This window comes from Hakea prostrata, chromosome 7, assembly GCF_041222555.1.
Source record: "Hakea prostrata isolate BN-2017 chromosome 7, UWA_Hpros_2, whole genome shotgun sequence".
NCBI lineage: Eukaryota > Viridiplantae > Streptophyta > Magnoliopsida > Proteales > Proteaceae > Hakea > Hakea prostrata.
This window is the reverse complement of record NC_142606.1, coordinates 17,752,855-17,876,928: the sequence shown is the minus strand read 5'-3', so window position 1 is coordinate 17,876,928 and position 124,074 is coordinate 17,752,855. Positions and strand designations below refer to the sequence as shown.

Genomic DNA, 124,074 nt, shown 5'->3' with positions numbered 1-124,074 from the left:
GCTGCAGTGTCACCAGCATCCAGAAAGGATATTCTTCCTTGGCAACCATATCATATCGGAGAGATTAGTGTGATAACGACGCGAAAGTGAGATGTAAGTAGTATCTCTCTCAAGTCTCAATAGTTTCTTTTGAGGATAAATAAATAAAAATATCTCTCTATCATTTATTTAACAGGCACCGACGCACATTCTGATTTCCTTAATTTCTCTTCCGTCTTTGACAAGTTCAAACAATTTTTCTGGTTAGTCTTTGTCTTCTCTTCTGTGGGTTCCATTCCTGCTGGACAAAGACAATTCCTATACGTTTCCAAACTAGGGCTGCAATTGACCAGTCTCAAGTCAAATTAATAAATGAAACGACTCTCTTTCCCAGTGACTGAAATTCTTTAGGAGGTTGTTGTTGGGGTTTGACACCTATGTAGCAATCCATATTTCGAGAGTATATACTGTTTCTGCAGATTTGTTAGCTAGGGGTGCTCGTTATTTAGGTATGTCTAAAGTTTGGTGGTTGCGACCACCATGCGGTCTTGATCCTTTGTATTCTGTTCCTGCTGGGAGAATTTTCCCAGACTTGTTTCTTTGAAAGAATTTCTTTTTTTGTGTTTGGCCAAAAAAACAAGAAATTCTTTTCTATTCCGACTCGGAAAGTGAAATGATTTTTCCAACAGAAGATAAATTTGAAGACCAACCAGTATCACCAGCTGCCAACCTTCTTCTAATTGATAAGCTCTGGTAACACGTTCAAAGCTTTAGTTATTTTATTTACGTGCATAGGTCTAAAGGGTGGAGCCAAGATTTAGTATCGAGAACATGCGAAGAAGACTAAAGGAGAAACTCCAAAAAGTGGAAACCACAGGGAGAAAATTTCAAAAAAATAGGTCTCACATTTCACACATGAAAGAAGGCTACTTGGAAAATTTCAAAAAAGTTGAGAAAGGAGGAGAATTTTTCAAAAAATGGGAAGGGGGTGGTATAGGGATGTAAATGAATGGTCGAAAATTCGAATTCTATTCATATCTTCTTAAGAGCATCCGAATTCGAATGATCCGATTAATAATCGGATTCAAATTCAGATTTATCAATTTAAGTCGGATATCATCTGATTCAATTAACCATTTAACATATATTAGTTGTATCTAATATCCGCATCCGATTAAAGTATAATTTCAAAGACTACATCATTATCGCTTCATTAATAGTAATTAATTACATCAAATTACAAATAGTTACTCCAATTGAATGTCAAATATTCGAACTACATTTAGATAATTTTTATACATCCCATTACTTAGAATTTGGATTGGATAATATTTGAAAATCCAATTAACTAAATAAATTCAAAATTCGATTGTCAATATACATATCCAACGGATATTATATTCAAATTCGGATAATGCATTTAATAATCAGATTTGGATTCAGACATTACCATATTCGTGTCGAACTCAATCCATTTACATCCCTAGGTAGATGGGTTGCATGGCCTCCTTGTCCCTAAGGTAGCTCCGCCCCTACATGGCTCGGAAAGAACATGGGTGTTAAGTATATTAGGTCCAACGCATGTTTCGTAAGCTATTTTGAGTTTATACCATTCTAGGTGTTGTGATGAAAGACCAATTTTTATCATGTAAAATATTTCAGGGTTTAATTTGAAGTTTAAATACATTTGGACTGCCGTTTTTATATTGGTTTTCATTGAGTGTGCATGAGTCTTTTTCAGAATTTCGAGTGCTTCAAAATAATTGGTTATGGGTTTTAAACTGTTTGGAGGTCCTATCTTTCTTTTCTAGGCATTTTTGGTAGAGAGGCATTTTGATCTTTTTCCTTTGAAGAAAAATTCTGACCTACTGTTCCCATCTCAAAGGTTGTGAGTAGTAGAAAACAGGTTAGGATTGTATCAATTCTTTTTCTTCATGTTGAAAACCATGATGGAGCCTTATTCTTGTGCATGTGCTTTTGCACTGTTTTGCTAACATTTAGTCCAACCAGTAACTTGGTTTAATTAATGATTATAGTTATATAGACTTATAGTAATCTATAATTAAAGAGTCACTGTGAGAGGAACCTTAATGGTAAGGGCAGAGAGAGGACAGGAAGTGAGGTAAAACTTCTAGTATCTGAACATACATGAATAGATTTTTGATTGCAAATTTTGGTTAATTAGCTTGTAATCTGCTAGCTAGTTTTTAACCAAGAAAATCAATTACTTTGAATCTCTTTGTATACTGGAATATCTATGGAAGCCTCACATTAGATAGAGAAGAAAGAGTTTATTAACTTCACAATTCCAGCCATAGAATCTAGATCATAACTTATCAGGGCCTCTGGCCTGCTTTATTATAATGATCTATCCCAATATCCCATCCCATTATTGTGCCAAAATAACTAGTTTAAATTGAAAACAAATGTTTCCTTACACAGTAGCTAATTATATATGTATCTCAACAAGTGAGATTGTCACCATATGCAACACCAAAGTCATCACAGTATTCCTTATAGTACTTAACACGAGATTGCACAGCTTCAGTATTTGCACCATCACACTCAAGCTGACCATTGATTTTTCGGATTGTTGCTCCAAACCCTTCACCAGAAGTCATGATCGAGTGACAATCGTTCATCCAGAACCACAATGCTGCCTTGAAAGAAGTCACAACATTGTTGGCCACAGTTTCAGGTGAGTTGAGCCCATCAAATCCTATACTATCACCAGCAGCTCCATAGTTGTAGTTCCATGATAGCTGCAATGGTCCACGGCCATAGTAACCCTTTCCAGAGACGCATGGGTATTGTGTGTTATTCTCATCACAATAATCCTTGGACGCTCCATCTATCTCCTCAATGTAACACAAGTCTGCATGCAAGCCAAATATAGAATCAATAAAATAGAGCCAGGAAAAAATTGTATAGAAATGCATTCTTAAATGTGTGTGGTGGAGGGTGTCAAACCCAGAAAAAAGAATATATATGTATATTAGTGTCAAGGCATATATATATACTCACGTCCAGTTTCATGTGTGACATGTCCAAAAAATGCTGCAATCTCACGCTTAGAGTCATCTGCTGTTCCAACAGTACCAAAGGTTGAATAGGAATTACAGGCTTCAAGGAATGCTGAACGGGTATAGAAGCTTTTCCCAGCACAGGATGAACCAGCTTGATTGATTATCCCATCAAAGAACTCTTGTGTGACAACATCAGCAACCACAACACCACTACTAGTTTCAGTTGTGCAAGGGCCCTCTTGACATCCCTTGCCACAATATTCATCTCCAGTGCCACAATATCCATACTGGCTACAACAGAGATCTGATGAACAACCACAATTCTGACCCACGGCGGTTTCCAACATCATCAGCCCAGCTAAAATTCCGGCCAGAGTGACCATCATAACCATTTTGGGGTTCGCCATTGAAGAAGGATGACAAGAAATGAATGGAATTAGAATGAGAAGATGGGGGTGGGAGAGGGTGGATTTATAGGTTCTAATGGAAATTGGAGAGGCAAAAAAATTTATTAGAGGTTATAATAGTAATATGCACTTAGATTGACTTTGAATTGTCAAAAAAACTTTCAAAACAAGTTTGATCAAAGGACATAATATTAGGTACCAGCCCATCTCATTTTACCTGATTTTCTTCGTCCATTATCATCCTGGTCGTGAAAGAAGAAGAATTATTAATTGGGAAGGTGGTGGCTGAACAGTGGTATAAATTGCTCGGTTGAATGGTCCTAAAAATCTTTTCCTTAAATTTGGTAAAATTAAATTTGGATCGTCCATCATAAATGGTTCAAATTTAATTCAACAGATTTAATGGTAAGATTTATTTATCCATTCAGCTATATTTATACCTTATTAATTTAGTTATTTTTTTAATAATAATCATATGGAACAGTCAAGCACGGTAATATCCAAATTGAAATTTGAAATATTTATCCAATGATTGGTTTTCAAATAAATCTCTTCCCCGCTCTTTATGGTTCAACAGGATTTTTGGTATTAAAATTTCAAAATCAGATCGAATAATTCTCGGTGTAATCGTCAACATTTTGGACGTGTCAATCCGCCTAACTTGACCAGTTAAACATGTTTTTATTTGAAAATGCATGGATCGAATATCCGTATAACATACTTCAAACTATTTCCAGATGATCGAGAAGATTTCAGTCTGACCCGCAACTCATATTCAAAGCTTTAATTGCATGTGATGAACAGGAAACACTCAATAAAAGTCACTTGTTCCGACGAAGATTTCTTGCCCACTAAGTGAGGAATTCATGGAATTTGTGAATTACCACACTCGAACAAAGACTTTTGTCTTTCTAAAGAATAATATACAAGAACGATTTGTGTGGAAATTTGTAGAAATTTGAAGTACGGCCATCTACATTCATGTACTTATCTGATAGGGACCTTGGGGATTGGTGAGACATGTGGCAAAGACAGATCAAGCACCCCAAGTCTCGCTATCCACATCACAAGCAAGCATCAAATCGTGACTCAAAAGAAAAACAGAGAGTCTACCAACGGATTTTTATGAGGACCATTAATTTCTATCAGTGTTCATCAAATTTACATTTAAATATTCAAATTAAATTAAAATTAAAAATTTTTCTATTCTCTAAATCTTACCTTAACCTTTGGATGTGATTAATAGACATACGTTCTTTATCTAGAGAGAAATGGATGGTACCCCCCAGAGATTAAGATTGTTTCGTGATAGTTCAATTCAATGCCTCAACTACACTGCAAATCATAGTTATCCTAAATAGACGAAGTGCACTAATCTTCAAAGAATAAGGGAAGCAAATGGTTGGGTACTTGGTCAATTTTTTTTGGAAATGGGGTTCATCCGGGCCAGCTTGCGCGCACCACGACTATATCCTCAAGGCGCTTTTTATATAATTAATATAGGCGCCTGGCCCCGAGGGAATTCAAACTCTGACCTCCTACGTGGAATCGTTGGGTACTTGGTTAGTTTGTATAAGAAGAAAAATCAAAGTGCAGGATATCCAGTCATTGATCTGAAAAAAGTGGGATATGAGGGAGGCGAAGAAACGCGGAATTTTGCTTTATAGAATTAGAGCAATAGATTGTGGGAATGAACAATAATTTTTTCTTTCTTGGTAAGGTGAATAAGGGTACTAGGTTGGCAAGTGAGGTTTTCGGGAATGGAGTGTAAACTCAGATGCATATGGTAAGATATCAAAGAAAAAGCCTAAATGGTGATGAGCCTAGTTTAGAGTAAAAGGGACCGGATTACAAATAAGTCAACAATTTTGAATCCTACTGAAAGAAAAGCGGGTGAGGGGGAATACGGAAATCCATTTGAAAGAAAAACACACAATGATGCATTTGAGAAAAATGGGGATCAATCTTCCCTTTCTATACAGGGAATGGAGTTTTGTAAAACAGAGTATAATAAATCCATCTCCCGGTTCCCAATGCCTATCTATCATCTCTCTTCTGAACATACCCTAGAAACAAAGGATTTGATGGATTGACCTTCCAATCCTAATGTCTGTGTATATCTCTATCCAGAGGAAATATTCTACCATGCAAAATGATTCCTAAAAATTAACAAACCTCACTAGCATCTCTTCAGAAAATCTTTCCTGCCTTTTTTTTACAATGAATTCGCGTGTCCGTTCAAATGAGCAGCTGGAACTTCATTTCTAAGGTTGGATCACAAACAGAGGCTGCACAGAAAAGGATAAGAGAACACAACGTCATTTAACAAAGTGTGCCGAGCACAAAGTCATACAGTCGAACAAGTATGCAGGCAGAGAAACCCACCGTGTCCACACTAACAGGCTTGCCATCTTCTGCAAGTATCTCAACTATTGTTCCCGATTGATCAGCCTACAGCAAGGATATTTTGGAGTTGTTCAGTTAGTCATATCAAAGGAAGCTGCTTAGGGTAGTCAAGAATTTCAGACAAGGAATCAACGATCATTGTGTTGGATTTGAAAATAGAACTCTGGCACCACCAGACAATGAAAAGTTGGAATTAGAGATGTTTTATAGTGCTCAATGTGCAGAAACTCAAGAGACTCTGCTACTGCACATAACTATGAATTTGCCAATTATAGAAAAGTCTCGTGCACAAGTTGGGCAAAGGCATATACTTTGTAACCTAGGCATAGGTTATCAGCATCATAGTAGAGAGCAACAATGATACTGGTGTTTTTAGTTTCACATGGGGATTGATCAAATTGCTCGGTAAATTTGCTCATAGTAACTTAAATCCCAACCACAGGTATCTTTCTGTGACAAACAACTTGACATATAACCTGGAAAAGCCTATGTAATTCGTCCTCTTTAAGCTTCAGAAATCCAGTCTTGGATAAACTTCTATAAGATATGAAGAAAGAAAACGGCTAAACTTCAGAAAAAGGTAGGGAATCCTCAACAGGTAAACTAGGTATTCCTTTCAAGCTATCCATCAGCTTAGTTCCTTCATTACTTGACAAACACAATCCAATAAGTTTGACCCACTCCGGAGATGAAATTTTACATATTGCATTTAAAAGTCCGCAGGCTTTGTGTATTAGGGGGCATGCAAACACATGTTTTCCATGTCATGATATCAGAAGATTCAGAACACAATGCCCTGATACTCTTACATTATGTGCTGCTCTAACGAAAAGTTTTTGTCGATTATAAAAATGAACTTATGAAAAATGAATAAAATAAGAAAATGATCAGGGAACAAAGCAAGAGACATCAAACTATCAAAGAATTAGTAACCAATTGAGATTAGAACTTACCCCCTGCATCAAGCGAGAGCTATATCCATAGCACAGGAAACTCAAAAAAAATTCTCTATTCATAATGAAATGAAATCAATAAAGAAGAATAAGGAAAGAAAAGACAACCAACTTCTCTTTATTGGTGTAATACTATAATCATCCGTCACCTCATCTCCAAAGTTCAATTTTTATTTTACATCATTATAACCATGAAACCGTAAACCACCATTACTACTATAGTCAATCCTTCTCATGGCTCACAGCCATCTTAACTTTGCTAGATCAAGATCAAAGAAGACCAGCAACTGTCGAATGAACTGCATAAATGCTAATGACTTACGAATTACATTATTGTTAAAACGTGAACCAATGAATTGACTGGTTGTTTTCCTGTACATAATAAGTGGCCAACATATTGACCAGACTGTGGACTTGTCAATCAAATGGGCTACATATCAACTATTGGCCAAAAAAAAAAAGACTACATATCAACTAGAGGAGTCCCAGGTCATCCTACCAGTTTGGAAATTTAGCATATCCTTATAACTTGCTACATTTTATAGTAAATAGATCTTCATGAGGGTCAACTTTCTGAATGTCTTTTTTTTCCCCTCCTCATTGAGGTGATAAATAATTCCCTATAGTACATCATATATATATATATATATATATATATATATATATATATATATATATATATATATATATATATATATATTATTTTTTTTCTTTTTCAGATGAATATAATACAGGTTAAATTTGTTCTTTGTTAGATTGCCTTTCTTTGTCAATGTATGTTTTATGAAACACATATATTGCATTTCCTATTGACATCCCTCAAGGCGTCAAAATAATTGTCACCTTACCTTTTTTGCCTTTAGTATGGTAATTTTGTTTTCTAGAGAGGTACAATGTCATTTCACACATGTACTTGAAAAACGTTCCCAGCAATGACACCTTGATAATGACATAATGCTATGTACCTTTCAACTAACTTGAGTAATGTTTTTATGCCCCTATCTGAAAGAACTTTCAGAAATAAGACTAGAGCATCTAAAAGGTGGCTTCAACTTTCAAGTTCTAAATAAGCTTATAGAGGTGTCATTCAACTTCCTATGGCCCTATATATGCACACATATATTTGCTCAATGAGTGTCATTGGTTTGTTCCTTAAAGTGCCTATCTTGATCCGTCAATATCAACTTGGCAAGTCAAAATGACTAGTAACCTCTTAAGCACCTTAAATTATATTGACAACTTGATTTCTAAACTGGTTGTTCTGCATCATCAACTGTCTATATATTCTGGCATATTTGTAGGAAATAGGGTGAGAGCATCATCTATGAGACTAGTGATCATGGTTGTCAACACCAAACTGGCTTCAGTACCCCATCACACAACAGTGAAGAGAATACATTGAGGATGCAAAGGCAACACAATAGAATCACATAGTGGACCCAGGTCATGGCTCCAAGAATAAAAGAGTCCCAGACAGTAACTTCTAGGCCTATAGAAGATTTCATGAGCCCTAGTTCCAGAAGAGAAGAATAGACTATTTCTAGTTGAGGGGTTGACCTAACCCATGTTCGAGACACAATTTTAATGTTCATTAAGGTAAGTCAAGTATTTCACTAAGAATATAAAGTTGGCTATACATAGCCTATATACATGTAGAGTATTAATATCTTAGGTAGGAAAGAATTATGAGGCCCCTACAAAGAAATCTATCAGTCGTCCATGGTGGACCCTATTAAACCAAAAGTTTTTTGCAGCCCGATTATTCCAAAAGAGAAAATTATATCACTAGCATGGTTGTCAAAGCGTCCACCTAGGCGGCAAAGCGGTTTTTCAACCGCTTTGTTTTGAACAGCTTAATTGACACCTAATCTGCAAAGGAACTCCAAGGCCCAAAGTGACATAGAACCTATTTTTGCTCCAAGGGCGCTGCCCCCACACCCCTGCCGGGGGGGCCTCCCCGGATCCCCATGCCCGTCAACAACAGAATGTGAAGCATAAGCCATACTCAACATCAAGAATCAATGAATCAGTAAATGCCTAAGCGGACGCTTTGACAACCATGGTTTGATGAGATGAACTTATCTTTGTGTTAATTTTTTGAATATTTTTTCAAAATTATGATATTCTTGAATGCTTTTTTTTTGGGATGAATGTGACTATTGAATATTTGTTTAGCTTATTATAGAAAGTAGTTGTATTGAAAAAAATTTACCCAACTGCTTTGGTCGCCTTATTGCCGCCTATCCGCTGCTTTGTCAGCTAATCACCTAGGCGGAGCCCTAATCACCTTGCCGCCTTGACAACCATGATCACTAGTCAATGGAATGCCCCAACCCACATTTTGCACCCACCTCAGCCAAATACAACTTTTTGTATGTAGCATATAAAAAATAAATGTTAGAGGAGTCTATACAAAGGTAGCCTAGGTAAGATGCATACAATAAGAAGTTGAGAACCTAATAACCTATATGATCTACATCTACTTCTGAGTTCTGTCAGCAGGACACAAGCTCAAAGCAAAAAGGCCCAAAGAGAAAAGTTGCCTCTATTGAGTCCCTCTTCTGCAGCTTGCTCTGGAATGGCAAATAAACCACAAGATTCCTTCACCCTATCAACTGGAAAGTTGTCTGAAGCCCAAATTGGAAGGAGGCCTTGGCATTTGGAGAATCAGAGACTAACATTTCTGTCCTCCTCAAACTCATCTGGAAAATCATTACCAAGGAAAATTCCATTTGGGTGAATTAAGTCTAGTCCAACCTCCTTAGAGCAAAAACTTTTGTTGAACCCCTATCCATCCCAATCCTTCCTGGACTCAGTCTTAGGCCCCTCACCACCTCAGCCATCTCCCTCCATATTGTCAATGGCTCCTCCTTTTCCTTTTGGCTCGACCCTTGGCACCCGCCATCATCCTTTCACAAGTGGTTCGTTCACGTGGTCTCCACTCCTCCAACACTAAAGATACCCCTCTTTCCCTCTTCATTTCTGCGGGCTCTTGGAACCCCCCCTAACCACTATCCCTGCTCTAGAACAGATTTAGTCCCACCTTCCCCCCTTCCCTCCCATCCGTTCGAAACAAACACATTTGGCCCTCCAAAAATGGGTTGTTCACCACTTCTGCCTATAAACATATCCGTTGTCCCTCCACGCTTATCCCTTGGGCCAACCTAGTTAGGTTCAAAGGCAACATCCTTAGGCAAGCCTTGACCACTTGGATAGCCCTTTTCAATTGCCTCCTTACCAAATCTCTTCTCCTCCACCGCCATATCCCAGCCTCCCTCCAGTGTATCCTCTACTCTTTGGATACTAAAAACCCTCCGCACCTCTTCTTTGCCTACCCTTTTTCTAATCAATCTGGAGATTTGCTCCTGCTTCCATCTAGCACCGAAGAAAGCGTCCTTGGCCCTTAGACCTCAAATCTCACTGGGTCTCTTCTTCATTTCAGGGTTCCTCTATTGCAGACACAGTTGAGAAACTGGTTTTCAGCTCTTACATCCCACATATTTCGCTCAAGAGGAATCTTTGTAGATGGACTTCTAAATCTTAGGACCAAATTTGGAAAGTCATCCATAAAGACGTCTGCTCCAAGCTTTTTGTTCTTCCTCATAGGCCTCTTGTAGATACCCCAAGGAATAGGCATATCGTTGTTAACTGGGGTCTTATTTTGTTGCTGCTAACTCAGAGCTGATATAGTCTTCTCCCCTCCTTCTCTCTTTGTGAACCCCCCCCCCCCTTTCTTCTTCATTGGGTAATATATTATTTATTCATCCAGAGAACTTACCTGTGAAGACAGAAATTGAACTTACTAGAGGGAGAATTTGGTGTCCAACGGAAATGATGGTGCTAAATTTCATCACTTTTTTTGTAACCGTATTTCGTGTAGTTACCATTTAACAGGTTAAGATTATTGTTTATTACCATTAATACCTGAACAGTGTATGAAAACAAACTCCTCCTATAAACCCTAGCTTGCTTCATTGTCACAACCTACTACGATACTCCTTCATTCAACCTTACAATCAGTACTTCCAAAGATGATGTCGAAGGACCGCAGTAGGGAGTTCTCTTCCCACTCATATGTGGGGTCAACATGAGACTTCAGTAAGTCAAATCCACCTAATCAGACTTGTGAAGGGAAATCAGATTTTTAGGCCAAACATCCTTTTTTCTTTATTTTTCTCTCCAGGTAAGCTGAATACATATTGTTTCTTTGTTAGGTCCAAAAGCTTTTTTGATATTGATCTTATTATTTTTGTCTAAAACAATCATCTCATACTTAATTCAAGTCAGTTAAATACAACTTCGTTTTTTTTCCCTCCCTTTTGGGTGGATGAGTTCAGACTAGTTTTTTGTGTCAAGAAGTGTAGCGATTTTCCTAAACACAATCTTGTAGCATGATTTTTTTTATGTCATATGCCAGGTTATTTAGTTACACTTTCAACGAACTCAGGATCTGACAGATCCAAATTGATGAATGCCATTGGAGAAATACTGGCAGGGCATCGATCCGAGATATTCATCTTTAGAGTTAATGTCCTCATCCTCCTCTAAACTCTCTATAGTTCTTCCCCCACTTTTCCCTTGTTTGATCAAAGATCCAAGATTCCCAATGGGAACCAGGTTCTAGGGTTCAGATGTTGAAATTTGGCCCTAGAATCCAGCTCACTCTAGGATCCTCTTCCCTCAGAATCTAGAATCAGCAGTTTTCTAGGGCTGTATTGCCTTCAATATAGGTCTTTTGCTACAAAGGATAGGTGGTAGGGTTAGGTTAGTGCTAGAATAGGTTTCACCCAGGCTAGGGGGCCTTAGGGTTTTAGGTTTGAGAGGTTGAAACCCTGCTGTAGTTAATAGTTTCAGATCTGAAATTGCAATTAGGGTAGGGGTTGAAAGGAATCTAGGGTTAATTGGAGGCTTTCTACGGTTCAGCTAAGCTAGGGATTATGCTGCAGTTATTTTATATTTTCAGGTTTGGTTCTCTAGCTTTAGGGTCTAAACTGAGGTTTCCTACTCTTGGGGAAGTCAACTTTTAGGGTTAGGATTTGGAAGGGGAACTATGAGTAGGAGTAGGAGATGGTATTCCTAAGTGGATCTAGGTTTTAGTTCAGGGATTAGGTTGGATTAGTTTAGCTCTAAAGGTAGAAGATGAATTACAGAAAATGTTGATCAAGAAGATGACATGCAGGAAAATTTTAGGCTTAGGAATTATAGTTTATTCAAGAAATAACAGTAGGACTAAGGCCTATGGGTTAGGGCGATACTACTAGTAAGTAAAAGGAGGCTAAAGGGTGGGAATTAAGGAGTTAAGAATTGAGAGGTTAAGCTGCTGCAGCTAGGGATGGGGGAGGGTTGCATGGGCTTTAGGACATAGGCAAAGGGCAGGTTTAACTTACTTGGATGGGAGGACTGGCTGCTGTGATGCTTGAATATTCTTGCTGCAGCAGGCTTGAAGTGATGAAGAAGATGAAGATTTGCATAAATTATTCACACACACAGCCATGTGATTCCTCATAGGAACCCACAACTCCACTTTTTCCTTCAAATTCTGATTTTATTCAATAACTCAAGACTGATTGTTACATTCTATCATGGCTTATCTAGTTATTTATAGCCTACATGAAGGAAAACATATAAGGACTCAACTTCCTAAAAGAAAGCATGCTAGGACTCTTAACTTGTAATTTAAAATCAAACTTGAACTCCTACTTGACTCAAAACTCCCAACTCAAACAAAGATTGTATCATATCTCACTCTAGAACGATCCAATTTGGATTCTAAGAGTACATATGGAATCCTAATAAGAAACAGGTTGAAACTAGGGGATTCCTTCACAACTTAGGAATCATACCTCGACAAGGACTCTTCAATGACTTGCAAAATATGGACTAAAATCAAATAACAAAAGTAGATCTAGGGTCTCAATAACATGTTGGACCCACTGACACCCTAAACTTGGACTCCACAAAAATTATCCAAATGACCAAAGTGGTATGACTAGGGGCCATAGGGTTTGGGGGAAGTAACCCTAGGTCCTCTGCTGCTCTTGGGAACAGTTTACATCAAGAAGTTTCTTAAAGAAACTAAACTCAATCTTCCCTTTGTTTTTCATGGTTGTAGATCCTCTCTTGCATTTAATAGCCTAACACCCTAAGCTTGGACTCCAAGAAAATTATCCAAATGACCAAAATGGTATGACTAGGGGCCGGCCCTCTGCTGCTCTTGGGAACAGTTTACATCAAGAAGTTTCTCAAACCAACTAAACTGAGTTTTCCCTTTGTTTTTCATGGTTATAGATCCTCTCTTGCATTTAATAGCCTGAAAAAATAAAACTTCAGAAATTATTTACTCATTTAAGCTGTTTTTGAATATAAACATCAACAAATTATATTAAGTGATGAAACACTTGGGTGACCTTTTATGATTCTTCAAAATGAGAACCAAAGTTGTTAAGCATTGAACATAGTTGCTAAGGTGGCATGGTGACCATGCCATTGAAGAGGGTGAAAACATGCTGGCAGAAGCAAGAAGGCAGAGAGGTGCCTGATTCAGTGTCCAAGCTCTAGATAACTATGATGTTGAAACACTTAGGCAAGAACCTTTTTTAATTCTTCAAGACGAACTAAATAGCACTTAGAAATCCTAGACACAGCATCACTTTTTCCAGTCTTGACCGTCAGCCATCATCACTAATCTTTCCAGTCTTGACTGTCAGCCACCAACATTAATCTTGCTTATTCTTCAAATCTTTCAAGCCATTATTTATTTGAAGTTAGTGCCTACTATTGAATACTACTTCCATACATGATATAAATATAGCAACTGAATAGGTGGTACAATGAGGAACTGGGTTCGCACATATACCAAAAAGGAAGATTATAATTTATATAGCGAAGCAATGATTCCGTAACACTTGATGTTTAAAAAATTCTAACATCTGGATCCAAATCCAGATTCCAGTATCCATAGCTTCATTACTATCTTTTGATCTTTTCTCCCCTAACAACCATCAAGGAATTGTATTCACCCAACCAACTTGTATCAACTAAAGGCAAGTGTAATAAATGACATCTGCAACACTCAATTGAATTGTAATCTGACCACTGACCAGAAATGTTTAACATTTAATGGAATAGTCCAGGTCAGGCCTTCAGAATGGACATTAGAAATCACATAAATCCCCAGCTACACCTGATGGATCAGACATCTGGTGCTGATATATAAATGCTGTAAAAAAAAAAGTGCATGCTTCTATCATTTACGTGCTATAAAAAGGAAATCATGGTCAGGTAGGAGGCAGCTTTTATCACCTAAGGCAGGAATTAGTGTCTCAGTAAGCAAATGTTGTTGGGCAAAATAATCAAACTAAAATATAGAGAAGACCAAGCACTTTGCTAAAAATAGTTATTTACAAGTTTAATGGCAGCAAGGAGATTAGCCTTACTTCAATTTCGTTCATCAACTTCATTGCTTCAACTATGCATAAGACTTGTCCTTTCTGAACTTTGTCCCCAACCTAAGAGGGCGGGGGGGGGGGGGGGGGGAATGCCAAGTCATTGTTTAGGATAAAGCCATAGTGATATTATTATATTATACATAACTAGAGAGGAATTACCTTCACAAAAGGAGGTTCAGTGGGTGCTGGACTACGGTAGAATGTTCCTGCCATGGGGCATTTAAAAGGAGGAAGCGAAGACTTGGGTGACTTAGCAGGAGGTGGAGAGGGAGCAGGAGCTGCGGTTGAAGGAGCAACAGGTGCAGAAGGTGTAGGTGCAGCTGCAGGTGGTAGAGAGGAAGGATGCGTAACATACATAGGAGGAGGAGGGGGTGGCTGAGGCAATGCCTCCTTTTTACGAATTATTAGCTCACAGTCGAGTTGCTTCATCTGCAGCTCCTGAATATCCCTAGAGTCGACTAGCCTACCAGACAGATTAAAGTGACACAAAACCAATCCGCTTAAGGAATTGCTTGATTAAAAGCAGTAGCTGTAACAAAATGAATTAGTTTCTTACTTCACTAGGCTTGAAACTTGTTTTATAAACTCCGACAGTGATTCTTCTGAGGCTAATGCAGCATGAGACGGCTCATTTTCTGGCTTAGCATCCTTTTCCTTGAAAGAAACATGTTACCAAAAGGAAGTTTCATGAAGAATAAGGAACAGAAACCAGAACCTCAACTGAGAAAAGAAGCAGAACCTTACCTCATTTGATTGGGCCTTGACCAACGTTGAATGATTCCAAGTATATAGTTGCCCCTGCAGTTGGAAACAATCACTAATTCAATTTCTTAAAGAGTTGTAACACCAAATATTCTGTAAGAAGATCGAATTCCTAGTGTATATATCCACTTAAGAGGCTCGATCCGAGTTCTGGTCCCAGTCCAGAACAGGACGAACAATGTTATGAACCAAAGAAGAGAAAATCAGCAGTTACAGAATTACTTGTCATCAGAAATGACAATGTATCATGGATAAATCAAGAAACTAACAGATCAACCATTCAAAATCTTCAAAACTAGAATTGTAAACTTACCGAGTTATTAAATTTTGTGTACTACTGAATCAAGTAAGGCTTTATCAATTTAACTTGAATCTAATGACCACAACTAACTATCCACATGCTTTCAGCCCGGATCCCACTGAAACTACTCAACTCAAAACTGAAACGAGCAAAAATTGAAAAAGATCACCAAAATTGTTCGCTGAAACCAAGAAAGCAGTACCTACCTTAGTGGAGAACCTAAGTTTCAGCTTCGAAGAAAGATGAAACGAAACCATCGATTGGGGAAAATGGCGTTGTTCAAGAAGTAACAATGACGACGTGGTCGAGGTTTTTGATGCAGCAGGAGTTATTGCAGAGGCAGCTGGAACCAACGATGCCATTTCAGATTGAACGAAATTGAGAAACAGAGAGGAAATGAGGGTTTGGAGAATGTTTTGGAGGTTTCGATTTTACGAATGGTACGTCACGTCGATGGAACTGAGGGGAAGAAGAAGAGAGAGAGAGAGAGAGAGAGAGAGAGCGAGTGAGTTGAGTGAGTGAGTGACTTGCTTTTGAAAACGAAAGAAATGAATGAAATACTTGCACTTCATGGGTGACACTTGGCAGTGTTGCGTTGGCGGATCAGGGGTAGGTCACCGGAATTGTACCATTTTGTTACCGGTTTTGGCAATGTGAGCTTAGCTGGCTTTATCTCTTTTAATGGTGGAATTTAGTGCATTCTTGGCATTTTCCTATGTCCCAAACTCCCAATAGGAACCTTGTTTCTATTTTTCTATTCTTTTCATAAAGCCTAACATTCCATGGAATAAAATAGGGTGAGAGAAAAAGAAGGGAATAAAAGGAAACTTTTCAATTAAATACTAAAATCTGAATTTCTTGTTTTCTTTTTTTTTTTTTTAAGAAAAAAAGGAGTTTGTTTGTTTAGAATAATGGAGATACAGCTCTCCATAATTTAAAAGAAATGTGTTCTTATATGAAAAAACAATTTTTCTCATTCTCTTTTTGTAAAAGTTACGTAGTTTCATATGAGACTTTGTGAGAAAGGAAAGGAATGAGAAAAGAAATACCTTAGGGTAATTTTCATTTGGATTCCTTGAGATTTGATCGAAGTAAATTTTAACATCAGTAAAATATGACATTTTGTATTTGTATCCGTGTGGTATTCAAAAAGGCCAATCAAGGACATAGAATCACTTTTATGGTAAAATATTCTTAATACTTTTTTAATACAAAATTTTACATTGGAGTCTTTATATCTAATGTAAATTCTAGTTGGGACCCAATTGCCGCTCAAATCGCAAATATTGAAAGGAATGAACGAAAATAATTTTGTGAAAAAATTATAAATGTGGATCCCACTTTAATTATATTTTTTATTTTGTATAAAATCCACTAAATATGGGGGAAAAAAATCCTCTGCTGTACACAACTCTCTGCTGTGCACAGCAGTGCACTTAAATACCAAACAATAGGCTGAAATTTAAAGCATGAATTCACATTTAAAAAGTCCAAAATAGACTTGTATTTTTTTTTTGTTTTTCAGCCTATTATTTGGCATCTAAGTGCACTGCTATGCACAGCAGAGAGAACTGTGTATAGCAGAGGATGTTTTCCCTTAAATATTTGGGGTTTTTAAAAGAGATGCAATGGATAAACTGACATGCCATGTCAACAGACAGACTTTATTAATTTAAAGAAGTTTTTCTGGTCACTTTTTCACCCAATTGAACCAAACAAAGTATGCTTTGATATTTCGTAGAAAAATTTACTTTCTCCCACTCTACTTCAAGTTCAGTTCATCAGAGTGGGGACCCTTTTTTTTGACAGTAACCTCTGAGTACTGATTAGGCAGACTAAAAGTAGAATTCCCTCCTAAATATCTGATGAAGTATGAGGAGAGTACAATCCTCTGTCTATTGAGATAGAGACTCTAAATTCGTACCAACACCAAAGGATCCCACCCGTCTATCTTTTTTCTAAATGCAGGCATTTGGTTTGTAATGGAAATGGAAACCTGCCTAACAATTCTATTTCAACTGTTTCATTATTAGTAGAGACAAAAGGCTCCTTAAACCAAGGATCTAATCTTACTGGTTTTTTTTTTTTTTTTGGGTAAATAATAATAATAATAATAATAATAATAATAATAATAATAATAATATTACTGGTTCAGTGGGATCTATTACAGAATTCTCTTTTTTTTTTTTGGTAAATATTACAGAATTCTCACAGCTAATGAATTGAGTAGCTTGAGTGCTTGACCCAACTGAGATAACTTGCAATCCTAATAGAAAGTAATGAAAGTGAGATATTAGCCTCTACATGAAAATGAAGGGTCTTATGCTCTTTACTTTCAACATCACATTGATGATGGTGTCTCCTTTTTATTGCAAAATTACAAAAGCCAAACTCCAACCTTCCTCTTTTAATCAGATATATACATCAGTGTCCCTCCACTAATAGTATTACATTAAAGAACTTACATCTTTTTTTTCCTTTCTTTCCTTCCACCAGAAAATTAAATTTTGTCTTAAACAATACTTATTTTTGTCAACCTAAAGAGTTTCCATTTCCTGTTAAGTCCAATGCTGTTCTATAGAATTATAAAATAATAATAATAAAAAAATTAAGATGACTTGTATGCCCCAAAGGTTATCAGAAATTGGAAGAGTCCATTCTGATAGAATTGTTTATGAATCTAAATTTAGACTTTGGTGAGTAACATAACAATTGTTTGAACCTCATTGCAATAAAAAAAAAAATTTGGGGGGGGGGGGGGGGGGGGTTCAGACCATTGCATTAGAATAAACAATTAGGATTTCAATCCTGGTTTTTTGACTATTGCTGATCATTTTCTTCCTTCAGCAATAATATGAATTGTCAAAATCTAGCACATTTCTATGGTTCTAGGTGTTTGTATCATGTTGGGCGATATGGAATGGTTTTGCACTTTTCTAATGCCATTTATTCACAAATTCATAGTTTAAACTTGTTTTATGAACTTTGAGAGTGATTCTTCTGAGGCTAATGTTGCATGAGTCGGCTTCTTTGCTAGCTAGGCATCTTTTTCCTGTACTTTTGTTTTGGGAGTTGTTGTGGCATTTGAGGATAAGACCTCATAGGCAAATACCACTGCTACAATTTAAGTACATTAGAGTTGCAGTTAGCTGCCAACGCAGAGCTGTGCTAGTGGTGAAACCAACACCTCTTAGTGAAGAGGTCGTGGGTTCGAAAAAAGAAAAAAAAAGAAGAAGAGAAGTACAGCTATCTAAAAATATTAACTCTCTACAAATCATTACCTCTTAATGCAAGACTGAAAAAGTCAGTCACCAACCTACCCCATTTAATGAAATAGATACATCAGTGTCCCAGCACTAAATAATAGCACATGACAAAGCATAAATGAATGGAATGGGAATACTGTTAAAAACCCTAAACCAATGAAAAAAATACATAAAAAGTTTAAAAGTCGGATTTTGAGTTTTAAATCTTGAACTTCTTGGTTCCCCTTGGCTTACAACAAACAATTTTCTCCATGGTTAACTTAATTTTCTCGATGGTTAAGTTTTGTAGTATCTTTTTTTTTTTTTGGTAGAAAAGTTTTGTAGTATCGCACCACCAGTTTCTTGTCATATTTAACATTTTTTCACTCAAAAAGGCGTATCTCATAAACACTTCTTTGTGTCAACTTCAAAAGCTTCCCCTTATTGATAATTTGGGCCCAATGATGCTCTCAGGAATTAGAAAAGAGAGCCCTTTTAAGATGACTTGTATGGCCATACGTCATAAAAAAAATTGGATGAATCCACCATGATATAGCATTGTTTGTGTTGGATCCGCATTGTAATAAAACAAACACTTCAGCCAATGCATAGCTGTTCTAGTGGTTAAATCCAACACTCTTAGTGAAGAAGACTTGTGTTCGACTCTCGTTGAGGCATATTAATATCCCCATCCCCTAGTTTAATAAAGCCTCTTTGTGCAAAAAAAAACAAACACTTCGCATTTTGAAACCATTTTTTATTGTTACAATCAATTTTTTTCTTCAGGAATAATAGAAATTGTCGAAATCCAGCAGATTTATCCATGATTTTGGTATTAACATGTCTTAGCATTCTCTTTTTGTATCGCGATAAAGAAGTAGAACATAAATGAGTCTGGTTTCAAAAGATAAGCGAAGGTCTTCTTTTCCCTTTTTTCATGTTACAGGCTGGAACCATGAGTCATTATGTTTAGGATCTCAAGTTCATCTAAGGTCTCAGCTGAGGATTAGTTGGAATTTCAGGTTAGCCAAAACATACACTGAACCAGTATCATCCGTGGCCCTGTGAAGCCAATCCCAAGGAATAGTAAAGCTTCATAGGGTCTTTCTGTCCACGTGCAGGTAGTCCGCATCTTCATAGACATGTCTATTTCACCAAGCCTATCTCCAAGATAGTGCCTAGATAGTTATACATTTCGTGCAAGGTTGGTACTTACCTGACAAGAAATTTCACTACCTTAGGACCATTATACTCACGACCGCCATTCACCAGTCACCAACTTCCTTGACTTTCCGGCACTGGATAGGCGTCCTTATTGCTTTACTGAATTTCTTCACCTTGTTCCTCCCATTTTAAATTCTTCTACATTCAAAGGTTCAGCAAGTTTAGAAAATCATTTCTCCAAGAAAAGTGAAACATTTTTGAATTCTCTTTTCTCATATTCACTTGTGGCTGCAGAATAAATATTGTTCATCATATTTATTTGATTAGATATGATTAAAATTCCTTCTTCCTTAAATAAATCTTTTACTATTAATGTCAAACCTTAGCATTTCCTTATTTCTTCCTATTAATTATTCATTGAACCTGCATTTTCCGGGCTCTATCGAATTCATCTCTAAAAATTAATTTAGAAGTTCAATTATTAAGATCCTTTCTCATTCACTGATATGTTATGCTCTAATCACTTATGTATTCTGTACACGCATAATTGCTTTCTTCACATCCTCTTCAGATCCTTTCTTTTATAATCTGTCTGTCTAATTGTTTTAAGCAGCTTTTCCCTTCATACTTCAACGAATTTAATCCGATATTCTAAATAAAAGAAAATTTCTGGTGAGTCAAACCTCTTACATGAATGCCACTGTTTTCTAATCCAACTATATTTCTGGTATTGGAGGAAATACAGATGTGAGTTAAGATAGATATTGTCCTAGTAGGTATCCTCTAGGATAAGGTAATTCATTTTTCCATTCCTTATGAAGAATCAAACTAAGGCAACAGAGAACCTTTCAGGCAAAAATTCTTGTATCTTCTACATTTCAGTCTTCTCAATATACTACCAAAAGCATGTTTACATCTAATATTTTAGTTTCTCCATCACTCATTTTAGTCACAAGGTTCAACCAAATGCAGCATGGTGCTAATAAGTACTGGGGAAAGTCAGGGAGCAATGTGGGCATCCCTGTTTCTAATAATAATTTTTTCTTGGGGTGGGGGGAGGGGGGGTGTTATATCCCCCCAACGTTTGCTTGTTGAGGTTGTAATTTAAGATATCTCTTGCAGGTCTAAGCATTCAGTATCACACATTTATCTAGCACCCATGATGAAGTTAATAGCCTAGGGAAAATGTGAAAGGTTAGATTGTTAGTCTCTTCTTTCTAATTGTAATGAAAGATGAGAACAGTACGTCAAAGAGGGCAGCCAGAAGAATACTTACGTCCCACTTCATCCTTCCAAGAACCAAAGAGTTGATCAATTATTCCTGGTCATCCTCAAGGGGAAGCTTCGTAAAGCTCAATGGAATGTTGACCTTATAGGCATATACTAAGATTGATAACCATCAACCTTAAATCATAGTAATCATAGTTACCCAGCATGATATGACAGCTGATTTCTAGCCATAGAGTAACAAGGAGTAATAAGAAAGCTGAAAAATAGTTCCCTCAACTGAAAGCTATACAAGTTAACAAGCTTAAGAAGGCCAAGTCCATGACCGCGAAAGAGGGCAACTTTGTCACCTAGAATTATTACGAAGTGAACTGCCAGCTGAGAGGTGAAAAAAAGTTTTGAGGAATGCCCAGATGACTCCCCTAAAAATTTCAGAAAGGGCAGAGGTCGCATAGAACTGGGCAGCAATGATACTCAATATTAACCATATGATCCCCTGTTTTCATTGTCCTATTTGGCAAATGATTTTTGTCTGTAGAATCTCATTATGAAAAACATTAAGTTTTTAATCCCCCTAATCATCAATAGATTAAATAGTTAAATTGTGCCTTGCTTGTAATTCAGAAGTCTTGCTTTTCTCTCCCCCACCCTGCTCTCTTGTCTATCAATGCATCGAACCTATCCATGAATCAAGTCAAAAGAGTTCATTTTTGGGTTCCCTCAAGCAACATTCAGATCGGATTGTTTCTGTCAACAAAACGAATGCAGACCCCACATCCTGAATGTTTCTCACATCCGGAAGTTATTGCAAAGAGAATCAACTAAGATGCCTCCCTCCAAATGGGTTTGCATTGTCCTGTTCTAGACAGCTTTTCTTCTTTCTTCTCCTATCCCACTTAAACCTGTAAGAAAGCTCTCTCTCTTTCTTCCTCTCCCCCCCCCCCCCCCCAAAAAAAAAAAAAATTCAGATCGGATTGTTTCGACCAACAAAATGAATGCAGACTCCACATCCTACCAACAAAATGAATGCAGACCCCACATCTTGAATGCTTCTCACATCCGGAAGTTATTGCTAAGAGAATCAACTAAGATGCCTCCCTCAGAATGGGTTTGCATTGTCCTCCTATTCTAGACAGCTTATCTTCTTTCTCCTCCTATCCCACTTCAACCTGTAAGAAAGCTCTCTCTTTCTTACTCCCCCCCCCCCCCCCCCCCCAAAAAAAAAAAAAAAAAAAGAAAAAAGAAACACACCCACCCATGACCTTCTGTTTCTCTCTCTCTCTCTCTAGCTGTGCTACTTACTCAGTTCTGGTTTCCAGGTAACACCAGGACTTGTGAGTTGCGAGTAACAAGTGGAAAATGCGTCTCCAAAAATTCAAAAACACCTTGCACGATTTTTTTGGCTGTATTATGATAATTTATAAATGAATAAAAGGAATGTTACAGAGCACTCAAGAAGAATGAGGTCACAACCCCATCCACTGAACATGGCTGAATTATGATAATTTATAAATGAATAAAAAGAATGTTACAGAGCTCTCAACAAGAATGAGGTCTCATCCCCTGAACATGGCTGAAATAATTTATAAATGAATAAAAACAATGTTACGGAGCTCAATTTATAATGAATAAAAAAGAATTTTACAGAGCTCTCAACAAGAATGAGGTCACAGCCTCATCCCCTGAATACTGAAACAAAATGAGAAAATAAAACCGTAGAAATTAATCAACCAAGGAAGCAAATGTGAAAACCAGCTTAATTAGTTGACTCTTAGCACCACTTCCAAATGAACCCTGCCATTTATGGTCATAGGACTTCCATGAAATAAGCACATCAAATGGGAAGCAAAAACCATACATGCATAATACTGTGAGAAGGTCTCCAAGGGTTCTCTTTACTGGGAAAAGAGTATTCAGTTTTCCTTAATCTATTATGTTCCTGAACCCTTCTCAGACAGCAGATTCCATACCCAGACAGACGCACTAACTCAGCTCTTATGAATATCATACTCTTTTTAATCTGAGCAGGATCTCGAGCCATTAGCATTGCTTGGCCTGGATCACTCTCCGAGCTCCATATGGTTGATGAAACCAAAGATTAACCGTCCAAGTTTAGTTTCAGCCCTCTTCTAGTGGAGAGGGACAATAAATCCTTTCTTCAAGTCCTAGGTACATCAGACCTAACTATATTTAGCCATTATGCAAACAGATCTACTGCTGGCTCCTCCATAAAATCCTCTTGACAAAGCTCTTTTTACAAGTATACATTTCTCCACCACATACAGAATAAGGGGCCAACCCCCATATAAACCTCTGCCTTCAACATAAAATGGGGACACTGTAACTATATAAACCCCACTGCATCTTCAGAGTGATCCAATCTAAATGAATCACCGTACGGAAGTGGAAACAAATATTTTGGCGAGGGAAACCCTAGTCATGCATTTATGTTGTATTTTCCTTTCGCTCAAAACCTAGTTTTTATGGAAAGTTGTCCATAAATTTCCACATTTTAACCTATATACACCTTGAAGTAGATATACTTGACATCTACAACTCAACTAACCAAGGTCAGCTGTAAAAATCTTTTTCCTGCAATCAGCCCTATCCTAGATCCTAATGTTACTAGTCCTAAGCTATGCATGTCTTCCTTCACTACTTCTCATAGAGTCATTTTAGGCATATGCGGGCACCTTCAGCTCCTCCAAACTGAATTGAATCACCCTTAGTACCAGAGCATTCAAAGTCCTCCTTTTGACATGTCCATGCTGTCCAAATGACTTTCTCATAACTTTGTCATATATCAAAACAAACCCTAAGATGTATTTGAGCCAAATGGGATCGGCTATATGGATCCTTACGCTCTAGTTAGTTTTATTTGAGATCATACTTGGTAGATCCCTAAACTTTGCATGTCTATCCTCACCATTCCTCTCAAAGTCATTTTAGGACTGCCCCTAGTTCTTTTAGCTCCATTAATTTGAATCATATCACTACTCCATACTTGAACGTCTAAGGCCTTTGTTTAACATGGCTATGCCACCTCAAATGACTTTCTTGTAGCTTGCTATGCATTGAAGTTACTAATATATCAGCTCTATTTCAATCATTACTAACTTTATTATCTCTCTCTCTCTCTTTTTTTTTTTTTTTTGTTGGGGGGGGGGGGGGGAGAATGTTCATCTCAATATAGTCATATCAGCTAAATTGAGTTTGAGTTTATCTGTATGATGCTTCTTAACTGCCCAGAATTCTGCACCATACATCATAACCAGTCATAAATAAAAGATGTGATATAGAGGATGATGTTTCCCAAAGAATTAAAATAGGGTGGATGAAGTGGAGAGGTGCATCCAGAGCCTTGCGTGATCAACGTATTCCATTAAAGCTTAAAGGAAAATTCTACAGGACCGTCAGTCGACCAGCTATGATGTACGGTGCAGAGTGTTGGGATGTTAAAAGAATCATATAGATAAACTCAATGCAGTAGAAATGAGGATGCTAAGATAGATGAGTGGCAAAACTAGGAAGGATAAGATAAGGAATGAACATATTATAGTCGATCTAGGAGTTGCTCCCATAAGTGATAAGCTTTGAGAAAGTCATTTGAGGTGGCACGACCACGTTCAACGGAGACCTATAGATGCCCCTGTACGGAGAAGTAATATGATCCAGATTGAAGGTACTAAAAGAGATAGGAGCAGACCTAAGATAACCTTAAGAGAAGTGGTGAGAAAGGATATGCATAGCTCAGGCCTTGTATCTAGCATGACCTCAAACAGAACTGATTGGAGGGCAAGAATCCATGTACAGACCCCATTTAGTTGGGACAGGGCTTATTGTGTTGTTGTACATCACTGCTAGTAATACAAGTGTTGTATAAAATTTCATTTCAAGTATTAAAGAAATACGTCAATCACACAACACTACAAACACACCTCTCCGCCATATCCATCCTATTAAATTCTATGTGAAGCACTTGTTTATCACATTTATGTATTTACATGAGCCTATATACCTAGAATAATTACTTCATGGAATCTCTTTATCGTCAATTTTGAACATCATATTGACATTTTGTTGGTCCAAGTATTAGTATATTACACAAATATGATATAAACCTGTTCTTGTTCTACTTATATAACTTTTACTTTTGTAAATTTTAAGCTTGATCTCCGCAACTCCAACTTGGACAATGTCCTTGGTCATATTGCATATGACAAGTGGAAAAGAATAGGGGCTTAGAGCTGACCATTGATGTAACCCAATTTTAATGGAAATTCACTACTCTAAACCCATATACACACATAGTTAGATGAAACATCCACTTCTTTACTACTTGCCAAATTAACTCTTTCAAGGATTTTATCATAAGATTTGTCCATGTCAATAAAGACCATATGGAGATACCCTTATTTAATCTGTAAATTTTATAAGCTTCAATGATGGTCCTATGTAAAGTAGCTTTTGTAGTAGATAATCCTGGCATCAAACCAAACGCATTCTCCATAACAGTAGTCTGTTGTCTTAGGCGAGTTTCAATAGCTTCCTCCCATAATTCCATAATATGATTCAATTGTTTTATGCCACCATACTTGATGAAGCACTGAATAATATCACCCTTGTTTTTATATGTTGGAACCACAATCCTTCTCTTCCATTAGTCTGAAAAAAGATGCTCGCTCCCATTGAAGGCCATTACTAAACAGTGCCTTAATTAAAATCCACATCTCGAACAGTGGCTGCTACCACTTGATCCTTGGTTCTCGTTTTATTCCTAAAAAGCCTATAATTTCTTTTTATCCAGAGAAGTTGAACAGTTACATACTATACTACTATTATAAAAGCACGAACTCATGGAAGACAATTGCATTTTTTCTTCCAAGAATACCCTCAAACATTCATCAAAAATATATAATTATTTATATCCATAATCGTTATTCTAAACTCTCACTTAATCTTTATTAATTCTTACCATTATTTCGCTCCTTTCCATTTCTCCCAAAAAAAACTAAATAATAATAATAATAATAATAATAATAATAATAATTACTTGATAGCTTCTCTCCTTCCCACTTCTCCCAAAAAAAATTTAATTATTTAATATCTTCTCACGAATATTTCTCTCCTTCCATTTTCTCATATAAATATTAATATTACTTAATAGATACTTTCCTTCCCATTTCTTTAAAAAAGAAGAAGCAATTACTTGATTTTAAACTGATGTCTCTCTTCTTTTCCCAGAAGAAAAAAAAAAACACAATCCAATTAATTATTAATAAATAAATTCTCTAAATTTTTTTCTCATACGAAAAAGCGAGACGAGATGAAGATCGAGAGTAGAGACTTGGGATATCTCACTCGAGATCTCGCCATATCTCACCATGTCTCGCTATATCTCTCCTTGGATCTCGCCATATCTCGTTGAAACTCTTAATTTTCACTTTTTTTTTGTGGATTTCGGCAGGATTCACTTGCAAGTTGCAACTACTCTTAGCACACCTACAACATCGAAGGAAGATCAATCATTCTCTACTTGTCTTATAAACTTATGATTTAATGACATATTTTGAACTTTTAATGGTTGTATAATTTTATTCTTGAAAATTGAGATTGTGACACTCATATGGATCGAATTTTGATGACATTTAGGTTATTTGATGCATTTGATACACTTACTTTTCATTTATATGCCTTAAAGGTTCTAAACATGTTGTATAATCTTGCACTCCCTAATCCTACAATATTTTGGTTTCACACTATGAGTAGACTTAGAAATCATACTTAGGGTTGTTTTCTGACAAATCTAAGGCCACCAATGTGTTCAAAAGGCCTTAAATAGGCTAAATATCAAGTTTCAACCCAATTGGGACCCTAAAACCCACTGAGATGGGCCACCGAGTTGACGGAAAAAAAATCACATATCTCGACTGAGATGGTCAAGATCTTAGTTTTTCAAGGTGGCGAGATCTCGCTCGAGAGCCAGATCTTCTACCATGATCATAAGTATCAAAGGACATAATAAGCACAAGTGTCCAAGACAACATCTAAGGCGGTCACCCTTATTGGATTTACCAAATGTGTTGTTTCATTGGACCCAATAAGGCATTTGTTTGGACACCTAAAATCATGGTTTAAAATTTCGTGAAATCTCGCCAAAATGTTGGTTTTGACTCCATCAAAACGAAATATAAGGTCGAAACATTTGTATAAAAGTTTCGATTGAAATCTTAAGAAATTTTTGAGATTTCGGTCCTAACTTGGAATTTCGTGAAATTAGAGGGCTTTTTCCGTAAAAAGAAAATTTATATAAATAAGATTTCAGTCAACATCTTGTATGAGATTGCAAGACTACGAACCAAAACCTCCAGACTGCAGAATTTTGACTTTTTCTTGCTACATTCTCCTTTTTTTTTTTTTTCCCTCTTTGATTCATTCTTTGCTCAAAGCTTGGGGTTTTAAACTAATTACCTAGTTGTTGCTAGCAAATGTTGGGTGGTGAATTGAGCTTTATTCCATCAACATTTGGGTGTTTTCTCTATTGTGAGGTTACATGCTAATGATGCCACAAACATGGAGTTGGTGTTCGATTGTGTCCAATACTCCTCAGCTTCTATGTCATGGGATGCATATGTGGCATAGACTGAGGCTAGGGTCCGAGGGACGTACAGTGGGATTGAGCCACTTTGACATAGCAACTTTTATTAGCCTAAGGTCTCACCGATTCATGATTGTTCTTGTATTTATCAAGTAACTTATGATTTATGAGCTATGATTGATGAGTTCTTGTCTTGCAAATGTGATGTCTTGTAGTTTGTTATTGTAGTTGAGTGCTGAGTTTTCAAACCATGGTTATGAGTCTTATGACTTCTCATATTCTCGTTGTTACTGTATTTGTTATTGTATTTTAATGAAGATTTCAATATTTTCTTTTATAGCTATGTTTTGAATTGTGAAAATACATGATCTAGTTTCGACCGCATACAGACGGACATGTGCAAATAAAAAATACTACTTTGTGTTAGGTTTTAGTCAAAAATAACATTGCCACTGTGTTCATTAGTCTCAAATTAGGCTGTCCCCCAAAGAAAAAAAGCGCTAAATACCCCCTAAAACCTGCTGAAACATGCATCTGAAACCTGGTACACCATTGTACCAGTGTACCATGTTTCACCAAAATCAGTACACATAGTCAAAATGAAAATTTTGACCTTGCCTAAGACTATAGTTTGATGCTTTGCCTGTTGATTGTTAACCACAACCACCCCCCTCAGGGGGTGGTGCAAAAAAGGTGCATTCAAGATCAGAACACCACAATACGTTTCCCAATTACTCAAATACATTAGTCATCTACCAAGGTCTACATAATACGTCCAGAAATATTTAAAATGTTGATACCAACGGCAGCAATGCATGGTTTACCATGTAAACTAATACAGATTTAGCATGTATAATATACTGTTTCCTAGAACTGAAATTCTAGTTCAGATGATAACATTTGCAATAGGAACCTTCAAGTTCCATCTTATTCTCTCAATGTAGAGTAAACTTGGGTTGACACTCGACACTATGAGAATAAACTCTAACCACTTTCTTGTATTGAGAAGATGCTGTTCATAAAGATTTTAACTGGAGACTAGCTAATTTCAACAATATTCCGAATTCCATAAGCTGCAGGCTGGCTTCTTATAGACTCGTACATACCTAATTTGTTCTCTTTTTTTTTTCTTTCTTCCACCTCATCACACATACAATATATTAAACCCAGTATGCTGAAGTCTTTGAATAATTGAGTTTCACCATCATTTGAAAGAAAACTGAAACCTTTAGTTGGGATTATTTGTTCAGACAAGCTGAAATGCAAATTGAAAAAATTTCAGGAAAATGAATGGTAATGTGAAACGAAATCAGCATCTAGGTATAATCTGCTCAACCAACTGACTTCAGATAAAAGGATCCTAGTAAGTAGAGGAAACGACAACTATGCAAAGATAGACAATCTACTTCTGATTTTAATATAAATTGCTTCATGTGGACTGACTCATGATCATCTACTTCTGCTTCAGTGAAATTTCTTAGTTTGATCCATATTCCTTTTCGAATTCTCTTCTCCACTCACCATGGATTTCAAACCATAAGTATGCACCCATTTGCCCCTCAAATATCTAGGTCATTTAAAGGAATTTGGAACACCATTTTCAATTAAGCATTTCAAGTTGAGGTATTTGAGTCATACCCAACTTATGTTGAGGTATTCAAGTTATACCCAACTTATGTTCTAATATAGGCCATCAGATTAGTTGCGATGTAATGGTATAATGGGCCTTTGAGGGAGAGTTTAATTACCAATAGAACCCAATGTGGTCCTATAAATACTAGTTGGAAGCAACGGTTTGGATATTCCAATCTAGATACTCAAGGTGTAATGCTTTAAGCAACCTTGTGCTAAAATCGTTAACCTAACATTTCATGCAAAGGAACCTCCTCTACATGCTTAAAATGGATAAGTCCTCTCAATGAGGAAAATAAATAAAAGAAAGGGTAGCCATATATCCCCACCACAATTTCAGTTTAAAAAAATGCATCATATCCAAATGTAAAAAATATTGTGCGAAAAAAAAAAAAACCCACAAATTCCTTCCCTTCACTTACCAGCCAACCCAGTCTTTTCTGGCGTTCAAAAGTAAAAAGAAACCGAAACACATCGAGACACCATCTGTATCAAAATGCATGCATGCAGGTTTCGGATTCTTTTGGGGTGAGTAATCCATAAAACTCTCCTGGTTATACGGGCACCTTTTGTAACCCCTCGCTCCCGTTCTTGCATCTGCTCAAAGTCTAGAAGAGGTTAAAGGAGCTCGTAATAACTCCCACAGAGTAATAAAGAAGATTCATGAACCCTGGAAATATGGGAAACAGCTCATTCTGGGTAGGGGGTGGGTGTGAGACGTACCTTAAAAAACCCTTCTTCACCAAAAATCTAAGAGAAGAACAAGAAGAGTTCAATCAAAATCGCTGCAAACTAAGTTATACATCGTTCTTTCATCCATGGCGACCTCGCAGAAATTCATTCACGAAGAAGAAGAAACCGGTTTCGGAACTCCGTCGAAGTACGTACCAGTCCATCAGTTATACTCTTCTACTCGACCTTCTGACGGCACTGGTAACTCCTCAAGCATCAAGTCCAAGAAAATGAAGCAGGAGCTCATCGACGAACCTTACGGTGATCGTCCTGGTGATTCGCGCAAACAAAAGGCCCCTGCTAATGTCGATACCAGGAGTTCTAAGAGGTCTCGGATTCGCAAGGAGAAACTGCCCGCATCAGAAACTGAGAGCCCTGACATAGTCGATCTGACTGAAGACGTTAACGACACCGGAAGTGGCGATCTGAGACGCGCCGATGTTTTAGATGCTGTGTTCGGTTCGGTTACGAGAAAAAGAGCCGTTAGGATGACTCGGAAAGCGGACAAATACGAGCCGATCATTTTCGGGGTAGATTCGACTATTCACCGTGCTCTTAGTGGGCCCGCGTCCGGTGATCCGAGCGATCCAGTAGGGACAACGAAACCTAGGCCGTCATTGGGCGGACGAAAATCTGATGGGAAGAGGGTTTCTTCTGGTTCGATTTCCGATAAGAAGAGATGGGTTGAGTAAGTTTCTTCTCTCTATATTTTTAAAATTTTAAGAAAAGATTTTATAGATTTGAAATTAAAATAAATGTTCTGAGATGAATTTCTTCGTTAAATGAAATTGAAGTCTTCTTCTCCACGGATGACTTTTAGCCGCTAAAATTACCTAATTGTGGAAATAATATTTACATGGTCTTCTGCAGGTTGGGTTTTGAAGATGTTGAACCAACAAAATTCGTTGGCTTAAAATGCAAGGCAAGTGGAATCTTGGCGTTGGGTGCTCCGCTTGTTTATTTTCAGGATTTTTTTTTAATTTATTTAAATGTTGAATCTGATGTTCATTTTGGTCCAGTTTTCATGCACCTAACCCTATGAATGGATCTGATTTGGCTAGGATACATCGGTATCCAAATCCGAAACTTTATTGGATATCTAATAAACTATCCGATTAATCGGTGATTATCTTCTTCTTCTTCTTTTTTTTTTTTTTTTTTTTTTTTCGATTTCCGATTTTCAATTTATGATACTAGTTTCTAAGTCTGATTATTAACTTTTGGTTTTTAAATTCAATTATCATCCATTTTCAGAAAGAAAAAAAAAAATTTGAATACTTTACTCTATCCAGATAAATTTTTATCCAGTCATTATCCGATCCGATAAGCAATTATCTGAGACGGATATGGATATTAAATTTTTATCCAGTCATTATCCGATCCGGATATGAATATTTTTTGGTAAGAAAATTTTCAAATACGGACACCCTTAAAAAAGTGCGAAATCGAAGGCGGATTTTGGCTATCTATTTACAGGATAATATGCACCTTGACTACATCCTAAGGGTAACATTTATATATAGTTCAATGTAAGGCGGGCCCCAAGCCCAAAGATATTCCAATCAGTTCGATGCTTTTGTTCTTAATTTGCATTTTAATAATATTTGAACCAACTTCTAACTTATGAGCTGTTTGAATGCAGGTCTACTGGCCATCAGATGCTCAATGGTATACTGGTTGGGTTGTTGGGTATAGTTCAGAGACCAACCTGCATCAAGTACAGTTCTCACCATCATCATATACATTTATCTTTCTTATCAATTGTGTGGCATATCTGACACTAATGTGCAAAAAGTTTCAATTGGGTTGTCTGAATTTCCTAGGTTGTTTATATTTTGAAAAATGTATTTTTGTATACATATATGCAAGCCAGTTTATGATGCGTGCTGAACAAAATTGCAGGTTCAATATGAAGATGGTGAGGCCGAGCGCTTGATGCTCTCTAAAGAGAAGGTTAGATTTTATCTCTCTCGTTATGAAATGCAGCTGTTGGAATTAAGACGGAGTCTCAAGAATGTGGATATTGAAGACCTGGATTATGAAGAGCTCTTTTTGCTTGCTGCTGGTTCCGATAAACGTGAAGAGCCTGCACCTGGAGATATCATATGGGCAAAGCTTGCAGGTTTGTCAACTGTTTTGGTCCTTAATTCCTGAATAAATTGTCTTTTAAAAGGTAAAACCAAATATAAGATTTTCCCTATGCTGTGTGGTTCCTATGACAGAGTTGCTCCTTTACATTTTTGTTTTAGGATGGGTTGAAGTTGTTTGTCCTAACTGCAATTGAGAATTCCTCTTTGCTGTTGTTCTTTCCATGACACTGTTATTGCTGCCTTTGAAGTGTCCTCTAAGTGTTGTATCGCCTTATTTTATTTTCTATTTTACAAATGAGTTCATTAGATTGTAAGGTACGGAAGTACCTTATAGGATCTTTCCTTGTTCTTATAATAACTTTTTACTTAATTTAGATAAGATGGTAATTTTTTCTGCAATTATTGATACAATGTAGTATGCAGATTAATGCATTTTGTGAATGGATAGTGATAGGGCAGCCATTAGAACGTCAAGTCATATGGTATAAGCAGTGACATGGGTTCTTTGCTTTAAGGGTGATAATTGGTTTCCTCTTACTTAACAGCTTAAGCTTACAGCTCAAGCTTTCAGGACAACTCGTTATATGGTATCAAAAGGACAAATTATTCTTCACAAGTTCATTGCCAAAATTCAAAATTTGCTTGTCTGTCATCCCCTTCATTTTTAAGAAAATCCAATCTGCCTTCATCTTTGGTAGGAGCATTGCTGACAACAGCCTCCTTTGTGAAGAGATTGTTTTGGGGTTTGAATCGCACTTCACACTCTCCTGCTGCCCCATTGAAAATTGTTCTCCACAAAGCTTTTGACTCTCTCATATGGGATTTTATCCTTGATGTCCCCTTCCTAATGGGGTTCCCCCCTCTCTTTATCCATTGGGATAAAGTCTACATCACGACTCCTTGTCTATTATCACCAATGGCTCTTCAGCGGGCTTCTTCCCTCTCATGTTAGAATCTGCCAACTCTGCCCTCCTTCACCTTTCCTCCTCTTCCTTGCCTTTCAAGTTCTCTCCAGAATTATCCAATCCAAACCTATTCAGCATCTCATCTCTCGTATACCCAAGTGTAAAGTTCTCAACCATACATCAATCTCTTTTAGGGTCAACATCTCCCACTCCTATTACCTCTCCCTAACCCTAGTTGACTTTCCTAAAGAGTCCTAACCATGTAGGATTCCCAAAATCAATCCCAAACCACTGAGAATTAAATCTGAAATTATAAAACCTCAACCACAGCCCTTTCCCCAACCTGACCTCTAAAAACCTATAGACCTAACCGTAGACCTAAATTCCAGATCTGAAATCATACATTACAGTAAGCTCTAAACCCTAGGACCTAGAACCCTAAGTCCCCAAGCCTGGCCGAAACTCCCAAGACCTAAGCCTCACCTTTGCGAACCTCAATTCCTCCAAGAATTCTTCAACTACAAGATTCTAAACCCTATAAGACTGCAGGTTCACAGATAAAGGATCCTGGAAGTGACCCAACTTTAGAGTTTAATTTCAAAATCTCAAACCCTAGAATTTGGGTTACATCACTTAGAGGAGTCTCATTTGTTCTTGGCAGGTGTCCCAGACACAGTTAAAGGCTCCCTCCTGCACGTTAGAGGCTTTTCTCTTGGTTCCCTCACTGTAATCTATTTCTGGCTGCTCTCATTCCTAGTAGGCTTGCTAAACACCACTGTTCCGATGCTTGACCTAATCCTCAAAAAGCTACAAGTCTGGATGTGCTGCTAGGAAGCAAGCTCAGGGGCTTCACTTGGGTTTCTAACTCCCAAGGAAAAAATCTAAGCTCAGATAGGTGCTGAACCTGCACCACCAAGTGTGAGGGTAAAGAAGTACGTGGAAGTATATATATTTTCTGGTGAACGTAAAAAATATATTCAACAAGCCCCAAAACTTTGTCAATCCCCTCCCCTTTCCCAGAAATAAGACTAGAAAAAGGAAAGAATAATAATAGAAGAAAGAGATACAGAAGTTGAGGAGGAGGTTAACTCCTCAACAGAAACAATGGCCAGTCCTACTATCCTGGAAAACCAAAGAGAGGATAAAAGGATTACAAGCAAATGGTAGTACCAGTGTCCCAATTCGAGGGGGGAAAACAAACCTAGCCCTTGAACACTACTGACCTGGTCGACTGCTAAGGGCAAGGATTGGATGGAACAAAGATGGGCTTCTTCTTAGGGAAGGTATTCAAAGTAACTAAAAGGAATCACCCAATTCATAGAACCTTCTTCGAAGACTTGAGGCTGCTTGAAGTAGTGGCATGGTATGTAATGGTGTTATAATAATGAATCAAAAAATTTCAGGCAGGACCTCATCAAAGTCTTCCTCACTCTCGGCAGACCCAAAGGGAAGGTCTGAAGGACCAACATTTATCTGCTTTCGAGCATTGTCACCCCCACCTCCCATATCGTAATCAATAGCTTTCGCCAACTCACTGTACCTTGACGTATTGATATAACTTAATTGTTACCATATACCTGACAATTTTCCAAGTGACAAAATAAGATTGGAAGAGTGGAATGAATATCCTCAGAAAGCACCAATCTCCAACGCCACCTGAATAAATATTTTGAGAAATTTTAAAAGAAACAACAACCCTAGGATACAATAACAACAGCATCATTGTTATGTATCACACAACAAAGGGAAAAAACTGCTTCCTGCTACTATTTGTTACTTTAACATGTCCATCATTTCTGGATTCACAAGAAGCAAATCAATACTTTCCATATTTTTGCAGGTCATCCTATGTGGCCGGCAATTATTATGAATGACGAAGCACATGTTAGTGCTCGTGAAGGTTTAAAGCCGACTTCTGTGGAGCGATCTGTTACAGTTCAGTTTTTTGGAACTCATGATTTTTCCAGGTTTGTCAGTACTTTGATGTCTGAAGAGATTGTATAACTTGACTCTGTGCTTGCAATTATACATGTATCCAGTGTAAAATTGTAACCTTTATCCTGATATTAATGAAGTCCTTCACAAGAAAACAGTTTGCTTTTACTGAACCTTTTAGTGGTTGCCAGGATTAGTAGGAAGCAGGCTGTACCATTTCTTAGAGGCCTTCTTTCTTCTGTCCATCTGAAGTGCAAACAGACTTGCTTCCATCGAAGCTTAGAAGAAGCAAAAGTGTAAGGCTATCTACAAGAATCTTTTTTGTTTTTGCTTATGGCATTGTATTTAACTGTCGGCTGTTGCATTTTTGGAGAAGCCCTTTATCTTCATTTTTAACCATACAACATAGCCGAAATATATCAATCCAATAGAGTGAAGAGAGTTCTTTGTCTGGAGTATCCTCATTAGATTGTTTTAGGATGATCAGATATCACTTTTGCATTGACAGGAGCATGGTCCTATCGAATCCTATGCTCTGTTGGTAGTTGATAATATTTGTGAATCTTCAAGTATTTACTCCTGAATCATGGTCTAACTTTCAAATGACATCTGTTAGTTGTCTTTTCCCCTTCTGGTTAGGTGAAAGTTATGTTTTCTAGGCCTTGGAGGGAATTGGTATCTGCTTAATCTAGACTCTATGACCCCAAATTAGAACTAAAATCAACTTCTTTTGATGATTTGTAAACCCATTTCTCATTGAAAAATTACTGGCTTTGCTCGGATATCAAATTGCATTCCTGTTGAAGTTAGTTTTGCATCAATCTCTATGGTTTGAGTATCCTTATCAAATATTCCATCTGTTATCATCTATGGTTTGAGTATCCGAGGGCAGTGACTTCTTGTTAACATTCAAAATGTCAAGGACATAGTTTAACCTTTACCCCAATTATTGTATTATACCTTTACTCCTGTTTGTCCCTTGTTTTTGGTTTAAATTTTAACAGAGACAGCTGTTTCTGTGATTGTTGAATTCTGCTAAACTGTAAGTACAACAATTGCAGGATTCAAAAGCCAAAACTTGTTGTCAACGTTCCAAGTATTTGAATGGTTTATTATTTCTTTCTTCCTCTCTCTCTCTCTCTCTCTCTCTCTCTCTCTATATATATATATATATATATATATTGTAAACTTGTGATGAAATTCTGGACCACAAACAACTTCTCTCGAAAAAAGGTTAGGCTGTGTATAATTTGACCCCCCACAGGCCCTGCTAAACAGGAAGCCTAGTGCACAGGGTTCTACCATTTTTTTTCTAATTATAAAGAAAAAACTATCTGTCCAAAAAGAGAAAACAAATGTTTGAAGAACAACCCACAAGCAGGATTTATGTAGTGATCCAAGTAGTTGGCATGAGTATACGTCTATACGATGAGTTGAGTTGGGATCGGTTCATGAGATTGTTTGATTACCAATCAGTAAATTGAAGTAATTAATATGTTCCACCCAGTCATGCTTGAGATCTCGTACCAAGAAAGAAAAAAAAAACCATGCTTGAGATGTAGTAAATTCCATGCTTAACCCTATTACCATATTATGATTCTTCTTGTACATTTTTTATTTTGCCTTTATAATGAACAATGCAAATGTCATCTGTATAGGAAAATGGGTTGGTTTGATTTGTTTGTCCAAACACCTCCCCCCCCCCCCCCAAAAAAAAAAAAAAAAAAAAAAAAAAAAAAAGAAAAAGGAGATAAGAAATAATTCATATATGCTCTATATGCAGAAATAGTGTCAGCCTTTAGCTAAAGTTAAGCATATAAATTCTAGGTACATAAAACACTTGTATTTACTTTCTGTGAGTAGACCACCTCTTATAGCAGCCCTGTTTGGTGGTGCTTTATTCTTGGAAGTTTTTTTCCTTTGAAAACTGGTTTTTAGAAATTATTTTGCTTTCTTGCATTGTTTCCATCTGTTCAAATTTGGATTTCCCTAGCTTCTTGTCTAATTTCCTTTAACGTATCATTGACAACTGAAAAATAAGAGCACAAGGTTTCATGATTCAATGTACAATTGAACACTGTGCCTTCTTATTTATGGTTAAGGTGCAGCATCTTAAAAGTTAAAACTAATTTGTTAAACCAGGTATCTAAGTGAACAAAAGCTTCCACAAGGAATGTTGAGGCCTCAAAGTAACATCAACTCTGATGATTGTCAAAATCCCAATCCTGAGGCGGGAAATAGCAATTCCAATGTTGACGTAACGGATGAAAGATTGTATGGTGCACCGGAACGCACACAAAGTTGTCCAACGGAATTCTCCGAATTCCGTGTAATAAATATAGGTGATTCTCAATATTCAGATGTCCACTATCTATGACTAAGGTTTTAATTTGTGCAGTTGACCATTACACTGCAAAACTTCTGTCCAAGTGCTTAGCTGGCTATCATAGTGTCATGCCGTTGATGAATAAGTAGTTAACTACATTATGCTTCTTGAAAGTAATTAAGAGACTGAAGATAGGTCATTCTTCATTTGTCTCCACAAATCTTGCAGGTAAGATTGTCAGAGACTCTCATCATTTTCAAAATGGGGAGGAAATCTGGCCTGAAGGCTATATAGCTGAGAGGAAGTTTACTTCCATTTCAGGTGAAGCATTTTTTAAGACATTGGTTTAAGTTTACCTTTTACTGGCTAGCATTTCCAGTGTGTTATTGATTCTTGCATTGATCTTCTTCATTTATTTTCTAATCATTTGAGAATGTTTGAATTGGACCACATTGTCTTTTTTCCTAAAATCAGATCCCACTGTAAGTACCTGCTATAAGATGGAGGTGCTGAGAGATCCTGAATCAAGATTTCAACCTCTGTTTAGAGTTACAGCAGATACTGGAGAAAAGGTTTGTTGTTTCATATTATTTCCATCTTCTTTCTCCTGGACATTTGTACTTGATGCTGAGGCTACTCGCAATTGTGTTTTTTTATGCAAGTGTGGTTTTGTTGCTTAATGTACCAGTTGTTCTGATTTCTCAAGGCCAGTTTTTTGTTTTCCTAACTTTCTTTTGGATTTTGGCACCGGTGCTGAGGTTACTTGTTATTGGGTTTATCTTATTTTATTTTTTTGATTTCTAGGGAATGGGTTTTTGGTGCTGAACATATCAATTCTTCTAAAGCTTTTTTTTCTTAACTGTATGTAACAGTATTCAACCCTAACAAGGTAGCAAGAAAGGGAGAAAGGAAAGAAGGAAACTGGGAGATAGAGAGGCTTTGGTATGAATAGAACTTATAGAAGTAAATATTCCTCGAACAAATAGAAAATAAGATGTTGAAGTACAGTTAAGGACCTGAGTTCAACACTCTAAAGTTCCAATTATCATACTATCCACATTTCTGATGTAGAACCCAACTCATAAAATCCTATTTGGGTGGGCCCACTCAGGTTTATGAAGGTCAAAAATTAATAAATAATGACTGGCCTGTAAATAGCTCCAAGTTTTGGATCCCTTTTGGCATGGTAATCGAATAAAGTACTTAATGGTAATTTAATATAGAAAGGAAGGCATTTTCAAGAATCTGAATAATAAGAGGAATGAAATAAAATGGGTTCAGAGATAAATAATACTAGTTTAATGTAATAAGAAAGGAGGTTCTTCTTCATACTTACACTACAACAGGACTGATTCTATGGTAACTCAAATCAGCTTGGATGAAAGAGGTCTCTCATGTGATTGGCATGAACAAAGTTGATAAAAGCAGACAAACTCTCAACCTCTAGGCACTACCAGCTGGTACTACTAGTTCTGTCCAGTTTTCAGGAAAATATCTCTTTGTAGAGAGATTGTTTGGGATGAGGTTCAGGGATGTAATTAACCCTGGGTTGAAGAATTAATGATTTGAGAAGAAGAGAAGAACACTTGAGAGTGATTGACAGCAGCTTTGTCGGCTACCCAGCTACTGTTACCACGAGGAACGGGATGAGGTTGGGGGGGGGGTAGAAGCAAGCTCATACTTACATCAAATCCCACACAAGCTCCAACAGAACTTGATTTTAATTCATTCTCTCAATCTAAACATTCTACTTCAGTGACAACATACATAAAAAACTAAAACTATTAGAACTTTAAACCTACTCCAAATAGGAATCTACTATTCCCCTATAGCTATCTCCAACCAAAAAAAAAAATCACAATGTTATGCCCTCATTCAAGCCTAAATATTCTATTGGACCAAAACCTGAATTGGACCAGGTTCTTCTCTCTTCTAAGCACAACTCCATAAGAGTTACCTTTGGTGGCAAATGGGAATTGGCCATTCCAATAACTGGATGTGAAGTATGCGTTCCTCCATGGTGTTTTAGAAGATTAAGTATACATGCAAACTTCTCCAGCCTTCAAGTTCCATTCGGCTAAAGGGGAAGTGAAACCACACTGGGTAGTTGCTCCCATCCATACTGATGGAGCTAGCAATAAGTTCGGTAGACTCACTAGAGGATTGTGGCTCAACCCTCAATGGGTGCAGAGATGTTTCTTGGTGAATAAGAAATCATTACTAAAGGGAAAGAGAAGAGAAAGAAAGAGAAAGGAAGTGGAGAGCCATCTAAAGCAGAGACAACTGCACTAAGAACCTAGAACACTCTAGGTAACAACTGTCCCTGGTCCTTAGGGTATTTAAAATATTGGGGTGGGGCAAAGGCTGAAGTCTAGAGGAAACATCAAAACAAATGGGTTTCCAAATCAAGTCGACAGTCCTGGAGTTGGACGTCCATCTCCTACAACTACATTCCCACCTAATGTGAGAAATAGCTGCCCTAAACACCAGGTTGCCCTGGTAGACACAGATGGAGTTACTGGAGAAGGATCTCAAAATCCACTACCATTCTCGAGCAGAAGGATGACTAGACGAAGGAGGCAGTGGTGGTAAAGAAGGATGAAACTTTGTCCCAAAGGGGACACAAAGAGGGAAAAGAAGAAATGTGTAAAATCTTCAGCACTATTACACCACAAACAACTAGCTTTGGTTTGGATATGGCAAGGGATGAGGAAGAGCTACATGGGAAGCCAGCAGTTTGAAGCTCCTCAATTTGTGAAAGTATCGTGGGGGATATAACCTTTGAGCCAAACCAACAGGTTCCAAGGGACAAGGGGGCTAGATATATGAGCAAAATTTCAGTCAAAGGAAATGACTTCTTTTTGGCATTCGTACATGTAAAAAAATTCATCCTTTATACATAACCAATTGGATGCACTTGTCTCATCATGCTATGTTCTTTTTACACATGATATTTGCATTAGACTTATTTATATTGTTTTGTGCTTCAATACTAAGCATTTTGTATATTTCTGGGCCATTTCCATGCTATCTTAGTCATATTTTTTTTCTTTCCAAAATGATTTGTCTATTAAAATCATCCTTCTGATATAATGCCTGATATCAATACTTTAAAGCTTGGCCTGGATAATTATCTGAATTTTTTATGACATGTTTTATGGGTTGTTCTTGTGTATTCCTTGCGTTTGTTTCTTGTGATTGAGGCTTTATACTGGCATTAATGCACAAGTTAGGAGCAGAAACACTGCATTCTATCCAGTTATCTTTCTCTGATGATGGCAACACATTGCATTTGTTTAATTTGGGTGTCATGATTTCCTGATCTGATATGATTTTATTTTAATTATTTGATTTTGGGCAGTTCATTGGAGAGACTCCATCTGCTTGCTGGGAAAAAATTTACAGAAGGATAAAAGTGGTACATGATAATTTATCTAAGGGTGTTGGTAGCAACGGTGGATTCCAGATGGCTGATAAATCTGGTTCTGATATGTTTGGTTTCTTGAACCCTAAGGTTTTTTATCTTATACAGGTACATTTTTTTTCTTCTCCTGTGCAAGTATTTGGATGAGATGTATATTTTCCATCATGGGTTGTGTGGTTTTTTGAACCATGAGTAGATGTTTGTATTATAGAGAAAATTACTTTAAGGGCATTCTCACCCCCTAAGTCCCTAACATAGAGGGGCTGGGGAGGAAAATCCTACCAAGGAAGGCATACCCTCCTAACCAGTGTCCCAGATAGGAAAACAAGCCCAGTTCCTATCTGAAATAAACATGTGCCTCTGCATCTTTCTTGTTTACTCCTCAAGCTCTCCAGGGAACTCTTGAGGTTTTCACTGCAGCTGATTTTTTCCTTAGCTGGATTTTTGCAATGTACTGCCAGTGCTGGTTGGTTTTGTTCTCTCCAAACATGCTGATTTTTCATTGTCAGCAATATGAATAGCCCCACATTTGAGCATAACATCCTCCTCAATGGCTGCCACCACTTAGTCCTCTGTTCTAGCCTTATTTCAGAAAAACCGGTGATTTCTCTCAATTCAAACATGTCGAATTGTTGCACAAAATGCTAATTTGCCACCACCCCAATTTTCTCCTTTAGGATGACCACTTATCTTACCAAAGTGCTACTGTATGTATTCCTAGCATTGCCCTTCTCATATTTATAAGATTTATAAAGATGCAGCTCCATACCAAGGTACTAAAATTACAGTTGATGAAGAGGTTATACCTGTTTTTTATTCCTGCCTAGCATATACAATAGTTTTACTGAACTAAGAATTTGGGCCATGTTTGGCAGCCAGGAAAGAAAATAATTTTTTGAAACTTATTGAAAAAACACTTAGACATAGATAGACATCCAAGTTACCAGTGGTGTGATCATTGTGTTCATCCTATTGTCGTCTTCTTCATGGCTTTCCAAACATAGCCTGAATGATCTGATGGCATCATTTGTTTGGGCTGGCAGCACATCATGAAGTTTGCTAATAAAACGTAATTGAATGAGCATCTCACCTTTGATTCTTGACAAATATTTCCTGTTTTGTCCTTATCTGTTTTACTGGATGAATATTACCGAGTTAACATTCTCGAGTTAATGATTGTTTAGTTTACTATCTCACATTCTCACCCAGACTAAGTATCTAATGACAAACTGCTGTCATGCTTATTCTATATGTTTCTTGAAGCTTTTGTCCTTCTAGTGAAGTGAGTCTATGCAATTTTCACATGGTTTAACAGGCTCAAAAGCACTGCTTGCTGAAAGTTTGTCAATAATTTTTCTTACTTTGCATTCTACCTTTTGATAATTGGTTTTTTCGACCTTCTAATCTGTCACAAATCTTTTTATGCTTTAGCAGAAGTCATCATCTTCTATGGTGTACCCAGAGTACTCTGAATGCTACAGACCAGTTCATATTGACTGGAAAGATCTTGACAAATGCAGTATTTGCTACACAGATGAGGTGACATTTTCCACAGTCAAGCTTTCGCTTCTAACATTCTAGAATTTCAGTTGTTTCCTTTGAAACCTGTCTTTATTTTTGGTTGATTGGCTATTTTTTTTTAATTCTCTATTTTATTTTAGGGTGCCTCAAGTTTGTTAATTTCATCTCTATGGAGTTAACCATTCAAGAATTCTTATTTTTCCCCAGGAATTTGAAGACAACTTGTTTCTGCAGTGTGATAAATGCCGAATGATGGTAAAAAAAATTTCATGTGGTATATAGTTTGGAATATCTTTCATATAGAATGGTAGTAGAGTGAAAGAGAACATTGTATTTGTCTCATTTTTTCCCTGATTCCTAAGCTGCCCTTTCGGAAAAGGGATTTTCTGTGTAATTTTTCAGCCGATTATTATTTTGAACTTTACATTTAATTTAGTGGTCATTCAGGTCCATGCTGGATGCTATGGTGAACCGGGACCTGTTGATGGGGTTCTGTGGTTGTGCAATCTATGTCGACCAGGGATCGCGGAACATACTCCAATATGCTCCCTTTGTCCTGTTATTGGTATGTTCACATTCAAAAGGTTTTTCAATTGTGATGTGATAAATTATCCATCGCTGTGTCTGAGAACTGAATTTCTTTCAGGAGGAGCCTTGAAGCCTACAACTGATGGACGCTGGGCTCATTTAGTTTGCGCAATATGGATACCTGGTTCGTTGGATGACATTGTAAACCTGGTTTTTAGTATGAATTACAATAATATACTCTTACTCGTTTTCCTGATTCACCTAGCATTTTTCAGAGACTTGCATATTAGATGTTGACAGAATGGAGCCAATTGATGGCCTTGGTCGGATCCATAAGGTAATTATCTACTTATCTCTGCTATGGGTTAACGCTTATTCTCCTGGCCCAATTTTGGAAGGTTTTAGTTTCCAATTTGAGCATGTTAGCCATTGATTTTGCTGACTGATTGTTGGATTAGTTGTACACTTAGTTTTGCCACACGGAAAATGACTTCACTGAAATCTATTAAATACTATTCCTGTATCTTCTTGTATACAGGGATGCACTTCTGACCTCTCTTTTAATGTCCCTGTATTTTATTACATTCTTCCATTTTTTGCCTGGCCATGGATGTCCATTCACCCTATCTCCCTCCCTAGACTTTCAAAGCTTTTTTATTTTTATTTGGTGACCTCCAATTTTGCTAAAACTTGAGGGTAGGAAAAATACATTGAGTTCTACCCTGTCACCAAAATCAGGCCCATCTAATCTGCCATGTGGCTTGTGGAAAGATCTCCAAAAAGGGCTGAGTGGAAGGTTTTGTCCTTGTATTGTGATCTGCCTATTATTGGACATGCTGCACCTTTTATGCTATTCTGTTTTAATTTGGCTGCATTTCAAAGTCATTACAATATCAAATTGCTTTGGGCGGTTTCTGATGTTCATGTTTCTGGAATTTGCAGGATCGTTGGAAGCTTTTGTGTAGCTTTTGTGGTGTTTCTTATGGGGCTTGTATCCAGGTATGGTTGTGACACCTCTAGCAGCTACTACATACCATGTTGCCTATTTCTGCATTGATGGCTTTGATGGGGTTATACCACAGTTGTTGAGGCAGCTCCATGGTGCTACTGGGGTGCCTAAGTGACAAGGTGCCAAAGGCATGAAGTATTCACAATATACAAATGAAATTATTACGAATAGAATTTTATGCAACATAGGAGCCGTACAATGCAACATGATAGGCAAACAATTTATATGGAAACCAATATATAATGAACTTATATAGGATTTAATATAAGCATATTCATCCAGAACAAAGCAGCAAATGTAAATCAACATAAACTATTGAAAGTATTTAAAAAGCTGATATAATATAAGGTGTCCTGTCACAACTCATAAGGTGATGCCCAGAACCACCTCACCCCCACCCTCAAAAAATATATATATATAGGTGGGCTTCTGTATTAGAGAGGGAAAGAATACAGAAAAAGGCATCTACTAGAACCCTCAATTTCTTTTGGATTGCAGCCAAGGAGGGCACTCCCTCCTAAACATCATCCCACACTAATAAAAACCCAATTATAATCTGAAATAAATGTGTGAGTCTGCATCCAACTTATAAGATCAACTTGCTCTTGTTGCACTTGACCATTATCCACCTGAACCTTGTCATATATCTACTTGTAGGTCCTGTTCTCTCTTCACATGCCCGAATTCCTTTTCCTGTAGTAAAGCAGCCTCTTCAAGGTTTCTCCCTTTACTTTGCACTTTTCAAGGGCTGTAAATTCTCCAATTGATGTATCAATTGCTAGCTTAGATTGGATGGATATTTCAGGAAGCCTTTCTTCATGCATAGTTGCAGCGCTGCATCTCCATTCCACTACTTACAATTCCTATTCTTTTCCTGCATAAGCAAACATAGGCACTCTATATGCATCTCTGACCAAGCCACTATAAATTTTTACCGGCTTGCTAGTGCTCCATCACAACGTAATGCCCTCAAGTTTGGAGCTGGTTTGATCCAGGAAAAAGCTTTTGGAACACTTCAACTCCTTTCTGTAGGAAGATCCACTTCCCAGCTATATATGATGACTATGCATTTCTCTTGCCTGAGACAGAATGGCTCCACACCTGGAAGTGACATTTTCAATGATGGCTGCTATAACTGCTCTTTAGTGCTTGTCTTCTTTCTTATAACCTCTTTCATTCCAATGGTGTTGGGTTGTGTTGCAGAGTGCCACCTTTCCAGTAACTCTTATCTTATCCTTTGAACCCAGCTGGTATGTTACCCAAAAAGCTATGGACACCCAGGTCTTTGTCCTTCCTTCTCTCTAGTGAGTTTTCTCCAAATACACCTCAAACTAAAGAGCTGAAATTGCAGGGGAAGAAATGATGATCTTTGCTCTCAATGCCTGCCTAAGACAAACAATAGTGGGGTTGCACCTGAATATTGCTTCTGGTTAAACCGTCTCTCATAGGAAGTGCATCCGTATGGCGTCTCCAACCAAAAAAAAAACTGCCTAAGGATATCATCTGCAAAGCACAATGCTTCCCACCAGTCCAACCGGTGAAATTTTTATCTTGTGATTTCTGTCTGATTTAGTGTTAAAGAGGCACTCTCGCGTTCCCTGAAAACTCTGAACCTAATCCTATACTTAAGTCCCAGGTCTGAGACCCAATTACAGCATAGTATTAACCCCTAAAACCCATATTCTTTCAACCCTCAGCCTGGCCGAAACTTCCAAGACCTATCCCTAGCCTTTGCTAACCACAATTCTTCCAAGGGATCTTCAATTACAACTTACAAGCTTCTAGAGCCCTAGAAGACTGCTGGTTCATAGAGAGGATAATTGAGTAAGCCCAATTCTGGGGCATAATCCTAGAACTCTAAACCCCAGAATTTGGTTTACATCACTACGGACTGGATCTGCAGATGACAGTGCCATTGATGGTGAAAATTTGGTTTCTTGTCAACTTGTGGGCCAACTTCAAGAGCACGACCCTGGTCAAGCTCATCAGAGAATTTGAATATAGAGAACCCATTATCCAACAGGAGGAAATCTAGATTTCATGAGTTTTCCATTGTTTAGCAAGGCAGAAGCTGACAATATGGAAAGGAGATCTTCATCAGCAAAGAAAATGACCTACTAAACAGTTTCCCAGATTTTTGCATCTTCAATGAGATAGGACTCAGGAGAGCACATAGCAAGGTCTGAACTGAACAGAATGCTCCATGGAGAAACAGGAGGGCGGGGGGGGGGAGAGAGAGAGAGAGAGAGAGAGAGAGAGGGAGGGGAGGTGGAGACAAGGAAACCCTAGTGGATGTCAACACCTCCTCTCATTACCCCAAAAAAAAAAAAAAAGACAAAGAAAGCACACAGATGGGAAGATAGAGGATGAATTAACAGAGTCTTCAGGCTAGCTAGGAAGGCAGGCACCCAGGGAAGGGAAGAAGGAAAAGGCTTATAGTTTATAAATGTTATTCAGTTCCAAAGGCAAAGTGCTATCTTCTTGGGGATGTTGATCTTCCGTTAGATCAGCATGGACATGTAAATGATATAAATTAATCATAAAATTTCTAATGCCCTAGTAATTATGCTGTCCTTGGGGGTTTGATTCGTTTGACAGCAGTGGAAGCGGAAAGTCATTTAGGACATGAATAACCATATTGCTGAAGCTTTCCACTATAATCTCATAGAAAATGGAACCAGCTGTTTCAAAATTGGAATTTGCAATGGGAACTAAAGAAATGTTAAAAAGAAAACTTGTTTTCTTATACAGTGGCATTTGGACAACACTAGATTTTGAAGATATTAGCTTTCCTTTGGAAATGAGTCTTCTTTTCTGAATCACTGTATTATAGATACGTAAATGTCATCTCCACCTCAAATGTGCGTCTAAAGTTTTCTAGTTGATCAATATCTTGAGGATTCTAGAAAGAGGTAATCTGATATATGAAATATGATTGACCACTGAAAAGGAGGATTCTGATCTGCTATATAATGGTTTCTACCTCAGATTGACTGGATGTTCACTTGCTTACATTGTACTAGTTTTCCTGAAGTTGTTCAGTAGAACACTGTGGCTTCTTTTGTTCTTCTATAGCTGATTTATACATCACTATTCTATTTAATTGACATACTATTTATTATTTTCCATGCTGTTTTGAATTGTTTGAAACCGGATTTTCTCTCTCTCTTTCTAGTGTTCAAATAGAACCTGTTGTGTAGCATACCATCCGCTGTGTGCACGTGCTGCTGGCCTTTGTGGAAAGGTACTTTGTTCTTTCATCATGCTTTTCTTTTGCATGCTCATATGTTGGATTCTTCATGTTTTCTTGTAAATGTTTGTCTTATGAATTATGCAATATTTTGCCTCTATATGTATCTAGCTTGAGGACGAAAACCAGCTTCACGTTGAGTCCCTGAATAAGTGTGAAGATAAACAACGTCTTCATCTACTTTCCTTCTGCAAGAGGCATAGACAGCCATCTAATGAACGTCATTCACCTGCTCATGTGAAAACTGGGCAAATTACCAGGCATTGTTCGAACTACAATCCTCCAATAAATCCTTCTGGCTGTGCTCGTACAGGTATGGTAGTTATTGCTTTTCTTGTATTTACTTGATGTAATCTACCAATTAATCATTCTAATCAATAGTTCAATACTATTCTGTATGGTGTTTCTGTTAGTGAATCTTCCTGTATGAAAGTTGTTTTTAGATATGGATTACTTTTGCATGTTTCAACAAATCATTTAATGTTTCCATTAGGAATTTAAGTATCCTTTTCTTAGTCCTGATTCACAGAGTCAACGCAGTTGTGTTTTTCATTTGCAATGTATTACAGTAAAATATGAAGGGTTTGAATTAGTATGCAACAATTTTCATTTGATTTCTCTTGTTCTTACTTCTTTATTATGTTTCAGAACCTTACGATTTCCATACGAGGAGGGGAAGGAAAGAACCCGAAGCCCTTGCTGCTGCATCCTTGAAACGTTTATATGTAGAGAACAGACCATACTTGGTTACTGGTTACTGTCAAAATGGATCATTTGGAAATTTACCTTCTTCCAATCAACTCACAGCTCCAGTATTCTCATCTAGCCTGCAAAACCCAAGGACCTTTCAGATCGAGAACCCGAAGAATGTTCTTTCTTCTGTAGCTGAAAAGTACCATTACATGAGAAAAACGTTGAAAAAGCGACTAACTTTTGGTGAGCATCGATGCCCTTGTACAATGTATATAGAAGTTGAACCTTGTTGTATATCATTACAGATATGGGTGTCTTGTTCTGAAACTCTCTTATCGTAGATCTGTTTTGGTCCATTTTCTCAATGAAATTACTAATACCCTATTCCATCATTCTGCATATTTACCATTTTCATATCTGTAAAGCATTCTTGGTTGTTGACTGGAGTAAACATTGGTGGCCTTTTATCTTTTCAGTGAGTAAATTATTCATGTATAAAAAGAGAAAGGAGACACAAGGATCCCCACAAAAGTGATGAAAATAGACAGGGTAGAAAAAATTATGTGCAAACTAAGTCCAGTCGAAAACGAGAGACAAGACCTGCAAAAGAGGACAGACCCCAGGAACAACAATCTGCCTGTTCGCTGGTGAATTTACACAGCTAGATAAAATTCACCAAGCTTGTTTTTTATATCAAATGAGATGCAGTCCCAGCTTTGCCGAATGGATCTCATGTTGGAGGACCATTTTTCCAAGATTGGTTACTATCCAAATGGGAAGAAGAGGCGTATGCCTCATTCTTGGTCAAATCTTCAAAATAATCCCCAATGTCTGGGCCATCTTTGGAACATATTCATGTATGTTATGTGTGAGAGCTATAAAAATAATAAATAATTTTGAAGAACATAAAAGTGAATTTATGTTGACATACTCATGAATTTTAATTCATTTTTTGAACAGTAATTGAAAAATTATTTGTTTGGGAGGGAGGTGGAGGGAGGAATGGTGTGCTTACATGGGAAAAAATGGTTGGAAGAGGGAATCAAAGAGGGAAAGAGAAAAAAAAAAGGAAATAAGTACTCAGCATTCGCTGATTTCATTAACAAAGAGATGGAACATTTCAATTTGGAACATCATCGAAGAATAATGACGAGCAGAGTCGCCACTTTTTTTCGGCCTTTGAAGAAGGTGCAAAAATGCATTATGCATGTCATATTAAAAGTTAAATATAGTCTCATACATGGAATTGTAAAAGTACCACAAATTTGTGGCACGATCCCACATTTTTCCTCCTTTTATTGTGGAGTGTGGCTTTAAGCTTAGTTACCTTTGAATTGAACAAATTGCATATAAAGCAGATTGACATGTTATATAGGATCCTTCCTGATAATAAGCATGGTTTTCAAAAAAATCCTTCTTAGGGGAGGGAGAAGGACAGATTTAGTCAGCATGTCATTTATGCACATAGAAATAAGTTACTCCTGATTCATTCTTTGTTTAATTCTGTTGTGAAAAAAAAATTTGATACTTTTTTAGGGGATGGGATAAGTTGCTCCTATTTCTTTGTTAGACAGCGGTTTTGTAAAACGTAATTAGAAATTTGATATCCTACTTTTAAAATCCTTAATTAACGGAGGGGAATGACTGCTTTGGTTTCCATTTGTGACATGCGTGAATCGCGTGACATGTAGTGGTAAGTTATTCCTGTTTCATTCTTGGTTATCGCTGTTGTGAACAAAATATCCCACTCTAACCCTTCACCTTTTACGAGGCATCGAGTAGGCATTCTAGGCATCTGGGTGACTTGGTTGCCTTGTCTCCAGGTTCCCGGCAAAGTCTTCTGTCAGCTAGACGACCACTGAGTTACCATTTAATAAGTTGGATGAATCTGATGCATGCCTATTCATTAATTTCTTGCTTGAATTGTATAGTTCTAGCCTTCTAGGTAAAACTGTATGTTGGTACTGCCATTGCCATTTCATTCTACCATTGAAATAAAGACACAGATGTATATTGCAAACACTAGTTCAGTTCATCAGGTGTATTCTTTTTCGACACGTATCAAATCTGGAAATGTAAGATACTGAGATTATCATTATGTTTGCTTGCTGAAGGGAAATCTCGAATCCATGGATTTGGCTTATTTGCAAAACAACCACATAGAGCAGGAGACTTGGTAAACTGGTTTGATTGTCCATATTTTTCTGTGTTTGGTATGATGTTGCATGTCAGGTATACACTATATCTTTAATTTGCTTGTAGGTGATTGAATATACGGGTGAAATTGTCAGGCCTCCAATTGCTGACCGAAGGGAACATTTTATATACAACTCATTTCTGGTAACTTAATTATAACTATACCTCTTCCCTCATTAGAAAGCATAAAGATATTCTTTTTAGGAAATATAATGGCCATGTTTTGATATCTCTTGTTTTTTTAAAAGTTAAAATATATTTATCAAATGTTGAGGTGCCAGCCTTATAAGAATATTATTTGAGTGGATCCTAACTACCAGTGTCACAAAGGGATAAATGTTGCTTTTCACAGGCATACAAAATAGTGTATCTTCTATATTGAAATCTGCTTGTTTTTGAACCTGTTCATTGTAAGAAAGTCTAAACTAGTAAGTTTTATAGAATTTTCTGATTTTATTATTATATCATTACATTCAGTATCATGCTACCATGCTACTAAGTTAAGTCTTGCTAACAGTGATCTGCTTCTCTGCTACTTCGTCTGTAATACTGAATCGTCTTTCCTTTTTCAACTTCCTTTGTTTAATAAGGAAGAATACTATTGCCAAAGTTAGTAGTACTGAGTTGTCCAGGTATGTCCTGAATTTTTCTCTATGTTGAGTTCACCTGAAATTGACCTTCTCTTTCTATTATACTGTTTTCCTCAAAATCTAGTCTGAATTTAAATCTAAGTTCATTCAACTGCAAGTCTTAGTATGTATTTTTATGTGTAGCTAATTATAAAGAACTCTCTTTCTCCATCATACCCAGGAGATACCAAAAACACATAAAGGGAAAGGTAATCCTTACCTTTGGCATTGCCATAAGCAGGGAAGACCCAAAACATGCATTGTAAGAAAAACTAGATCTAGAGAAACAATATCTGTTTATACCTAGAATATCCTTATTTATTTCTTCCTTGATGAGTGTTGGAAAAATTGTCAACCATTGATGTTACTCCAGTATTTTCCACTTCTTTTGATAAGAAGTCCACTGTAGTATATATGATTCTATTAGAGAACGAGTTAGTTTCCACGATATATTAGTCAGAATTTAGGAACAATCAATCTAGCAATATAGCAATGATAGCTAGGAGGAGAAGAAGAAGAAGAGTCGAGAGAGAATATTGTGAGGAACAAACTATTTCCCTCACCTATTTACTTCTAAGTTCTAACAACATTCTTGGAACTACATATGCCTGTTAAAGAAAAAAATAACCAAAGATAAGACTACAATTTAATTCCGTGTTTCTCCATCACTTCAGTTGGTCCTCGATTTATCGCCGAAAGAATAAAGGTGGCCCCAGCTATCCGAAAAATTAAAGATGTTAATTCAACAAGTTTATTAGAGTCTATTTAGAAATTGCTACCAAGGAAAAAGCATTTAAGTTGACTGGCTTTACTCAGATGGACTGAAAGTGAATCCATTCTGATAGCTTCCACTCCCCTAGATGCTTCCTGGATTTGGTATGTCCTATCTTTGAGGTCCATGACTTTGCAAGGCATGATCTCCAACATCAAAGATGGCAGGACCAAGGTGTGCCATATCCGTGATATTTCGCCGGTTTGGTAGGTAGCAATACGAAAATGGCATTGACATGAAGTTCACAAAATATCAGCGAGAAATCGCCGATTTTTTTAATTCTCGCCAATTTTTTGGCCATTTTTTATTTTATTATTATTTTTCTTTCTTGCTAAACAAATTCTTAGGCGATTTTTTATCATTTATATACGAAATTCGGGCGAAAGGTAAGGTTGATTGACCAAAACACATAAGGTAATTACATAAAATTGTTTGAATAATTGGAAACCAAGTTTTAATTGATTTGCATAATTAGAAAACCAAACCATAAGATATGGTTGATTGAAATTATAAATATGTAATTAGAAATCAAGTCTAAAGGTAGGTTGATTGAAATGCATAAGGTAACTAGGTAAGGTTGATGAAATGCATAATTGAAAATCAAATCATAAGGTAAGATTGATTGAAACTATAATTGGAAGCTAAAGATGTAATTTAATTTATAAGGTAAAGTTGATTAAAATTAGAAATTTATAATTGGAAACCAAATTGATTGAAATGCATAAGGTAACTAGGTAAGGTTGATTGACCAAAACCCCTGCAAATGTATATTTTATTTCCCAAAATAAATGGCACCTTAATAAGAAACCATATTTTATTTGACATAAGGGGGCAAAATTTGACCGAGATCTTGGTCAAATTTTGCTGAGATTTTTCCGAAATCTTGGGATTTTAGTGGTTTTGGTAACCACCGAATCCCCATGTTTCGGCCAAAAATCACACATTGGGGAGGACTACTCCTTTATGTCTCGACCACTTGCATCCAAGTGGCATTCTCTCCAACTCTATCATCCCAGAGCTTTCCACTGTGATGGTTTTCACAGACATGCCATTTTCTCAGATATTATAGACTTTAATGGTGGCTGTAAGCCTGCAATCCTCATCCCTCTTGGCACCCAGTAGTGGTAAAGCTTTTAGAATGCCCTGCCTAGTAATCCTCTCAAATTGCCTCCCTACTCAAGGCCTTACTCTGCCATCGACACATTCAGGTTCCACCCCCCCTCCCTGGGCTGCACTCTTTGCTAGAATGCTATAGAGGACCATTTCTAACTATCCTCTATGAACCAATCCTTTCTCTGCCTTATCAAAGAAGCTAGGTGCCTCTTCTCTCTCTTAGAATTTTGGCCCATCTCTCTTTGAAATCTTCTTTATAAATTTATTATGAAATTCTGTACAATTGCATCCGGCTTGTCATCCCCCCTTTTGTCAGAAATAACACAATCTGCCTTTATCTCTGGTAGGAGCATTACTGACAAGTGACAACATTTTCCTTTGTGCTGAAATTGTTCAGGGGTTAGATCACACTTTGCACACCCTGTTGCCCCATTAAAAATCAATCTCCACAAAGCTTATGATTCCCTTAACTTTGGACTAGCTCATTCTGACAGTGACTATTCAGTGTATTTTGCCATTCTAGTGCCGGAAATTTATTTCTTGTCATTTACATTGATGATATTGTTATTACTAGAGATGACTCCGTTGGTATTGACAAGTTAAAGTTATATTTGCAACAACAATTTCAGACTGAAGACTAAATACCCATTTGATAACCCACCTAGTGTTTCTGCTTCAAAAAGCACCAAAAAAAGTTTCGACTGTTTCTGGAAGCAAAAACACTTCAATAGGTGCTTAATAAAACTTGTTTCTGAAAGTTTTTTCAAAGTTAGCTGGCATTTGATGAAATCTGTTTGAAAGAAACAGTTATGTAAATTATAATTAATCAATCATTCCTTCTCCTTTATCAAGTTCTGTATAGAACCCACTGCAATGCCCTTCAGTGCATCATATTGGCACTATAGCATATTACCCATCTTCCAATCGACTCTTAATTATCTCTAGGTCAACCAATCCTGGGCAGGGATTCTCTTAATTAATTGTCTGGCCTCCGGCAAGGAGTTTGAACTTCTCTAGGTAGACGCAGAGGCAATAACTCTGAACTGAGATGTATGGGCACCCATCTATGAGTTGCACAAATGTGCAAAACTTTTCAAAACAGAATGAAAACCAAGAGTTGAGCATTAAAATCAAACAAAATGCAGTGAACTAGAAAAATAAGCTATTAAGCTCTTGAAGAAATGATATGAGAGGCCACGGGTTCCTTCACTCTCTTTAATGTAACTTCATCTTTTCGTTGTTTTAACCTTAAAAAATGCGGGCATTGCTGTGGAATGTTGGCAATCACTATAGAACAACAACAGATTTCTCTCTAGGGTATTTAACTCTTCTAAGTTCTTGCAAATTCAATTGCCAGAAATACAAGCTCATCTACGAACTAAAAATCCATAACAAAGCCTACCCTTTGACAAAAGTTACAAAACCCTAAACTGCACTCAAGAGCCATCCTTTTCCGTAAAAAATTTCAACAGATATGAATTTAAACAAAAGAAAGTTCACAACTTCCATATCAGATTAGGGCAGAAACATGAACCCAAAAACTTTCATTTGAAACAAAACCTGAGAATGCAAAAGAGAGAATTGGTCAAGAATTGAAATGGCTCCACAGAGTACACAAGAGGACGAGCTTCGAATTCCAGTGATTTTCCTTCTGGAATCAAAGTGGCAAACAAATTCAGCATATTTAGGGTCTTTTTTCTATCAAACCAGTATTCACTGCTCTCGACTTTACAGAGAAAGAGATGAGGAAGAGAACTAGGGTTTCAGCAGTAGCAAGAAGAGACCTTGTATTTTAGAAGCCAAATCCCATGTATACACCCGTCCAAATCTGCTTCACTTAAGAACCGTGCGGTCCCAACTTTTGCTTCAAGAAACAAATGGAACAACAAATAGCTGTTTTGATCAGAAGTGTTTCTTGAAGCAGAAATTACCATAAATTTCAATTTATGTTTTGAAAATTGCCTGAAGCAAAACAGATTTATCAAACAATATCAGTTGTCAAGGCGATGCTAGGGGATAGAGGGCAAAAAAAACTAAGGCGATAAGGTGTCACCTAGGCAACAAGGCGGCCACAAAGGCGCGCCTAGGCAGATGCTTTGACAACCTTACAATATTCAACCAATTTTTTTGTTTCTTAAAGCACAATACACCAGAAAATGTTTTTTGGGTGGGTTATCAAATGGGTTTTGTGGAAGTTTTTTTTATTATTATTTTTTTTTAAGGTGTAGAAGTTGCTCAATCGAAGAAAGGGATTTTCTTGTCACAAAGTAAGTATGCGATTGATTTTGTTGTATGGAAGTGGGTTGCTTGAAAGTTTTAGATTCTCCCATGGATCCAATTATAAAGCTCATGCCAGAAGATGAAATTGTTCTTGATGATCTAGAAGTATCTAAGGCTTGGTAGTAAATTGAACTATTTTATTGTGAGTCAACCTAATTTGCTTTTCCAATTAGTGTTGTGAGTCCATTTCTATCTATTGATGTTGATTAGGCAATTATTGAAAGAGCTTCGCTTTGGTGATGTTTAATCTATGCCAGTGTGATATGATAATCAGGCAGCTATCCAATAGCAACGAATGAATGTACAATTGTACAAAACATATGGAAGTTGACTACGTTCGTGTGAAGCTACAACAAGGGTCAATTTCTCTAGAACATGTTCATATTGGAGAGCAGTTGGCTGATCTTTTAGCAAAATGTTAAGTCTGCAGGAGTTTATATATTTGTAACAAGCTGGGCATGTTTAACCTCTATGCTCCAGCTTTAGGGGAATGTTAGAAATTAGGCTTCAAGGCTCAAGATCTTGATCTCATGGGTAATCTCACCTTTGAGAAAAAGCGAGTTCTCACTCAAGTCACCGAGATCTCGCTCGAGATCTGGAATTTTTTCCTAGGCCAGCTCAAGTGAACTCTACGCCATGAGGGCCATATTGGGGGGTTTTAAGGGTCAAGTTGGGCTCAAATTTGGTATTTGGCTATTTTAGGTCTTCTAAACACACTAGTGGCCTTAGATTTGTAAAAAAACAATCCTAAGTATGAGTTCTAATTTGGCCCCAAGTTTGAAACCAAAATGTTGCATGAATGAATATGCAAGGTTATAAAACATGAATTCTATAACCATTAGGACATCCAAATGAAAAGAAAGTGATAAAACACATAAAAAAACTTCAATGCTAGCAGAGTTCCATCCATATGAGTACAATAGAACATTACATTCTCAAGAGGAGAATATAATTTTACAACCATCATAAGTACAATATAAATCATTAGTTCATAACCGAAGTGTTGGGTATGGTTCATGGTTCACATTCTGTTGCCGACGACCTTCCCCCCGACACAAACAGGGGTCCCACTCTAGAGGCCTTATATCTTTTTGAGCCTCAGGGTTTCCTTCGCAATTTCGTCTTGGATCCATGAATAGCTTTTGTGGCTTTGGGAAGCTGCCAGTGAGAGGAGATGACAATCCGTCAAAAATTGATTAGGAAACTGTCGGCAAGTTGGGAGGCAAGAGGGGTCTCGCTTGAAACTTGGGTTTTAAAAGAATGGGTGGACTGAAATCTCGGGTCAAGATTTTGCATTTCATGAGACTCGCCTTAGATCTCATCTCGAGACCTCACAAAAGCGAGATCTAGGCAAGATCTCACAAGAACTTGAACCATGGTAGGTAAGGGAAAAAAGGGAAACGGGCATCTCAATTTAGTGCTAGGCTAACTCAAGACTGATTTCCTAGTTTGTTCACTTCTCTTTATTTATTTTTTGGATTCCTACTAGACTTTAGTATCAATAGACTTCTATAAATATCAGGTTGGTTGATTGGAGAGCTTCACAATCTAACGTGCAGCCTCCTTGGCTAACTAGAAATTTCTACTTCTCTTCTTCTATCATTTGTCTGTTTACTTTTAATTCACATACGTAAATGCAATTATTGGGAGTAAGAAACTTACTTGCCAGCACATTAAAATATCCTAAAAGGTGAAACCTTTCAAATCCAGACTGTTTGACTGGAAGCCTGTAAGTGTAAATGACAAAGCTGTAAAGAGTTACTTAGTTTGCTTCTTTTCTTCCACAGGGTGCTGGAACATGCATGTTCAGAATGGATGATAAGCGCATCATTGATGCCACCAGGGCAGGGAGCATTGCTCTTTTGATTAACCACTCGTGTGAAGTATGTATCACTTCTAAAACTCTTGAGCTTTTTTGGCTGGTTTATCACTGACGCTGTAATGAATTACATGCACTAACTCCTTTACATGTCGTTGGATAATCAAAATTTTCCATCCTTCAATTTGTGCAAGTTGAAATGCTTCCTATGCTTTAGAAGTATGTTATTAATGTGTTTGTTTCATGGTTTATCAATGGCTGTGGTCAGATAAAATAGGAAGAAGGAAATTGGCACGCAAGAGGAAATGATTGTCTTGGATAGCACTCACGCATATTTCGGTGGAGTGGAATCTTTGGAGATGGACCTCCAAATCTAGGACTGTGGACTACATTTGGAAAGTCATTATGCAACTTTAGCTTTAGGCAGTCATTATGCAACTTTAGCTTTAGGCTTTAGATGCTTCCTCATCCTTCTATTCTGGATTCTCCAAAGAACAAACATATTGTTTTTTACCTATAGTCTTAGTTCTATTTTGTTACCAACTTCTAGCCGTCTTTAAAGGTTTTCTCCTCCCCCCCCCCCCCACCACAAAGGGAAAAAAAACCCTTGCTGCCACTTTCCCCCCTTCTCTTCTTTGTATATTCCTCCATCCCCCTTCATCTTTCTTAGGGTTTTAGTAATGACAATAGTATTCATAAATTCTCTTCTCTAACATTATAGTATCCAAATAAGAAGTATTGGAAATTGTTCCCCGATATTAGAATGAACAATATGAAAGAAATAATGGATCTACTACCATAATAAGAATAAGACGAACGACAATGTTTAACTAAAAAAACATAGGTCACATTGAGAAACATGAGAAGGAGAAGAAAAAGAAAGTAAACAAATGTCTTTGCATATCCCTTTGAGAACAAATAATGTAAAAACCATAACATGGAGACATATATCATGTGATATGTGGCACCGAAGTCAATATTCTAAGAACGTCCTAAGAAGGAGAAGTGCCAAGTCTAGAAGAAAGGCTTATGAATATGACTATAGGAGTGGTAAAGTGTAGCCTAATTAAGGATCATTTGGCAAAGTGAAGCAATATCCTCTCTAGAAAAGGAATTGCAATCATTCTGCAGTGCAATATGTAGACTTAGTAGTGGCAGTCTCACAGAATGGGCTCTAATGCCCCTTACATGGTTCAAGATCTCACTCGAGAGCGAGATCTCGCCCCTTCCAAAAACCAAATGCGTGCATCGGCCAAGTCCAAACTTAAAAGGAAATCCCAAGACCCAAAGTGATATAACATATAAGGCCTCCGTGTGTGTCAGGGGTCAAAATGTGAAGCATGAGCCATACCCAAAACATGGTGTCGAAATTTTTCTTCGTCAACTGGATTATTTTTTTATTTTTGGTGTAGATGGGCATGGAAATAATATATTTACATTTGTTAAAATTCATGATGCAAACTTCCAGTTTTGCCTACATATAGCGAGGCATGTGCTAATCAAAACACCACTTTGGTTATGATTAAGGCAAAACTAACAGTCTCATTCATTGTGTTTATTGACCTTAAATTAGAATGGACACGGAAAATCAGGCCAAAATAACTCCAAAAAGCCCACCGAGGTCCGAAACATTCAATCAAAATTAAAAAAAAATAAAAAAATCCTGTTATCTTGGCCATCTTGCCAAATTTCAAACTATGGTGACAACTAACAACTATGACTGGATGAGTATACTTGCATGCAATTTTTTGGTGCTTGAATTGTCTTTTTAGCATAGAAAAAGAAACACACACCTGCCTCTTTTTTTCTTTTTTCTTTTTCTATTTTTTTCTTCTGTCATGCTATTTATATAATATTTTGTTTTACATTGGCGCAGCCAAACTGTTATTCAAGAGTAATAACTCTTCATGGTGACGATCATATAATTATTATGGCAAAAAGAGATATTAACAAATGGGAAGAACTGACTTATGACTACAGGTTCTTTCAAATCTTGATGCTCCATGCATTTTCTTGTTGCCTTTCAATTGTCCATGGGTTCTTAAATTCCTCTTTTGTATGTGTATACAGATACATTTCAATTGATGAACAACCATGCTATTGTGGCTTCCCCAGATGTCGTGGTGTGGTTAATGAAACGAGAGCGAAGGAGCAAATGGAAACGCTGTGTGTGCATCGTAGTGAATTAATTGACTTCAGTGGAGAGTAAGAAGTAAGAAAAATTGAATATCTAAGTTTTCACTGTTCTCATGATTGTACTGGCTCATGCAGCTAAACTCTTTCTTCTACTTAATTATTGATTCATAAAGAAGGAAAATGATATAACATACAAAATAAAAGGTATAAAACTATATGGTTCTTTTCAAACAAAATCTTAGGAAACATAAACTTCCTTTATAATCATTTATTGTCCTGATATGCTTATAGATTCAAGATGTTGGTTAGTAGATAAACTCAGTTTCATGATTGAGATGAATCAGCTGCTTTCTGAGATGGCCAACTGCAGAAAGAAAAAGAAAATGGCATATGGATATTTTCTTTTCTCTTATTTTGTCTTCAAGTGTCCAAAAATTTTAAAATGAAATCAATTTATTTTTTTCATGTGCTAAGTTACCTTGTGGTTTCATTGTGCAACGAATGATCTTCTTGCCTCATAGCAACATGTTTGGTAATTAAATGTCATTACTTATTGCTTATTTATGTTGTATTATGCTTAAAAACTTCATTTTGCATGTATTTGTAAATTATAACTATCTTAAGCTTGCCCAATGACTTTGTCATCTCTCTAGTATATCTGTAAGAGGCCTCTTAGATCACCTTTCTGATGCACTGCCTGACACCAATATTTGAATATTTCATACCTGCTTACAATATTTCAGTTCCTGAAAAGTTCTATATCAGGTCACCAGAACTCTGACCAAATTGTCTACATGTCTTCTAGTTCTATGTCATTGATTTGGTATATGGACAAAATAAAGTTTTGTTTATATCGATATCCATGCTGATAAGTGCATCATTGTGAATCCTTGACATTTGAGTATTTTCTTGTGGAGATTTGGAAATGGCAGTGTATGTTGTCCCTTATTTGACCGACTGAGGCCATGCTGTTCTGTTTAAGTTTTGGCGGTTTATTTATTTTTTATCCACTCTTTCTCCATTTATGCCAACGCTATTGTGCAGTAAAATGGCCTCAACTATAACTCTTCTTTATCTTGTTTAATGAGGACGACCCTGATGTTTATTCTCATACATGTGCATTGTACTTTGTTTTGCAAGTAATGCAGATGAAAGATAATGAAGATATGTGGATGAAATGACAATAGAGCGAAGGGAACTTTGAGTCATGCAGCTTCACTGGCTGAAATGCTATCTTCAAAAGACAGTCTTCTTACTAAGGAGAAAACGCATCTACTTAAAGTCTTAAACTACCCAAGGGCAAATCTTATTGGAGTATAAGTGACCTATTTAAAAAATTTTGGTGTTAAAACTCATCCTGACCATTTTAAGCTGTCTTATTTTAACGAACTTTTTGGACCCTTTAGATTGAATAGTATCATGGCATCTAGGGACCCAGGACAGGGGACCTAGGTGCATGCAAGACAACCAAAATGGTTGCCTAGGCAACCAAGGGAACAATAGTTGTGAAGGTGCACAGATGCCAAAATGGTCACATAGGTAATGCATTGACAACTATGCTCCATAGCCATCTTTGGTATCATGAGCATTACAAAGATTAGTTGAATCTGGTACCCATATGAAGTGCCCTACATATGCTAAGATTTATCTATGGGTAATGATGGTAATCAGGCATATCCCCTAGCCCATTAATCGTAGTTGTTTGAGCTGTGCTTATTGCCTCAAAGGCATGATTGTGACCCTTGCAAGTGACCATCAGTGACCGGGATGTGAGGTTGGACATGCTCATACCTAAGATTCTGTCTAAGGAGAATATTTTTGTTTCGATAATGGGATTCTGGTTTAATTTTCCATTTTCTTGAATTAATACACTTCACAGAGTTTTTCTGGTGAGGTAAAAAGCAGAAGGGGAGGTTACTATGCGACAATTTATATGGTCCTAACTAAATTGAATGCCCTGATTGCAAGGATGAAACCTTCTGTATCTATTAGCCATTTATAGAAGATACATGGTGGATTTTTATGGAAAGCACTCATATAGTGGAACTTTGAGACGTGTAGATCTATAAAATACTATATAAGTTTATAATTCTTGTGTGACTATGTATAAGTTAGCTTGTTGTCTTAACTAAGAAAGAAAATGAAGAAGGAAGGAGGGATTGAGGGAGAGATTAAGAGAGATATTGGGTAAATTAGCTTGTTGGCAAAACCCACTGCACTCTATTCTATATTTCCATTGACTTTACGAACATATATAAGTCCCTTAAATACACTGCACCTGTCACAAATGGCTACAAAGCATACCATAAGTATTTTCACAACCATAGATCTGACATTCCTCCTCAATCTGAGGGGTAGCTATCAAGTATGCCTAGTTTGCCTAAGAGAAAATGATACTTTTGAACATATATTCCTTTAGTTAGCAAGTTAGCTAGCTGATGCCCTGTCCTCAGAAGGGTCTACAAATACATTCAGAGTCAATTAGAGGGCATTACCAGTGCACGAGTCTCCTCCCACTATGGGGTTCAAGGAATGCCATAACACATGCAGCCAGAACCCTCAATTTGGGAATAGGTTATTACCTAATCAACTTCAATGTGCTTTATGTGATCATGTTGCAATGTCTGTGAGCAATACTGGTGCCAACCTTTTTATGAACTTATCATCATATAACCCATTAATCTCATGGAACTATGATTTCAAATCTTAACTTTTTGTCCAACTTCTATAACCATATAAACTCAGGAACACCATGAGCTATGTGTCTAAATTTTGCTTCTGTACATGTTCTTGTAAAAAAGAATGCTTCTTACTTTCTACAAGTAACCAAGTTTCACTGAAAGAGTTACAGTATCCTAGTGTACACTTCCTATCAGTAATAGACCCATCTCAATCAACACTACGGAACCTTCAATATCCAAGTCATTATCTTTGGTGTCTAACAATCCCTCTCCTATATTGGATTCCAAGTACCTGAGTATATGGTCTGCTGCCTCCATATGATCTGTCTTAGGAGCAACAAGTTGACTATCCCAACCTCATATGCAATGCCTGGATGAGTCAACAAGTGACAAGTTTTTCCCAGTAACCAATGATATCTTCTTGCATCAAATTAGAAGATGGATTGTTTAGAATGTCCAGGCCCTTAATTCCTTGGCCAAACAGGCAGAAATATGGCCCTTATTAAATTCACAAAATTTTCCTTCTGTATTCTTTCCAATACCTATGTCCACTTGTAAAATGCCCCTTGCATTGCTTTGTCAATTTCTCCGTCTTCTTTTAAACCATGGCCATTCTCTTAAAGGTCGCATGTGGACTTTATAGGCCATTCCAAATTCAGATCTCCATCTCTCTCTCTCCTCTCCACAATTTTGCCAGTTTTAGCTTACCTTCCTTAGTTCACCATCTCTCCTTTCTCTCTTGATCGTGTATACTTTTAACAGAGGTATTGACCTGCCCCCTCTTTGGTCCAGTCTCTCCCTACTCAAAACCAGTATTGACTTCCTTGCCTGGGCTGTTAAATAGGATTCAAATATTGATAGATTTGGGCACAAAAAAGGTGGTGGTCACCCTTAGACCTCATCTCTACTGCCTTTAATGGTTGCATTGAAGACTTGGGCATATCAGGGCATCAGCAACCATAGATGGCCGTCGTCTCTCTTTAATTGGTATAACAAAAAAGCTATCATGGATAGGATTGCCTGTAAATTTCTCTTCAATGAGGCTTGGCTTCTCTTCTCCCCAATTCCCATGCCAACTTTCTCCTTACCAAGTATTTTTTTTTTCTTACCATAGCCCTTGCCTCCTCCTTATTCAATCCTTTTCTTTGGGTTTAAACCCCGTAAAATTCTTTAACATTTACGCCTCCCTCTCTAACTTCCTCCCGTCTATCCAAGTGTTATGGATCAAACTGCTGCAGAGTGTTTTTCTTCTTCTCCTTGCTTTTACTAAAAAGCTTTATAAGAACAAAGAAACTCTCTAACCTTGGACTTCGACCACCTTTAGAAATATCCCTTATTCAGTTCTAAAGTTGCCTTTTATAGCTCTAGACTTTCCCTTGTCTATGCCTACTTGCAATCTGACCTTTTCAACCCCATTTTAGCTGAAGGAGAAGAAGAAAAGAAAAACCCTCACCCAGAGCTTTCCTCTCTTCCTTCCCAACAAGAGTTTCCTACGCCAAAAGTCTTGTATCTAGTGGCTTGAGTTTAGTAACTCTAACATAGCCTATTTTTACCATTCTTTAAGAGTTCACACCAATCTAGCTCTATCCCCATGGTCCTTGCTTGAGATGGCTCCCTTCTCACTATAGTCTACAAATTCATAAAGGAAGCCATCTCCTCTCCAACTACCCTCTTCTGCCCCACCTTCACCCCTCACCATAGCATCACTAATAAATTACTCCCTCCTTCCCTTGTTAACTTTTTCCAATATATGACATCTCGAAATCCACAACGGGTTCAACATGAAATTCTTCTCATCTAGCTGGTTATAATTAAGTTGACCTCATCACAACCATTCATACTTCTTCTTAAACCCCAGCCAGCTCAATAAGATTAACCAAACCCGCCTTTGCCTCATTCCCAAGAATGAGGAATCCTCCCCCTTATTTGACTTCAGAATTCACATATATCTATCTTGTGATCTCCTTTATAAATTCATTGTCAAAATCCTGGAAAATTGCGTTTAAGTCGCGGTCCATTTTCTTTTCATCTTGAACCACTCAGCCTTTATTTCTAGCAGAAACATTATTGATAGCATTCTCCTTTTCTCATAAATTATCTTATTTTTCAATTGAAAATCAAATTCCCCATCGCCTTAAAGATTGGCACCCACAAAGCTTTTGACTCCTTACTATTGGATTTCACTTGTGATGCCATGATTCACATGTCCTTCCATCCCTTTTTGTCCATTGCATCCACCAATGCATCTCCTTCCCTTCTTCTTTTTCATTTTTAATGGATCCCTAGCTAGGTGTTTCCCTCCCAAAGTTGGACTCTACCAAGGCTGCCCTCTTGCTCCTTTCTTTTTTTGACCCCTTGTATTTTATGACCTCGTGAGAAACATTCAAGGCAGAACTGAGTCACTGACCAACACCTCATCTCCCCTTTCCCCATTAAAAAAAAAAAAGTTCTAATCCTACCCACCTTGGATGATCTTATTATCTTCTCCATGGCCTCCTCCTCTATCTCCTCTAGTATGTCTTGCCTACAACTCTTTGTGAGTCTCTCTAGCCTTTGAATTGATATCTCGAAATCCAATATTTTCCTAATTGGTGTCTCAAACTCCGACAAGGACACCCTCCTATGCCTACAAGGGTATACTATGGGATCCTATATTTGATTTTAATACAGTTGAGAGTTCAACATTGGAAGAGAAAACTCCTTTCCTTTAACTAAGAGTATTGAATGAACTGATAAAATTAATCATTTAATCCTCCTACATTTACTAGTGTAAGATTTATAGGCTCCCAAAATCCACCATCCCTACCATAGAATGCTTCCCTTATTCCTTCCTTTTGGAAAGGCAAAGAATGCTCTTGATTTCCTCATCCTATTAGTTATGCTGCCACCTATCTTTCTAAACTATAAAGAGGCTGTGGGATATGTAGGATCTCTGACTATTTGGAAAGTTTCCTCAAAACATGACTCCACCTTGGTCGGATGGGTTTACTCTTATCTCTTAAAACATGACTCCATTTGGACAGCCCCCCAATCCCAAGAGTCTCCTTTGTTCCGTCGCCCTCTTACCTCCTTTATCCTTGATTACTGCTGGATCATCTATCTTGCTTTTGCTAGATCCCAGGCACCCCCTTGGCCCTTGGAGTTCTCTAAAGCCTCCTAAGTGCTTGTTTATTCTACTCCTCTTGTATCCTTAAACCTGCCCTCTCTCTAGAATCATCTCCCTAGCTTTTAGGTTCCCTTTCCCCCTTTCTCCTTATCTCACCCAGCTTCCAATGTCACTTCCTTCCCTCACCCCAACCAATCCCACTTAAACATGTTACTTAGGTCCCATCCCCTTCACATAATTTTACTACTTTTTTAGCTTGATGTCTCACCAGATACACCTCTCCATGCCCCTTGGTCCAATATTTTGGTCAAAAGGCCAGCCCCATACCATTAACAAATAGAGAACCCTTTTTCTTTGTCTCCTTACCCCAATTGTTTCTCCTCTGCCTCCTAAGCCAATTCTTTCTCCTCTGCCAAGACATCGATATCTTTCTCTCTTAGAATGATACTAAGGACATTATCCACTTATTTTTCTCTTGTCCCCCAGCCCTTCCTATCTAGAAAAAAAAATTCAGCCTCCATTTAGCCCCCTTGTAAGAGAACCCATCCCTCTTTAGGGAGTAATTTTACTGAATGTGGCCTTTCGGGATGGAATCACCTGAGAGAATGGAGCTAAACCTCAAAAGATGAACATTGAAATGTTGCACTATTTAGCATGGTTCAAATGTGATCTCTCACAATGTCATCCCTGGTCATTCATGAAATTTGGTGAAGATGGGATGACCATTAGCTTCTACTTGTGATCTTTTGTGTGCCATTACTTCCCATGTTACTCACATTTTTTTTCTTTTCGTGATTAAAAAGAATTCTTTCCATACCCTAAGATAAGGGGAGAAGGGGATGTGCATTATACAAGAGAAAGAGATAGAAGGAGAAAAGGGGGGAAGGCGAGCCATTAATGCTCGCAAGGAGGGGGCAAAATGGAGGAACCAAGACCCCAGGTAACAGTAATAGCCTATTTCTTGGGGTATCCTAAATAGCAGGGTGGGGTAAATACTCCCAACCTAACATTAAAACATATGCCCTCCAAATCAAGTCCATATTCCTAGAGTTAAAGGTCCATCTTTTGAGATTCAGCTCCATCAAAATATATAACAGCAATGATCTGAATGAACTTAACAATGATACAGCAGATGGATCAACCAGCAAAAGCTGTGAAAATCCACGACCATTCTGGTCCAGAACATTGGATATGTCTAAAATGGAGCCAGATGGAAGCAAGGGATTTCATCCAAATAGAAAGGGCAAATTGGTAGGAGAAAGAAACAGGTGAGCAGCGTCTTCAGCACTACTTCAGTAAAGGATCCAAAAGGGGGAGATAGATATATGATGGTAGTGAAGGAGAAAGAATAGGGTGAGAAGGCAGAGGTTTAAAGTTCACAAAACTGTGAAAGAATTGCTGGGGAATGTGGCCTTCAAACTAAATCAACATGCACTAGGAAATAGTAGGCCAAGGGTACAGGCAAGATTCCAGGCAGAGTAGGTACTTAAAGTAACACTGAGGGAGGTAGAGAGGGTGATGGTGACATTCAGACAGAAAGGCCAAGGTAAATATTTAGCCTATTTCAGGCTCCAGTTCAATCATTACCTTCCCTAGTATGTCACTCATTCATTTTGTGCCACCATGTAATGTGATTGCCCCTTCCATTAGTCATAAATATTAATTACTTATCTGTTTGGCAACTCCATTTTGCATGAAAAATGACAATTCTGCTGGGCACCATTGAATCAACCTGTCCATAAAATAAAGCCACGTTGCTGATATTCATGTTTTAAGGGCCTAAGCAGCTAAGCTTCTCATTGTAGTTCTGATGATGGTAATGAATGATGATAATGTTCTATAAATGTTAGCAATCCTAGAAACTTAATGCTTCTAAAAAGCGGTAATGCCTTGTGTAATCAGAAATTCGATCCCTGTTTCTATGTGCTTATGATAAAAACTTTTGGATCATAAGAAGTTTTTCCAGAGCTTCTTTAATTTTCTTGCATACTTCCATTGCTTATTAGTTATTACATTCTTTCCAGTTTCTCTTCCAGACTGCTTCTAGTTCAGTGGCCAAATCTACTTTAACAATTGTATCACAACCCTCCATGGTATGTCAGGCACACTGAGTCCTGCTCACTTGTTGGTTTTCACAACCTGCAAGGTTTCGCTGATTGGATTTTTCTCTTGCATTAAACCAGGTCCTCTACTTGCATGACTGAATTGTAATTTCTTCATCCTGGTGTGCTTGGGAAGCTCTATCAGAAGAAAAAAAATTGAGGTTACGTTACTTGTTCTCTTCTTTCATGTTCCAATTTTACTGCTAATATTATTGTCTATTAGTTGTTTCACTGGAGTATCAAATTGTAAAATCATTTTTTTCACCTCATTGTCTAGTTCAGGACTTGGAAACTGGTCATATGATTGGCATTGCTAGGCCAGATGGTAGGCTCTACTTGCTTAGCACTCTTCCCTGGTTTTGTCTGCTCTTGCCAACATTCAGAAAGTTGTTCTTTCGGTATTTCAGTCTGACTGAGAACCAAGATACAGAAATTTTGGAGTCTCACCAAAATTTTGGTTGGTGGGCTAGGCCAAATTCAAGTCTATGATTCCATGGAAACCCTATTTTAAACCATATAAACACATCTAAATGGTCATTTTACCAGGGGAAAAAATTATCCAATATCATGTTTTGGATTCCACCTATTGCAAGTATATGGTCAAATCCAAATATAAAATTACACATCTACACATTCTCAAAGTATGAATGTACTTACATAGCAAGCAATTCAAACTAGTAATGCAGTAAATAATTAAACCATGTTATTGAAAGAAGAATATTGGAAATTGTTTTTTCCCTTTTTTGAGCTTCAATAAAGTGATTCCTTAGGTTTGTCAAACATTCAAGTAGCAATAAATTGAAGAAATGAGCTTAAATTTTCAAAAATCTACGTTTTGTAGCCTCCGCTGTCAAAATTATATACCAAGATAAATCTTCGGACCGTTGAAACTTTGTATTCATAAACCTGGAAGTCGCATATATGCCCAAAATACACGAAAAACTTTGACCAAAATTTTGTATTCTTTAAATGAGTGTAGCATTTATTCTAGCCCAACAGAAAATTTTGAAATTTTTTCAGACCATGGCTATCACCTTTCCCTTAGATTATCAACTGCTACTTTTTCTACTTTTACTTCAGTGGTATTGACATTTGGGCCATCAAACTTTAGAATCTTTATCTAAAGTTTTCCCTATTAGGATAAGTGCAATCTTAATGATCTTTTATTTGAATTATGCTTACATTTTGTGCAATCTTAATGATCTTTTATTTGAATTATGCTTACATTTTGGCAAAGGAAACTCATAATGTTTACTCTTTTGATAATAGAAGCTTGGTTCCTATTATTATTATTAATTCTGATGTATGGCCTTGCCCTATGTGTGTCTACATCTGGATTTCAAAGGTTTGTCACATTTATTGACTATTTTTGTCACAGTACTTGGGTTTATTTGCTACATCAGAAGAGTAAGGTGACAGACTGTTTCTATTTATTCCTAACATGATTCAAAATCATCTCAATGCTCATATTAAATATCTTATCTCAGTTATTATAGGATTAATGACCAAACTAGTTATGTGAACCTCTTGCCCAGGATGGGGTGGTTAAATGTAAGAGTCATTGTCTCCTCGAGATTACTCACTCACTTATGTTTCTTATGAACGTTCCAGCTTGTCTTTGAGCAATGCTGTCTTGTTGGCTGCTTATCTGATTGTCGTGAAACACAATGTTGGTAGAATGGCTTAATTGATCAGTGATCTCAAGCCCTCTATCTATAATAAAGTGGAAAGAACATTATTACATAAATACCCTTACTTGGGTAACAAGGAATATAAATTTACATGAACAAAAATTCTAATAGAGTTGAAGTCCTAGTATAACTCAACCAACACTCCCCCTTAAGTTGAGGCATAGATATTAGTCATGCCCCACTTGCCTACAATAGGAAGGAAATCTCCTTATTTCAAACCCTTAGTGAAAACATCTGCCACTTGGTCTCCAAACCTCACAAAAGGCATGCAGATAAGCCCTTGTTCCAGCTTTCCTTTGACAAAAATCTGTCAATTTCAATATGTTTAGTTCGATAATGTTGCTCCAAATTATTAGCAATACTAGTAGCAGCCTTGTTGTCACAATATAGCATCATAGGGTTTGGAACTTGGACTCCAATATCTTGTAGCAAGCCTTTCAACCATAGTAGCTCACAAACTCTATGAACCATAGCTCTATATTCAGCTTCGGTACTGAAAAAGCTACCACATTCTATTTCTTACTTCTCCAAGTAACTAGGTTACCTCCAACAAATGTACAGTAGCCTGAAATTGACTTCCTGTCTGGAGATTCAACCCAGTCTGCATCAGTATATGCTTCTACTCTTAGATTATCAGTGGGTGACAAAGTATCCTTTTCTAGGAGTTCCCTTCAAATACTGTAGTATTATGGTAACAGCCTTCATATGAGCTAAATATGGATCATGCATGAATTGGCTCACTATCCCCACGGCATAAAAGATGTTTGGCCTAGTGTGGGACAAATAAATAAGCTTCCCTACTAGCCTTTGGTATCTTCCTTTGTCCACTGGTTCTCCCTCTTTTTCTTTAAGTTTAGCTCCAGCTTCAATTGGGGTACCAACTACTTTACACCCCAACATTCCCACTTCTAATAATAAATCTAAGACATACTTTCTTTGGGATAGGAATATACCCTTCTTAGGGATTGAGGTGCCCTTCTTTGATTGAGCCACCTCAATCCCTAAGAAGTACTGTAACTTCCCTAGATCTTTAATCTCAAACTCTTTGCCAAGAAAGTCTTTCAACCTTTGAATTTCTTCACCATCATTCCCTATGATGACAATATCGTCCACATAAACAATGAGAAGTGTGATGTTAGTACCTAACTTCTTGACAAATAGTGTACGATCAGCATTGCTTTGCTTGTACCCATTAAAAGTCATTGTCTTCAGGAGGCATCCAAACCAGCATCTAAAAGACGGTTTTAACCCATAAATTGACCTCTTCAACCGACAAACTTTCCCTGTAGTATTGTCGTCGGAGAAACTATGTGGGATTTCCATATAGACTTCTTCCTCTAATTCCCCATGTAAAAAGGCATTCTTTACGTCTAGTTAGTACAAGTTCCAGTTTTTGTTAACAGGCTAACAGCTACAGACAACAGAACTTTGACAGTGTTCAATTTCGCAACAAGGGCAAAAGTCTCCTGATAATCTATCCCATAGGTCTAGGTAAACCCTTTGCAACTAGTCTAGCCTTCAACTTGTTGATTAATCCATCCATACTTTGTTTAACCACAAACACCCATCTGCAACCCACTGGTTTTTTTGCTGGAGGAAGTGTAACTAGCTCCCAAGTATCATTGTTCTTCATTGTCTACATTTCCTCTACCATAGCTGCCTTCCATCTTTCATTAACATAGGCTTCCTGCCAACTTTTAGGACAGATATAAATGATAGAGAGGATATAAAAGCACAGTGAAGAGCCGACAATGATTCATAAGAGACATATTTAGCTATGGGATGCTGAGTACAAGATCTGACTCATTTTCTAACAGCAATAGGAAGATTAGAAGAAGATACCTTAAGGGGAACATTAGAATCTGATTCTAGAGCAAGAGACTGAAGTGGTAATGTGTCACCTTTCTCCACTTGCTTTAGCTGGTTGTAATTCTTCCTCTGAGAAGTCTACACCTCCTTATTCTGGTCAATCTTGTTTTGAAAGACCTCAATGGTGTGCCTCATAGGAGTGGTCTCCCCCTGACCAGGTTCTTCACATGGTTCGGAAAACGAAGGAGGGAATTAGAGTCCTCAGGTATACTGGTTGAAGTCTCCCCCTGGTCAGGAAACACTTCTTGAACTCTTAAGTTGTGTTGTGGTGGTGTGATAGAAAGGTCTATAGTTGGAAATAGCACATCTCCTCTAAGACTCTCCCCCTAGAGAGGTGTATGGTAAGGGCAAGACTCATTAAAAATGACATTCATGGAGACAATGGTTTTCCTGGGAGGAGGATGTTAACATTTGTACCCTTTCAAAGTAGCAGAATACCTTAGAAAAATGCAGCGTAGTCCACGGGAAGCCAGCTTACTTTGATGGGCTATGATTCTGGCATAATAGACACAACCAAAACACTTTGGGGGAATAAGAAAAGAAGAGGTTCCCTTAGAGAAGCTCATTAGGAAATTTAAAACCAAGTATCCTACTAGGCATCCTATTCATAAGGTAAGAGGCAGTGAGTATAGCATCACTCCAATATTGATCAGGGAAATTTATAACAATTATAAGTGACGGGTTATCTCTAAAATATGTCGATTCTTCCTTTCGGCAACCCCATTTTGGGCAGTAGAATCAACACAACTGGTCTGGTGTATTATACCAGAGTCAAAGAGATATCTCTAAAATTCACCATCAATATACTTTATGCCATTGTCACTGCAAAGGATCTTCACAATGGCATTGAACTGAGTTTTAATCATATTATGAAAATCACGAAACATCGAAAAACTTCATTTTTTTGTTTTAAAAGATAAATCCATGTAGAACGAGAGTGACAATCAATAAAAGTAACAAAGAATCTGTGGCCAGTAATAGACATGCAAGAGCCCCACACATCAGTATAAATGAGTCCAAAAGGAATAGATTTTCTATTATGAAGAAAAGGTAAATAAGTAGAATGTGTTTGCTTCGCAAAAATGCAGGTGTCACAAAAAAATTCATTGTTTTTACAAGAAGAAACTAAATATGGAAATACTTTATTAAGAGTTCCTAGAGGGGGATGGCCTAAACTACGGTGCCACTGTTGAAGGTCTGATATTACCAAATGGACCGGATTAGGAGATGCAGTCAGAGCAGAAGTAGATCCTCCACTTGGCTCTAACAGATAAAGTCCATTGTCTAGTTTACCACGTCCAATCTCCTTCCTTGTTACCAGATCCTGAAAGACACAATAAGATGGGGGGAAAATCACTTTACAATTCAAGTCATGTGTAAGACTACTGATAGAGAGCCAGTTAGTAGAGAAATAGGGAACGCGTAAAACTTTAGACAAAGAAAGGGATGGAGAATGTTGCATGGTCCCTTTTCTAGCAATGGAAGAATAGGAGCCATCAGCAATTCGAACTTTATCTTTTCCTGAAGTTGGAGCATAATGTAAGAAAAAAGAGGATGAACCTGTCATATGATTTGCAACTCCTGTATCAATGATCCAGGGAGCAAAAACTGAAGAAACATGGTAGCCTATAAAAGTTTTACTTGAAGTAGCAAGGTAGGAGTTGGTATGGGTAATGGAGGAAGCAGTGGTAGAGGCTGTACTTGCAGAGAAAACTGCCAGAACACGTCGCAGAGTAGTTAACTCCTCTTGTGAAAAACCAATGTCTGCAGAGGGTGTTGTGGAAACTGTCTTAGAAATATGAGCTTTCGGTTTTCCTCTTCTTTGTGCTCTTTTTTGCTCAAAATTAGCAGGCTTCCCATGGAGCTTCCACCAATCGGCCTTAGTATGATATGGTTTGTAACAATGATCACACTTGACAATCTCCTTAGCTGAATCAGATTTAGTGCTAATAGACTGTAAAGCTGATTTCTCCACAATAGGAGCATGAAGCATGGCTAATCGAAGGCTTTCCTCACACTAAACAAGGGCATAAGATTGTTCTAGTGTAGGAAAAGGAGAACGACTTAATACTTGAACTCTGATTTGATCATACTCTACATTCAAACATGCCAAGAAGTCATATATCCAAATCTTTTCCTTTTTCTTTTTTTGGATGATTAAATAATTCATTACCAAAGAGAATAAAAGAAAATACAAGAGCACAAGGGACTGAGCCCAAACAAAACGAAAAAAGGCCTCAACTAACAAGCAACCTAAGAGGCAATGAGCCTAGCAATTACCTAAGAGCAACAATTAAAGCAAATTAGTTACACAAGCATAAGAGGCCCAAAGCCAAACTAAGAAGTAAACTAAGCAACATCGAGCCAAACAACTATTTAAGGGCAACAATGATAGCAAACTGGTTACACAACACAAGAGGCCCAAAGCCATATACCTGAATTTTATCAACATGCTTCCTATAAGTAGTCACATCATCTAAATTAGTGGGATGATAATCCCCATAAAGATCCAACTCCTGCCAAAGATATCGCAACTCAGCATAATATTGGGCCACAGTCAGTTCCTTTTGGGTAGTCTCATGAAGCTTCTTTCGTAGCTCATAAACTTATGCATCATTCATCAATTGTTCGTATGTTTCAGTAGTAGCCTTCCAGATTTGGCTTGCAGTATCAAGTAATAGGTATCCACGAGCAATATTCGGATTCATGGAATTCAAAAGGGATGACATAATAAGTAAATGTTAATAAGGTACTCCTCTGTTCTCTGTGGCTGGCTTCTCTTTTATGTATCCCGCACACAATGAATCCCCTCTCTTTACCCGTCAATTAGACCTTTATTCGTTCGAATTTTGAAAAAACTCAAAACTATAAAGTTGTAGATATTTTCGATATCGTTCCATAGCATCTTGAATCACAGCAATCCGAGCTCATACAAGAGAGATATGCCCAAAATACTGAAGGTGGGTCTGTTTACCCGATTGTCAGATTTATTACAAATTTTGTTCCTTAGACCTCCACCTGTTTCCAATTTGGCTAAGATCTCACTTTTCATGATTTCTTGGGCAGCATGATTGAATGGCATGATTTGGAATCCACCAATATCTAATATATTTGCCAACTTTGTTCCACATTATCTCTAATAACCAAAATCCCTTTATTCCTGAAAAATACACAAAAAATACTCAATTAGCTCTCTTTTAATTAAACAAGTATGGGGAATTAAATCAAATAAGTAATGATAAATGCATGCGTATCAATAGTTACCAATGCCATTCAGTTTGTTGGTGGTGATTTGAATCTGGAATGATTCAACTTTTGTAGCTTCAGCCATGGAGTAGAGATAAGAGGTAGGTTACAGAAGATTTAATGGTGCATAAAAAATCCCCATCGGTATTTTGTGTATCTTAATTGCACCGAACCAGCATAGTAGGCAGCTTTGTTTTGCTGCAACCAAGAGAACAGCAAGAACTTTGAAGTTGATAGGAAGAGAAAGAGAGAGAGGAGTCCCTGGATTGAACTACAGGTGCGACGCCATGAAGCAGTCAAGAACAGAATCCAATCAATAGATGATGATGGAAGAGAAAGAGAAGATGGAGAGAGAGGTATCGTGTGTGTCCTCTCCTCCTCTTGTAATTTTTTATTTATAATAGAGAGATACAGTCCTATACTATTTAGGAAAGTAAATATCAGTCTAAATTACAACCAAAAATAACCAAAATTTAACATCCTAAAACTGCTCTGACTTGCACTACAAGAAACTTGCGGCCCAATTATTGGTTCAACAATGGACATAAAGCATCTAGGACTTCTCTGTTTAGAAAGTTTGAACTTCCCACCACGTCTGCAACACTGGCACCCCTTGGTTATAGATCCAAATTAAGCATCCCAATTTTATCAAAGGGACCCAAGGATCAAACAAGAACAACGTAGCCGGCCCATTCCCCACACATCGGAGGACCATTCCTGCAAGAATAGGGAAAACACAACGTAAGCTGTTCCATGTCCATGAACCAGACTTAGAGGCAACTTTCGGATAAAAAATTGGAGACCCAAGAAAGTACTTAGCCTTTAGGGTCATAGCCCATAGTGACTGGGGCTGGGTAAGCAGTCTCCGTCACTGTTTAAGGAGGAGAGCAGTGTTGAAATCTTCAAATTTCTTCAGACCCAAGCCCCCTGCCCTCTTCGGCCGACAGCATCTATCCAATGAAACCAGAACTGATTTTTTCTTACCCAAAGGATCACGAATCCAAAACTTCTGACAAATTGAATCCAATTTTCTACAAAAGCTTAGAGGGAAATGAAAACACTGCACTTGATCAAAGGGGAGGGATTGAAGGACAGATTGAATCATTGCCCCTCTGCCAGCATATGACAGATTAGAAGCGTTCCATGTCGAGAGCTTAGATTTCGTACTATCAAGGATAAACTGGAGGTTCCTTGCTTTTGCTCGTCCATGAAAGAAGTTCAAACCCAGGTAGACTGCTTCGTGTTTCATCTCAGAAATACCCAGGGCAGAGAGTAACCTTTCTTTGTCCATTGGAGTGACTCCTTTACTAATGTATGCCCCGCTCTTTTCAAAATTGATCTCTTTCCTGTTATCTGGGATTTAGATACCTCTCTTTTTTACACCTTCATGCCTCCTCAGCCTGGCCTCCCTCCCCCCCCCCCCCCCCCCCTTTTTTCTCTCTTCCCCTCACTTGTACATTCTTTCCCTTCAGTTGCTTGAAATATTTACTTATTCACCCAAAAAAAAAAGTCCTTTCTCTGTAGAGTGTTGATCAGTATTGTTCTTACTAAAGTTTGTGTTTCTGAATGCTTAACTATAGGTGATATGTGTGTTCTCTGTGTAAAAAGAAGCCTAAATTTCTATGGTATATTTGCTTTAATTGTGACTTCTCTAAATTGATTTGGGCTGATCTAAGAACTGAGAGGTTTTCTATTAGCCCCTTTAACTTTTCATGTCCTTACTTGATGATAATAAACCTACGTTTTTGTATGTTTATGAGTGGCTTTTGATATTTTTTTGCCATCACATCATACTTCATTTGGCTTCGTAGAATATCAGATCATTTTTTCTTAGCTCAATTTTAACCCATTAGCCCAACCCTTGTCTTGCAAATTATCTATTGCTAGACTTCTGATCTCATTGCATCTTCCAAACCTTCCTTATCCCATCCTACATCTCCTTTGGTGTCTTCTTTTTTCTATTTCCTCCTCCGAGTGTTTGTACTTGCCTACTGCTCATCCTATCGTAGTTGCTGTTGCCAGCTTTATCAGTACTTCAATGGAGGTAGAATGGGCTTATCTTATTATTTATAAATAATCACTCTATTATTTTTGGCAAGCACTATGGCATGACATGACAGGAAGTGAGGTTGAGACAAAAGCAAGGGATTTCTCCAAGAGATCAAAAGGTGCTATACTGCTGCGCATCAATTCCACGGGAAGTCTTTTCTTCATTTGTGGGAAGGTTTCTGTGGTGTTTCATATGCAAGTTTTACTTATTAACATTTTAGATCTTGTATATGGTACCTGGTCAGAAGTCAGAACAGGTTGGCAACATAGTTATCTGGCTCATGAGCTTATCTTATAATTTATAAAACAAAGAAATCTGTTTATTTTGTTTGAATAAATTATGGTGTAACAGGGAGTGTGGTTGAGATGAAAGCAACAGAACCTTTCCAAGGGATCAAGAGGAGCAACATTGCTGGGCATCAATTCCTTCAAAAGCCTGGACTGTGTGCTGATGTGGTGATTCAGCGATGGAAAGGTTATGTGGTAATGTTTGAACATGCAAATTTTAAACATTTTAGGTCTAAGTGGTACCAGTCATGGTTATCTTACTCATGAGCTTCTCTAACTATTTATAAAGATCATTTTAGTTTTGTTGGAATGAATAATGGCATGACAGGAAGTGAGGTTGAGGCAGAGCAAGGGGACTTCCTCCTAGGGATCAAAGGAGCAATATTGCTGGGCATCAACTGCATGGAAGTCTGAAATGAGTCAGGAGGCTATTGCAGCTGATTGCAAATACTTGCTATGATTCGGCCATAGGAAGGTTTCTATGTGATTTTTGATATACAAGCTTTACTCTTTCTCCTTTTTTAGCAGGGTCCGGAGAGAGCTCTATGTACAAAGCCTTACCCCTGTTTCAAGACAGGCATTCAGCAAGTGAGTAGAAGAAGTTGTGCCAGCTTGTAGGGCTTAAAGTGGAACTGAGCTTCTCACAAACAGAATCGTAAGCTTCATTTCATCAAACGAGACTCAGATTGAGGAGCTAAAGTCCTTCGGATGAACAATCCAATCCGAAAATGAGGAGTGTGAAACGTCGGTTTCTCTGGTCAGACATATAGCCATAATTTGGAATGTTGAGAATTGCTAGGACCGGGCACCTTTGTTGATTTTGATTGCTAGGACCGGGCACCTTTGTTGATTTTGAATCCTAGGCCGAGCCTCACAAGATGCTTAGGAGTAAGGTAAGAAAGGATATGCATAGCTTAGGCCTTGTATCTAGCATTATTTCAAACATAACTGATTGGAAGGCAAGAATCCATTTAGCCGATCATTTAGTTGAGACAAGGCTTGTTGTTGTTGTATATGAGAAAAAGGTATCATGTTCAAGAGTGTGGTTTACATTAACACTATTTGTATATTAAAGTGAATTAAGAATCATTAAGGCTAAACTTGCAACCCTAATTCTCACTCAACCACTTTCTACCAAAACAAATAGATAATATGATTTTGATAGCACTTGCAAGGATTGGAAAAGCTACCATTCCATGACCAAAATAAAATTTGTTTTTTAAATACTAAAACTAACCGCATAATATTGAGGTTCTAAAGTATAAAGGAGGGATGCCTAATTCCTCTTTCTATTGAATCTAACGAAATAATCCTTATATTGGACCAAAGGATATGTTGGCATCCCTCTTATTTGTGTTGGCATGATACCCTCCTCCAAGGCATGAATCAATGTATCACCCACATGGGTAACTCTTTTATGGTAATCTTAGAGTTCTTATAATCATTTTTATGTCAAGGTAACGTTTAGGTACGATCATTCACACAACAAAGTGACATTCTTTTTCCTAAACATTCTATTTTTGGTGACCTAGAAGGCTAAAACCCTAACAATTCATGCTAAGGGTAGACGGAAACCTACCATCATCCCCAAACATAATCTAATGTCCAACCAATTAATGAATTTTTGCAAATCTAGATTAGTTAATCACATGGTTATAGGTGTGGACACATTTGGATCCTTCCTAGCCAGGCTCATCTCGTGCACCGCTATTTACCCCAACAGTATACCCAGACAGAGGTTCCTATCCATATGGGAACCTCCTTCGGCCCATGACGACAGGGATACTCCATATTCAGCAGAATCCTGACCCAGGGTAAGGCAAGGGGAAGACCAGGATAAAATCCTACTTCTAAACAGAAGTGAAAAATGACATACATACGTCTAATTGAACCGGTTCGATCACTGTGATATTGGATCTTCTTCTAGTGTCTGAAGCCTATATTATGAGGTGTATGATTCATTCATCTCCCTTATGAAAGGTCTAAGGTGTGTGTGCCGCGCATGAGATCTAATTACCATTAAAAAGTAGCCTAAGTTGGCAATAACCAATACAGCAAAGAGGTTACGTTTGACTTTATCATGTGGTATATATATGATATCAGTTCTAAAAGTAAAATTACTCTATAGTAAACATTACCCATATATTTACCAAAAAACTGAAAAACCATAGAAATTTATAAAAAAAGTATGTATATATATATATATATATTAGTGAAAGAAAATCTAAAATTTTAACTATAATGTCTTCGGTGATATTAATTCCCTGTAATAGGCTAATAGCCTAATAGGTATGCTTCACCTTCATCCCACTGCAACTATTGGTGAAACTCTTGGTCTACCTCTAAGATCAATGGGTGGTTTTTAGATGGATCTTCATCTCAAGCGAGCTCTCGTTTCAGTAGAACAATCTTCGTATCAAATCCTCCATTTGCTGAATCTTTTCTCATTTGTACAAACTCGGTGTGTGAAACTGTTGGTTCTTAGAAATCTTAAGAGGATTTAGTCAGACCTAAATCTGGGTCGTGCATTGTCTAATTTCAATGGAGAGTAACCACAGAAAAGGCTATGCTTGGGCGATTTTAGCCGGGCTTAATGCTGCCCTAGCTGCCATTGCTGCAAAGCTATTAGCTTCTCAGGTGCGTCGCCGCAATCTCAGTCGATCCGTTTATAACTTTTTTCTAGATTTATCTCGCATTTGGAGGATTTAGTTGGATCTCAGTAGGTTTGTCGTGGAATGGCTCTTTGAGGCAATAGTTATGATATTCTTTGTTCCTCCATTTTCCGAATTGTTTTGTTCCTCCAACTAGTACTTATAGGATATCTATTAGAAAAATATATTACTTTGTAGTTTTTCTATAAAACTTCATTTCTTATAGGTTTACTTAAAACAAAGTTGAAGGAATCCATCAGCAAAAGAGCCTAGAATCCAGCTACAGACAAGAAATTCTTACTTCGACAATTCTAAGTAAGCTCCAGCGTAGCATATAAAGAGATCTGTCTCCACCTCCATTAGTTCACTAGCTCAACTCTAAAGTATTTCACTCATCCTGTTTCATATGAAAGTAGAAGTGTAGAACATTTCTACAAAAAAAGTGCCAATTCCATTAAGGTCCAAGTAACTAGGTATCTGTGAAAGTAGGTATTACTAATTATCTATAACCTCAGACCCAAAAAGAAAAAAGGCAAAATGTAATCTATAACCTAAGTAACTTGATGTTTATCCACCAAGAAACTAAGAACATCTCCATTTTGAAACTGCGAAGTATTCTCACGTAGCACCCTCTTATTAGAAATATACCCAAATGCTTTGAATAAAATAACTCCTAGGTTATCAATCCTGTAGCAGAACTCTTACAACCATTGAGTACATAAATTACAAAGCATGCTTGATGACATAAACATAAACAAAAAGCAGCGTCCATCCAGTCTTTAATAATGCTTATGCCCTTGCTATGAAAGCTAGACATGCATTAACAAGTTAACTCGTCATACTTCCACCCCTCTAAAATACATGCCAGTCTTCACTAGGGGCTTTTTTGAAACAGGTTTATGATTGGCATCATAAGCTACTTTATGCATATTGAAATGTGAAGAAGGCTTATCCTCAGTTCCAAATTGGCAATCTAGAACTGAACATGGATGGAGGTAGAATATTAGTGTGTTTATTCCTTCTTTTCCTTGTCTGTTTTTGAGTCTTACTTTGGAATTACGAGATACGTTCTTCCATGTTGAATGGCTGAGGGACAGGTTTTTTTTTTTTTTTGGCAGTTCCCAAAAATATTCAAAGCCGATCTCTTCTTGGGGAGTATATTATATACAATGACATATGGTCCAACATGTTTTTGAACTTTTGTTCTTATTCAATTTGGTTCTTTTGTAATTCCAGTTATGGTAAGAGTTGGCTAGTAAATCTGTTTCCCTAGCATTAGAGTTGATTTGTCTATGTCATCATCTTAGTATATCTCTTTGCACTTTGTCTAGAACTTTTATCATTGAATTTTATTTAATTTCTTCCATAAGGTAAACAATAAATTTTAAACTGTTTGTTACTTGATTATTTTCTTGACGTCTAACTTTGAATTTTAAATTGTCTTTCTCAGCTTCTCAAGGTTAGCCTGATTATATTCTTCAATGTGATAATGTGGGGATGCTACATTAGTAGCTTGAAAGTGCTGTCATCTCTGCAAGCTACAGTTACGAACTTTGCCACTAACTTTCTCTCTTCAGGGCTAGCAGGGTTCCTACTCTTTGGGGAATCATTGTCTCCACAGGTAATATAACAAAGAGTTCTAGCAATCTACTCAGTTCATTGGCATTGTGCCTGAAAATTTGAAAAGTTTCAATGTAATGATTTTTTTTCCCTTTCTCCCTTATAGTGCTTTTTATTATTTATTATTCAAATTTCAAATAAAAAATATTATTAAAATTTAGTATTTTAGTTGTCCCTGCAAAAGCATACTTCCCCATATCTTTTCCCCTCCAAAAATTGTATATGTTGTTTGACTTTTCCGTAGTGCCGAATCTCCTCGAAGAACTCTGATTCCTTGCCTGGTAATGCTAACAGTATATACTAATCCATCACAGCCTAGGGCTGACCCAAGACCCTTGGTACCAAGAGAAAGATTAATTGGTTCCCCAAAAAAAAAGAAGAAAAAAAAAATTGCCTTCAATGGTACAAGAATTATTTTAGGTTCATTCATTCAGTTATCTTGAAATGTTTATTTTAGAAGTCTGTTAGGGTTTTAATGAAGGATTAGGTTTCATGGGATTAGGAGTCTCTTAATAATTTATCCTTAAATACTCATCTGATCATCATTCATTTTAGATATTGGAAAAAAGAATGACTTGAGTACACGTGTGTACACTCTTTTTTTGGGATGAATATGTGCTTGCACATATTTTGTGCCCCTACCCTCTCTTATGTGTCACTCTTTTAGCTCTTATTTCTTCTTCCTCCTGCAACTCTGGTCCTGCTAAGGTTTCCCGAATTCCTTCCTTAATCTTTACATTCCTTCTTCACTTTTCTGTTCCCCATTGTATTGTTTTCCATAAAATAGCAGCTTACTTCTTGAACTTACCCTTGCAGTTCACATCTTATTTTAAATTAATACAATGCAATACAAGCCATCTCTTTTCGTTTTCTGTCTTCTAGAGCTCCTGCTTTTTTGATGGTGGGCCCATAGGGAGATGGGAAATATGCAGGGGAAGGAGGAAGAGCTTGCATAATCACACTCTCGAGAGAAAGCTCAAAACTTGTATTCAATTCACTCGTATCTATTGTTGGGTTACACTCAAAATTATGAACAAATAACGAGACTCCTAATAGATTATGAAACTGAAATAACAACTTGCAACACAAATTCTAACTCTTATCTCCTATTTGGTTGTCTAAACAAATAAAATACTGAAACAATAAATACTAAATAAATTAACTAACTTGTTAGACAAAAAAACATTGGACTGGTTCTTTTTGGGTTTTGGGCCTTTTGGCCTCCAAAACCTAGCATGCAAGTCCAACCACCCAAATGCATCTCTTCCCTCTTCATGGTTTACCAAGTTGATGAATGTAGAGCTAAACGTAGAAATTTAATTGTACCTTAAATCATTATTACCTTTGACTGGCTGCTTGATCACCGCAGTCTCTGGCTTGACACTCACATATAGCAAGTAGATCTTATCGTTCAGAAAAAATTTATATCGGCCAACCATAACATGTAACAATTATCAGATCACCAAACCTGTAACAGAGATCAAAATCTGCAATGGAGAAGGAAATGTTGAAAAACGAAAGAGTAGTAGAACCAAATCAACCATTAGAAGCATGAAAGGAAAGCAATCCTGTCATTAAATTTAGAGATTTACACCTACCGACGGTTGTTTTGGACTTTTGGGAGATTAGGAAACCAATTGCTACTAGAAGATAAGGGAGGGTAGGAAGAGATCTCGTTGGAGATAGAGGAAAGAGAGCTATCTATCTTTGTTTTGCATTTGTTGTCTTGAGTCATATTCTACATCCGCAAATAGTGGTTGAGTATGATCTTATAACAATAACAAAACAAACTCAGCTTTATTCCAACTGAATGGGGTCGTACATGGATCCTTGAGAACAATGTAGGGAAAATCGACAGGAAGTAAGCGAATGAAAAAACGGCAACATAAGAGATGAGAAATGTGGGGTTGAAAAAATGAAAGTAAAAGGAAACATGTACAGTTCAGGAAGTCAAAAAAATATCAGTCTGAGACAGTTGGCAACATTGACCCTTGCCCACCAACATGCTCTACCTAGGTCATACTTGGGCAAGTGGTGACAACTCTGTTCTTATGAACGTATTAGTTGTTCAGAAACCACGTCTGTGCTTGCATTCTCAAAGACAATAGAAGAAAATTGGAACTTATTTAAAGGATGCTTCTTTGCTCTTGTTGTTAATTTACTCTTAACATTGATATGCTTGGTCACTAGTTTGGTTAGTTTGTTTCCATTCATATATCATGGCTAGTGATAAGCACTTAATAGTTGTTCTTTAGTTGAAGTTTTTTTGTCTATTAGTGGTTTGCAGGTGCTACCCTAATTGTTCTTGGCGTTTTCTTACTAAGCAAATCAAGCATCGAGAGGAAGGCTCACTCAGAGTAGTGGTTGGTTCTCAAAGTATTATGATCCAGAACCTTGTTTACAGCATTCACTCTGTTGAGTAATCTCTAGAATCTGGAAATGTAAGGAAGAAGTTTTGAGGTGTAACATTGCAGTATTTGTGGGAATTTGCCTTCCTTTCCTAGATCTTCTCTTTAGAAGAGGAAGATTTTCCTATACTGTATGTTTATTGTACAGCTAGCATACCTTTTTCACTTTTTTCTTAAATAAAATACTACCTCTTACCAGAGAAAAGTGTAACATTGTGGAATTGGATATTGAAACTAAAAGATCTGTGAATTGTTTTAATTGGATGTACCACATCAGGGCAATCTGCTGTTTTACATCGTAATTGGATCTGGTATATTGGATCATATGTCTGAAGATCATAAATATGATAATCTTGCTGGACCGGTGAACCCAACCAAGGGAAGACTGGAGAATTATGTATTCAGTTGCTAGTTTAGAGCTGGTCCTGCCAATGATGAGTGTTTTAGCATGCAGAAGTGGCCCTTAAGCTAGATGCAGTCCATCTGAGAACAGTATCATCAAAAATCAACAACAAAGATTATTTATTAGTGCATTAATGCATGCCTTGGAAGCAAACTTCTTTTTATTTATGTAGTGCTGCTGAGCAGAGATTTGTACCTGCAGATTATGTGCTGAGTTAGTGTATGTTGTTGATAATGCCCACTTGGACCACCCCAAAGAAAGATTCTCTACATGGATTTGTTACTCATGATGAGTTTTAAATATTTTCATATGTTAGAAACTGTTAGGATTAGAGCGATCGATCACACAATCGAATAGAAAACAAGAAAGAAAGAGAGATTTTACCCTAGTTCACCTTAATGTGAGGTTATGTCCAACATTATGTTTTTTACTATATTCTTTTCAAAGCAATTATATTAGATGTTCTATTCCAAAAGAACCCAAGAGAATATATATATGTATGCACTTAGAAACCCTAAGCCACAATTATTCATGAGCCCAAGCCGAAACTGCAAAGAAACTTTGAAGTTCAAAAAAATGTGGATCCTCTACAGCAGGACCCCGTGTCGGTCGATAACACAATGTGAAGCATGAGCCATACTCAATAGAAATAAAGCATTTGCATTTGTTTCACCCATGGATGGTGACATGGCGTAGTAGGGTGGGTTAGTCACCTGCAGGTTAGAAAACCCTATTCAGAACTAGCTGTTTCCTATTCATCCCCATCTCCCAAGCGAGTGTGTGCATGTGTAAGGGGGATTCTTAAGGGCCTGGCTGGAGCCATGGTCACTGCTAAACCCTTTGTCACTACAAGTAGAGTCAATCAATGTTTGAGAAGAAAGTATATAATGAGCTTCTCAGCGACCAGTCACCCAGGAAACTGGTACAGCCTGGTGTGAATCAAATGGTTTGGTTCTGTTTTTACTTAAAATCTCTTTTTTGGACAGTTATCCGCGATTTACAACATTTCACTGCTCAATCAGCCTGATATGGGAAACAGTTTTTGACAATTTACCCCCCAAAAAAAGGAAAAAGTTTGTGACAAAATCTGCCCTTTAAAAAAGGAAACAATGTAGCGGGCCCTTTAGTAACGTTTGGAATAAGAAATCAGCAAGGCTTTTTTAGTTGTTCTCCCCCTCCCCTCTTTACCTGTTTTGGCCAATTTCAGTTGATAATCTATACTCTAAATCTGGCTTTGAGTTTAAATAAAGAGATTTTTACACGTGGGTCCCCTTAATAGATCATAAACCAAAATCAGGTCTCCTTAGTGTAATATATTACGTGTGGATCCTAACCAAACTAACATTATTAGACTGCCATTAATGTATTCAAATTTTAAACTTGAAAAGACCAAAATGTCCCTCAAATTATTTAATATAATGTGTTATGACTAAAATGCCCTTTAAATATTCACAACATATATTTTGTTAAACTATATATTAATTAATCTTTTTTTTGTAGATATATTAATTAATTAACTTTTTTTGTCATTAAGCGTTAATTAATGTATCCTTTAAAATATATGTGTCGTAAACGGTTAAAAAGCATTTTAGTCATGAGGGGTACTTTAGTCCCTACAAGTTTGAAATTTGAATACATTTAACGATGTTAGTCTGATTGAGACACATGTAATATATTATACTAAGATGACCCAACATTAGTTTCCAGTCTAAGGAAACTCACATGTAAAAATCTCGAAGGTTGTTAGTCCTTTTACCAAAAAAGTTATGACCAAATCAATCCAGATTGGTTAGTAGGCTGATCTGAGACCAAACCTTGAGGCCCTAGGTCCGTTACAAAAGTAGCTGATACTGTTGACTTTGGAGCTGCAGAAGAAAAAGATCCTAACAAACTCGACCAAAAACACAAACCAGTAGGACCCTTTCTGGCAGAAGTAAACAGTTAAGGTGTTCATGGGCAACTTTAGTGATTGGGGCCAGGAAAGGGGGGGGGGGGGGCTACATAGAGCATGTAAGTAGAAAAGCTTGGGGTCAAGAAATGCTACAGTGGAATCCAACCATCCACTAGGATCCTATGAAAAAAAGCCTCCATCCAGGCTTGTAAGGAAACACAAATCCAACCGCTCTTCTGGAAAGTTCACAAAGTGAAACTAATCAGGAGGCGACAAGATTCTGGAGCACTAGTTTCTGAATCCAAACCGGGCACTTTTTAAGCAATAACTTGGGACTTTTAGCAAGAACAACTGTTTTCATTTGTGAAGTTCACTCTTCCTGGGCATTACAAGATTCTGGCATCTTGAACTTCTCTTTACAAGTTACATCGTATAGTTGCAGGCTTGCAGCAAGCTTTGAAGAACAATTCTCATAAGTACACCTACGGGTAGATCAAAGCATTCTTTTTAATTGGTGGTCATGGTGTACTGAACACACTTCATACCAATCCAGCTGTAATCCTCCCCTTCCTACAAAAGTACAGACTGTCAGGACTAGTAGCCAGATGGTGAGATGATGATCTGGAAAGTATCAAAACTGATAAAATTTTCTGCCCACACTGTTGAACAAGTCAATTTAAACTTCCTGAACAACAAACAGCATAGATAGCCATCTCATTCAGATCAGATACTCTCACTGGGATGAGATAGACATGGTTCGAGGTACCGGTATCGCTACCAGACGATCCAATACCACCTCAGTGAAATGATAAAGTACAACCTCATACTACAGAAAAAACCCAGGGAAAACCTGTCTGAAGTAGGCCAATGTGTACCAATTGTTCTATAGATTTTGAAGGTGACCAAAACCCAATCTGATACCGTGCACCAAAATCCGGAAAACAGATGAATTCATGTGGCATCCAACAGCCAAATAGCCAAATGTGAATTTGAAGAAGAGTCTTCTGCATAAAGCCACAACTTTTGGCCAGTCCTTTGATGAATAAGACAGGAGGAAGGCATTCAGAAAAACAATCATGTTCATATCAACAAGACTCATGAGTACCATGTGCTTCTTTAATAAGTAGGCCAGACTGCAACATTAAATGCAACAGAAGTAAGGATCATCGCATACTTATTGTGGAGTATATATCCACTGAAGCCAACAGCACAGTGGTCCTTTCTGAGAACCTTTTAGGATAAAGATAGAAAGTAAGCAAGGTATCTTACATTCAAGTTCACTTTGAAAGTCAGCACTTCACATGAAGCTCTAGCATTTGAATTGGAAATCAGAACCCAAAACCCATGAATTCAAGCTATTGGATTATAAAACATGAAGAAACAAGATAACTTTACTAAGGCTAACCAACTCAGAGTTAACATGGTTTGTACACCAATCTGATGAGCAACATCCACAGAGAACGCTGGAGATGATTTACTATGTGATGGAAGGAAAATACAATGGAGATTTCCAAAGAACACCCAACGATACCATCACAAACCTCAAAAAACATTTCCTTTGAGCTGCCACCAAGTGTGTCTTTTTTTTTCTTTTTAGCAAATGCCACCAAGTATGTCAGAGCAAGCCAAAATTTGAAATGGGTACAAGAATTCAAGAGGTTGGTATTCCACTGAAAGCAAGCAGACACCTTGAAGACTTAGTAGGGATTGGAAAATGGTTATACAGATTGAAATATTAAGCAAATGTCATTTCCATTCACTTTTCTCTTAGACAAAACTACCTCACTTCCTTCCTCTTCATTGATAATCAGCATAGAACTGCCCCCATGAATTCATTCTTTGTAATGGAATGGAAGCTAAAATCCAATTCAGATTTCAAGCAGACGAAGCAAATGAACAGGATGGACATGGAGAAAATGTCATGGAACTGAATGACATAGTAGCATGAGTAGCAGTCTTGGCCATCATGGTACAGGACTGGTTGCAATATAAGACAATCAAAAAGCAAAGAACATGAAAATTTATACTTGATTCTATCTAAATGAATACGCACTTCTTACCTCAATCTAAGAGTTGCATTGACAATACAAACAGATACCTGCATTTACAGAGACTGGATCCAGCACCCATATCTATCTTACAAATAACAACAATAAGATCACAACCGAGTAAAACAGCCTTCAACATATTTATCATCTGAAACCACCTCTACCCAACAACCCTCCTCCCGCTTCGTTCTTCCTATGTAGCAACTTCGTGCACCCTCTCCACATGTTCAAAATTTTCCTTTCCTCCCACTGCAGGACAGAAGGAGCAGGCCCAACTAGTCTGTACTATACTGCAAGCAAGCACACACCATTGAAGCATAAGAACTACCAAAACCAGACTCTCTGAGACAGTCTTCAAAGGCAAAGGAGTCCTAGAACAGGTAAATTGAGCAATAATGAATCTCGAACTATCCTTGCCGGCTCATTTATAGAACTGCAGTTTTAGTATCTCCCTGATCAAGTTTATACCGGAGCTTCCTGGATTGACTCTGCAATCAAGAAGAAAAGTATGCTTCAACTTCATGGATTCAATTATCAGCGAATTCAAACAGGTAAATCAGTACCCATGAATCATATCAAGCAGGTAAGCATGCACGCACATATCAAACTAACCAACAAGAATTAACAAAACCAGAATTCCTAAGAGAGAAATACCACAAGTAGTAATTAAATAAAACAAGATTTGCAGAATAGGTTCTGAATAATAAAAAGAAACTGCGAAATATTGATTGACATATAAATCACAATGGAAGTAAATAGCCAATGACACAACTTCATTCATCGGATTCGATACTTTTTTTTTCCCAAAAAGAAATTAAGGAAGGCCAAAGATCAAGCACAAATACGAAGATATTGCTAGCGGGAAGGATGAATTAAACCTTAGAAACCGTTGAAGCAATGGCTCGGCTCTGTGAAAGGTGGAGATCAGAGTCAACGGCCTTGCAGTCTGGGGGTGTCTCAAACAAAGAAAGTGAGAATTGCTTGTAAATGACACCCACATCGAAATAAATAAGACCAGAGCTTGGGATGTCGACACGAATACCCTTCACAGGAAACCAAAGGAAAAGCTCTTGAGCAGATAAACCAGACAAAGCCCCGATCTGGCCATAGCTGAGAAACCCAGAAACGTTACGGTCATAATGCACCTCGTTCTCAAACTTGGCATTGCAGGCTTGTTCAAGATGAACTTCGAACCTTCCCCTTTCGTCAAAGCTGAATTCTTTCACTCCTTTCGGGAGCAAACCAATTGGAAGCCCATGCGACCTTAGAACGTCGTATATCGAAGAGGGTGGTTCTGCTGAAGAAGCTGAGATTACCACGAAAATGGCTAAGAAGAAGAATAAGAAGACGAACATGGAACAAGACGAAGGTACCCTCTTCATTTTATTCTCAGAAAAGAGGAAAATATTGAAATTCTGATTCCAAGCTCCTTCCTTTGTTTCCCCTGCTTCACTTTTCTCTGCCCATCTCTGTTCTTGGTGGGTTATGAGCTATGAGAAAGAAATTAGAGGGAAGAGTTGAAGCGAAGTATGAACAATGAAGAAAATAACAGAAAATATTATGGAGAAGAAGACAGAGGTTGCCAGCAAGAATACAGAAGGATTAAGAGAAGAGAGAATGTGATGGGGATGAAATTAACAATAATTGTAGCGTGGGTGGGCCCTGACAAGACCCTGATCCACCGGTGATCCGTTCATCCACTGCTTTGTGTGAGGATCGATTCGTCAAAATATCAAGAATTTCTTACAATATAAATTGATGAATGGGACTTGATGCCTAGCTGCAACTTGCAAATGAAAAATCATCACGTGAATAGACATGAAAGCTGAGGTGGATTTGGATTCTTTGATCAGGTCTCTGGACAGATGGGTTTGGTTTAGGAGACTTGTAAGGGATTTGTCAGGAGATGGATCCAATGAGGAAGAAAGCGAAGTATGAGATCTTGAGTAAAAGAAAATGGAATAATCAGCATGTGAGAGAGAAGGGTGGGTGCTTGATTAGAATTATAGCTTTGTCTTGTCATGTTGTTTCATGTGGTGATACCCCACCTCCAACATTTGCGCTTCAAAATGATACATGTCTCCTTTGTGTGTTGTAATTTCTACCAAAATATCCAACCTCAATTCAGCAATTTGATGGTTTTAAACAAAAAATTGTTAGGTGTTGAACCAAATGAATTGGAAGGTTAAGTGTACAAGAACTGTCCCATGTAAATTTGTGTTAATGTGTCTGTTAGGACAAAATATGCTTGACCATGGGTTTGGTCACTGATTAGAGTGTGAACCCACTGACTTGGAGTTTTGTGAACTTGTTATTGGACCTCCTACTTGCATCAGCTGCACTGCTAATAAACTCTACATCACGCGTTTAGTGTTTATACGTCACTTTGTCATGTCCTTTTCTTCGTCTCTGGCACGTTATCTTGGTGGGCGACCAAATGAGAACCCTCACCGCCTCTGCATTGCTAACTGAACACGTCTTGAGCCCTAAACCCTAAGCGCGGTGTGTATAGATACCCCCAACCATAGCTAGTCAAGGGTGTGTACTTCTAATTCTCAATCCCTAATTGTCTAAGCATTTGTTGTTTCTTAAGTCCAAAATTTATTGTTGTTACTCACAATTATTAGAGGCAACCCGTTGATCAACACGATCAGCTTGCTTTGACTTTCTTTAATTTCTTAGCAGGTCCAAGTTCAATTCAATCTTCTGGCTAACATTCGATCCATCCACTTATACTCTTGACCTAGCAAGGGAATTGATCTTTTATTGTAATCCAAGAGCTTTTGTATGTTGATTCACTTGGTTTTCATCTAAGTTTTCTTCTTTCTCATTAAAGGGGGGGGGGGGGAGTCTTATGAATTGGTTAGTCTTTGGGGGTTAAATTTCTATCAAAGTATCTCTGGTTCTTATCCAGCTTAAGCATAATCTTGGGTGTCAAACCACATGGGTTTAGTCTTATGTTGAGTCAAGTCTTCTCTCCTTTTTAAGTGAATCATGAGAAAGATGAAAAGAAAATATTTTGAAAGACTGAATTTCCAAGGAGATATAAGATGGATTTAAGGAGAAAATTAATAAAGGCAGATTTGTGGGAGAAGGGAAAGTGAGAGTTCGATCAATTAAGGTAATCACAACAGGTGTTTGTGTCGTTGTTTTGTTCTCCAAGGTATATAGGAGACATAATTGAGGCTTTTACAAGTAGAGAGAGTGATGTTTTTTTTTAATGCTTGTAAAATAACTGTGTTTCTTCAATCAGAATTGTTCCTCTTATTCTTGTTGTAAATCTCAAGTTTCTGATAGAAAATTTTAATAAGAGAAACATGATAATCTGCTTTTGATTTTAATATATTCCTTCCAGATTTGCTCTCTGCTTTTCCATTCACAACTAAGAATGCTTTTAATAGAATTCTATAGATTTCTCCAATCCATATGCATTAGTTCTCAAGAATGAGGAAGAATACAGTGAGATCATCTTAGAATACAGTTGGAATTGAATCACCACGTCCACTAATTTGAATCTAATTTTTAAGTATTTCTATTAAGTATCATTAGAAGGTCCATTTGATGGAGATTACTTAAACCCCAATCCTCTAATACTCATAGGCTTATACAACTAGCACCACATGATAATTATTGTATATTTTCATTATACCATATACCCACATGAGGATTCATAATAGAAAATTAATCATATAAAAATTTAGTCTTTTTTTGAATTCATGAACAAACAATTCATCATAGAGCTGTCTGGTTATCAACACTAACCTTGTGATTAAAGAGTTGCAAGTTTTGTTATGATTATTAATGAAAAAGAACAGTACATAATCATGTGGCCAATGTGACTCCTGCACCTAGAACATCAAAGAATGAAAAATTAGTAACTCGGTCCAGACACCCGAGTCAATGTTCTCTAGAATATTGTGGAACATCGAGGGTTGAGAACAACCCAATCTTAAACCCACCAACCATACATTTTTGGCAAATTTTGCCGGTTCGTAACTTGGCAAAACCGGGCAAAATTCGCCAATTTTTCAAATGATTTTTCGTTCCTGTGATAACCCACGACCGGCGCCGGAGAAATAGAAGGAGGAGAAGATGTTTCTACTACCGCCGGAAAGATAGAAGACAAAGAAGGAAAAAAAGAGGATCAGTCCGCAACAGATTCAGTGATCCTGGTGGATTTTAGCCTATATTTCGCCGGTTGGCAGGACAATTTTCTGGCGACTTTTGCATTATTCCGCCGATATTTGAATATGGTTAAAAAATTCACCCTTTACAAAATTTCGGTCTATATTCGACGAAATATTGTACTGTAAAGTCTACCTTGTCAGTGTCAGAGAAAGAGACCCCATGTATGGTGAAGAAAGCATCAGCAACAATCATGCTTTGAACAACAACAAAAATGAGAATAGGGTGACATGATAGATCGGAAAAGCTTATGAAAAACATACCTAACCTAACCCAACGACCCTGCATTCATGCATTTTCGTACGGGCTATAATGATAGGATATTAGAATGATTTATTGGGTAAGTTATTAGAAAATCAGAAACGAGAGATCCATCTTGGAGAACAAGTCGATTTCATAATCCCTTCAACCGCAACTCACTCCCAATGTCTTCCTCTGGTCCCTGACCTCATCTGGACCATTACATGGCTTATATTAGAGCAGAAGTGTCAGTTGGTGGGTGGGGTTCTTGTCAGTATGTTTGTTGGTTTCAGATAAATACATCTAGTATGTAGTTTTAGATCCTCTGATCAATGTAAGAAGCTATCTATGAGACTGTAAAATGCAAGAGCTTTTGGAAGCAATTGAAACCCACCTAGGACACCAACCTACTCTCATTAAGAGAGCAGTTGTTGGTTTAAATTGGGTTGTCATACATGGTAAATTAAAGACTCAAGACCCAAAGCTGCTCCATAGTGGCAGCCATGGTTGTTAACTTCTGCGCTCTGGCCTAGAACACAACCAAAGGATATAAAACCTTCTCCACAGGCACAGGTTCTATAAATAACTGACTTATTTCCAAGTGAGTTTGAAGAGATAACAGATAATAATATTTGGATTTAAGAGTTGACATAGTTTACAACTACTAATAGCCACCACCACCATAAAAAAAATTATTTTCAGCCAATCAACCTCATAGGAGGTTGTTATCAAGTAGCAAGAAAAGAAACAATTGGGGTAACACTAAATAGAGAAACTGGTAAAATACGAGCAATGAAATAATAAATCCGCTCTTTAAACTCCAGAAGTAGGGTGTACTGATGCAACAGCCTTCCATAAACGGACCCACTCCACCATCGCATCTGCAGCTTCTGCAAACAGAGTATCTGCCGGACCTAGCTTTTCTTTCACCACGGCCGCAATCTCAAGCACACAATCCTCTGCCACCGTTGCAGTTGCAGGCAACTTCACCGACTCGAAGAACGGGACGACCTCCTCCATCAGCTTCATTCCCCGCCACTCTTTCTTCAATGTTTCCACAGCATTGCCTCTGTCTTTCCTCCACACGTAAGGCAACCCACTCTTCACCCCAAGACCCAGATGATCACACACTACTTTTGCACACATTCCACACCATATGTCTTCAATTGTTTCCCACCTCTGCTTGCCCTCCCCTGACACCCGCAGCCCAGGGAATACAGCAGGCCCAATCACCTCACGATCAAAAGCTACATTGATCCCACTCAAAGGCACCATAGCCTTCAAAGGCACAGTCATTACAGCATCAACATACCGAGAATTCCTCTCCTCTGGCTTCAGGGCTTGTGTAGGAGCATCATAATCTGCCAAATTGAGCCACAGCCCACATGATAGGGCACATTTCACTCCACTCCGCAGGCTGAATGGGTATCCACGGACGAAGTCAGCACCCTTCTGGAATGGATCATAGAGTGTATTGAAGAAGAACGGGGTAGCAGGAAATCTGAGATTGGAAATATGCTGGGCCACAGCATCAACTATGGCACCCTTATCATCCTTTGCTGGGTGACAGTCGTCATCAACTGCAACTATATACTTCTTTCGGGAGACAAGATAACCAAAATATCGGCAGGAGTAACCAGAGAAAATGATGGAAGTAGAACCCAAGATTCGATCCATATCAGACTTTGTGTAAAGATCATGATTAAAACCTTCAGGTATTTTTAGTTCTCCTTGTACTTCAGGATCTTTAATAATTATGAGGTGATATCGGGAAAAGATAGGCCGCCATTCCTCCAAAAAAGAGGTGAGGTCAGGCTGGATTGCCACGACCACAATATCAACCTCATCATCCTTGATTGTAAGGTGTGTCATTTCCTTGAACTGAAAGCAGATCTAAACAAGTAAATAGAAACCCCCTTTGGGCTGCCTCAAAAGCTTCAAAAGCCGCCTTTCAAGTAGTCTAAAAGTCCCAGAGCAACCCACTTAAACCAGTTTCAAAATTTTTCAGAGCATCCTGTAAAAAGCATTTTGATGGTAAGAAGACCATCACGAAAGGGGAATATAAATAAGATATAAATGACTGGTTTTAGTGATGACTTACTAGTAGGAAGGACTGGAGCAATGATGTTCTGGATATTTAAGGCCTGAATCAGTGCGAGGAGTTGTTCATTGCCTGTTCTCACAAAGAGCTTCAATACCTTCTCTGTCAGTTTTCCATATCTCAACGTTCTCTGCCATCAAGAAAAAGAATGATGTCATGTGCGACAGGGCTTTGAAAAGAAGGTAAATAGTTACAATTAAACCAAACAGTGACACTAACCTATCTCTCCAACCTCCTCTAAAGGGAGCGTGGGAGAGGCATTAATAATTACAGATAACCAGATCCTAAATACAAAGATGAAAATGTATCCCAGAAAATCAGGCTCCCACTACTGCAGGGCTGGTGAGGCAAACATACACAGCCTAACCTCCTGCTTTGCAGCAGAGCCTGTTTCCAACATGAACACAATGATAAATAAATATATGTTCATAATCTAAGCATCCTAATTGTCTGGTAAAATCAGAATTGGAATAATGCTACTCAAATATGCCCTCAACAGCATAGAAAAAAATTCGAGGGAAACTCAAGTTTCGACTAGGTGAAAATGGGAAACCTAGGTGGGAAACTGAAAAATTTTGAGGAAACTTGGGACTTTTTTGTGCAAGTTTCGACAGCTTTTAGAGAGTATTTAAGGGTGGGACTCTATATTTAAGCTAATTAGAATATAAAGAACACATTGGCTGTATTTTGCTAAAAAAATCAACGTAGATATGTCATTTAATTCACATAACATCAATGTAGAGTTGTTCGAGAAGTACACTATAAACTTATCTACTTAGGTACATAACATTCAATATATAATTTTTAACTTCAAACCATCAAATACAAAGTTACTAATAATAAAAGAAAGTACAACTCAGTGCCAAGAGGAGTGCCTCGGTGGATCCATTCTGTGAGCCGAGTAGTACTATACCTGTAACATCCTCTCTTGCAACCAACAAACATAGACATCCATGACATTTTATGCCTATGGTTGTCAAGGTAATCGAAAATAGTAACTTTATAAGTCTGGTCATCAACATGCCTAAGATAACCAGTCTGAGGGAATACGCAATTTGGATAGGAAAGTCCTGATGGAGGGGGTATTTGGGGAAACATGAAATAAACAAAAAAATTAAAAATATGGGAAAGCTACGAAACTTGCAAAAAAAAGTCTCAGGTTTCCACGAAATTTCCCATGTTTCCCACGAAATTTGGGAATTTTTTTTCTTACGAACCAGCTGGTCTAGCTGGGTTGAACCAAGTTTCGACAGGTTTCAAGGTTTCAACAGGTTTCGACCGGAATTTCAACGGTTTCGATTGAAACCTGGGATTTTTTTTCGGTCCCCTAGTTTTTCGTCTCGAAGTTCCCAAAATGGAAATTTTCGATAGAAAATTCGCAAGTTTCGAGGGAATTTTGTTCTATGCGCCTCAAGTAAATTGGCAAATATCGGAACCTAGTGATTTCATTATGAGTCAAATGATGCAAGTCCATCAATGTGTTATATGTTGAGATTAGTGGGAGGTCACTTTATTCATGTCCTGTCAATAGGGGTAAGTTGGGGCTTAATGCTTTTATTTGTTGAGAAGGACTCAGCTTTTATTTAGATGTTTCTACTTTTACTTTTTTTCCTTTTCTTGCAAGTTTCTAATATTTTCTGTTAGTTAAAACTTAAAAGCTTGCATAGCTGCCAAATACCTAATGCTCTTAAAGGCCCCTGCCCCACCTACAATTGTGACAAAGAAGAATACACCTGGATGTTTTATTGTCCTATTGCATGGATGAAGGGCTGTGAGGCTTGGCTGGTGAAAAAGCCAAAACCCCTAGGGCTGAGAGAACTAAATCACCCTATCCCCCTTTACCTTCTAGTTTCACTTTTTCTCTACTCTCTCTCCTTGCAATTGCAGCTTACTTGCTGCTGTCTCTTGTGTCTGCAACTATTGCAGCTGAATATTCTTGAAGAACTGAGTTGATCCCTCAATCAATAATATGAATGGTCACTACTATTCATCACAAGAAGGATCAAATCCCACTGTTGCAAATGTGTCTCTGCTCTGCTGCCTGCAATATTTGCAAATCAGCCTTTCTCTGAAGTTTGAGCAGTCTTTCAGCAGCTTTTCAAGGGTTGAATCAGTGATGTAGGACAGCCCTAGGAACAAGGGTAGTCTACAAAGAAACAAGATCCAAAGCTAACTAAGAGGGGTCTGAACAGCACACATTCAGACCAAGAATAGAGATTCACCACAGATATAAATTCAGCAATAAGGAAATATAAATAGCATGCAAACTCTAATCCAAAGACTCAAGAAGAACAAATCAGATTTAACTCAGTCGTTCACATAACTAAACAAAGAAGGGTGGGAGGAATAAGGCATTCCATTAAAAATGCAGCAACAATTCATATACTTAATTAATCCATCCAATAAGAAGTAAATTACATAATCAATGTTCAATCTCAATGCCAAACCTAGACTAATACCTAACCAAAGCACCAAGTAGGATTACCAATAGAATATAAAAATCCAGCAATCCCAAGAATAATTTCCGAAAGCTAAATTGCAGTAGATGGAAAGTTTCGACAGGGATAAATAAGTTAGTGATGATAGGCCATTGCAAAGTGCAAGAAAATCGACAGGCAAAGGGGGGAAAACAGGGGAGGAATAAAACTGCATCAGACAGGAGAAAGAGAGTTGCAGGTAGGACAGAGGTTAGAAAATATGGGAACTGAAGAAGACAGTAAAATGAATACTGGCAGAATGGTGCTGCCTCTAGATTACTACGTGGAGAAGAAAAAAAGATACGACAAGAGGATAGACGAGGACTCTTGGCAGAAACAGGGAATACTGCCGTAGAGAGATAGGAAAGGAGAAGAAAAAAAGAAAGAAGAATGAAAAGAGGAACCAGGACAGGGGAGTTGCCAGACTAAAGAGAGGAGGGATGAGGGATCTTTTTTCAGGCCAAAACAAGACTGAGAGGGAAAAATAATAATAATAATAACAATAATGACAGAAAACTGGGACTGCCGTGAGATGTTGGGAGAGGGAAAAAAATTTATTGGAAACAGAGTTTTCTTCTTTTTTTCTTTTTTTTTGGGGGGGGGGGGAGAGGAGAAAGAGTAGGACTAGTAAGAAGAAGGGGTAAGGGAGTTTTCCAGCAAAGGAGAAGAAGAAGCTCTTACAGTAAAGGGGGAGGGAAGCACTTCCAACGGTGAGAGAAAGAGAGAAAGGTAGAGGGCTGCAATCACTGATTCTGAATTTCCTTTCTTTCTTTTTTTTCCTTTTTTTTTTCCAATCTTCAATCCTTGGTGCTGGTTAACAACAATAAAGAAAATCTTTCCTAAAATAACCCTATGAATAAAAAGGGGAAAAAATCCCCAGCTGAAATAAAGAAAAATTTCCTAATCTACCCTTACAAAAGATATAATCATAGATGTTGGTGAAATGCCACATCAGTCTCTATTAGTTTTGATGATAACAAATGCAAGGTACTAATATTTAAATTGAGCTCTATCTATTTAGATCAAGCCAAGTGCATTAAATCGACAATATGAAATCAAGGCAAGGATGATCAAGACACAAGTGAAGGCCCAACCCAAAGTGGATGACCAAGACTCAAGTGAAGGACTGATTCATCCACGTGTTACTGTAACTTGCTACTTTCATAAAATCCTACCCGGAGTGTGTAACGTGTAAGGACTAATTCTATAGACAATCTCCTCCTCCAAAACAAGCTTGACAAATATAACCACATCAACATAATTTTTTGAGTTTTTTGCAAGGCGCCCACTTGAGTGGGCTAAATTGCATTGCACCCACTTTGACGGTTTTGTAAATTGATGACCATTAAATTTGTTGGTCAAATGACTCATATACCCTTCTAGTTGGAAAAAGATCAAATTACCCTCAGTTAAGTTTCCCTCCCATTTTGCTCCCTAGGTGGGTGAAGGGGTTCTCCCTTCACCCATCTTCTTCTTATATCTCACCGGAAATCCCACCACCCCTTCCCCAGCCAGAAATACCCACCCATCTCTTAACTTCAGAATCGAAGGTCACGACCTGAAATTGGTTGAGGCTTTCAGTCTGCAATGTTGGTCTGAAAACCACTCTTAACCATTTTGCAACGATGCTGAAATTCATCGATGTTTGTTGGATTCTAGAAAGAAGCCCTAAAATTTGCATTCAAAACATTCATAGGAATTCACTAAAGCAATTCTGACAGAATGTTAAAATCCAATACGCCAAAACCAGATAGAGTTTCTGTATACAATGATAAAGTTCAAATCTGCATCATCCCATTCTCAATCGCATTCTTATGCAGCATTTAAGGTTTTACAAGATGTATAATAGAAAACTCTCTCTTCCCACTTCTCCAGCAACATCTGCAACTGATCACTAGTAATAAACAAAGCATGGAATGTATGCAACTATTCAGATCTTCTCTAGCATTGCTCCCCAAAGCAAAATCCCAATGAGAAACACAAGTCATCTTTTTTCGAGCAAAACCGTAAATCTGAAAAGGATGTATCGCCTGCAGGAACCTTCAAATTGGTTTTATTTTCAAATCAAAAACCCTCAGGAACTTTCATTTGATAGTCAATTAATCTTTGATTCTGTTTCATTTGATACTTCATGCGGTTCTCCTTTTTTCTTTGCAGCATAACCCACTTAGGTTTCATCCAGATCGAGATCTCAGTGTTTCTTTTTTGCAGCAAAACATCAACCCAAAGTGCTGTTTCATTTGTTTTTCTTCTTTCATCAATCCTGTACCATCCATAAATTTCAGTGGTTTGAGAAGTTAAAATACTTTCGTTGGTTGAAGGTACAAAGGAGAAGTGTTTGGAGAGTTCTCAGACAACAAGAAGATGACTCATTTGAGGGCAACACTGTCCAAAAGAAATGTAAAATACTGTAGTGGCTAAAATAAGTGTCTCGGTGATACAAACAAAGAAAAGACGAATTCCAATCACATTACCGACCAATCCTTACCAAAGTAGGAAATAGAATCGAATGCTTACAGCGCCTTATTTCCTTCCTGTTGATTCCCCCCGCCAATCAAGCTGCACTTCCTTCTAACAAGCGGCTGAGCCTTAGATCCAAGCCTTTCTTTGAACCATGGCTACCTTACTACTACTACTACTAAAAGCCCGAGTATAAATAAAGAAAAAAAATTCTTATCCAATTCAAATTCCAAAAACAACTGGATGAATATCTAGGTGATTTCAGGCTGTGATTTCCTGCAATGGTTGCAGGTGATCTCAGGCTGATTTCTGGCAAGGGTTGCAGGTGAATTCTGGACCAACAAATGGGAGGTTGAAGGGTAAAAATGTCAAAAGAAGGGTATATTAGTAACTTCAGGCCAGATATTGGAAGATGATGGCACCTAGGGAGCAAAATGCAAGTGAAACTTATTTGAGGGTATTTTGGCCTTTTTACACCTAGAATGATATATCATATATGAGTCATTTGCACAACAAAAATTGAACAGTCAAACCTTTGACCGTTAAGGGTTGGTAACTTGCAATTTTGCAAAAAGTGCAAAGAGGGCGCCGTCCAATTTAGCCCATTTAAGTGGGCAGTCAAGAATTAAAGGCCCAGTTAAGTGGGGCACTCTACAAAAAACTCTAATTTTTCTTTTACCTACACAAGTCATTCTTTATGTCTCTATATTATTGCCGTGCCCACTCCACTTCTAGCATTTATGCCATGTATGCGGAGTTTAAAGTAACCCAATACCTTAGCTTTTATACGGATAAGCTTATCATTTAAGTAATCTATGATAAACTTTATCATTCAAGGTCAATTTTTCAATAGATCAACTTATTTTATTGGATCTTTTACAGAATAAAAACCAACAGCCCACCTCAAGTTTGATAAGAAGGTGCAAATATTGGTGCATAACAAATATGACACACCTACTCTAACAAACAAAGTATATGTGTTGTTAGAACAAGCACATATGAAAATACGAACAGACAAGAAAACAAAGCAACAAGACACAAAGATTTAACATGGTTTACAAGCCAATGCAATGTTCTACATTCATGTGCGAAGCTGAAGATTTTCACTACCTAATGGAAGAAAGTACAGTCAAGATCTCTCAAGAACACCCAAAAACAATGCTGCAATCAAACCCACACTCCTTAGTCAAGAAACCCCAATTCTCATTGTTTACAAGAAGACATTAAGGCATATAGATACTCTTCCATCAGGTGATCCGTCAGGTTGTAGTACCATAATATGAGGGCCTGCCTTTGTACAAGTTCTGCCACGCACCCACCCACCCCCAAAAAAAAAAAAGCAGATCAATAGCAAAGGGGTTGGAGTGATATCTCCTATCATTATATATCTCACTCATCTAAGATGCTACCATCGTCAGAGTGTGCCACTAATCAAAAGGGGTAAAAGAATTCGAGACACAAAATAAATCTTTTCTTAGTCCAGTGAAACATGGAAGCCCAAAAATACTGCCATCGAAATTCACCGGATAAAAATAACACTTTTTCAGCAGATAATCACAATCAATAAAACAAAAATGCAGTTCACCACACTGAATCATATTTAATTCTAATCTTCAGCTACCCAGTGGCCAGTAACCAACAGAGAAAAAAGCATATATTCATCAGTAAAAATAAAAACCTAGCTAAATTAAGCCAGTGGGCAAAAGTAAATGACCAAAACCTTCTCCAATAAGTTAAAAATTAACTACAAAAGGAATAACTGATTCATACTCACAATCAATGGGAAACCATCTCATATCTCAAAATTTTCAACCTGACTACAGGAAAATCGAAAAACACATTCACCGAATCAAGCAATTACCCAAGAAACCACAATAAACGGCAAATCGAAAGCCAAAAATTCTTAGCTAACAAGAACAGAAGGAGAGGGAAGAGAAGAAAGAAGATATACCACAAAGAGCTCCACCTGAATGTGATCAGCAAGGCCAGAGAGATCGGAGATCTGGGATATATTAAGGACAGCAGAGTCAATGGCGAGCGAAAGGAGGGAAGGTGGTGTTTTCATTCACACATTTATCTATATACCATCCTCTAATCTCTGCGTTGAAGACTCCCTAACTTCAATTTGGCCGGTGGGTCGGCCTCGATTCCCCAAAATTGCAGAAAATTTTGGCTTCTCTTTCTCTCGCCCTGCCCGGCCTCACTCGTCTATGGTAGAAATAGAATCAACACTTGTTTGACACGTAACACGAATATTCTTATGGCGTTTTTTGACTATTCATCGTAGAATAGCGAAATATCGGATATTTTAGTACGATATGATTTCGGTAAGGTTACATCTTGTCCCTCCTTTTTTTCTCTTTTTTTTACTTTTCTTCCATAAAAGGTGCTTCTGATTCAATTTAAGAAAAGAAGAAACAAAAAACAGAGACTTCTTACATTAGAAAATTAATATTGGTGAAGTTGACTTCCAGAATCCAATGAGTTGCTACATAAGTGGTAAGCCCCACTGCACTCATCACCAAGAATTAGACTCTACCATACCAATATTCCGAAGGGAGATAAAAAAATGGATCTAAATTAATTTTGTTAATGGCTGGTTGCATTCACGTTGAAATCTGACCTCCATTGTTGAAACCAGATCAATTGCGATAAATTCTACAAGGGCTATGCCCATGGTACAGTGTGTCGGCGATTAGCCCATGGTATTCGGCGATATATCGTCGTGTCGCTAGGGGGCGATACGACACCCCCAAGTGACACGATATCTTCCATAAGTCGGCGATATATCACCGAGAAATCGGCGACGGTCCACTTTTCAAAGCATCCGGGACGAAGGAACCCTGTCGCACGCTTGGAATCTGCAGTTGAGGCTCCAAGCCGGAGAGGATTCCGAGAGAGTGAGGGGTGGATAAGTTGCTTCGGTGGAGCGCAATGGCGGTGGACTTGGAGGAGGTGCAGGCGGGGACTGGGAGGAGAAGCTGGTGGCAGACTCGATGGAGTTGCAGACTTGCAAGCGGGGACTGGGAGGAGGAGCTGGTGCTGCCGTGCTAGTGGAGGTGCAGGAGGAGGTCTGGGCGGCGGTGTTGTTGCTGGTGGAGGTGGCTTCGGTGTTGCTAGCTGGTGCTGGATTTGCTTGCAGATTTCTGTGAATCCTCAAAGGAACCCAGTCGATTTCAATGAATTTCTTCATTCCTCCATGCTCCAACAGGTAACAACTACACCGTCTCACTCTCATCCTAATTCCTATCTACGGGAGCTCACCCTTCACCCCCACCGTGCTGGCACTGAAGCATCTCTTCGAAGTTCGAACGAAGCCGGAAACACTCGAAGGTCGAAACCCATTTCAAGGATTTTCCGATGTGGTCTTCGAAAAATCGCTCGACATTTCGGCGATTGTCGCTGTGTCGGTGGTGTCGCCAGCCACCAACACGGCAACTTCAGTCGACTTATCGGACCATGGCTATGCCTCTGCACTTCAATCATGTCTTTTTTAGATCCAAATTAGAAAATTCAAAACCTCGTTCAATTGAGTGCAACCCCACTTGCGATTCTAATTTCCAACCCTCACATCTTTCCTCCTTAATGTTAAAGAATTGCCTTCACATTGGGTTTATTTGGGTTTGTTGTCTGATTTTTCTAGATCGAAAATTCAAGTATTTAATTATTTTTATGAGATGATGCAAAATAGACTGGTTAAAAAGAAAAACTTCTTTCAAGTGCAAGCAAAAAGGTCCTCATGAAAACAATGGCCATGGCCTTGCCAACCTATGGCAGGTCAAACTTTTCTGTTGCCCAGATAAATTACACAGTTTTGGTGGAGCAAAAAGGATAAAAGAGAGATTAATTGGGTTAAATGGAAAAAGGTTTGCAAAGCATAAAAAGATGTGGAATTTAAGGGCCTGTTTGGTTATGCAAATCCAGAGATTTGAAATCTCTGGATTCACAAATGGGAGATTTTTACCTGTTTGGTTGTGTGAATCTCTAGATTCATGAAATCTAGAGATTTACATTTTTACACTAAAAACGTGAATCTGTAGATTTATGGGTATGAGATGAAATCCATACTATCAAAGCGTTAAAGATTTGAACCATAATTCAATAAATATTTTTTTAAGATAAATCTAGAAATTTCATTCCAAAAATTCAAACTAACCAAACAGTTAATTTTACGAACCATGACTCTAGAGATTTGAAATCTCTAAATTTTTGAAATCTACAGACTCAAGTAACCAAACAGGCCCTAAAGGATAAGCCTCTGAATTCAAATTCAAATTCAAATTTACCGTATCTAACTTTCTCCTCACTTGTAAACAAGTTATAATTTGAATTCAATTCAAAATTTGATTCAAATAATTAATATACATCTCTCACTCACGAATTTGAGTGTGGAATAATCATCTCTCAATTGATTTCTCTCTCAAACAAAATTCTAACTTAGAATTAGATTTAGAGACCTTTACACTTTTAATAAGTCTCTTAACAAAACAGCCTTGAACATTAATGCACAACCCAAACTCACTTTGGGTGTCTACCATGAAAAGCAAGAATTTCCCAAATTCAAATTTCTTAGAATCTGTTTACCCATGAGAGGCCTCCAGGGGTTGGAGGAGTCTATGTATAAGGAGGGATGTGTTGAAAAAGAATAGAAAATGGAATTAATAAACCTGTTTTAATGAACCTTGGATCCCCATTTTGCCAAGACATTGGATAAAAAGGCCCCCCAGCTTGGGTGGGCCCTCTGGGGTCTACAATCTCAATAAATGGAACACCTTATCTTGGGATACCTCATAGTTGTGATCACTTTCCTCCCCGTTTGGAAATATAGGCAATTCAACAAATTCATATTCTTTCTCATAATGTACCATATAAGTGGATTTGGAAGTATACTAAGAAAGGGGTCTTCAATGTAAAATCAGCTTATTACATGGAGCTAATTCAGGCTAAGAGATCTGCAATAGTTAGACCTGCTACATACATTGATGGACTTAAACCCCTACAACTTCAAGCTTACAACCAAAATGTTTTGCACTATGCACTGGATTTGTGCAGGCCCGAGATTCTGTTTCTCCAAAATATTGTAAGGGCCTTTTCGGTTACACGAATCCAGATATTTCAAATCTCTAGATTCCTAAATGCGAAATTTATACCCGTTTGGTTGTGAAAATTTGAATTTATGAAATCTAGAAATTCATCTTTTTATATTAAAAATGTGAATATGTAGATTTATGGTTATGCAGAGATTTTACCCATACTATAAATGCAAAATCACGTCAACCAAATCATCTTTTAGGATGAATCCACATATTCAAGTTAATCAAACAGTTAATTTTATGAATTATGACTCCATAAATTTGCAATCTAAAGATTTAAAATCTCTAGATATTTGAAATCTCCACACTCGTTTAACCAAACAGACCCTAAAAGAGTTTATAGCATTTGGGGGTTGGGTTTTCAGAGATGGGACCTGCGGGTGCTAGCAATTTAGTTGTAAAACTTCAAGAGTGCAAGTAAAAAACTTGGTTTTTTGGGTGAGGGTATGTGGGTGTTTCTAAAAGCTTTAAGTTACGCCCAATCTTTTCTTTGGTAGAAAGTTTATTTATTGAGGAACAGCCAAGGCCACACTACAAACACAAAGCCAAGTGAAAAACAGCCAAACTACTCCCTCAATCAACTGAGCCTTTGTGGATAGAAAATCCACTAATGAATTGCAGTTTCTAGTAACAAAAGAAAAACAGTAATCCTCCAAATCCGAAGCAAAACGAGATACATCTCGAAACAATACACATCAGACAAGAACTAATCTTCCCAAGACAGCAGATTACAAGCTCCAAATATCAGATTTGAACACAACAAAACGCCAATCTTGTTGAATCACATAAAGCATGGCAGTGCATAAAGCCAAGGCTTCACCCACAAGCGCAGAGGCAAAGGCTCTCTTTCTCTCTTATTTGACTAGGCTGCCTTAAATCAGTTAACGACCACAGTTTTGGCCTCAAATCTGTTAGGGTAGCCTCTTGAGTTTTGGGCTTCTACTGGAGTGGCAAAAGCTAGCTATTCAGAAAAATAGAATCCTAGAAAACTTTAAAACAGAATGTTTCTTGAAAATGGAACAGCTTGAGAGCAAAACTCCTAGTAGAAACCCAAAAATTTCTTGATCAGCACAACAGGGATTCAACTATGTTAATTTCGCATAAAATACAGTAACAAAGCATCAGAACTAGCTCAATGGTCGTCAGTTGGCAATGACCAAACCCTGTGGAGGTCTTGATTTCAGTTCTCCATGGGGCCTAACTATGATGGAAAAAATAAAGAACAGTACAAAGACATGTCTACATATCCAGTGAAATACAATGCTGTACCCATCCTCCCCCGATTAATGGCTGCATGTATATGCTTGATGTTATATTTGGGAGAAGCATCACCACTAAAAGTTGATAAATTAGCAGCATATGCACATCCCAAATAGAATGGACAGCATGAGAAGAGCAGCGAGAGCTGACCAAGCTATCAAAGACATTTTACAGGGAGAAATCAGTAACAGACTCCAATCGTGCTATCTCCGCATGACACGGAAGCGTTCTCGTTTACGGAAACGCTCAAGCATGAACTCGTCTGTAGCAGCTTGCCTTCGACCACCAGCTGCTTCACTGTTAGTACCATCCAATGGTTTGGTTCCCACACCATTCTCCTGCACACCTTTGTCCTTGTATAGTTCTGGATGATCTGCATACATCACACCTTTTATCAGAAGTTCAGAGAGAATATGACCACCACAAAACCTGAGACTAGAATTTTTTTTTTTTTTTTTTTTTTTTTTTTTTAACTTAGCATTATGAATAATGCCTTATTCAATACGGTTAAATTATAAAAGATCATCTGAATCTTCACATCGGAATTTCAGAGAAAAACTGATTTCTAGAATGGAGCAGATTACCAGTTGCTTAGTCAAAAGGAAGATAAATAAAAATCACAAACCAAAAAACAATTAGCTGAGACTAAACAACCTCTCCGAAGTTTTTCCGCATAATCCCTGCCACGTTGGAAATAATCTGCACTGTAACTTGAAGGGATGCTCAAATCTGATTTAGCCCGGCCTACAAATCTCTTTTCTTGAAGAAGCTTTTTTGCAGCCTCTGTTTCCTCAATATTTCTCAACTTATATCTGCAACGGTAAAGTAAGAAGAAAGAAGACAAACTGAGTAAGAGGAAGAAAAAGAAGTTTCTCACAACCTACAAAAATAAACAACCCAAATGATGTAATCATGTTTATCTAGTACAGTATTTTATTTGTGAGTAAGGTCGAATTTCATCACTGTTTGAAAATAGCTAGTCATATAGCATGGAAATTTTGCCCAAAAACCAATAGACAGATAGGGGATAAAGATGATCAACATACTCAATGGGGAGCTGAACTTCGGCAATTCCAGTAGTCCATTGAGTAGAGCTTTCTTCTGAGTTCCTCTTTTTAACCTGAAAGAGACAGCAGTAAGAAAATCTCATGATTTCAGGAACAAAGTCTGTCCTCGTACATCAGAGAGAGGAGAAATGCCCAAGTTCAAAACAGTCAGAACAACCAACAGTTTCCAACCATAAAGAGTTGAAGATTTCAACTTATGACAGCAGTAATGGAGCGCATGATTGTATATAAAAAACATGAAGCACAGGAAAGATGTGATTAGATGGACACAACCACGCTGAAGAGATGGCTGAACCCAACGCAATCTGCTAAACTAACATGGAAATGATCCAAGTCCAGATCTGGATTGAGAGTTTTAGTTTGTATCAGACAAGTTGATCCCAAAACAATAAAATATTCAAAATATGGCCAAGTATGATTGATGAGAACCAGAATTCAACCCCTGACCGAAACATGGAGTGGAACCCAAAACCACTCCAAAGTGGCGCACATAGGGCTGGCAGAACCCTCTTTGAGAGCTATTTTGGTCAAATCCAGCCCTAATTAGTTGCTGGTTTTTAATCTTCAGAATTTCTTTTAAAATAGTCTTCCTTGGTTAGAATTCTTGGTCAAGTCAAAGATGAGTTCTTGAGTCCTCCAAGTCTTCTTTAAAGATAAACTATTACAAGTCTTTATTTACAAGAAGAGTTCCTTTAGCATTTGAGTCTTAGGGAAAATCTATTTTCAGTGGGATTCCATTAGATCTTTTAAGTTTTTTTTTTGGATGGTTAAGATTAAGATTAATTGTGAGGGGCTTCTAATTTATAAAGGTAACCCACTTAGAATCGAGTCTTTATTTAGGCAACAAATAAGCCTATTCTTTCTTTGAAATTTTTTCTGAAGTCTGGACTAATAAATTTATCAAAGAATTGCAGCCAAGAAAGGTGTAGCAGAGTCCTATTGGGTAAGACTTCACAGTTATCTAGCTCTCTCGTTCAGCCAAGTCTTCCCTGCAATCCAGCAAGAAATTCCAGCAAGCATCCCTCAAGAAATTCTGCAAACCAGTGAGTAAATCTCCTTCACCAGCCCCAGCCCCACTTCTTCTCCCTACCCTGCACAACCCCAGAATCCCCCTCTCCTTGCTACTGCAGCACTGGGAGCACTTTCCCAGGCCTCAACGACACCCTAAGACACTCCCCCTACCCCTACGACACTGCCCCACCCTCCCCCCACCTCTCCCCTCTCCTAAGACACCCTCCCTTCCCCTTTCTAACCCTTTCGCACCCCCTCTGGCGCAAACCTCAAGAAATTCTGCAAACCAGTGAGTAAATCTCCTTCACCAGCCCCAGCCCCACTTCTTCTCCCTACCCTGCACAACTCCAGAATCCCCCTCTCCTTGCTACTGCAGCACTGGGAGCACTTTCCCAGGCCCCAACGACACCCTAAGACACTGCCCCACCTCTCCCCTCTCCTAAGACACCCTCCCTTCCCCTTTCTAACCCTTTCGCACCCCCTCCGGCGCCCCCCCCTTCTTCTCTACTGACTTGTGGCAAGTCTGAAAACAGAAAAGAAAAGGAAAGATCCATTCTCAAATCCACTTCTATTTTGAAACCCTAAAATCTCGTTACCCATCCCTACCCTTTTGTTACGCAAATCCCATAACCCAAAGTCATCCCAAAAATCACCCGTAAACCTCCCTATAACCAACCACAGGCTTCCTAGGAATCTTTTCATACACCCTATGTCTCTTTGTTACATCCCATATTGATTCTGAATATCTAAAAATCATCCCATGGGAATTTGTTAACACCCTAAACTTCTCTGTATCATCCCATTTAGTTTTGTTAAGCCAAATCTTTTCATTTTTATTTAACAATATAATCCATCCCATCCAGGCTTGATAATTACTTTGGTTCAAAAGAAAATTATCTAGGCAAACCCTTAATTTTGGGAAACCTTCCTTGGAACCCTAACCCTAAAATTGGGTTTCCATCAATGATTAAGAAAAAGTCAACCTGGAAAATCCTAAAATACATATTCCTTCCATTTTTTTAAATTTAATATTTCCAACTCAATAAGCAATGATACAATAATTAATCTCTTAATACTAGCATATTTATAAAGATATTTTGCATAAAATGTTTGGTCTTATTTTTATAATTTGGAAACAAAAACAAAAACCAGGGAAGATATTTTTCAGATAATGTCGGGTTGTTTTTTATTTATGTATCAGATGCATAATCGTGTCTAGATATGCTGTAATAAATCCCCCCCCCCCCCAACCAACCAAAAGAAAAAGGGAACAGGTTGTGTTTGTGTAAGGGTTGAAGACCCAACTAATTTTTGGGTTATATCCAGGACGTGGTGCATTTGACCAAAACATGAATTTGACTCAACAAAGACTCCTATTGCCACCTTACCAAAACCCTTGATCAGAAAAAGGTATAGAGACACCAAAATCTGCAGAGAATCAAATGCAATATCTGAGCTTTAATAAGACAGAATAGTTTCTACTAATAAATATCAAATAAGCACTTTCTTCTAATAATATCAAAATAAGCACTTGGAATTCTGGACATTCTAAAATTCCAATATTTGATTAAATTTAAATTAATAAACTCAAAGCTATTCATCCATTCAAGTTGAGTTGGGGGGAGCACTCTGTTCAGTTGCACTCCCTGATACCAGTTTAAAGTACTAAGTATTTTTAGACTGTTTAATAAGCAATATCATGAGGGCTCCATCTGGTTGCATTCAAATATGCAACAATGTCAGGTTAAAACAGAAAGAAATGTAAACCATTTTGTCATCACCAACAATAGTTGTGTAACTAACTTCAAAACTTCTCTGAATAAGATTATTTAATAGTTGTTCAATTCTTAAGCGTTGAAAATATAACAATTCAGAAATTTTACTACTCTTAGGCTGCGTTTGTTTGCTGGAATAAAGGTGGGGTGGGAAAAAAGGGGAGGGAAATTTCTTGAAAAAAGTGTAGATTTCTTACTTTTCCCTTAAATCCCAAAATGGTAGATTGTTTGGTTGCTTGGGGTGGGAAAGTGGGAGACAAGTTTCCTTGAATCAAGGAAACTTGTCTAGTGATGTGGCAGCCCAACTTTCCCACCCCAAGCCATTTTAAAACCCCACATATTTGGTGGGACTTTCTGGGAAAGTTGGGAAAAGAAACAAGTGGGATCCACCACTATCACTTTTCCACATAACCCTTTCCTTTCCTTTCCTTTTCCCTCACCCCACTACACATGGGACCCACATTTTTTTTTCACACCCCACCTTTGCAAACAAACACAGCCTTATATGCCATTGTCTAAACTACGTAGCCAGTTTGGCATGCTATTGGTATTTTTGACGTAATTATCAAGGCATCCAACCACCATGTGAAAATCAGTACTTAATCCTTCATCTGTATAATAACAATACTTGTCTAACTTAGCTTTCAAAAATATTAGATGCTATTTCATACAACAGTTGATAGAAATTTAACCCTCCCATGGGACTTATTTCCTAATTAAAACCAACATTAATTACTTTGGTCAGGGTTGCTAGTTGCTACACATCCATTGTAGGAACCCTTTTCCACTTGCCTGCCATAACTGCCAGCTGTCACTAGAAATGTAATGCAATCTGGTTTAAATTTGCACCAGATTTGTGTACAAGTCTTGGTAGGCTCCACTGTACAAAATTCGATCAAAACATGCAAAATTTGCACTTTTGGAACCTCGAAACGGAACTTTGGGTGACCCCAAAAAATCCCAAGTTTCAATTGAAACCATAGAAATTTCGTCAAAACCTGTGGAAACCTGGTTCAACCAAGTTGGACCAGCTAGTTCATGGAAAAAAATTCCCAAATTTCATGGGAAACATGGGAACTTTTTCTTGCAAGTTTCGTAGTTTTCCTAAATTTTCAATTTTTTTTTCATTCATGTTTCCCCAAATACCCCCTCCATCAAGACTTCCCTATCCAAATTGCGTATTTCCTCAAACTAGTTATCTTAGGCATGTTGATGACCAAACTTATAAAACTGCATTTGTCGATTACCTTGACAACCATAGGCATAAAATGTCAAGGGATGTCTATGTTCATTGGTTGGAGGAGAGGATGTTACAAGCACAGTACTACTCAACTCACGGGATGGATCCACCGAGGCACTCCTTTTGGCATTGAGTTGTACTTTCCTTTTATTGTCAGTTACTCAGTTATTTTGTATTCGATGTTTTGAACTTAGAAGTTATATAAAGAATGTTATATACTTAAGTAGTTAAGTTTATAGAGTACTTCTCAGACAACTCTACATTGATGTTATGTACATTGAATGACATATCTAAATTGACTTTTTAGCAAAATGCAAGTGTCAATGTCTTCTTTATACTCTAATTAGCTTAAATGCATAATCCCACCCTAAAATACTCCCTAAAAGCTGTCGAAACTTGCACAAATAAGTCCTACGTTTCCTCGAAATTTCCTAGTTTGCCACCTAGGTTTTCCCATTTTCACCTGCTCCCAACTTGAGTTTTCTCTCGAACTTTTTTCTATGGAAGATCCTTAGACTTTCAGCTTTATCATTGTAATGGGATCATTGAACCTAAAAGTGGAGTTAAGGAGTACACAGAAGTTATCATTTTACTGGTAGATCCCATATTCTGAATCCATGTTTGTCAAGTTAAACACGTCTTACGTTAATTATTTTAGGCAAACAAGAGTTTTATTTATTTAGGTTGTTTATATAGAGTAGGACAGTGAAAGGCCCCTAGTGTCACGGGTGCATATTCGCAAGCATAGGAGAAGACACAGGGAATTAGTTACACCTAAGCACTCTAAATAACAGCAAAGGGGACAGGTGGCACTTGATGATTTTGGGCAGCCACAGACATGCAAAGAGGCAGGCCTGATTTGAGAAAGAGAATGTTAGGAGAGCTGAACACACGGACTGGAGGGAAGAGAGCTCTTTTAGAGAGGGACTGTTATATTTGGAAGGATAGGAAAGAGAAGGTAGGAAGAATTTCGTAAGGGTTTCTGCAAGAAGGTCCTGCAGAGAGAGAAGGGTTCTCTCAGGTAGGCAGCAGGGAGAGTTTGAGATTGCTGAAACTTACAGAGTAACAGCTGCATTTCTCCTATTGAATAATATTTAAGCTATTTCCCCTGTCCTATTGTTATTGCTATTCTGTATTGGTGCGTGGAAACTTCAACTGAGTTTTTTTTTTTTTTTTTTTTTTGGGGGGGGGGGGGGGGTTGTTAAGGTGGGAGAACAGTGCTATTAGGCTTGAATCTGGGAGCTTAACAGAAAATATAAAGTCCTCAGTACAGTTGATCTCAATTTATTTATTCATATATAACCCTCGCTCTTAATGTTAATGGAATATAATTCAGAACTTGGATTTGGAAGGTGTAAGCAAGAACGCTTTCCCTTTCCCCTCTTCTCTCTTTTCCATCACAAAAAGTCAGTTCTTTGTGGGACTGTTTACAAAGAGGCCATTTGCCCACGCGCAGGGGGGGGGACAGGGGAAGCTCCCTCCATGGTGGATCATTTGTTTGAGACAAGGTACCGCATTTCAAATTTCACCTCTAGGGAGTTTCCATCTATATGAAATAATCAAAATGCCACATTATATTGTCCATGTGGAGGTTAGTACCATAGATATGAAAGAACCCGTTTTCATTTTATCAAGCATTCAAACGTTACAGCTAAAAGTACACTAATTCTGACTTGTGCAAATACCCTTAGAAAATGTAAGAACGCAGGTAAAATTTAAGATATGATTATATCAGGGAAAGAGAATAAATCCATATCTAAAATCTGTCTTCAAGATAATTATACACTAAAAATGTAAAAGCCAATTATGTAAAGAAATAGAATAAATATTTTCATTTCATGATGCTAAGAAATGTTAGCAGTCCATCATTTGCACATGCACATGCACATTACAACTAAGATAGACAATACAAGGTATGTAACCCATCAACAATTTGCACATGCACGTGCACCTTGCAACTAGGATAGATAATACAAGGTGTGTAACATCACCAGCAGCATTCTGGCAGACCAAGACCAATTTTTGGCATTAACAAATTAAACTAAGCATCTAATAGAAACCAAAAAATTCCAAAATAAAAAGCATTGAAAAGCCAAACCATCAATGTTTTGCATCAAATAACAGCATCACTAACTCACTTTCAGATGCTCTGGAATCGCATACAACTCAGCCTCGGCTCTTTTTAAATCAGTCTCCACTTGATTGGCAGAATCAATGTTCTTCCCCCTTTGCTTTGCCAGTTCTTGTTCAACATACTTCAACCTGTAAGATAATGTGAAAAGAAAAATTAAAAACGACTAAACAAATACCAACAATATCCTACAGAAATTATTTTTCAGTGTGAATAAACAGCAATGAGCAAACTATTATTTGCAAAATCCCAGATATTGGTTCAAATGAGAGAGCTTCCAACAATATCGCAAATTCGCAATTTGTATCCCAATAAATAGTTAATAATCAATCAGAAATCTATCATAGACTTAAAAACACAAAGAATCATTTTTAGTGATTGCTGAGGCCATGACCCTATAACTCGAAAGTTATAGAAAGTGTGTGGAAAAATCTAGGAATGTAGTTACTTGTAACTTGTAAGGACCCTAGCCATTTGGTTGGAACTTAATGCCATTGACCATTTCAATGACCTTATGCACATCTAAGATAAACTTTCCCTTTGTGATTCACAAACACAAAAATCAACTAGTCACCACTCCCCATGACATATCTTTGATACATCACACAAATACAGTGACACACATCTCTTCACAAGGACATTCTGGGTAAGATCCTTAGAAACTCAATCATATGATTTTTCATGTCAAAAAAACCATGGGGAGATCCTTCTTGCTATCTGCAATTCTGTATATCTTTTGATAAGCTTGCTCAATAAGTTAAAAACTTTTGTTGTAGATCTACCTTCCATAGGCCAGATTGGTTCACCAAGCTATGAGTCTCTCTTCTCAGACGGGCTTCAATAACCTTCTTCAAAAGTTTCATAGGAGCGATTAACTTTATGCTTCTATAGTTATAGCAGCTTTGGACACCTTTATTTTTGTAGACTGGGCTACAATGCTTCTCCTAAATCATCTAGCATCTTCTTTACAGTCCTAATCCTATTAAACAGCTTTAGTTAGCAACAAAAACAAACCCTATCATATCCTACGTTTTCCAAACTACAACAGGCATATCATATGGGCTTGGGGCTTACAGCTTACTTGCTTTCATCTTTCTTAAGGCTTCTTTGACTTCTGCAAGCTAAACTTTCATACATTATCTATTATTTATGGTGTGTTGTTGAATAATATAGTTGTCCAGCGTGTTTCTACTCAATGTATCTTCCTAACATTTTCAAAAATAATGCAACCAAGTTCACTTGGCAATTCAGCAAGGGAGACTCCAACCCAAAAAAAAAAAGAACCATGTTGCAAAAGAAAGACAAACATTATTAATTTTGAAAAGAGCTTCAATGAGGCTCTCAATTTTGAACCATTAAACCTTATTGCCTTGCCACATCCTTCGGAACCAATGAAGAAGAGAGTTGATATCAACTAGAAAATTGGACATGAATTCAGTTCTTCAACATCAAGGGTTAAATTTCAAGCATTCCTTCTATGATCCACCAAGTTAGCATGTAAAAATAGGAGTTCTTTTTTTTTCGAATGAATAAAATATCATTACCAAAACCCCAAGGAGGGGAGAGAAAAATGTACAAGGAGAAGAAGGAAAAGAAGGGGGGTGGGCGAGAAGAAAAACGGTCTTCCCAAATTGAGTAACAATAGTAAGCCTATTCCTTGGAGTATTGCCAGCACGGGATGGGGGATCAATTGCAACTTAAAGGAGACATCAAAGCAGATAGCTTTCCAAATCGAGTCGAGAGAAGTTGGAGGTCCATCTCCTAAGGTTGCGCTCCCACTAAAAGTGATGGACTGTTGCTCCCAAAACCAACTTACCAACTCGATCACAAATTGAATCACCGGAAAAGGACCTCGAAACCCAAGACCAATCCCTAGCAAACCCGATGGAGCGTCTGGGGCGGGGCCAAATGGAGGCAAAGGCTCCCCCCCAAAACCAAGCCGCAGAAAGGGCAGCTGAATTAAAGGTGGTCTATATCCTCAAGGCCATTCCAATAGATAAAGTAGTTGGGGCTAGTGGGGATATGGCAATAAATAAGGGAAGCCTGTGTGGGGAGGCAGAGGCTAGGGGTTCTTTAAAGGGTGAGAGAGTGGCGAAGGAAGTGACCTTTGAACCAAACAAAAGCAAAGGGGGTATGGAAATGGTTCCAAGCTAATGCTGTGGAGACAGAGCCCGAAGAGGTCAAAAGCGAAACAAAACAATCATGGGGATGGTTAGCGGGGGGAAGAGAAGACCAAACCTATATGAGACTGGGTTGGGGAGGCCAAAAGCCATGAGAGATGAAAGATGAAAAGAGGGGGGGTTGGGGATACAAGAGCCGTACACAATGCAAGGGCCGGAGATTTTACAGAAGATGCTTTAGCAATGCTAGGGGTTAAGCCAGAAGGAAACAAAAGAGCCATTTGAAACTTGAAAGGAGATAGCTAAGAGAGTAAGGAGCCTCAGAAGGAGCATAACACAATGAAACTACAACAACCTAGATTGAACTCCACTAGGATATAGGATACCCAACTTCAATATCATACAAGCCCCTAACTAAGGGTCTTCCCCTCACCTACAAGCATTGCTCCTCCCTTCACTTTACAAATTTTCTTCTCCCCTAGCTATTCTCCTACTTCCCGTGTATATACCCCGAAACAAATCCTAATTAACTAACTTTTTCCTATGCATAACATTCGAACATGGATGTGGCTATCCCCCAATAAAACCTCACCATCTGTCCCTCTGTCCTTTGGCCCATTTTTTCCCACATGTCCAACTGTATTTAATCCCCTGTGTCCCTCCTATAAGCAGCAGTGTATGCCCTCCTGGATATCAAGGTCTTATCAGCCTTTTCTTGTCTAATCAGACTTAAATTTGTTTTAATTCAGAATCCAAATCAACAATCATTTAGAATTCTGTTTTAAACCTGAGTCTTATCCTAGTGGTTGGAAGACCCTATTTTAAGGCTGCTAAGCCCCAAGTCATAACCCACCTATGGAAAGAATAGACAAGCTGATGTAAACCAAGCTCTAGGTCTTAGGGTAATGATGTAATTTCCCTAGATTTATGGTTGCCCAGGAAGTTCCAGTGAAGAAAAGCGAGAATTCCAGGGTTCTAGAGGGTAATTTCACACACACAAACTTAGTTACAGTGTGAATAGGGTTCTAGTTTTTATCAAAAAACAAAAATTAGGGTTTTTAGCAGGTTCTGCTGGGGTAGATGAGGACATATCTTTGCTGGTTCTACAGTTTCAGAACTAGGGTTTAATGGGTCAGAGGGTTGAGGAGGTCTAAATGATCTAAACTTAGGGTTTTAGAAGCTTTTAAAATTCTGCAGAATTCTTCTAAGGAAGAAGATGAACTGCAGAATTTTCAGACTGTTGGGAATTTTTGGTTTAGATGATACGATCAAGCTAAAAATGGGAGGGAAGGTTACTAGGGTTCATGGAATAAATTCATTGGTTTTGACCAAAATTTCGTAGATTTCAACCATTTTGCAAGTTTCAACCTAAATTTCACAGGTTTCAACCAAAATTTTGCAAGTTTCGACACTCCAATTTGTTTTCCCTTGATTTTTGTTGATTTCTATCACATTTTCATCTAATTTCCACAAGTCCTTTGCCTTCAAGCACCTCTTTTGCTCTTTTTTGCCTCCAAACACCTCTTTAGCCACAAAAGCTACAAAGCAAACTCTAGCAGCAATAGAATGTGAAGCATCAGCCATACCCAACAATTCTAAACTTCTCATTTTTTTATTCTAGTTTTGTTCATGCCTTAAATGATCTTGTATTGCCTTGAAATTAATATATGTTTAGTCAAGGACTATAATCTATGATTGTGTGTTGTTAAACTTATCCTTTTTTTTTATTTGTTACTATTTTTTTCTGATTTAAAAATTATTTTTAAAATTAAGTGTCTTGAAAAAATACATATGTATACATGATATATGGGCTTCAACTTAATATATGTGAGACCCCATCACTTGATCTAATAGGGCATTGTATTTTGTTGACTTGTTGTATATGTAAAAATTTTCTATCAAACAATTCATGTAACCATTTTCTATAACTATTTTCATATCACAAGCCGGTTCAAGTTATGTTATTTTTTCTCAACTGCTTGAAAGATTCTTCTGAGTAGAGAGCAGATGTGTTTGATTAATGCCCTGATGGTTTGAAGTCCAGGAGGGTTCCTATTGAGTGAAAGGTGGTTCAAACCCTTATTCCAATATCTAACTGTAGAACTAGTCTACCTTTGGTTTTCCATTACAGGCTGCTGCCATGCCCACTAAAGGATCTACATTCCCAACCCCTCTTGATTCCCATAATTTATTTTTTATCCTCTCCTTCATAACCCAAACCCTTACCTCTCTTCTGCCCCATTTGAATCTGCAAATCTGAAGATCTGGCCATCAATTCAAACCCTAGCATCCATTCATAAACCCTTCCACTCGATCCCTTATTAAACCTGCTAAAACCTAGTTTCCATTCAAACCTAATTATCCCTACCAACCCTAAAATTGCAAATTATTTCCCTTGCTTTTAACCATCAGAAATCCTTAGTCCTTAGAAAAAAATTCCCCCGTACAGAGCCTATACTTCACCTAAAGCCCACCCCAAAGTCCCCCTCAAATCCCAGTGACCGGCCATCCCTACATTCCCTCAAAAACACTAAATTTTAGGAGCTCACATGATCCAGCAACCATAATTCATCATAACTCACACCAGACCTCCCTCTAGAGCTATATATCGTTCCACTTAAAGCCCCATAGAAAATCTAACCACTATGAACCCCAAAAGAGCACCCTCCTACCTTGTGACCCGCAACTTTAGTCGGCTGCTTGGCTCTAATTTTTGCTGCAATCTTGGAAGATTTGGCCCTTGATTGATACGGTGAATCCAAGGCTACACCACTTGGTAGCCTATAGGGGCATCTTGATGGTGTCATCTTACATCTAAACCCCATCCAACATCTTGGGTCACACAGACACCATGACAAGTTGACAACCATGGGCTAAGGGCAAATGGAACCAAAGAAAACACCGAAGAGGGAAGTAACTGTTAAAAGCATATTTACAGCCAAAAGAAAATGTGAAGGATTCCCTCACAAAATGCTGGTTGTGAAGAAGAGTCATATTGATGGATGTGAGGGAAAATTAGGAATGATAATGTAAGGAATGATCACACTAGAGCTGGTTTTAGAGGAGTAGTAATCAATGATAAGCTAAGAGAGAGACGTCTAAGGTGGTATGGTCATGTTCAACATCAGCCTCTAGGGGCCCCAATTCAGAGGAGTGACCTGATACAGATGAAGGGAACTAAAAAACAGAAGCAGGGCTAAGATAATCATATGAGAAAATAGTGAAGAAAAAAAGACATGCATAGCTTAGGCCTTGTTTCTAGTATGACCTCAAATATTGGAGAACAAAGAGCCATGCGGTTGACCCCATTAAGCTAGACTTTTGATAGTCAGCAAATAAGCCTCAGAGTTTGTGTTGTTGTTGTATGCCTCTCACCTTCAATTCTATAATACTAGTATGTTCTTCGAAGACCTATGTAGTCGACTAATTAAACTGGGTAAGGGTTTCCTCAATAGACACATATTCACGGTAGAGGGTATATTTCGAGGTAACTATGAACATCCATTGGAACATAAGAATATATTCATTCCCTCCATTAACCATTTTGTATATTGATATGAAAGCTTCTTTTACGATTTAAGATCAATAGATTGGTCAATTTGCACCGAGGCGTCAACAAGAAAATAAAACATAAAGAAGAACGAGTACATGTTTGGGTCCTCCACCATGACAGCAGTTTCTTGTGCGAAGGTATCTTGCAACACCAACTCCTCCTTCTCTCCATCTCCTTCATTCTTTTCGCTTAGCTTCGGAACGACACCTGCCGTCTGCACGCCTAGAATCGCGGGAATCCCAGCTTTTCTCTCCCTTTGTTTCTGGAGAAACTTCACTTCCTCTAACGCCGATCTGATCCCAAACCCCAAAAAAAAAAAAAGATAAATTTTTGAGGTTCAAATTATGAAATTATACTACGAATTCTGATTCATGAAGAAAACAGTAACCCTATTAATGCTTCTGACTATAAGTTCAACTACAGGACAAACATCAAATGCCTCAATAGAAAAATACCTCCTATCTTCTTCGTCTTCGGAATGGTTCTTCTCTTCTTCGTCTTCTTCGTGAACCAGAGCCCTCTTTCTGAAATTCTTCATTGTCAGTTGGCAACTAGTACTGCTGGTCCGCCAATTTATCCGAAACTCGAAAACGCAATTCTCCTCGTGAGTTTCAAATACCGGAACCGGGTCGGCCCAATTTTAGCCAACGGTCCAATTACCCTTGAGCCAATCCACCCAAACCTACTTTTTTCTTCTTGTAAAGAAACAAAAAAAAAATTACCAACAAAAAAATACCATTATCCATTAGACATGTATGGTTTTACCCAAAAATAAAATTTTAAAAAAATAGACATGTATGGGATTGAATAGTTGACTCGGTATTGAATCTGTATGTACTAGGCATCTACTCTCATCTCTGCTCTTTTCTCTAAATTTAAAAGATTTTGAGTTTTTTTCAGGGCGATCACTTAAGTTGGTTGAAACTCCTGACCATCTACTTAAGTGAAAAATATTACGAACTGTCTACACTAGTGATTCTGACCCTCTGATCGTTAAGTTTTTCAAGTTTTAAATGTCAATAGATCAAACTATCTCTTTAACACTATAAATGGCAATAATGCCCCTCACTTACCCTTAAGTGGGTGAAGGGAGATCTGCTACGTATACCTTGGTCCCTACCATAAAATATCCACCATTGTCCCTTGCAAGGGAAAATCTCTCTCTCCCTCTTCGATAGCAAGCTTATAAAATGTAATCGAAAGCCCTAGACTACAATTGAAACAAACAAAATTGGAGGCTTCAAACCCTTGTTTTCGCATCTACAACTTATTGAAACACCACCTAATTCGAATCAATTGACTAGGTGATCTGATCAATTGAAATTGGAACAAGGAGACGATGGGATGTAAAGGAGGATGAAAAGGCTCTATTCATGAGGAATGACTTGCCTGGTATGTAGGGGTGTCAATTTGTAGGCCGAACCGCACCGGTCCGTTATAGCCGGAACCAGCCCAAACCGAACCTTAATGGGCCGTAATTGGGCTGAGGGTGGTGGAGCCTGCACCAACCCGAAATCGAACCGCAACCCATTATAACCCATTTTGTAATTTTATATTAAATAATATTTGAATTGTTATATTACCATTAGGTAGTTGTTATAGACTATTAAAAAAATTAAGCATGAATTCAAATATCAAATAGTCATTTTACTGCTTAATATCTAGGTTCTTGATTTCAATAGAATGGGTGGGTTTTTTATAATGGAAATTGACTAACAGCAACTTTGATTTTCATATAATTTTCGCTTTTGTTGTAGGATACTCAATTGTTTCTTCTTGTTTTTTTTCTTACACACCGTAAACCATTAGTCAACCCGAGTCTAAACCGTTAACCCAAAACGTTAGTTAGCCCGAACCCAAACCGCACCAAACCGAAACCGGCCCGAAACCGTTATTTTGCTAATGGGCCGTGTTTGGGCTAGGTGTTTTTCAGCCCAAAACCGTTAAGCCCAGCCCGAAACCACTCTAAACCGCACTGTTGACACCCCTACTGGTATGATAAAATAGGACATGAAGGTAGATGTGGAGGAGAACACTATAATTATCATAGGGGACGGTCTAAAGGTTTCAAATCCCTTAGAATCCTAACTCGATAACCCATCATTTAAGGTCCAAGAACATAGAATGCTGGTAAAAGGCAACTATGGGCTATTCGAGTCGGAACTGTGGATTTGGGGGTTGAACCCAACGACATGGATAACAAAAAAAGATGACTTTGTCACTATAAATGACTCCGGGAGGAGAGACAAAGCCAATACGGATGGTTTAGGAAAGTGGATTTCGCATGAACGAAAATCAAGGTTGGAAGACTCCAATACTCAAGTAAATGTTACCATTAAATTAAGCAAATTTAGGAGAGTCTCCCAGCCAAAGCCCGACAAAAACCATTTTAAAATGGAACAAATTATAGTAGCAGTCTTCCAGGGGCAATTGGTTCAATTGACTAACCACCCACACCCAAAAAAGGGCAATTTTGGGAATTTGATATTTGAAACTCTATTTTATTGTTCTTTTACCTCGCCAAAAATTATTGATGTTCTTGGAGGCTGAGAGCTTGGGGAGTGAATGAACCTTTGCAAGTTGGATGGTGTCAAAGCACGAGTTGTAAGGATAAATGTGTATTGAGGTATAGAAAACCTCAATCTCTTTTCTTCTTCTTTTTTTATAACTATTTTATTGAGATATTTATGGTGGTTGTTGCCATTGATGATGATGAATGTTATTATTGATAATGATTTGAAGTTCATCTTCATGTTTCCCAACGTGATTAAGCTTAGATTATGTTGTTCTACCCATTTGAGCATGGTTTTTCATCACATAGATGCTCACGGGAAACTCTCTATTAACAAAATTGGGGATGAACGGAAGGGGACTTAGTTGGGTCATTTGGGGAGTGATTTTGGGGCATCATCATTGTTCTATTATAGCTCACAAATTCCCAAAATTTGAGAGACCGAAATGAGCAAGAGAGTGACAAACTGGTTCACACCCATGTGGGCAGTTGACAAGGGACAGTCGACCGGCCCTGGTAAGCTTACAAATCAGCCCTTCTTAGGTCTGGTCAGATGACTTTATCTAATATTTAGTCTTTGTCCGATTTGGTTTAAATTTGTAATTCAATTGTTTTACATTAATTTGCTAGGTCTTATGTGATTATTTGGCTTATCAATTGAATATATTTAGTCCCTTGGGGAGTGCTGATGCCTTGACAAGTGAGGGAGACAATTTTATACACTCATATATTTAATTCATATTATCATGCTTATTATGTGTTTGTGCAACTATTTTTATAGGGCATGTATGCATGGATAGTAATACAAGTTTATATTGTACTTATTACTTTATTATTTATTTTCAAATTGCAATTATGGTTCCCTATTGCTTATTTTGTTGGTATCATTTTGGATGACCAACTAAATATTTTGATCATCGTCCTATATCTAAGGGTGTCAAAACCTAACCCGAATTGTTAAAACCAGACCGAACTAAACCGTTATAATCTGAACCAACCCAAACCAAAGCTTAATGGTCTGTGTTTGGGCTGAAGCACCTCAGCCCAAACGAGTTATGGCTGGTCCGGGCAGCGGCGCTTGCCTGAACCATTTGGCCATAAACTAGCCCATTAAACCCGTTATAAATAAATAAAATAATTAAATTTAAATGTAAAATATAGGAAAAATCCAAGTATCCATTTGTTATCCAAGCATATTGTTTTACTTTAGAATATGCAAATAGCAAGCTTGTCAGAGCCTTCACCATTTGGAAGATAGGCTTAGTAAATATTTAGCAAATGTATTATCATTTGAAAATATTTTAATGCTTTATTTTGACCCATCTTTACATGTGTCATAAAGGGTGAGGAGAATAAGCAAAGACAACCCACTTAAATTCATCATGCCAGCTAGGGGTGTCAACAGTTAGGGTTGAGCCGGTCTTGGGCTGAAAGACACTCAGCCCAAACACGGCCCATTAAGAAAATAATGGTTTCGGGCCGGTGCGGTTTGCGTTCGGGCTAACTAACGGGTTAGGCTAATGGTTTAGATTTGGGTTTACTAACGGTTTGTGTTCGAGTTTACTAGCGGTATGTTTTGAGTACATTGTTAATCTGTGAAATTTATCAATAACATGTGAACACATATAAGTATTAAGTTCTCTATAAGTCTCTTGTGTTGGGTGTTCAAAGCCAAATATCTATATAATATATATATATATATATATTATACAAATAAGTAAAAATTATATAACTAATATACAAAAGAAAACTGGCATCTTGATGAATTTTAATGGGTTGTCTTTGCTTATTCTCCTCCCCCTTTACGACACTTGTAGAAATGGATCAAAATAAAGCATTAAAAGATTTTCAAATAATAATGCACTTGCTAAATATTTACTAAGCCCGTCTTCCAAATGGCGAAGGCTTTGACAGTCTTGTTTTTTAGATATTCCAAAGCAAAACAATTAAGGAAAACAAATAGATATTTTGGGGGTTTTATGTCTTTTATAGTTTTACATTATTTTATTTTATTTATTTATAACGGGTTTAATGGGCTGGTTTCGGGCCGGTTCGGGCTAGCCCTAACTAGCTCGAGCCAGTGCAGGTTAAGGTTGTTCAACCCAAACACAGTCCATTAAGCTTCGGTACGGGGTAATTCAGTTCGGTTTTAATGGTTCGGGTTAGGTCTTGACACCCTTAATGATAATAGTAGGTACTTGGGAGTTCCTATTATGAGAGCATGTATCAATATTTAGTGACTAAAGTCAAAGATCGGTTGGCTTGGTGGAAGGTCTCGTCTCTCTCCCTGCATGTATGATCATTCTTGCAAAGTTAGTGGTAGCGGCCTTACCTTATTAGACAATGCATAGTTGTGTTATCCCTACAAATATTTTGAGCGACGTTGAAAAGTTAGCCCATGGATTTGTGTGGGGTGATACCTAAGATAAAAAAGAGAACTCATCTTGTAAGGTGGGATCATCTCTATTACTCCAAAGATACAGGCATAATGGAATTTAAAAGGTTGGCGATAATGAATGACAGCTTCCTTACACAAATATTTGATGTGGGTAAGGGTCCTTAAGGCGAAATATGAGCATAGCTAGCATTTCTCTGCAAGTGAATTAGATTTGGCCCATTTGAAAAGGGATTTGTCAAGTTGCTCATAAGGATCTCAACAATACAAGTTTGTTATTGGGGATGGCTGCTCAGTCTTGTTTTGGTGGTTTCCTTGAATTTCCTAAAACAACTGCTCGATTGATTTGGTAATTCGAGACGTGCATAGAGGTTTGTTGGGTAAGTCTGTTAGCGACTTTGTGGATCATGTAATTTATTTAATTATGTTTACAGTTCCTATGTTTCAAATTATATATCAATTACACTCTTAAAGTTAAAATAGTGGAAATGATCATATGGACATCCTAAGACATGACCAGGTCATCTTTAAACCCCCAAAAAATGAAAATAAATGAAAACTTGCATATACCCCCTATGATATAAAAAAATACCAACTAATGACACAATATAACATTTATAATAAAAGTACCCTTTTCTCGTGCAACGGTCAAGATTTTATCATATATACCCATTTCAATCCAATGGTTTATATTAAACATATAATTTAGAGTTGTAATTATAAATTTTTATTTATAAGCTGTTAAAATTTTAAATTTACAAAATTATGCCATTGATTGAAAATGATGAAAACCCCATTTCCATCGCGCAAGAAAACCCTAGAATACCAAAAACCAAATCTTCCAACAAAACCTTATCGAATTGTAGGGTATTGTGGTGGCTAGGCTCGTTCTCTTCTTCCCCAACTACTCCACCTTTTTATTGTACCATGATTTCTACATAGAAGATGGACTATGGGAGGAAAGGACTTGGGAAAATGCTTTTGTCGGCGGTGGAGAAGCAACGGTGAAGTTGGACTACGAGAGGATCGAGTGGTGTGTGCTTGATAGGAATATTAATGCTATTAATATCTATGAGGACATGGGCGCCAAAGTTATGCAATGATGGAGGATTTGCACGCTAAGTTGCTAACTAATGAGGCTTTTAAAGCTTATCGAAACGGGGGTTAGGGTTTTGGTTTATCTTCTATGTCGTGGAATAAAGGGAGTTTATGGGAGGGTTTAAATTATAAATAAATTAAGTTTTAGGGTTCGGTTGTTTTGTTTAATGGTCTCAAAACTTTGTTGTGGCAACTTTGAAGTGTTCGATGACCATTTTGAGAACGTGGTCCAAATGTTCAATTCATATTCGTAATGAAAAATTGAGTTAGGAGTTATGGACTAAATCAGGTTGATTGGGTCATCGATGCTTAAGTGATGTTTCACTTATTACTGTTAAAAGTTATGATCATATTATAGGTGTTATGAACAGACGGTTCTCAACACTTATGATCGGCGGTTCAACCACAGGTCAGTCAAGTGGTTCGAACACTCCCAACTTGATAATGTTTGAACCAAACATCAACATCAGATAAAGGAAGGACCAAAGGAGAGTCATTCTCAAACTCCTCAAATACGAAGGTAAGGAACCCATCCTAATAAATTGAGATATATAACTTGGAATTCCAACCCCTATTGGATTCTACAATCACAACTCAAAGAGAATTCTACTAAAAGATGACTATTAATAAAAGAGTTTCATTTGAACTCCAGTACTTGAGAGAAAGAAGGATATTTCTAGAAAAAACCTGTAAATGCTTTGGCGTCTAAGACCTGAAGATAAGTATTATAAAGTAAGAAGTTAAGGCATTAGGAATATTATCAATTTTCTTACCTTCAGAGATTTAATTATCAAGAT

The 124,074-nt window shown here is 37.7% G+C and overlaps 8 protein-coding genes across 9 annotated transcripts; 2 read left to right on the top strand and 6 right to left on the bottom strand.

Moving 5' to 3' along the window:
• Positions 1–2,206: 2,206 nt before the first annotated feature.
• Positions 2,207–3,430, bottom strand: LOC149010212 (endochitinase EP3-like). Its single transcript, XM_089163414.1, has 2 exons — positions 3,004–3,430; positions 2,207–2,854 (listed from the first exon to the last, which is right to left on the bottom strand). Exons 1-2 carry the CDS (start codon positions 3,410–3,412, stop codon positions 2,442–2,444), a joined length of 822 nt encoding a protein of 273 aa, XP_089019540.1. The 5' UTR covers positions 3,413–3,430; the 3' UTR covers positions 2,207–2,441.
• Positions 3,431–5,029: 1,599 nt separating this feature from the next.
• CAC1 (chloroplastic acetylcoenzyme A carboxylase 1) lies at positions 5,030–15,811 on the bottom strand. Of its 2 annotated transcripts, none has more exons than XM_089163061.1 (7): positions 15,489–15,811; positions 14,964–15,017; positions 14,776–14,873; positions 14,379–14,682; positions 14,208–14,279; positions 5,798–5,863; positions 5,030–5,700 (listed from the first exon to the last, which is right to left on the bottom strand). In XM_089163061.1, exons 1-7 carry the CDS (start codon positions 15,642–15,644, stop codon positions 5,677–5,679), a joined length of 774 nt encoding a protein of 257 aa, XP_089019187.1. In that variant the 5' UTR covers positions 15,645–15,811; the 3' UTR covers positions 5,030–5,676. The 2 variants fall into 2 exon arrangements, with proteins under 2 accessions (XP_089019187.1, XP_089019188.1); XM_089163062.1 differs by having other exon boundaries at positions 14,776–14,867.
• A 14,925-nt stretch (positions 15,812–30,736) lies between these two features.
• LOC149010210 (histone-lysine N-methyltransferase ATX2-like) lies at positions 30,737–62,078 on the top strand. The gene is made up of 24 exons (XM_089162415.1): positions 30,737–30,802; positions 31,523–31,597; positions 31,783–32,002; positions 34,716–34,842; positions 35,002–35,106; positions 36,953–37,152; positions 37,365–37,457; positions 37,611–37,708; positions 40,498–40,668; positions 41,995–42,099; positions 42,289–42,336; positions 42,529–42,646; positions 42,728–42,793; positions 42,885–42,946; positions 43,552–43,608; positions 46,794–46,862; positions 46,980–47,181; positions 47,517–47,804; positions 49,676–49,737; positions 49,824–49,901; positions 56,339–56,434; positions 58,247–58,350; positions 58,441–58,582; positions 59,655–62,078. Exons 1-23 carry the CDS (start codon positions 30,737–30,739, stop codon positions 58,577–58,579), a joined length of 2,649 nt encoding a protein of 882 aa, XP_089018541.1. The 3' UTR covers positions 58,580–58,582; positions 59,655–62,078.
• A 15,721-nt stretch (positions 62,079–77,799) lies between these two features.
• On the top strand, positions 77,800–83,116 carry LOC149010209 (cell growth defect protein). The gene is made up of 3 exons (XM_089164364.1): positions 77,800–78,175; positions 79,640–79,810; positions 82,087–83,116. Exons 1-3 carry the CDS (start codon positions 78,080–78,082, stop codon positions 82,168–82,170), a joined length of 351 nt encoding a protein of 116 aa, XP_089020490.1. The 5' UTR covers positions 77,800–78,079; the 3' UTR covers positions 82,171–83,116.
• Positions 83,117–84,393: 1,277 nt separating this feature from the next.
• Positions 84,394–88,197, bottom strand: LOC149010208 (uncharacterized). The gene is made up of 2 exons (XM_089164185.1): positions 87,438–88,197; positions 84,394–87,047 (listed from the first exon to the last, which is right to left on the bottom strand). Exons 1-2 carry the CDS (start codon positions 87,939–87,941, stop codon positions 86,985–86,987), a joined length of 567 nt encoding a protein of 188 aa, XP_089020311.1. The 5' UTR covers positions 87,942–88,197; the 3' UTR covers positions 84,394–86,984.
• A 3,376-nt stretch (positions 88,198–91,573) lies between these two features.
• On the bottom strand, positions 91,574–92,856 carry RGP5 (Alpha-1,4-glucan-protein synthase family protein). The gene has a single exon (XM_089161901.1). The coding sequence runs from the start codon at positions 92,854–92,856 to the stop codon at positions 91,798–91,800; it is 1,059 nt and encodes a 352-aa protein (XP_089018027.1). The 3' UTR covers positions 91,574–91,797.
• A 51-nt stretch (positions 92,857–92,907) lies between these two features.
• On the bottom strand, positions 92,908–100,249 carry LOC149010206 (UDP-arabinopyranose mutase). Its single transcript, XM_089161903.1, has 3 exons — positions 99,974–100,249; positions 93,086–93,215; positions 92,908–92,998 (listed from the first exon to the last, which is right to left on the bottom strand). The coding sequence occupies exons 1-3, from the start codon at positions 100,085–100,087 to the stop codon at positions 92,979–92,981; spliced, it is 264 nt and encodes an 87-aa protein (XP_089018029.1). The 5' UTR covers positions 100,088–100,249; the 3' UTR covers positions 92,908–92,978.
• Positions 100,250–104,077: 3,828 nt separating this feature from the next.
• Positions 104,078–117,834, bottom strand: LOC149010205 (integrator complex subunit-like protein). The gene is made up of 6 exons (XM_089161921.1): positions 117,728–117,834; positions 117,368–117,565; positions 111,607–111,730; positions 105,422–105,495; positions 105,030–105,187; positions 104,078–104,748 (listed from the first exon to the last, which is right to left on the bottom strand). Exons 1-6 carry the CDS (start codon positions 117,808–117,810, stop codon positions 104,579–104,581), a joined length of 807 nt encoding a protein of 268 aa, XP_089018047.1. The 5' UTR covers positions 117,811–117,834; the 3' UTR covers positions 104,078–104,578.
• Between the last annotated feature and the right edge of the window lie 6,240 nt (positions 117,835–124,074).

Coding starts and splice junctions, on each gene's coding strand:
- LOC149010206 (XM_089161903.1), bottom strand. CDS start 100,087: ATGAAAACACCACCTTCCCTCCTTTCGCTCGCCATTGACTCTGCTGTC. Junction 93,216..99,973: donor TTCAGGTGGAGCTCTTTGTG/GTATATCTTCTT, acceptor TCTTGATGGCAG/AGAACGTTGAGATATGGAAA. Junction 92,999..93,085: donor TGCTCCAGTCCTTCCTACTA/GTAAGTCATCAC, acceptor TGCTTTTTACAG/GATGCTCTGAAAAATTTTGA.
- LOC149010210 (XM_089162415.1), top strand. CDS start 30,737: ATGGTCTTCTGCAGGTTGGGTTTTGAAGATGTTGAACCAACAAAATTC. Junction 34,843..35,001: donor GGAACTCATGATTTTTCCAG/GTTTGTCAGTAC, acceptor AGTGGTTGCCAG/GATTAGTAGGAAGCAGGCTG. Junction 58,351..58,440: donor GAACTGACTTATGACTACAG/GTTCTTTCAAAT, acceptor ATGTGTATACAG/ATACATTTCAATTGATGAAC.
- LOC149010212 (XM_089163414.1), bottom strand. CDS start 3,412: ATGGCGAACCCCAAAATGGTTATGATGGTCACTCTGGCCGGAATTTTA. Junction 2,855..3,003: donor TGTCACACATGAAACTGGAC/GTGAGTATATAT, acceptor GCTTGCATGCAG/ACTTGTGTTACATTGAGGAG.
- LOC149010205 (XM_089161921.1), bottom strand. CDS start 117,810: ATGAAGAATTTCAGAAAGAGGGCTCTGGTTCACGAAGAAGACGAAGAA. Junction 111,731..117,367: donor ATGGTGGAGGACCCAAACAT/GTACTCGTTCTT, acceptor ATTATCTTACAG/GTTGAAGTATGTTGAACAAG. Junction 105,496..111,606: donor CGATTCCAGAGCATCTGAAA/GTGAGTTAGTGA, acceptor TGTCTCTTTCAG/GTTAAAAAGAGGAACTCAGA.
- LOC149010208 (XM_089164185.1), bottom strand. CDS start 87,941: ATGAAGAGGGTACCTTCGTCTTGTTCCATGTTCGTCTTCTTATTCTTC. Junction 87,048..87,437: donor TTGCTTCAACGGTTTCTAAG/GTTTAATTCATC, acceptor TCTTGATTGCAG/AGTCAATCCAGGAAGCTCCG.
- RGP5 (XM_089161901.1), bottom strand. CDS start 92,856: ATGACACACCTTACAATCAAGGATGATGAGGTTGATATTGTGGTCGTG.
- CAC1 (XM_089163061.1), bottom strand. CDS start 15,644: ATGGCATCGTTGGTTCCAGCTGCCTCTGCAATAACTCCTGCTGCATCA. Junction 14,874..14,963: donor TCAAGGCCCAATCAAATGAG/GTAAGGTTCTGC, acceptor GTTTCTTTCAAG/GAAAAGGATGCTAAGCCAGA. Junction 5,864..14,207: donor AGTTGATGAACGAAATTGAA/GTAAGGCTAATC, acceptor TCCTTGCTGTAG/GCTGATCAATCGGGAACAAT.
- LOC149010209 (XM_089164364.1), top strand. CDS start 78,080: ATGGAGAGTAACCACAGAAAAGGCTATGCTTGGGCGATTTTAGCCGGG. Junction 78,176..79,639: donor CAAAGCTATTAGCTTCTCAG/GTGCGTCGCCGC, acceptor TGTCTTTCTCAG/CTTCTCAAGGTTAGCCTGAT. Junction 79,811..82,086: donor GGGAATCATTGTCTCCACAG/GTAATATAACAA, acceptor TTTGTCTATTAG/TGGTTTGCAGGTGCTACCCT.